The following is a 144,179-nucleotide window of genomic DNA, read 5'->3' as shown; positions in this document are numbered from 1 at the left end:
CTGCTGCTGTCTTCAGTCCGAAGATTGGTTTTATTCAGCTCTCCACGCTAGTCTATCCTGAGCAGGCCTCTTTATCTGTGAATAACTGCTCTAATTTGTATTCATTTTAACCTGATTACTGTATTCATGTCTAGGTATCCGTCTACAAATTTTACTTCCACTCTACCCTTCATTACCAAAATGACTATCCCTTTATACCATGGAATGTGACCTATCTACTGATCGCTTGTCTTAGTTAAGTTGTGCCATGAATTTCATTTTCTCCCATCGTGATTAAGTACCTCCTAATCAGTTAATCTACCCATATAATCTTCAGTACTCTTATGTGGTGCCGCATTACAAAAGCCCCAATTCTCCTCTAATGTGGACTGCTTACTGTTCACGTTTCACGACCGTACAAGGGTACACTAAAGTCAAATGCCTCCAGAAAATACTATTTAACACTTACTTTTACATTAGATACTATTATTTTTCAGAAATGCTTTTGTTGCTCTTGCAAATCTGCACTTTTACATCACTTTCCATTCGGCCATCATCATTCAAGTTGCCTTCCGTACAACAGGACTCGTCTACTACTTTAGTGTCGTATTTCGTAATACAAATCCGTCAGGATCGCCTGATTTAATTGCTCTCAGAAGCGTTAACTGTATGTGGGCGTGAGTTCTCTGGTGAAGGTGGATTAGGTGCAGGAGATGAAGATAGTCGTTAGTGAGAAATAACTTTTAAATTCGACAGGTGTAGTTACAGTATACGCAGGAGGCGGCTGTGACGGTGGCCGCGAATGTTGAACCTCTGACCAGGACGGTATCTAGGCACCTGGCTGATGTAACTCACTTTCACCAGGAGACAAAACTCAACAAATTAAATTGAATAGCGTCGTTCCCTGCAGGAGGGCAGGAGAGACAGAATTGTGAAGCCTGTTCCCGCTCCACCGTGTACTTCCAAGAAGTCACTAAAAATGTGTGGAAAACTGCATTGTTAAAAATGTCACGAAACAGTAAGATCCCACTCACTGTTAACTTCAAACGGACTGCATCTACGTCTGGTCTTGTGCCACACACAACTAGAATATCACGAATACCACCAAAATATACAGATATTATGAATAATGGACTAATACACCGATGCCACACTGCAATAAATCAATTTTGGATTCACAGGGAAAAATTGAATGTATGGCTATTAAAGCAGAAACAAAACAGAAGAAAGAGGTAAACGTTCCATTGTACACTTTCATACGTTTTCCACCTCCAAATCTATCATTGGTAATGCACACTAACAGTGTTTCTTCATTGCTTCCGTGATTTATCCAGAATCTTGTCACTGACAGTTGCTTCGAATCTTTCCAGAGACTTTCTCTTGTTTTTCTTGTGATGTAAGTTGGAATTCTCGTAGCAGACGACTATGGCTGCTACTGTCAGGTTGTCACGGGACACATGACTTGGAGGTTTACTTGTGACAGTCAGCAGCCCAATTCAAAAAAATGTTCAAATGTGTGTGAAATCTCATGGGACTTAACTGCTAAGGTCATCAGTCCCTAAGCTTACACACTACTTAACCTAAATTATCCTAAGGACAAACACACACACCCTGCCCGAGGGAGGACTCGAACCTCCGCCGGGACCAGCCGCACGGTCCATGACTGCAGTACCTTAGACCGCTCGGGCATCTCAATTAAAGAAGCAGCGAAAGGACATGAAGAGATACAGCTTTTTCGACAAAATTGGAGATGATTTCGAAATCTGTTGCCGTTTTACAAAGTGATCACTTTACAACTATGCGGGCAAGGCACTGATGTAGTAAACACTCTCTCACTGGCATAATCGTTGCTGAGGTAGACAGCCCGCAATGTGAAAGAGGAGAGCAGGAAAAGCTTACACCTAAAACGATCTTTTTGGAATCAAGAACTTTCTGTCCTAAATCACTTGTGATATCTTAAGTGGGAATCATTCAGAATATTTCATCGAATTGACAAGAAAAAGTCAAGCAAATTTAGCAGGATCAATCTGGCATATACCCGCAAATCACTATCGTGACAACAGAGTTGCCAAACTATGCCTAAACCGGTGCAGAGTATAGACTATGCTAGTGACAAAAAGAATGTCTTTTCAAAGTTGGAACCGAGCATGACCAGATCTGGGAATCCAGTCTAGCATGAGACAATGTGCTACATGGGATGTTGACTTCTGACCACGCAAGATTTCAGCTATGGAAACACGTGCTTCTTTTCACTTGCGTAGTCAAAAGAGCAATCCTTGAAAGTGAAGTGAGAGATGGCGAAGCAGTGGTTCTCGAGAGGGAGAAAAAATGACATCGAAAGCGGACTGACCGTGATGGGCGGCGTCACCTGACCGTTAACGAGTACCTTCGCCGCAACGCCCTGAAACATGTGAGAATGAACTACACGAGCCGCTGGGTTAAAACCGACTGTATCCAAACGCACTGGTAAAATAACTACGAGAAACGTGGTCAAATGCCTTGTTAAAATTCAGAAAAATAAGGTCACAGTGAACACAAGTGACTGCAACAACTGAAATCACGTCCCGGTACTCCGTTATTGGAGTCAAAATCGAGCGACCAGGAAGGCAACTGTGAGGCACCCCAATCACGTTCGATAACAGAAAAGATATCCTGCTGTTGATTGCTGTCACGACAATTTTATAATCAAAATTAAGCAAAGTGAGAGGACGAAATGAATCTGCTGTGACATGGCCAAGTTGTTTCAGTATTAATATATTTTACGCACTTTAAGTCTGCCGATACAGTTCTCCCATGAATAACCTCGTTTAATATATCCGCAAGTACCGCACCCAAGATGGGCCAAAAGCGTTCATAAAACTCCTTAGGGAGACCATCCGGGCCATGTGATTTACGTGAGGGAGAAGCAGCAATAACAGCAGACACCTCATCTGCCTGAAAGATGGGCAAAAATTCAGCATTCTCAACAGGCGTGATCCTCCCACTTACGGCTCCGTGAATATTATCTGGAATTTTTTTTATTTGCAAACGTCTTGGATCTGTTGAAGGACGTTACCCGCTCGTTCATACAGTCAACGGAAAAGAGAGAAATAAATTTCCTAAGTTAATCCTAAAATCCCTCACTGCAGCAGCACAGTGTGTTATTAACGACCGACGGCGTATCAGCTTCGCTAAATCTGTCCACCAATCTAACAGCGAACCATAACGCACAGCGGAGCGGAGGCACGCTCCCAGATGGTGCCAACCACATCATCCGGCGCGTCGTCCGTGAGGTGGGTGACATTCACCACCAAATGTGGCCGAAACAGTTTCGCAGGTTGCTGTTGAACGATTACAGCAGCCGCCACAGCCAAGTGATCAAAAAAGCAAACGAGGAAAATGTCAACAGCAAGAATCCGATCACATAAATAATGAGATAAATAAAACCTGTCGATGCGACTACAAGACCGTATGTCTAACCAAGGTGGGATATTTCTGCCGGCCGCGGTGGTCTAGCGGTTCTAGGCGCTCAGTCCGGAACCGCGCGACTGCTACGGTCGCAGGTTCGAATCCTGCCTCGGGCATGGATGTGTGTGATGTCCTTGGGTTAGTTAGGTTTAAGTAGTTCTAAGTTCTAGGCGACTGATGACCACAGATGTTAAGTCCCATAGTGCTCAGAGCCATTTGAACCATTTTTTTGGGATATTTATGCTTCCACACGTCACGCAAACGCATCGAATTAGCTATTTCACTTTTTTCATGACAAAAATTATGATGTGGGCAGTCGCGCGGTTCCGGACTACAGCGCCTAGAACCGCATGGCCACCGCGGCCGGCTCGATGACAAAAAATAACTTTCAGAAAATGTAAGTATTAGACCAAACCAGAATACCATTACAGGTATAGTAAAGATAAAATAAAATCTCCCTATTGGCTGCAATGAATAAGAGTGATCCCGTGAGGAGGGTTTACTGAGAGTGATGTTTGGTAGTTAAGAGAAGCTAAAGTATCTTAAACAGACACAACAGCAGCAGCCATCGCTTTGTCGTACTGACGATAAGTAAAAGAATAAACAACTGTTTCAAAATGATTTATAAAAACAGCAACAAACATGTATGAGTCAGATTACTTTCGTGTCCTGTTCCTAAGTCTCTAATACCATAAACAAAGTCTTTTCCATTTTTCCCAAAATCTAAGCCCTTTCTACGCATTGTCGAAATGTTTTCGACAAAAGAATTTGAGTATGAAAGATCCTTTGCGATTTCACAAACAAAAGTCAGCACCTTGGATGAGTTTGGCGGTTAATATCAGGTAATAAAAATGTCTGTCAGGGTGGTTATTTCTAAAGGACACGGGCTGATCTCAGAAGAAACTGCCACAGCAGAAGCGACAACGTTGCCGCGCACCTACAACTTTCTGCAGTGAGCCAAAGGCGGCCAATGCACGCAGCATGGTTCTGACTAAACTGCTGAGAATAATGAGCCGTGGCGAGACACGCCTAACTTATTCAAAGGACCGCTTTCAACGCAGCCCAATTCCGTCAATGCACTCTTACCAAAGAGCAGTTTACTGAGTTCAGTGACTTCTCAGGAGACTGGTGGAACGGGAGATAGTTTGAACAGATTCCTATATTCGCCATGCATTTCAGCTTTACTTACTGAGTTTACTGGCACCTAGTGAAAACGAGTTACGTGAACCAGGTTCCAGCACCTATGACATGAGGAATCCTTCAACTAAGAAACAGGAGATGTTCTCGTTGTTCCTAGGCTAGGAGCGTCCATCCTGAAAATTCTGTACATAGGAACACCATGGATTGGCAGACCAAGTAGCAAAGTGACATAGGATTCCCTGAAATGGTGTCTCTGGGTAGCCAGCTGACCGGTGAGCATTTTACACCGTTTCTTTCGAGGGAAAACTGATGGTACCTTAATATTTTTCACATAGCCATAGTTTCGAGCAATTTTTTTCATTGAAGAATTCTATTGTGCTACGGGCTCTAAACTGGGACAGGAGATGAGGGGTACAGGAGATTCTGAGAGAAGACACGACGCAGTACACATGATTACGGTTAATAGAAGAGCCTTCAGGCTTCAGTAACGGTGTGTAGTAGTGTGCGAAACTTTTCCTTGGAGTAGTATACTGAGCGTTGTCTGATGAGTAGTCATGGTAGTCACATGATCGTACACAGCTTGCATTCCTTCACAATGATTGTAGTGAGGGAATCTGGCGGTATCAGCTGGTTAGAACAAAGAGAAGTTAGGCGTCTTGCAACAATAATTAAATTCTTGGGGGGCCATACATGACCAGGGGAACGGGAGTAGTGGCGAGATATTCTTTCTCCTCCAATTGATACGATCCTAGAATGACTGAGTATTCACTTGTGTTTACGTTTCACGTAATTCATTTGTTCGGATGATAATCATTTCTGAGTCCAGATTCTTTTATGAAAAGCTTTTCCAAATTAATCACTGTTTGCTGTATCTGAAGCAGGCAAAAAAGAATACAAACGTCTCAAAAATGAGATCGACAGGAAGTACAAAATGGCTAAGCAGGCATGGCTACAGGACAAATGTAAGGATGTAGAGGCTTATCTCACTAGGGGTAAGATAGATACAGCCTACAGGAAAATTAAAGGGACCTTCAGAGAAAAGAGAACCACTTGTATGAATATCAAAAGCTCAGATGGAAACCCAGTTCTAAGCAAAGACGGGAAAGCAGAAAGGTGGAAGGAGTATATAGAGGGTCTATACAAGGGCGATGTACTTGAGGACAATATAACGGAAATGGAAAAGGATGTAGATGAAGATGAAATGGGAGATATACTACTGCGTGAAGAGTTTGACAGAGCACTGAAAGACCTGAGTCGAAACAAGGCCCCGGGAGTAGACAACATTCCATTACAACTACTGACAGCCTTGGGAGAGCCAGTCCTGACGAAACTCTACCATCTGGTGAGCAAGATGTATGAGATAGGCGAAATACCCTCAGACTTCAAGAAGAATATAATAATTCCAATACCAAAGAAAGCAGGTGTTGACAAATGTGAAAATTACCGAACTATCAGTTTAATAAGTCACGGCTGCAAAATACTAACGCGGATTCTTTACAGACGAATGGAAAACTAGTAGAAGCCGACCTCGGGGGAGATCAGTTTGGATTCCGTAGAAATGTTGGGACACGTGAGGGAATACTGACCCTACGACTTATCCTAGAAGAAAGATTAAGGAACGGCAAACCTACGTTTCTAGCATTTGTAGACTTAGAGAAAGCTTTCGACAATGTTGACTGGAATACGCTCTTTCAAATTCTGAAGGTGGCAGGGGTAAAATACAGGGAGCGAAAGGCTATTTACAATTTGTACAGAAACCAGATGGCAGTTATAAGAGTCGAGGGACATGAAAGGGAAGCAGTGGTTGGGAAGGGACTGAGACAGGGTTGTAGTCTCTCCCCGATGTTATTCAATCTTTATATTGAGCAAGCAGTGAAGGAAACAAAAAGAAAAATTCGAAGTAGGTATTAAAATTCATGGAGAAGAAATAAAAACTTTGAGGTTCGCCGATGACATTGTAATTCTGTCAGAGACAGCAAAGGACTTGGAAGAGCAGTTGAATGGAATGGATAGTGTCTTGAAAGGAGGGTATAAGATGAACATCAACAAAAGCAAAACGAGGATAATGGAATGTAGTCGAGTTAAGTCGGGTGATGCTGAGGGAATTAGATTAGGAAATGAGACACTTAAAGTAGTAACGGAATTTTGCTATTTGGGGAGCAAAGTAACTGATGATGGTCGAAGTAGAGAGGATATAAAATGTAGACTGGCAATGGCAAGGAAAGCGTTTCTGAAGAAGAAAAATTTGTTAACATCGAGTATAGATTTAAGTGTCAGGAAGTCATTTCTGAAAGTATTTGTATGGAGTGTAGCCATGTATGGAAGTGAAACGTGGACAATAAATAGTTTGGACAAGAAGAGAATAGAAGCTTTTGAAATGTGGTGCTGCAGAAGAATGCTGAAGATTAGGTGGGTAGATCACATAACTAATGAGGAAGTATTGAATAGGATTGGGGAGAAGAGTAGTTAGTGGCACAACTTGATTAGAAGAAGGGATCGGTTGGTAGGACATGTGTTGAGGCATCAAGGGATCACCAATTTAGTATTGGAGGGCAGCGTGGAGGGCAAAAATCGTAGAGGGAGACCAAGAGATGAATACACTAAGCAGATTCAGAAGGATGTAGGTTGCAGTAGGTACTGAGAGATGAAAAAGCTTGCACAGGATAGAGTAGCATGGAGAGCTGCATCAAACCAGTCTCAGGACTGAAGACAACAACAACACCAACAACAGTTGTATCTTATTTATTTATTCTTATTAAATGTTGTTTTGTTGTATTCTTAATTAAGGTACATATTAATGTCATTATTTTACTGGTGAGCTTTGAAAATGTTTGTAATACTATTAGATTCTAGGTTTAATTCCATATTTAATATCTTTTTGTGTGGGATCTACAATTTAAAAAACCTCTCTCACACCGGCTGATTTAGCTTCACTGATCAGGATAGTAAAAACATGCGTATGTTAAGGGAATTTTTATTCACAAAGCAGGCTTATCACAATCACACAGTTCAATACTGTTCTACCCTGATTAAATTGAGCTTAACTTAAATTCCATAAGGCAGTGAAGCCATTTTGAAGTCTCGGTGCGACGAAAATTGTCAGTCGATCTCCTGAAAACATTTGTAATAATTATTAACTTTCGGTAATCACATGGGGAAGACCAGAGATCTGCTGGTAAGACCGTGTTAGCCTATTTATTTGAAATAACTGGATATCTTGAGCATACAAAACGGCAGGTTCGCCCAGTGTAAATCAGACGTTCCCCACTGATCCCGTGCAACACAGCGTAGTAAGCAGACATTGTCAATAATAATCAATTAAATAATACGCGAACAAACTTACTTTAGTTTAGTTCATGTTTTAAATTCCTTCTCATACAGAATCTCATCAAGATGGCGACTAGCTCAACAATACATACATATACATCCTTCTTTCACGACTAATCGGCAAGAAGTCCCCTATTCTTTTTTCTAAGAGAAAACATAGATAGCAGAGAAGCTATTCCATGGAGTAAATGGACGCTCCAAGGAATAACTGGGCTTGAAACTACTTTGCATTGATAATCGGTAAGATAAGAAGAGATATTTCGAGATATGTACTGAGTTATATAATTTATAAAATTTCTGAAAATATCGTGGAGAGACCACTGCAAGAGACATTACATCGCCCCTCGCAGCGAGCAAAGTTGATATCCATCCACTTTGGGAGCTGACTATTGGCTTAGCTAACTCGTTAGAATTTGTGGAAGATACGATCCTATAAATTTTAAGAAGTTAGTAAGAATTTTCTGATTACAAGAATTGAAAGAGATTTGGTATCTTCGTTACCTAGATACCTAGTTGTTGCTTTCACGTGTACTGGGGCATACCCGCATCCCACGTACACAACCAGGGAAGATGGGCTTATATAGTTGTTAATCAGGTCTACCTATTCAGGAACTGGCCTTCACAGGGAAACCCCGGAAAACCTGGAGGCTTAGACCCCAACTAGGTATCACAGATGATAGGAAAGACAGAATAATTAAGAAATTTGAGAGTTATCTAGAATTCATAGGAAAGATAAAATCTGCCTCATAGCCAAAAAAAAAATCTTTACACATGCAAATATTTTACAATCTTCTGAAAAATTTTCTTCATCGATGTCTTGCTGAACTGCGGTGAAACTGATCGAACAGGAACATGGGACACGGCACGGAGGACAGGCGTCGCATTGGCGTACCGCACAGGAGACGTAACGGATTTGAGAGACCAGAAGGAACCTCAGGAACAGGTACTCAGGATTGTGGCATGAAACAATCGAAATTCGTCTAAGGAATGGTCAACTATTAAAGATTCCTGGAAGAGAATGGTTAGTCGAAATTTTCCAAATTCATTTTGAACTCAAATATGGACCTGATCCATCCAATCTTCCATCTGAGGAATGGGAAAATCCATTCGTCTTATACTTTCCACACTTAGGTGTCTTAATCGATACTGTAGTTGCACAATATCACGACTCCAGATCGGAAAACAATTTTGAAAACATGGATAATTTCATCCATCTTCTTGAGTAAGCCGAAAGGTTCTAATCCTGGTTTTAATTATTTATTTATTTATTTATTTTTCGTTGGCTTTTCCAGGTGGAAGTAGATCTGAATCTTTCCTAATTTGGTTTCAAGTACGAATGTGGATAGCATGTCAGAATGTTAAAAACTTTATTATTGGAGACAATTTCCAAAAAAAATTATATCTTACTCATACATGATTAAAATGAATTTTTGCTGAAAGAGAACGTTTGATTAAGTCTTGCTGCGTGACCTCTCCAGCTGAAATAAATTTTTCTCTTTTATACTCCAAATGCCGCATTTTCTCATGAGCGTATATGAATGCAATATAACAATAAACAAATCCAACTGGAAAATGACACATTATTATAAATTCAATGAAGAACTTTCTTATTAACTCTAATTTTATAAACACACACTAAGCTGGTTAACTAAATTCTCTCGAATAGAATTTAGCTCGCGCAAAAAAAAAAAAAAAAAAAAAAAAAAAAAAAAAAAAAAAAAAAAAAAAAAAAAACCAGCGAGTCTTTATATCTGTGGACAGTAGCAATCGATTCTAATTTCCTAACGCGGTTCATTTGTTCTCCTGTGAACTGTCAATTTACAAACACTACTTCACACGCAAGCGCCGTATTCGACCATATAGTTTCAGTAAACTTATTCTCACTGGAGATTAACACTCGCTGAATGTATATTATTTCACACGCACAAGCTTCTTTGGTGATCATCGTGTAGACAGATAAACCGTAAGTCTTCACAGCAGCAATAGCTACAGTTCCACTTACTTTTCTAAATGTTCCTATACTATCACAGAAGCAATCGCTTACTGTTCATTGAACTATCACAGATTCTTGGCATGCTGTCATTTAACCTATCACAGTAGCTGAGGCATACTGTCCTTCGCACTTCATTTTTAACACCCAAATACTTCATACAGACTTTTCATTTAATTTGAAACACTTTTCTTAGAAGTACCTCTTTAGGTCTACATGGGAAAATAATCCTTTTATTCTTCCAGAATCCGGATATGCTAATAAATACGCACCAGGATTCGGTATATCAACTATTATATATGGACCTGTATAAATTAGATTCCATTTTCTGATGGTCTTCTTCAACCTTGATGACTTGATGTGTCTTCTTAAAAGAATTTTTTGTCCGATATTGAAAGTCTGAATCCGTTTGATGTTTCTGTCATGGATTTCCTTTCGCTGTCTTGCTTTCTCCGTAATATTAATGAGAGCATTGCGAATTTTTTCTTCCCATGACATTTTGGTGTCCTCGAGTTTAGGCAAGTTATCTACCCAAAAGTTTCATTCGTTATCTCTGAACATCAGTTCATTCGGGGTAAAGTTTGTAGAACTATGAGGTAAATTATTATAAATCTGCACAAACTCGGTCAAATAGTTTATCCAGGTAGTTTGTTTATCATGACAGTACGTTCTCATGAATCTGTTTAGTTCTCGAAAAACCCGTTCAATTAAATTCCCTTGTGGATGATAGCAAGATGTAAATATCTGTTTTATTCCTAGTTGTGATACTAATTTTCTCCATAAATATCCAGTAAATATCTTCGCATTGTCGGAGATTATAGATTTTTGAATTCCTGCATGAGGAATGTAGTCATTTACAAACTTTACTGCGGCAGCTCTTGCAGTTGCTGATTTTATAGGATATAGTTTAACATATTTTGTAAACACATCACAGAATCCAATAATGTACTTAACACCACCTCTGGCTCTAGGAAGTGGTCCACAAATATCACATGATATAAGTGATCTTGGTGCTTCAGGTATTATTGAGTGAAGCGTAATTTTATTTCCCTTGTTGTCCGGCTTAGCCTTTTGACAGAGAATACATTTCTGGATGACTTTGTGCACTTTTCGCCTTATATTTGGGAAGTAACAATAATATCTAATCTTATTAGCACACTTTACAACACCAACATGACCCCAGGTCAAATGTGTAAACCAAATTAATCGTTCTTCATATTCTTCGGGTATGCAGACACACCACTTTGGGTTCTCAGCCTTCCCAGATTTAAAAAATAAAATATTATTCACAAGCCGGTAGTATTCCAAATTGACCATAGGATTTTGTTGATTGAATTGTCGTATTATAGCATTCCATCGTCGATCCTTCTTCTGAAGCTGAGCCATTGTCTTACATAAATGAATATAACATAACTTGTAATTATTTTCTTGAAGAAGAAGCACTGGAAATTGTGCCTTATTATTTACATCCAGTTCAGGTGTTATTCCTTCTGGAGATCTTGACAACGCGTCAGCTATAATATTTTCTTTTCCGGCTACATGAATAATTTGAAACTGATACTCTTGCAGCGCCAGCGTCCGCCTTGACAAGCGAGGATGCAGCAACTTACAAGTTTGTAAAAAGGTTAGTGATTGGTGGTCACAATAAACGGCTATCCTTGAGCCATATACATAATAATTAAACCTTTTCAAAGAGCAAATAACTGCTAAAGGTTCCAATTCCGTAGTGGTATATGCTCTTTCACAGGTGGATAAAACTCTGCTAGCAAATGCAATTGGACAAAAGGTTTTTACACCATCGATGTACCTAATTTGAAATAAACAAGATCCTAATCCCACATCTGATGAATCAGTGGCTAAACAGAATCCGACATTCATATCAGGGTGGTATAATAACGGAGCATTTATCAGTTGATCCTTAATTTCACAAAAAGCCTTTTCACAATCATTAGACCATTGCCATGGTACATCTTTCCTCAGGAGCCGGTTTAGTGCTTCAGAGTTCATTGCTTGAGTTTTAAAGCCTTTCAGTTGTCTTCTGTTTCTTGGAGTTGGAAAATTTTTTATCGCACTAATCTTCGCTTCTGTTGGAAGAATGCCTTTTGCATTAATCATATGTCCTAAGAATTTAGTTCTCTGTAGAGAAAATTGGGATTTTTTTAGATTTGCAGTTATACCAGTTTCTTTGAACACAGCAAAAATCCTAATAAGTTGTACATGTTCCTCCCAAGTTTTAGAGGCAATTAATAGATCGTCCACAAAAATTGTTATTCGACTACGTAGTTCTGGTCCTAGGGCATAGTCCAACGCAGAAATAAAAACTCCAGAGCTGATATTGAGACCAAACGGAACGACCTTGAACTGATAGCTTCTCCCTCCATATATAAAAGCAGTATATTTTCTTGAGTCCTTGTCTAACTGGACTTGCCAGAACGAACTTCTCAAATCAATACTGGTTAAATAGGATACATCTTGAAATTTCTGTATTAACTCATCGATGTGCTCCGGATGTGTGCGCACAGGTACTATAATTTTGTTAATTTCCCTTGCATCTAATACCAATCGAACTTTTCCTCCTGGCTTTGGCACAACAAGCAACTGAGAACAATATGGGCTGTTCGACGGTTCAATAAGATTCCAGTTTAACATTTTTTGTATCTCTTCCTGAACTGGTTGTTTTAATCGCCAGGGAATGGGATAGTGTGTGCGGCAAAATGTCTTATGGGGCTTAATCTGTAATGTACAAACATATCCTCAAACAATTCCGGGCTTTTCATCGAAAACTGAGTCATATTCTGTTAATATATTGAATAATTGTTCCCTCTGACTATCCGTTAGGCAATCTGACTCAGCAATCTTCTGTTCGACTGTTTGTCTGAAATCCTCTTCTTGAATTGACTTGATCGGTAGTCGGCACATATTATTATTTTCAGCACAAATCAACTGCACAGCAGCACCACGGAACTATCGCTCATACACTGCCTCCTTTCTCAGTAAGATCAGTGTAACAAATTGATCGTCGATTTTAAAATGCACCTTTCCTTCTACCAAGTCCAACTTGCAATTGCAGGCTTGCAAAGTTCCAATGCCAAAAATATAATCTACTAACAACTTTTCCACTACAAGGAATGTGCATTGTTTAGCTACATTTCCCAAGTTTATTTCTATAAGCGTTTGTATCTTGACGTTCCTGGATTTTGCTCCCACTGCACCTATAACTCGGCAATTTTGTACTGGTAGGACAGGGATTTTCTTCATTTTACTAATTCTGCGAAACAAAGTTCCGGATACTACGTCTGTAGATGAAGCTGTGTCCAATACAACATTGGTTAAAATTCCTCCCACTTCTGTGATGATCTCAGACACAGGAACCCTTTTATCTTCGACTACACAGGCCTCTAAGTCTCTTGTCAATTCATCTGTCATTAATTCGCCTTCATTATATCTCAACATTGCCACGGAATTAATTTCGTTTAAAACAGGTTTGCCCCTTTTGTATTCCCCGGCCAACTTTACGGAGCATAAAGCGGCCCTCTTCAGTTTAAATGTCGATTATTAATTCCTCTTGAATCATCTACTACTTCTGTTATGACTGGTTGTTGTTGGTGACTGGTTGTGTTATTTGCTTCAAATCGAGTGTCAGAATTTCTGTACGCATTATTATTATTTGAAAACTGCTGGTTCTGATAATCTCTTGCATTTCCAAACACTGGGTTGTATCTGCGACCTGTTCGATTGTCTCTGAATCTGCCCCTCGCAGCACTGTTATTGAAATTTCCATTTCCGTTGCAATTGTTTCCGTTGAATCTCTGACTATTCCTAGTATAATAATTATTAAGTCCGTTTCCGTTCCGGTTTGCGTTTGGCGCCTCAATCGCTCTCCTCTGCATAACCGGTAGTCTTGGCCGATGTTCATCTTCCTCGATCATATCTATAGTGTCAAGCGTAGTCATGAAAGAGTCAAGGTCATGCTCATTAATATACAGCATTCTATTTCTGATGCTGGCCGGAAGTCGAGATTTTAATATGCCAATCACGTCTTGTAGAGGCATAGGCTTATCCCAATACCGCGATTTGTTTATATATTTTTCAAAGTATTTCTTTAAAGACCCACGTGAAAAAGAAAAAGGTTCCGGGTATAATACCTCCTGCCTTAAACGTTCTTGTACTCCTTCGGACCAGTATTTGGATAAAAATGCTTGTTCAAAATCTTCATATGTGTCCCAAGTTGATATCATATCAGATGCCCATATAGCTCCTGACCCCTGAATATAACCGGTCACGAAACTAAGCTTTTGCCACTCACTCCAATTTTTTGGCAATACTTCCCTAAAACTTCTTATAAACACTACGGGATGAACATTTTTCTTGTCTGGGTTGTAGATCTGGAATTGACGTTGTTTCAGCATTTTCTCCTCAGTATTGCTTTTACAATTACAGGCATTATGACTACCCTCATAGTGTTGTGATTGATGTTGATTGCAAAAACGAACGTGTGCACTAATGTCCCTGTCTGTTCTTGATCGGGTAAATAATGTAGCTTCAATGATAGATCTTGTCATGGGTTCATTTCCTTGCGTGGAACACAAATCTTCTCGAGATAGATTTAAGGATCTCTCAATGTTTTCTTTCCATTGTTTAAGTTCTTCGCCTAGTTCTTCTTTGGCTTCTCGAAAACTTTTATTAAATAAATTTTCTTCAGAACTCTCGGTCATAGATTGTATAGCTGCTCTGACCGTATGTTCAATATTGTCTGAAGAAATGCTTTTCCTTTCTAAACTTAACTGCGAGAATTTTCCCGCGAGAATGTTTACCTTATGATCAACCTCGTCTTGTCTCTCCTTTATGTTATTTATGGATTTATCCAAATTTTGGATGTCCTTCGGGATCTTGTCTTGTGATTGTCTCAAATCCTGCATATCTGCTGACATCTCGTTTACTTGTTGCTTTAACTCATCTTGAACTTCAACTAATACCGGAATTACTGCGATAGAACATTGCATCTGTTCTTGTGCTTGAACTATCTGTGGGATTGACTCGACCTGCTCTTTAATAGTATCAAGCTTAGTAGCAACATACTCAGTTAGCTCTAGGCGTAACTTTTTCGCATTTTCATTACACTGCTGAGTGACTTGCTCAATTTGAGCAGCTAATTTTAATTCTGTCTTTTCATTCTGAATGTTCAATTCTTCCGCAGTTTTATTTAATTTATCATCAAGTTTCTGGAAACTCTCTACTAATTTATTACTTAATTCCACTTTATTGGCAGCTAATTGTTCATTTATTTCCCTCTTAGTCTCTATTTGCGCTTTAGTTAAGTCTGTTACATTTTTGGCTAACAGTGTTAACTGCTGCATGATTACAGTCAATGGGTTTATTTCGTCCTGCTCAGATGACATCGAAACACTTAAGTTCTGTTGTGGGGCCTGACTAATGCTGCCGCTAGGCACTACTTCAGTTAAGCTAGCGTCTAATGTTTCACTAACCTCAGAAACAGGTGAGGGCTGTTGTGATTCGCTCTGCTGTTGCATTGCCATTTTATAAGCCGCCCTAGTAACAACCATTAATACACAGAACAACAAACATATAAAGTCACTCGCATCTGAGTTAATAATGTCACTGACCTAAACTTTGCATAATACTCACTTCTAATAAACACTTCGTATCTAAAGCTCAACCCAATCAATCTGACTCAAACCGATAGACATTTAAATAGTTATTATAAATTTCTATCTACAAAAATTTAATTGTATATTGTCTGGCCTGAACGACGTTCTCGTAGGTTGTGGCGAAATTGTGACTTCTGGAACAGGCCTCGTCTTCTTTTCTCTCGTGCACATGCAACATAAAATTCACACAATATTTAAGTAATGCTCAAAAATGAGTCCTGTCACAGTGAAGCCAAATTTAATATCTTTTGTGTGGGATCTACAATTTAAAAAACCTCTCTCACACCGGCCTGATTTAGCTTCACTGATCAGGATAGTAAAAACATGCGTATGTTAAGGGAATTTTTATTCACAAAGCAGGCTTATCACAATCACACAGTTCAATACTGTTCTATCCTGATTCAATTGAGCTTAACTTAAATTCCATAAGGCAGTGAAGCCATTTTGAAGTCTCGGTGCGACGAAAATTGTCAGTCGATCTCCTGAAAACATTTGTAATAATTATTAACTTTCGGTGATCACATGGGGAAGACCGGAGATCTGCTGGCAAGACCGTGTTAGAGTATTTATTTGAAATAACTGGATATCTTGAGCATACAAAACGGCAGGTTCGTCCAGTGTAAATCAGACGTTCCCCACTGATCCCGTGCAACACAGCGTAGTAAGCAGACATTGTCAATAATAATCAATTAAATAATACGCGAACAAACTTACTTTAGTTTAGTTCATGTTTTAAATTCCTTCTCATACAGAATCTCATCAAGATGGCGACTAGCTCAACAATACATACATATACATCCTTCTTTCACGACTAATCGGCAAGAAGTCCCCTATTCTTTTTTCTAAGAGAAAACATAGATAGCAGAGAAGCTATTCCATGGAGTAAATGGACGCTCCAAGGAATAACTGGGCTTGAAACTACTTTGCATTGATAATCGGTAAGATAAGAAGAGATATTTCGAGATATGTACTGAGTTATATAATTTATAAAATTTCTGAAAATATCGTGGAGAGACCGCTGCAAGAGACATTACACATTAGTGAATTCCTTTCCCTTGCTGTGTTAATGATTTTCTGAAGCCGAACTGCCAGGACCCATTAAGAGTGCAACCTCTTTAATATCACCAAATCCGTAACACACAGTGCTTTAATTAGTCCCTGAGTTCATTGGGGAGCAATCTGCTTCTCAGTAACCCAGCCAATGCAGAACCTTACAGTAGACAGAAGGTTCCTCTTCATGATTTGTTTGACACCTCGCATAAATGACAGCCCTAACAGGATTAGAACTGGAATCTTGTGATAGACAGCTAGAAAATGTGCTGATGTACTCGTAGTTGGGTCTTGATCGCATTTAAAATTGAATATAGCATCACTGAGGAATGTTCATTCAAGACTACTTAATTTAAGTATCGGCGCAAGTATGTACCCATCTAGCTTGACGTTACTTTTTCCAAGAGTTCAGTCACTTCCTTAATGTACGTAATTAATCTCTCAAACTTAACCACTATTCATTATCGATTTTCCACTGTACTATACTTGACAATTAGATACGCTTCTTAATTCCCAAATAGCATGTGCTACGAAAGCAAGTGTTAATAGCTGGTCTGTTTTCTTACAACCTTCCCATCAGAATAAATACAAAGTCACTCTGAACGCTTCATATGTCGCAGTCAGTCCCCATACTAAATCATAATGTGGTGTTCCCCATTACACAGATAGTTGTTACTCTCACAGGCTTCGACATATATTTATGATTTCTGTTGTGATCTTAAACGGGACTCTGCTGAACCTCCTCATTTGTAATAATTACGAATGTCATTACAGCTACTGCCTGTTGATGGTTCTAACTTCTGAAGGCGTCATATATCCAAAAGATGAACTGCTGATGGATGTCAAAGGAAGAAGTGCCCCAAGAGATTATATGGTTTGTCCTCAGCACATCGGATAAAAGTAACAGTTTTAAGTTTCGCAGATGAAGCCAACGAATTTCAATGAGTAACGTGAACGAATGACATTAATATGTACCTTAATTAAGAATACAACAAAACATTTAAGTAGAACAACTAAATAAGACGCAACTAACAGTGATTAATTTGGAAAAGCTTTTCATAAATGAATCTGCATTCAATTACGTAGACGCAAGTGAATACTCAGTCATTCTCCGCTCCAGGAGAGTATTTTGTATAAGACGTTCCCTTCTGCAACATCATTAACGGAAGAAAAAATCCCTTACACTTCCAGTTTGTCGATAATTTTGAATTCACTGATCATTTCACATGTACTGATGACACGACACGGCCTTCGTGGTCAGTTCCACTATGCAACCTGCAGGACTACCTAGGATCTGTGTTTATGTTTGAACATGAATTTCCGGTGGTGTTTCCGTATTTCTGTACAACCCCTGTAAAGTGCAACGTATCAAGTGCTTTCACAAAGGGAAGCTGTACTATAACACTCACGGACACAGACATAGTGTTGATACTCACAAGTCAATTAAAGTAGGTGGGCAATGGCTGGAACTGATACACGGAGAATCCTTTATAAGGGCAAGTACAAGAAAAAATACAGTACCCTAACAAAGAGGTACAGTGAGAGAGATAGAGAGAGAGAGAGAGAGGGGGGTCGGGGGGGGGGGGGGGGAGTAAGAGAGAGTTGAAGTACGAAGGGTAGCATCACTCTTGGAAGGTGAAGACAGTTTGCTACCAAAAGTCTGCGTCATTGAAGTAATGACTATTTGAAACGAAATATCAATGACTACCATCAGATTTTTTCAAGTCATCCTGCACATTTCTTTGGAACATGGCAGTCGTACTAGTTCTATTTCATCACATGGTAGCCTCAAGTAATCAGTTATTTTTATTTCCCAACAATACATAGGATTCATACCTCAGTTCGTGTTGTGACTTTCTACAGGAGATCTTCTCATTGTACCTTCTTTAAAAATAAATAATGTAAAAGCTGCTAGAGTACGTGAGACTAAGACCGGCCAACTTGATAGTTTTGTACACAGGTGATCCATAGATTGAAGGATTAAGTAAGAAATCAATGATGTAAGAGAGCGGCATGGAATGTTCCTATAATTTTGTCTGTGAGTAGCCAGCTAATTGGTGAACTTGTTACACCGATTCTTTGGAGAGAGAATAGACAGTCCCTTAAAATTTTTCTCATTGGATAAACTTTCGCAAACGTTTTTCAGTGCAGATTCGTACTTGTGACACCATCACGAAGATGGTACAGCAGACGATCAATAAACGAGAGTCTCTCACGTGAAACGATGCAGTACACATGCTCAAGGTTAAGTCAAGTGGCTACGGACTTCAGAGACGAGATGTAGTAGCGTGTGGAACTTCTGTTTGGAGTGGCACACTGGACTTTTCTGCTACCACCACTGGATGCTGCTTGCGTTTCTTTACGATGTTTATGATAGGGTAATCTGGTAGCTTTAGTTGCTTAGGAGACAGTGAAGTTACGTTTTTTGTGACACTAAATTCTATTTATGCAGGCTCATTCACGTACGGGAGAGGAGGAATAAATGCGTGATATTTCTTTTTTTTCTAGTACGCATGATCGTAGAAAGACTTAGTGATTGTATATTAACATGTGTCTGTGTTTCCCGTAGCAAACAATACGGTGTCAAAGAGGTACGGCGAGAGAGAGCGAGAAAGAGAGAGAGAGAGTTGAACTACGTAGGGTAGAAACGTCTGATGGTAACACGCTTCGAAAGTGATGAAAATTTGCTACCGCGAAGTCTGCGTCATGGAAGTATTGACTAAGTCATACGAAATATGAATGACCACCATCAGAATTTTTTCAAGTCTCCCAGCACATTTCATACGAACATGGCTGTCGTACTAGTTGTAATTGATCACATGGTAGCATCAAGTCATCAATGATTACCATTGTAGAACAGGACATACGAGTCCTAACTCAGTGCATGATGTGACTTTCTACAGACAGTAGATTTAAAAATTCCTTTCTCCCTCTGTGGCTGTTCATTGTATATCATATCGTACAGAGCTAATTTTTCCGGGAAGTCAGTGGATACCACACCAGCGTCTATGGGCTGAGATCTCAGCAGAAATTATTACTAAAGGACATGGGCTGACTTCAGAGTATCCTGCCACAACACGAGGGGGGCTGACTTCAGAGGATCCTGACACAGCACGAGGGGAAGAGTTCAAACAAACCTACCAATTCTTGCAGTAAGACATGGGGGTCCACTGCCTTCAGCTTTGGCTCAGCCCACTCACAGAACACTTTGTAGAGAGCAGTATACTCAGCTCAGTAACTTCACGGGAAGTTTCTGAAGTGGGAAACTTCTTGAACCATTCCCATATCAAGGTTCTGTACAGCTTTGCTTACTGAGTTCTCTGGCACCTTGTGTAATCTAGTTATGTCAATCGGATTCCAGCCCAGTAGCATACTAATTCTTCCTCAAAGAGGTTCGAGATCTTCGCATTGTACCTTCTTTAAAAATAAATAAAGTAAAAACTACTGCTGTATGTTAGACTAATAGCGAACAACATGATAGTTTTGTACACAGGTGAACCACGGATTTACGGACTAAGTAAGAATTCAATTATGTAAGAGAGCGACATGGTATATTCCTATAAGATTATCTGCGAGTAGCCAGCTAATAGGGGAACTTCTTCCACCGATTTTTTGGAGGGAGAATAGACAGTCCCTTAAAATTTTTCCCATTGTATAAACTTTCGCAAACTTTTCTCAGTGCAAATTTTTATTTGCGACACAAAGTCGAATCTGGGACAGCAGACGACCAATAAACCAGAGTCTCTCAGGCGAAACGAGGCAGTATACATGTTCAGGGTTAAGCAGCGTGTGGGCCTTCTGTTTGGAGTGACACACTGGACATTTTGTGATAAGAATCAATGGCTGTCACCATCACTGTATGCTGCTTGCATTTCTGTAGGATTTTTATGATGAGGAAATCTGGTGGCTTCAGTTGGTTAGGTCACAGCATGGTTACGTTTTTTGTGACAATTCATTTAATGCCGGATCATTAATCCACAGGGGAGGAGATATAAGGCGTGATATTTCTTTTTCTCCAATTGGCGGGATAGTAGAAAGACTGTGTGCCTGTATATTCATTTGTGTCTTCGTTTCCCGTAGTTAATTTGTTTTGGTGATAGTCATTATGAATCATAATTCTTATATCAAAAATTGTTCCAATTTAATCACCCCTAGTTTTATATGTTTTATTTGTTCTGACTGAATGTTGTTTTGCTGTGTACATAATTATTGTCCGTATGTATCTCTTCATCTTGATTATGAACTCTGAGAATGATTACAATAATCCCAGGGTCACTTGGGCCAATTTTTAATTCCCTAATTAGTCAATTTCTTTTCTTTGGAGAGCACTGTTCACGATTTTGTGAAGCCAAACACCCAGGACTCGTTACTAGTGCAATCCCTTTAGATTCGCCTAATCAGTAACACACAGTTCTTGTATTAGTGTCAAGAGTTCATTCGGACCTGTCAGTGGATCAGCATATGATGAACCATATAGCAGACAGATGTAATTTCACATAAATAGAAACCCTAACAGGATTCGAACCTGGAATCTGGTGACAGGCAGTAAGAAAATTTGTTCATGGAATTTGTTCTTAAACGCATTAAAACTGAATTTACTATCATTGTGTAGTATTCATACTTCATTTGAGTGTCTGGCACAAGTAGGTAATCGATGTTCAGCTTCAGGACAGTATTTTGTACAAGACGTTCCTTTCTGTAACACCTTTATCCATAGAAAAAATCCCTGACACTTCTAACTTGTCGATACTTTCGAATTCAGTTAGATCCGATATAATGCACTCACAACAACACACAACACCAGTCTGACCACTTCATATATATTGAGGGCACTGCACAGCCGACGTTCGTGTTCAAATATTACAATGCAACCAACGGAATCACCACGGATCTAGCTTTATGGGTCAACGTGAATTTCCCGTGGAGTTTCCGTACTTCTGTTCAATCACTGTAAAGCACAATGTATCAAGTGCTTTCACAAATGGAAGTTGTACTTAACACTCACGGACACAGTAAGTGCTCATACTGACAGGTCAGTTTAAGAAGGTGCGGAATGGCTGGAGGTGATGTAGAGAGAATTCTTTGTAATAGCATGTACAAGTGAGAAGAAATATTGGTCACAGCTACAGGGGTTAGAATTGATTTCAACAATGGACTATCTTAGAGGTAGGGACGGAGAGAGCGAGATAGAGAGAGAGAGAGAGAGAGAGAGAGAGAGAGAGAGAGGGGAGAGTGAGCTGAGGTACGAAGGGTTGTAACCTAGGGTTGGATAATACTTTGAAAGGGAAGACAATTTGCGACCCCAAGTATGCGTCAATCAGCTGCTGACTATGTGAAACAAGTTATGAATAGCTACCATCAGAATATTAAGTCATCCTTTGCCATCCATACGAACGTGGCAGTCGTACTCGCTTTAATTCATCACGTGGTAGCCTCACGTCGTCAATGATTACTATTTTACAACAGGACATACGAGTCTTAACTCAGTACGTCACGTGACTTTACACAGTCACTAGATTTAAAAATTTCTTTTTCCATCTGTGGCTGTTCATTGTATATTTTTCTTCAATTGGTACGACCGGAGAACAACTAAGCGACTGTGGATTCACATGCGTCTACGTTCCACGCAACTACACTCCTGGAAATGGAAAAAAGAACACATTGACACCCGTGTGTCAGACCCACCATACTTGCTCCGGACACTGCGAGAGGGCTGTACAAGCAATGATCACACGTACGGCACAGCGGACACACCAGGAACCGCGGTGTTGGCCGTCGAATGGCGCTAGCTGCGCAGCATTTGTGCACCGCCGCCGTCAGTGTCAGCCAGTTTGCCGTGGCATACGGAGCTCCATCGCAGTCTTTAACACTGGTAGCATGCCGCGACAGCGTGGACGTGAACCGTATGTGCAGTTGACGGACTTTGAGCGAGGGCGTATAATGGGCATGCGGGAGGCCGGGTGGACGTACCGCCGAATTGCTCAACACGTGGGGCGTGAGGTCTCCACAGTACATCGATGTTGTCGCCAGTGGTCGGCGGAAGGTGCACGTGCCCGTCGACCTGGGACCGGACCGCAGCGACGCACAGATGCACGCCAAGACCGTAGGATCCTACGCAGTGCCGTAGGGGACCGCACCGCCACTTCCCAGCAAATTAGGGACACTGTTGCTCGTGGGGTATCGGCGAGGACCATTCGCAACCGTCTCCATGAAGCTGGGCTACGGTCCCGCACACCGTTAGGCCGTCTTCCGCTCACGCCCCAACATCGTGCAGCCCGCCTCCAGTGGTGTCGCGACAGGCGTGAATGGAGGGACGAATGGAGACGTGTCGTCTTCAGCGGTGAGAGTCGCTTCTGCCTTGGTGCCAATGATGGTCGTATGCGTGTTTGGCGCCGTGCAGGTGAGCGCCACAATCAGGACTGCATACGACCGAGGCACACAGGGCCAACACCCGGCATCGTGGTATGGGGAGCGATCTCCTACACTGGCCGTACACCACTGGTGATCGTCGAGGGGACACTGAATAGTGCACGGTACATCCAAACCGTCATCGAACCCATCGTTCTACCATTCCTAGACCGGCAAGGGAGCTTGCTGTTCCAACAGGACAATGCACGTCCGCATGTATCCCGTGCCACCCAACGTGCTCTAGAAGGTGTAAGTCAATTACCCTGGCCAGCAAGATCTCCGGATCTGTCCCCCATTGAGCATGTTTGGGACTGGATGAAGCGTCGTCTCACGCGGTCTGCACGTCCAGCACGAACGCTGGTCCAACTGAGGCGCCAGGTGGAAATGGCATGGCAAGCCGTTCCACAGGACTACATCCAGCATCTCTACGATCGTCTCCATGGGAGAATAGCAGCCTGCATTGCTGCGAAAGGTGGATATACACTGTACTAGTGCCGACACTGTGCATGCTCTGTTGCCTGTGTCTATGTGCCTGTGGTTCTGTCAGTGTGATCATGTGATGTATCTGACCCCAGGAATGTGTCAATAAAGTTTCCCCTTCCTGGGACAATGAATTCACGGTGTTCTTATTTCAATTTCCAGGAGTGTAATTTGTTTGGATGATAGTCATTCCTGAATATAAATTGTTTTATAAAGAACGGTTCCAATTTCATCACTTCCAGTTTTATCTCATGTATTTGTTCTGTTTGAATATTGTTCTGCTGTGCTATTAATTATGGTCCGTATGAGTCTCAATATCTTGGTGGTGCACTCTGAGAATGATTGCAACAACCATTGATTCAAATTGGCCAAGGTTTTAATACCGTAGTTACTGAATTACTTTTGTTGCCAGATTGAACATTGCAAGCCCCAAATCCTTGAAAAATATACCTATTCAAAAAAATCTGATAAAAATTCACTTAAAGCCTTCCTAAGAGACAATCTCCACTCATTTCAAATTAATAATATAAGTGTAGACCAGCTGTGGCTTAAATTCAAAGAAATAGTATCGGCAGCAATTGAGAGATTTATAGCAAATAAATTAACAAACGACGGAGTTGATCCTCCTTGGTACACAAAACGGGTTAGAACACTGTTGCAGAAACAACGAAACAAACATGCCAAATTTAAAGAGACGCAAAATCCCAAAGATTGGTGATCTTTTACAGAAGCTCGAAATTTAGCACGGACTCCAACGCGAGATGTGTATAACAGTTTCCACAACGAAACTTTGTCTCGAAACCTGGCAGAAAATCCGAAGAGATTCTGGTCGCATGTGAAGTATGTTAGCGGCAAGAAACAATCATTGCCTTATCTGCGCGATAGCAATGGAGATACTATCGAAGACAGTGCTGCCAAAGCAGAGTAACCAAACAAAGACTTCCGAAATGCCTTCACAAAAGAAGACGAAGTAAATATTCCAGAACTCGAATCGAGAACAACCGCCAACATGAGTAACGTAGAGGTAAACACCCTCGGAGTCGTGGAGCAACTCAGATGACTTAATAAAAGCAAGTGTTCTGGTCCAGACTGTGTACCAATTAGGTTCCTCTTGGAGCATGCTGATGCAGTAGCCCCATACTTAACAATCATTTACAACCGTTCGCTCGCCGAAAGATCCATACCCAAAGACTGGAAAATTGTACAGTTCACACCAATATTCAACAAAGGTAGTAGGAGTAATCCATTAAATTACGGGCCCATAGCGTTAACGTCGATATGCAGCAGGATTCTAGAACATATATTGTGGTCGAACATTATGAATTACCTCGAATAAAACGGTCTATTGACGCACAGTCAACATGGGTTTAGAAAGCATCGTTCCTGTGAAACACAACTAGCTCTTTACTCACATGAAGTGTTGAGTGCTATTGACAAGGGATTACAGACTGATTCCGTATTTCTGGATTTCCGGAAGGCTTTTGACACGGTACCACACAAGCGGCTAGTAGCGAAATTGTGTGCTTATGGAATATCGTCTCAGTTATGTGACTGGATTTGTGATTTCCTGTCAGAGAGGTCACAGTTCGTAGTAACTGACAGAAAGTCATCGAGTAAAACAGAAGTGATTTCTGTCGTTTCCCAAGGTAGAGTTATAGGCCCTTTGCTGTTCCTTATCTATATAAACAATTTTGGAGACAATCTGAGCAGCCGTCTTCGGTTGTTTGCAGATGACGCTGTCGTTTATCGACAAATAAAATCATCAGAAGATCAAAAGAAACTGCAGAGACGAGATGTAGCAGAGTGTGGCACTTCTGTTTGGAGCGGCAAACTGGATTTTTCTGACGAGTAGTAATGGCTCACACAACCACAGCAAGCTGCTTGCATTTCGTTAGGATGTTTATGACGCGGTAATCTGGCGGCATCACCTGGTTAGGACAGAGCGAAGTTACATTTTTTGTGAACGTACTTCAGTTCACGAAGGATAATTAATGTACAGGTCATGGCGAAAAAAGGCGTTGTATTACTATTTCTCCAAGACTGTGTGATTGTATATTCATATCTTTCTATTTTCCCCGTAGCTAATTTATTTGGATAATAATCATTACTGAATCTAAATGCTTTTTTCAAAAACAGTTCCAATTTTACCAATCCTTCTTTTATCTCTTTGATTGTTCTGGCCCAATTACATTTTCTTGGGTTGTTATTATTTTCCATATGTATCTCCTCATCTTGATAATGAATGATTACAATAATCCTAGATTCACTTGGTCCAAGGTTTTAATTCCGTAGTTAGTGAATCAGTTTTCTTTGCAGTATAGTGTACACGTTTTTGGGGAGCCAATCACCCAGGGCTCCATACTATTGCAATTCCTTTAGATTCGCCTAACCAGTTGTACACAGTTCTGGTACCAGTATCAGCGCTCATTCGGACCTATCACTAGATCAACAGATGCAGAAGCAGATAGCAGACAGATGTTACTTCACATAACTAGATATCTCCCAGGTTTCGATCGTGGGACTTTCTGACAAGCAGTTAGAAAATTTGTTAGTGGAATAGGTTCTTAAATGCATTGGAAATTGAATTTAGAATCATTCTATAATATTCATTCAGGAATACTTAATTTGTAACACTGGCAGAAGTAAGTAAACGATGACCAGCTGCAGGTCAGTATTTTGTACAAGACGTTTTTTGTGCAATAGCTTTGTCGAAAGAAAAAATCCCTTAAACTTCCAGCATGTCGAAACCTTCGATTTCACATACATTTGACAGAATGCACACAAAGCAAAATATAACACCTTTCTGATCACTTTATACGTATCCAGGACACTGCACAACCAAAGTTCTTAGTCAAATATTACAATACAACCTGTACGACTGATAGGATTTGTATTTATGTTTGAACTTGCATTTTCCGTGGCGTTTCCGTATTTCTGTCCAAACTCTGTAAAGTGCAACGTGTCAAGTGCTTTCACAAAGGGAAGCTGTACTGTAACACTGATGCACTCAGACACAGTGTTGATACTCACAGGTCAATTGAAGTACGCGGGGAATCGCTGGAGACGATTCATAGACTCCTTTATAACGGCTAGTAAACGTAGAAAGAAACATTGGTCGCAGCCATAAGGGATAGAACTGATTTCAACAATACACTAGATAGATAGATAGAGAGAGCGAGAGAGAGAGAGAGAGAGAGAGAGAGAGAGCTGAAGTAAGACGGGTTGCAACACTTTTGGAAGGTTAAGGCCGCTTGCGACCAAAAGTCTACGTAATTGAAGTAATGACTATTTGAAACGAAACATCAATGGCTACTATCAGAATTCCCTCAAGTCATCATCTTGCACATTTCATTGGAACACGACAGTCATACTAGTTCTATTTCATCTCATGGTAGCCTGAAGTCGTCAATGATTATCATTTTACAACAGGATATAACAGTCCTACCTCAGTGTGGGCGTTACTTTCTAGAGGCAGTAGATTTAAAAATATCTTTCTCTCTGTGGCTGTCCATTGTTTATTACCGAAATAGTTTCCTTGAGGAGGCAGTTTATACCACAGCAGTCGCAGTGGGTTGTGATCTCAGCAGAGATTATTATTGAAGGACATGGCTGACTTAAGAGGATCCTGCTACAGCTCGAGAAGCAGAGTTCCAAACGTACCTACAAATTCATGCAATGAGACTTAGCTGTCCACTACTTCCAGCTATGATTAAGCACAGTCACAGAACACTTTGTAGAGAGCAGTGCACTCACCACAGTGCCTTCACTGAATGTAACTGGAGTGGGAAAGCGATTGAATCAATATTCAAAGTTCTGATCAACTTGATTTACTGAGTTCCCTCGCGCCCTGTGAATCTAATTATGTCAACAGGATTCAAACCAGGTGGCACACAAATTCTTTCACAAAGAGCCAGGAGGTCTTCTCATTGTACCTTCGTCAAAAATAAAGAAACTAAAAACTGCTAAAGTATGTGAGACTAAGAGCAGCTAACTTTGATAATTTTCAACACAGGTGAACCACAGATTGACGGAGAAAGTAAGGAATGAGTGATGTAGGAGAGTTACATGAAATCGTCCTATGATTTTTTCCGCGAGTACCAGCTAATTGGTGAACATCTTACACCGATTCTTTGGAGAGAGAAAAGACAGTCTATTAAAATGATTCATATTTGGAAAACTTTCGCAAACTTGTTACATTGGATATTTATTTTTTGACACAATCTCGTGGCTGGGAGAGCAGACGACTAAGAAACGAGATGATCTCATGTGAAACGAGACTGTACACATGTAAGGGTGAAATAATATTTTCAGACTTCAGAGACGGGATATAGCAGCGTGTAGCACTTCTGTTTGCGTGGCACACTCGACTTTTTGAGAATCAATGGCTACACCACCAAAGTATGCTAGTGGCATTTCTTTTGGATGTTTATAATGGGGTAAAATGGTGGCATTGGTTAGCTGCGAAAGAGTGAAGTTACAATCTTTCTGATACTTGATTCAATTCACGTAGGATATTCCATTTACAGGTCCCGGCGAATAATGGCATGATATTTCTTTGTATCCAGTCGGCACGATCGTAGAAAGACTGAGTGATTGTATATGAACATCTGACTACGTTAAACGTAACTAATTTGTTTGGATAATAATAATTAATTGAATCCAAATGCTTCTCTCATAAACGGTACCAATTTAGTCACGCCTAGTTTTATCTCATTTACTTGCTCTAACTGAATATTGTTTTGCAGTGTTCGTGATTATTATCCACATGAATCCCTTCACGTTGATGATGAACTTAGAGCATCATTACAATAAACCTAGGTGCACTTCAATCAAGATTTTAATTTCGTATTTAGAGAACCATGAACCATGAACCTTGCCGTTGGTGGGGAGGCTTGCGTGCCTCAGCGATACAGATAGCCGTACCGTAGGTGCAACCACAACGGAGGGGTATCTGTTGAGAGGCCAGACAAACGTGTGGTTGCTGAAGAGGGGCAGCAGCCTTTTCAGTAGTTGCAAGGGCAGCAGTCTGGATGATTGACTGATCTGGCCTTGTAACAATAACCTAAACGGCCTTGCTGCGCTGGTACTGCGAACGGCTGAAAGCAAGGGGAAACTACAGCCGTAATTTTTCCCGAGGGCATCCAGCTTTGCTGTATGATTAAATGATGATGGTGTCCTCCTGGGTAAAATATTCCGGAGGTAAAATAGTCCCCCATTCGGATCTCCGGGCGGGGACTACTCAAGAGGATGTCGTTATCAGGAGAAAGATAACTGGCGTTCTACGGATCGGAGCGTGGAATGTCGGATCCCTTAATCGGGTAGGTAGGTTAGAAAATTTAAAAAGGGAAATGGATAGGTTGAAGTTAGATATAGTGGGAATTAGTGAAGTTCGGTGGCAGGAGGAACAAGACTCCTGGTCAGGTGACTACAGGGTTATAAATACAAAATCAAATAGGGGTAATGCAGGAGTAGGTTTAATAATGAATAGGAAAATAGGAATGCGGGTAAGCTACTACAAACAGCATAGTGAACGCATTATTGTGGCCAAGAAAGATACGAAGCCCACACCTACTACAGTAGTACAAGTTTATATGCCAACTAGCTTTGCAGATGACGAAGAAATTGAAGAAAAGTATGATGAAATAAAAGAAATTATTCAGATTGTGAAGGGAGACGAAAATTTAATAGTCATGGGTGACTGGAATTCGAGTGTAGGAAAAGGGAGAGAGGGAAACATAGTAGGTGAATATGGATTGGGGCTAAGAAATGAAAGAGGAAGCCGCCTGGTAGAATTTTGCACAGAGCACAACATAATCATAGCTAACACTTGGTTTAAGAATCATGAAAGAAGGTTGTATACATGGAAGAACCCTGAAGATACTAAAAGGTATCAGATATTTTGTATAATGGTAAGACAGAGATTTAGGAAGCAGGTTTTAAATTGTAAGACATTTCCAGGGGCAGATGTGGACTCTGACCACAATCTATTGGTTATGACCTGTAGATTAAAACTGAAGAAACTGCAAAAAGGTGGGAATTTAAGGAGATGGGACCTGGATAAACTGAAAGAACCAGAGGTTGTACAAAGTTTCAGGGAGAGCATAAGGGAACAATTCACAGGAATGGGGGAAAGAAATACAGTAGAAGAAGAATGGGTAGCTCTGAGGGATGAAGTGGCGAAGGCAGCAGTGGATCAAGTAGGTAAAAAGACGAGGGCTAGTAGAAATCCTTGGGTAACAGAAGAAATATTGAATTTAATTGATGAAAGGAGAAAATATAAAAATGCAGTAAATGAAGCAGGCAAAAAGGAATACAAACGTCTAAAAAATGAGATCGACACTAAAGGCAAAATGGCTAAGCAGGGATGGTTAGAGGACATATGTAAGGATGTATAGGCCTATCTCACTAGGGGTAAGATAGATACTGCCTGCAGGAAAATTAAAGAGACCTTGGGAGATAAGAGAACGACTTGTATGAATATCAAGAGCTCAGATGGAAACCCAGTTCTAAGCAAAGAAGGCAAAGCAGAAAGGTGGAAGGAGTATATAGAGGGTCTATATAAGGGCGATGTACTTGAGGACAATATAACGGAAATGGAAGAGGATGTAGATGAAGATGAAATGGGAGATATGATACTGCGTGAAGAGTTTGACAGAGCACTGAAAGACCTGAGTCGAAACAAGGCCCCCGGAGTAGACAACATTCCATTGGAACTACTGACGGCCTTGGGAGAGCCAGTCCTGACAAAACTCTACCATCTGGTGAGCAAGATGCATGAAACAGGCGAAATACCCTCAGACTTCAAGAAGAATATAATAATTCCAATCCCAAAGAAAGCAGGTGTTGACAAATGTGAAAATTACCGAACTATCAGTTTAATAAGTCACGGCTGCAAAATACTAACACGAATTCTTTACAGACGAATGGAAAAACTAGTAGAAGCCAACCTCGGGGGAGATCAGTTTGGATTCCGTAGAAACACTGGAACACGTGAGGCAATACTGACCTTACGACTTATCTTAGAAGAAAGATTAAGGAAAGGCAAACCTACGTTTCTAGCATTTGTAGACTTAGAGAAAGCTTTTGACAATGTTGACTGGAATACTCTCTTTCAAATTCTTAAGGTGGCAGGGGTAAAATACTGGGAGCGAAAGACTATTTACAATTTGTACAGAAACCAGATGGCAGTTATAAGAGTCGAGGGACATGAAAGGGATGCAGTGGTTGGGAAGGGAGTAAGACAGGGTTATAGCCTCTCCCCGATGTTGTTCAATCTGTATATTGAGCAAGCAGTAAAGGAAACAAAAGAAAAATTCGGAGTAGGTATTAAAATTCATGGAGAAGAAATAAAAACTTTGAGATTCGCCGATGACATTGTAATTCTGTCAGAGACAGCAAAGGAGTTGGAAGACCAGTTGAATGGAATGGATAGTGTCTTGAAAGGAGGTTATAAGATGAACATCAACAAAAGCAAAACAAGGATAATGGAATGTAGTCTAATTAAGTCGGGTGATGCTGAGGGAATTAGATTAGGAAATGAGACACTTAAAGTAGTAACGGAGTTTTGCTATTTGGGGAGCAAAATAACTGATGATGGTAGAAGTAGAGATGATATAAAATGTAGACTGGCAATGGCAAGGAAAGCGTTTCTGAAGAAGAGAAATTTGTTAACACCGAGTATAGATTTAAGTGTCAGGAAGTCATTTCTGAAAGTATTTGTATGGAGTGTGTCCATGTATGAAAGTGAAATATGGACGATAAATAGTTTGGACAAGAAGAGAATAGAAGCTTTCGAAATGTGGTGCTATAGAATAATGCTGAAGATTAGATGGGTAGATCACATAACTAATGAGGAAGTAGTGAATAGGATTGGGGAGAAGAGACGTTTGTGGCACAACTTGACCAGAAGAAGGGATCGGTTGGTAGGACATGTTCTGAGGCATCAAGGGATCACCAATTTAGTACTGGAGGGCAGCGTGGAGGGTAAAAATCGTAGAGGGAGACCAAGAGATGAATACACTAAGCAGATTCAGAAGGATGTAGGTTGCAGTAGGTACTGGGAGATGAAAAAGCTTGCACAGGATAGAGTAGCATGGAGAGCTGCATCAAACCGGTCTCAGGACTGAGGACCACAACAACAACAACAACAGTTAGTGAATTCGTTTTCTTTGGAGTGTACTGTTCACTATTTTGTGAAGCCAAACAACCAGGACTCGTTATTAGTGCCATCCCTTTAGATTTGCCTAATCAGTTGCACACAGCTCTGGTATTGGAATAAGAGTTCAATTGGATCCGTCAGTAGGGCAGCAGATGCGGTTCCATACGGGAGATAGATGTAATCCTACGAGAATTCGAACCTGTCATCTTAGGACAATCAGTTAAGGAATTAGTTAAGTAAAATAGGTTCACAAACGCATTAAAAACAGAATTTACTATCATTGTATAATACTCATTTAGCAATACTTAATTTATGTGTCTGGCAGTAGCAAGTAATCCATGTTCAGTTCCAGGACAGTATTTTGTTCGAGACGTTCCCATCTGCAACAGCTATATCGATAGAAACAATCCTTTACACTTCTTGCTTGACGATACCTTCGAATTCCCTTAGATTCGACTTAATAGACTCACAGCAACGCACAACATTCTTCTGATCATTTCATACGTATGAAGTATTCAGGACACTGCACAACCAAAGTTCTTCGACAAATATTACAATGCAACCTGTACGATTGATGGGAATTGTATTTATCGTTGAACTTGCATTTTCCGTGGTCTTTCCGTCAATCCTCTGTGAAGTGCAACGTATCAACTGCATTCACAAAGGGAAGCTATAATGTAACAATCAGGGTCTCAGGCACTGTGTTGATACTCACAGGTAAATTGAAGTACGCGGGAATCGCATGAGCCGATTCACAGAGATTTGTTTATAAGGGCAAGTACAAGTAAGAAGAAATATTGACGCAGCTACAAGGGATTGAACTCATTTCAGCAGTACCCTAACAGAGAGGTACAGTGAGAGAGAGATTGAGAGGGGTGGAAGGGGGGGGGGGAGTAAGAGAGAGTTGAAGTACGAAGGGTAACATCACTCTTGGAAGGTGAAGACAGTTTGCTACCAAAGGCTGCGTCACTGAAGTAATGACTATTTGAAACGAAAAATCAATGGCAGTCGTACTAGTTCTATTTCATCATATGGTAGCCTCAAGTAATCAGTTATTTTTATTTCCCAACAATACATAGGATTCCTACCTCAGTGCGTGTAGTGACTTTCTACAGGAGATCTTCTCAATGTACATTCTTTAAAAATAAATGAAGTAAAAGCTGCTAGAGCACGTGAGACTAAGAGCGGCCAACTTGATAGTTTTGTACACAGGTGATCCACAGATTGAAGGATTAAGTAGGAAATCATGGAAGTAAGAGAGCGACATGAAATGTTCCTATAATTTTGTCTGCGAGTATCGAACTACTTGGTGAACTTGTTACACCGAATCTTTGGAGAGAGAATAGACAGTCCCATAAAAATTTTCTCATTGAATAAACTTTCACAAACTTATTCCATTGCATATTTATATTGGTGACACCAACTCGGAGCTGGGAGAGCAGACCAATAAATGCAAGTCTCTCAGGTGTAACGAGACAGTGCACATGTCCTGGGTTAACACAAGAGGTACAGACTTCAGAGATGTGATGTAGGAGCGTGTGGCACTTGTATTTGGAGTGATCAATGGACATTTTCTGGCGGGTAACAATAGCTGTCCCCAACACAGCATGCTGCCTGCATTTCTTTAGGATGTTAATGATGAGGTAATCTGGTGGCATTAGTTGCTTACGATAGACCGAAGTTAAATTTTTGTGATTCTTATCACAGTTATCGCAGGATCATTCATGTACAGGGCAGGGCGAATAAAGGCGTGATATTTCTTTTCCTCCAAGCGGCACGATCGTAGAAAGACTGAGTGATTGTATATTCACATGTGCCTGCGGTCTCCGTAACTAATTTGTTTGGATAATAATCACTACTGAGTCCAAATACTTTTATCAAAAACGGCTCCAACCTATTCACTCCGAATTTAATCGCATTTATTTGTTCTGAATGAATGTTGCATTGCAGCACTGTTAATTAAACTCCGTATTTATCTGTTCATCTTGATGATTAACTCAGACAATGATGAAAATATTCCTAGATTCATTTGGGCCAACAATTTAATGCCGTAGTTTGTGAATTCGTGTACATTGCAGTGCACTGTTCACGATTTTGTGAAGGTAATCACCTAGGACTCGTTACTAGCGAAATTCCTTTAGATTCACCTAATCAGTTTTACGCAGTTGTGGCATTAGTACCAGCGTTCATTCGGACCTGTCACTAGATCAACAGTTGCAGAACCATATAGCAGACAGATGTAACTTCACATAACCGGAAACTGTAAAAGGATTCGAACCGGAGTTTTCTGAATAGACGTTAAAAAATTTGTTCATGGCAATGGTTCTAAAACGCACATAAAACTAAATTTAGAATCATTCAATAATATTCAACCGCGAATACTTAATTTGTGTCTTTGGCACAAGTGAGTAACAGATTTCGAGCTTTAGGACAGTATTTTGTACGAGACATTCATTTCTGTAATAGCTATTTCGAAAGAAAAAAAAATCCCTTAAACTTCTCGCATGGCGAAACCTTCGATTTCACTTACAATTGACAGAATGCACTCACAGCAACATACAACCTTTTCTGATCACTTTATACGTATTCAGGACACTGCACAACCAAAGTTCTTGGTCAAATATTACCATACCACCTACAAGATTGATAGGACTTGTACTTACATTTGAACTTGCATTTTCCGTGGCGTTTCCGTATTTTTGTCCAAACTCTGTAAAGTGCAACGTGTGAAGTGCTTTCACATGGGGAAGCTGCACTGTAACACTGATACACTCAGACACAGTGTTGATACTCACAGGTCCATTGAAGTACGCGGGGAATCGCTTCACAGATTCCTTTATAAGGGCTAATACACGTAGGAAGAAATATTGGTCGTCGCCATGAAGGACTGAACTGATTTCACCAATACACTAACAAATAGATAGCTACCATCAGAATTTCTTCAAGTCATCCTGCACATTTCTTTGGAACTGCAGTCATATTGTTTCTATTTCATCACATGGTAGCCTCAAGTCGTCAATGATTATCATTTCACAACAGGACGCAGCAGACCTACCTCAGTGCGTGACGTGACTTTCTACAGACAGTAGACTTAGCAATATCCTTCTCTGTGTGGCTGTCCATTGTATATTAGCGAGACAGTTTCTTTGAGGAGTCAGATTAAACCACTGCAGTTTCTGTGGGCTTCGAGCTCAGCAGAGATTGTTGTTGAAGGACATGGGCTGACTTCAGAGGATCCTGCTACAGCACGAGGGGCAGAGTTCAAACGTACCTACAAACTCATGCAATGAGACATAACTGTCCACTGCTTCCAGCTATGATTACGCCCAGTCGCGGAACTCTTTTTAGAGAGCAGTGTACTCACCACAGTGACTTCACGGGATGTAACTGGAGGGGGAAAGCGATTGAGTCAATATTGAAGGTTCTGATCAACTTTATTTACTAAGTTTCTGGCACCCTGTCAAATCTAATTATGTCAACAGGATTCGAACCAGGTGGCACACAAATTCTTTCACAAAGAGCCAGGAGATCTTCTCATTATACCTTCTTCAAAAATAAATAAACTAAAAACTGCTAAAGTATGGGAGACTAAGACCAGCCAACATGATAAATTTCAACACAGGTGAACCACAGATTAACGGGCAAAATAAGAAATCAATGATGTAGGAGAGATCCATGAATTGTTCCTATGATTTTATTCCGCGAGTAGCCAGCTAACTGATGATCTTCTTACACCAATTCTGTGGCGGGAGAAAAGACAGTCTTTTAAAATGATTCATATCGGGAAAACTTACCCGAACTTTTTACATTGGATATATATTTTTTGACACAATCTCGTGGCTGCGAGAGCAGACGACTAACAAACGAGAGAATCTCATGTGAAACGAGACTGTACACATGTTAAGAGTTAACAGAATATTTTCAGACTTCAGAGACGGGATATAGCAGCGTGTAGCTTTTCGCTTGGGGGTGGCACACTCGACTTGTTGAGAATCAATGGCTGCACCACCAAAGTATACTAGTGGCATTTCTTTTGGATGTTTATAATGTCGTAATCTGGTGGCATCAGTTGGTTGCGAAAGAGTGAAGCTACAATCTTTCTGATACTTAATTCAATTCATGTAGGATATTCCATGTACAGGTCCTGGCGAATAATGGAATGATATTTCTTTGTATCCAGTCGGCACGATCGTAGAAAGACTGAGTGATTGTACATGAACATCTGATTACGTTAAACGTAACTAATTTGTTTGGTTAATAATAATTAATTGAATCCAAATGCTGCTCTCAAAAACGGTAGCAATTTAGTCACGCCTAGTTTTATCTCATTTACTTGTTCTAAGTGAATATTGTTTTGCAGTGTTCGTAATTATTATCCACATGTATCCCTTCACGTTGATGATGAATTCCGAGCATCATTACAATAAACCTAGGTGCACTACAACCAAGATTTTAATTTCGTAGTTAGTGAATTCGTTATCTTTGGAGTGTACTGATCACTATTTTGTGAAGCCAAACTACCAGGACTCGTTACTAGTGCCATCCCTTTAGATTTTCCTAATCAGTTGCACACAGCTCTGATATTGGAATAAGAGTTCAATCGGATCCGTCAGTAGGGCAGCAGATGCGGTTCCCTACAGGAGATAGTCATTACTTCAGTGACGCAGACTTTTGATTGGAAGCGGCCTTAACCTTCCAAAAGTGATGCAACCCGTCATAATTCTGCTCTCTCTCTATCTCTCTATCTATCTATCTATTTGTTAGTGTATTGTTGAAATCAGTTCAGTCCCTTATTAATGCGACCAATATTTCCTCCTACGTGTACTAGCCCTTATAAAGGAATCTGTGAAACGGCTCCAGCGATTCCCCGCGTACTTCAATTGACCTGTATCAACACTGTGTCTGAGTCTATCAGTGTTTCAGCACATCTTCCCGTTGTGAAAGCACTTGACACGTTGCACTTTACAGAGTTTGGACAGAAATACGGAAACGCCACGGAAAATGCAAGTTCAAACGTAAATACAAGTCCTATCAATCGTGCAGGTGGTATGGTCATATTTGACCAAGGACTTTGGTTGTGCAGTGTCCTGAATACGTATAAAGTGACAAGAAAAGTGTTGTATGTTGCTGTGAGTGCATTCTGTCAATTGTAAGTGAAATCGAAGGTTTCGACATGCGAGAAGTTTAAGGGATTTTTTTTCTTTCGAAATAGCTATTACAGAAATGAACGTCTCGTACAAAATACTGTCCTGGAGCTCGAAATCTGTTACTTACTTGTGCCAAAGACACAAATTAAGTATTCGCGGTTGAATATTATTGAATGATTCTAAATTTAGTTTTATATGCGTTTTATAACCATTGCCATGAACAAATTTTTTAACGTCTATTCAGAAAACTCCGGTTCGAATCCTTTTACAGTTTCCAGTTATGTGAAGTTACATCTGTCTGCTATATGGTTCTGCAACTGTTGATCTAGTGACAGGTCCGAATGAACGCTGGTACTAATGCCACAACTGCGTAAAACTGATTAGGTGAATCTAAAGGAATTGCGCTAGTAACGAGTCCTAGGTGATTACCTTCACAAAATCGTGAACAGTGCACTGCAAGGAAGACGAATGCACTAACTACGGCATTAAATTGTTGGCCCAAATGAATCTAGGAATATTTTCATCATTGTCTGAGTTCATCATCAAGATGAACAGATAAATACGGAGTTTAATTAACAGTGCTGCAATGCAACAGTCATTCAGACCGAATAAATGAGATTAAATTAGGAGTGATGATGTTGGAGACGTTGTTGATAAAAGTATTTGGATTCAGTAATGACTATTATCCAAACAAATTAGTTACGGAGACCGCAGGCACATGTGAATATACAATCACTCAGTCTTTCTACGATCGTGCCGCTTGGAGAAAAAGAAATGTCACGCATTTATTCGCCCTGCCCTGTACATGAATGATCCTGCGAGAACTGAGATAAGTATCACAAAAAATGTAACTTCGGTCTATCGTAAGCAACTAATGCCAACAGATTACCTCATCATTAACATCCTAAATAAATGCAGGCAGCATGCTGTGTTGGTGACAGCCATTGTTACCCATCAGAAAATGTCCAGTGTGCCACTCCAAACACAAGTGCCACACGTTCCTACATCACATCTCTGAAGTCTGTACCTCTTGTGTTAATCCAGGACATGTGCACTGTCTCATTACACCTGAGAAACTTGCGTTTATTGGTCTGCTCTCCTAGCTAAGAGTTTGTGTCACCAATGTAAATATGCAATGAAAAATGTTTGCGAAAGTTTATTCAATGAGAAAAATTTTAAGGGACTGTCTATTCTCTCTCCAAAGATTCGGTGTAACAAGTTCACCATGTAGTTGGATACTCGCAGACAAAATTATAGGAACATTTCATGTCGCTCTCTTAATTAATTGATTTCTTACTTAATCCTTCAATCTGTGGATCACCTGTGTACAAAACTATCAACTTGGCCGCTCTAAGTCTCACGTACTCTAGCAGCTTTTAGTTTATTTATTTTTAAAGAAGGTACAATGAGAAGATCTCCTGTAGAAAGTCAAAACACGCACTGAGGTAGGAATCCTATGTATTGTTGGGAAATAAAAGTAACTGATTACTTGAGGCTACCATGTGATGAAATAGAACTAGTACGACTGCCATATTCCAAAGATATGTGCAGGATGACTTGAAAAAGTTCTGATGGTAGCCATTGATATTTCGTTTCAAATAGTCATTACTTTAATGACGCAGACCTTTGGCAGCAAACTGTCTTCACCTTCCATGAGTGATGCTACCTTTCGTACTCCACCTCTCACTTACTCCCCCCACCCCTCTCTCTCTCTCTCTATCTCTCTCACTGTACCTCTTTGTTAGGGTACTGCAGAAATGAGTTCAATCCCTTGCAGCTGCCTCAGTATTTCTTCTTACTTGCACTTGCCCTTATGAACAAATCTCTGTGAATCGGATCATGCGATTCCCGCGTACTTCAATTTACCTGTGAGTATCAACACTGTGCCTGAGACCGTGAGTGTTACATTATAGCTTCCCTTTGTGGATGCAGTTGATACGTTGCACTACACAGGGGATTGACGGAAATACTGAAAGACCACGGAAAATGTAAGTTCAAACATAAATACATGTCCTATCAATCGTACAGGTTGCAGTGTAGTATTCGACCAAGAACTTTGGTTGTGCAGTGTCCTGAATACTTCATACGTATGAAATGATCAGAAAAATGTTGTGTGTTGCTGTGAGTCTGTTAAGTCATATCTAAGGGAATTCGAAGGTATCGTCAATCAAGAAGTGTAAAGGATTTTTTCTATCGATATAGCTGTTGCGGGAGGGTTGTCTCGTACAAAATACTCTCCTGGATTACTTGCTACTGCCAGACACACAAATTAAGTATTGCTAAATGAGTATTATACAATGATAGTAAATTCTGTTTTAATGCGTTTATGAACCTATGTTACTTATCTAATTCCTTAACTGATTGTCATAAGATCACAGGTTCGAATTCTGGTAGGATTACATCTCCTGTATCTGCTGACCTACTGACGGATCCGAATGAACTCTTATTCCAATACCAGAGCTGTGTGCAACTGATTAGGAAAATCTAAAGGGATGACACTAGTAACGAGTCCTAGTAGTTTGACATCACAAAATAGTGATCAGTACACTCCAAAGAAAACGAATTCACTAACTACGAAATTAAAATCTTATTCCAATTGCACCTAGGTTTGTTGTAATGATGCTCTGAGTTCATCATCAACGTGAAGGGATGCATGTGGATAATAATTACGAACACTGCAAAACAATGTTCCGTTATAACAAGTAAATGAGATAAAGCTAGGAGTGACTAAATTGGTACCGTTTTTGAGAGAAGCATTTGGATTCAGTAATGAGTATAATCCAAACAGATTAGTTACGTTTAACGTAGTCAGATGTTCATATACAATCACTCCGGCTTTCTACGGTCGAGCCGACTGGATACAAAGAAATATCATGCCATTATTCGCCGGGAACTGTACATGGAATATCCTACGTGAATTAAATTAAGTAGCAGAAAGATTGTAACTGCACTCTGTCCTAACCAACTGTTGCCATCAGATTACCCCATTAGAAACATACAAAAGAAATGCCACTAGCCTACTTTGGTGGTGCAGCCATTGATTCTCAACAAGTCGAGTGTGCCACTCCAAACAGAAGTGCCATACGCTGCTATATACCGTCTCTGAAGTCTGAAAATATTCTTTTAACCCTTAACATGTGTACAACAGACTCGTTTCACATGAGATTCTCTCGTTTGTTAGTCGTCTGCTCTCCCAGCCACGAGATTGTGTCAAAAAATAAAAATCCAATGTAACAAGTTTGCGTAGTTTTCCCGATATAAATCATTTTAAAAGACTGTCTTTTCTCCCGCCACAGAATCGGTGTAAGAAGATCATCAGTTAGCTGGCTACTCGCGGAAAAAATCATAGGACCAATTCATGGATCTCTCCTACATCATTGATTTCTTATTTTGCCCGTTAATCTGTGGTTCACCTGTGTTGAAATTTATCAAGTTGGCTGGTCTTAGTCTCCCATACTTTAGCAGTTTTTAGTTTATTTATTTTTGAAGAAGGTATAATGAGAAGATCTCCTGGCTCTTTGTGAAAGAATTTGTGTGCCACCTGGTTCGAATCCTGTTGACATAATTAGATTTGACAGGGTGCCAGAAACTTAGTAAATAAAGTTGATCAGAACCTTCAATATTGACTCAATCGCTTTCCCCCTCCAGTTACATCCCGTGAAGTCACTGTGGTGAGTACACTGCTCTCTAAAAAGAGTTCCGCGACTGGGCGTAATCATAGCTGGAAGCAGTGGACAGTTATGTCTCATTGCATGAGTTTGTAGGTACGTTTGAACTCTGCCCCTCGTGCTGTAGCAGGATCCTCTGAAGTCAGCCCATGTCCTTCAACAACAATCTCTGCTGAGCTCGAAGCCCACAGAAACTGCAGTGGTTTAATCTGACTCCTCAAAGAAACTGTCTCGCTAATATACAATGGACAGCCACACAGAGAAGGATATTGCTACGTCTGCGTCATTGAAGTAATGACTATTTGAAACGAAACATCAATAGCTACCATCAGAATTTCTTCAAGTCATCCTGCACATTTCTTTGGAACTGCAGTAATATAGTATCTATTTCATCATCTGGTAGCCTCAAGCCGTCAATGATTATCATTTCACAACAGGACGTAGCAGACCTACCTCAGTGCGTGACGTGACTTTCTACAGACAGTAGACTTAGCAATATCCTTCTCTGTGTGGCTGTCCATTGTATATTACCGAGATAGTTTTTTTGAGGAGTCAGATTAAACCACACCAGTTTCTGTGGGCTTCGATCTCAGCAGAGATTGTTATTGAAGGACATGAGCTGACTTCAGCGGATCTTGCTACAGCACGAGGGGAACAGTTCAAACGTACCTACAAATTCATGCAATGAGACATAGCTGTCCACTGCTTCCAGCTATGATTAAGCGCAGTCACAGAACACATTGTTGAGAGCAGTGTACTCACCACAGTGACTTCACGGGATGTAACTGGAGATGGAAAGCGATTGAATCAATGTTCAAGGTTCTGATCAACTATATTCACTAAGTTTCTGGCACCCTGTGAAATCTAAATATGTTAACAGGATTCAAACCAGGTGGCGCACAAATTCTTTCACAAAGAGCCAGGAGATCTTCTCATTATACCTTCTTCAAAAATAAATAAACTAAAAACTGCTAAAGTATGGCAGACATAGCCCAGCCAACTTGATAAATTTCAACACAGGTGAACCACAGATTGACGGGCAAAATAAGAAATCAATGATGTAGGAGAGATCCATGAATTGTTCCTATGATTATTTTCCGCGAGTAGCCAGCTAACTGATGATCTCCTACATCAGTGATGTAGGAGATTTACGTGAAATTTTAATATGATTCTTTCCGCGAGTAGATAGCTAATTGATGAACTTCTTACACCGATTCTGTGGTGGGAGAAAAGACAGTATATTAAAATGATTCATAATGGGAAAACTTTCCCAAACTTGTTACGTTGGATATTTATTTTTTGACACACTCTCGTGGCTGGGAGAGCAGACGACTAACAAACGAGAGAATCTCATGTGAAACTAGACTGTACACATGTTAAGGGATAACAGAATATTTTCAGACTTCAGAGACGGGATATAGCAGCGTGTAGCTTTTCGCTTGGGGGTGGCACACACGACTTGTTGAGAATCAATGGCTGCACCACCAAAGTATACTAGTGGCATTTCTTTTGGATGTTTATAATGTCGTATTCTGGTGGCATCAGTTGGTTGCGAAAGAGTGAAGCTACAATCTTTCTGATACTTAATTCAATTCATGTAGGATATTCCATGTACAGGTCCTGGCGAATAATGGAATGATATTTCTTTGTATCCAGTCGGCACGATCGTAGGAAGACTGAGTGATTGTATATGAACATCTGATTACGTTAAACGTAACTAATTTGTTTGGTTAATAATAATTAATTGAATCCAAATGCTGCTCTCAAAAACGGTAGCAATTTAGTCACGCCTAGTTTTATCTCATTTACTTGTTCTAAGTGAATATTGTTTTGCAGTGTTCGTAATTATTATCCACATGTATCCCTTCACGTTGATGATGAATTCCGAGCATCATTACAATAAACCTAGGTGCACTACAACCAAGATTTTAATTTCGTAGTTAGTGAATTCGTTATCTTTGGAGTGTACTGATCACTATTTTGTGAAGCCAAACTACCAGGACTCGTTACTAGTGCCATCCCTTTAGATTTTCCTAATCAGTTGCACACAGCTCTGGTATAGGAATAAGAGTTCAATCGGATCCGTCAGTAGGGCAGCAGATGCGGTTCCGTACAGGAGATAGTCATTACTTCAGTGACGCAGACTTTTGATCGGAAGCGGCCTTAACCTTCCAAAAGTGATGCAACCCGTCTTAATTCTGCTCTCTCTCTCTCTCTCTCTCTCTCTCTCTCTCTCTATCTATCTATCTATTTGTTAGTGTATTGTTGAAATCAGTTCAGTCCCTTATTAATGCGACCAATATTTCCTCCTACGTGTACTAGCCCTTATAAAGGAATCTGTGAAACGGCTCCAGCGATTCCCCGCGTACTTCAATTGACCTGTATCAACACTGTGTCTTAGTCTATCAGTGTTTCAGCACATCTTCCCGTTGTGAAAGCACTTGACACGTTGCACTTTACAGGGTTTGGACAGAAATACGGAAACGCCACGGAAAATGCAAGTTAAAATGTAAATACAAGTCCTATCAATCGTGCAGGTGGTATGGTCATATTTGACCAAGGACTTTGGTTTTGCAGTGTCCTGAATACGTATAAAGTGACAAGAAAAGTGTTGTATGTTGCTGTGAGTGCATTCTGTCAATTGTAAGTGAAATCGAAGGTTTCGACATGCGAGAAGTTTAAGGGATTTTTTTTCTTTCGAAATAGCTATTACAGAAATGAATGTCTCGTACAAAATACTGTCCTGGAGCTCGATATCTGTTACTTACTTGTGCCAAAGACACAAATCAAGTATTCGCGGTTGAATATTATTGAATGATTCTAAATTTAGTTTTATATGCGTTTTATAACCATTGCCATGAACAAATTTTTTAACGTCTATTCAGAAAACTCCGGTTCGAATCCTTTTACAGTTTCCAGTTATGTGAAGTTACATCTGTCTGCTATATGGTTCTGCAACTGTTGATCTAGTGACAGGTCCGAATGAACGCTGGTACTAATGCCACAACTGCGTAAAACTGATTAGGTGAATCTAAAGGAATTGCGCTAGTAACGAGTCCTAGGTGATTACCTTCACAAAATCGTGAACAGTGCACTGCAAGGAAGACGAATGCACTAACTACGGCATTAAATTGTTGGCCCAAATGAATCTAGGAATATTTTCATCATTGTCTGAGTTCATCATCAAGATGAACAGATAAATACGGAGTTTAATTAACAGTGCTGCAATGCAACAGTCATTCAGACCGAATAAATGAGATTAAATTAGGAGTGATGATGTTGGAGACGTTGTTGATAAAAGTATTTGGATTCAGTAATGATTATTATCCAAACAAATTAGTTACGGAGACCGCAGGCACATGTGAATATACAATCACTCAGTCTTTCTACGATCGTGCCGCTTGGAGAAAAAGAAATATCACGCCTTTATTCGCCCTGCCCTGTACATGAATGATCCTGCGAGAACTGAGATAAGTATCACAAAGAATGTAACTTCGGTCTATCGTAAGCAACTAATGCCAACAGATTACCTCATCATTAACATCCTAAATAAATGCAGGCAGCATGCTGTGTTGGTGACAGCCATTGTTACCCATCAGAAAATGTCCAGTGTGCCACTCCAAACACAAGTGCCACACGTTCCTACATCACATCTCTGAAGTCTGTACCTCTTGTGTTAATCCAGGACATGTGCACTGTCTCATTACACCTGAGAGACTTGCGTTTATTGGCCTGCTCTCCTAGCTAAGAGTTTGTGTCACCAATGTAAATATGCAATGAAAAATGTTTGCGAAAGTTTATTCAAGGAGAAAAATTTTAAGGGACTGTCTATTCTCTCTCCAAAGATTCGGTGTAACAAGTTCACCATGTAGTTGGATACTCGCAGACAAAATTATAGGAACATTTCATGTCGCTCTCTTAATTAATTGATTTCTTACTTAATCCTTCAATCTGTGGGTCACCTGTGTACAAAACTATCAACTTGGCCGCTCTTAGTCTCACGTACTCTAGCAGCTTTTAGTTTATTTATTTTTAAAGAAGGTACAATGAGAAGATCTCCTGTAGAAAGTCACAACACGCACTGAGGTAGGAATCCTATGTATTGTTGGGAAATAAAAGTAACTGATTACTTGAGGCTACCATGTGATGAAATAGAACTAGTACGACTGCCATATTCCAAAGATATGTGCAGGATGACTTGAAAAATTTCTGATGGTAGCCATTGATATTTCGTTTCAAATAGTCATTACTTCAATGACGCAGACCTTTGGTAGCAAACTGTCTTCACCTTCCATGAGTGATGCTACCTTTCGTACTTCACCTCTCACTTACTCCCCCCCCCCCTCTCTCTCTCTCTACCTCTCTCACTGTACCTCTTTGTTAGGATACTGCAGAAATGAGTTCAATCCCTTGTAGCTGCCTCAGTATTTCTTCTTACTTGCACTTGCCCTTATGAACAAATCTCTGTGAATCGGATCATGCGATTCCCGCGTACTTCAATTTACCTGTGAGTATCAACACTGTGCCTGAGACCGTGAGTGTTACATTATAGCTTCCCTTTGTGGATGCAGTTGATACGTTGCACTACACAGGGGATTGACGGAAATACTGAAAGACCACGGAAAATGTAAGTTCAAACATAAATACATGTCCTATCAATCGTACAGGTTGCAGTGTAGTATTCGACCAAGAACTTTGGTTGTGCAGTGTCCTGAATACTTCATACGTACGAAATGATCAGAAAAATGTTGTGTGTTGCTGTGAGTCTGTTAAGTCATATCTAAGGGAATTCGAAGGTATCGTCAATCAAGAAGTGTAAAGGATTTTTTCTATCGATATAGCTGTTGCGGGAGGGTTCGTCTCGTACAAAATACTCTCCTGGATTACTTGCTACTGCCAGACACACAAATTAAGTATTGCTAAATGAGTATTATACAATGATAGTAAATTCTGTTTTTAATGCGTTTATGAACCTATGTTACTTATCTAATTCCTTAACTGATTGTCATAAGATCACAGGTTCGAATTCTGGTAGGATTACCTCTCCTGTATCTGCTGACCTACTGACGGATCCGAATGAACTCTTATTCCAATACCAGAGCTGTGTGCAACTGATTAGGAAAATCTAAAGGGATGGCACTAGTAACGAGTCCTAGTAGTTTGACATCACAAAATAGTGATCAGTACACTCCAAAGAAAACGAATTCACTAACTACGAAATTAAAATCTTATTCCAATTGCACCTAGGTTTGTTGTAATGATGCTCTGAGTTCATCATCAACGTGAAGGGATGCATGTGGATAATAATTACGAACACTGCAAAACAATGTTCCGTTATAACAAGTAAATGAGATAAAGCTAGGAGTGACTAAATTGGTACCGTTTTTGAGAGAAGCATTTGGATTCAGTAATGAGTATAATCCAAACAGATTAGTTACGTTTAACGTAGTCAGATGTTCATATACAATCACTCCGGCTTTCTACGGTCGAGCCGACTGGATACAAAGAAATATCATGCCATTATTCGCCGGGAACTGTACATGGAATATCCTACGCGAATTAAATTGAGTAGCAGAAAGATTGTAACTGCACTCTGTCCTAACCAACAGATGCCATCAGATTACCCCATTAGAAACATACAAAAGAAATGCCACTAGCCTACTTTGGTGGTGCAGCCATTGATTCTCAACAAGTCGAGTGTGCCACTCCAAACAGAAGTGCCATACGCTGCTATATACCGTCTCTGAAGTCTGAAAATATTCTTTTAACCCTTAACATGTGTACAACAGACTCGTTTCACATGAGATTCTCTCGTTTGTTAGTCGTCTGCTCTCCCAGCCACGAGATTGTGTCAAAAAATAAATATCCAATGTAACAAGTTTGCGTAGTTTTCCCGATATAAATCATTTTAAAAGACTGTCTTTTCTCCCGCCACAGAATCGGTGTAAGAAGATCATCAGTTAGCTGGCTACTCGCGGAAAAAATCATAGGACCAATTCATGGATCTCTCCTACATCATTGATTTCTTATTTTGCCCGTTAATCTGTGGTTCACCTGTGTTGAAATTTATCAAGTTGGCTGGTCTTAGTCTCTCATACTTTAGCAGTTTTTAGTTTATTTATTTTTGAAGAAGGTATAATGAGAAGATCTCCTGGCTCTTTGTGAAAGAATTTGTGTGCCACCTGGTTCGAATCCTGTTGACATAATTAGATTTGACAGGGTGCCAGAAACTTAGTAAATAAAGTTGATCAGAACCTTCAATATTGACTCAATCGCTTTCCCCCTCCAGTTACATCCCGTGAAGTCACTGTGGTGAGTACACTGCTCTCTACAAAGAGTTCCGCGACTGGGTGTAATCATAGCTGGAAGCAGTGGACAGTTATGTCTCATTGCATGAGTTTGTAGGTACGTTTGAACTCTGCCCCTCGTGCTGTAGCAGGATCCTCTGAAGTCAGCCCATGTCCTTCAATAACAATCTCTGCTGAGCTCGAAGCCCACAGAAACTGCAGTGGTTTAATCTGACTCCTCAAAGAAACTGTCTCGCTAATATACAATGGACAGCCACACAGAGAAGGATATTGCTACGTCTGCGTCATTGAAGTAATGACTATTTGAAACGAAACATCAATAGCTACCATCAGAATTTCTTCAAGTCATCCTGCACATTTCTTTGGAACTGCAGTAATATAGTATCTATTTCATCATCTGGTAGCCTCAAGCCGTCAATGATTATCATTTCACAACAGGACGTAGCAGACCTACCTCAGTGCGTGACGTGACTTTCTACAGACAGTAGACTTAGCAATATCCTTCTCTGTGTGGCTGTCCATTGTATATTACCGAGATAGTTTTTTTGAGGAGTCAGATTAAACCACAGCAGTTTCTGTGGGCTTCGATCTCAGCAGAGATTGTTATTGAAGGACATGAGCTGACTTCAGCGGATCTTGCTACAGCACGAGGGGAACAGTTCAAACGTACCTACAAATTCATGCAATGAGACATAGCTGTCCACTGCTTCCAGCTATGATTAAGCGCAGTCACAGAACACATTGTTGAGAGCAGTGTACTCACCACAGTGACTTCACGGGATGTAACTGGAGATGGAAAGCGATTGAATCAATGTTCAAGGTTCTGATCAACTATATTCACTAAGTTTCTGGCACCCTGTGAAATCTAAATATGTTAACAGGATTCAAACCAGGTGGCGCACAAATTCTTTCACAAAGAGCCAGGAGATCTTCTCATTATACCTTCTTCAAAAATAAATAAACTAAAAACTGCTAAAGTATGGCAGACATAGCCCAGCCAACTTGATAAATTTCAACACAGGTGAACCACAGATTGACGGGCAAAATAAGAAATCAATGATGTAGGAGAGATCCATGAATTGTTCCTATGATTTTTTCCGCGAGTAGCCAGCTAACTGATGATCTCCTACATCAGTGATGTAGGAGATTTACGTGAAATTTTAATATGATTCTTTCCGCGAGTAGATAGCTAATTGATGAACTTCTTACACCGATTCTGTGGTGGGAGAAAAGACAGTATATTAAAATGATTCATAATGGGAAAACTTTCCCAAACTTGTTACATTGGATATTTATTTTTTGACACACTCTCGTGGCTGGGAGAGCAGACGACTAACAAACGAGAGAATCTCATGTGAAACTAGACTGTACACATGTTAAGGGTTAACAGAATATTTTCAGACTTAAGAGACGGGATATAGCAGCTTGTGGCACTTCTGTTTGGAGTGGCACACTCGTCTTGTTGAGAATCAATGGCTGCACCACCAAAGTAGGCTAGTGCCATTTCTTTTGGATGTTTATAATCGGGTAATCTGGTGGCGTCAGTTGGTTGCGAAAGAGTGAAGTTACAATCTTTCTGATACTTAATTCAATTCACGTGGGATATTCCATGTATAGTGAAACGTCCCCTTTGAACAATTGTGCATGACTAAGCTTAAACTGACACACAATTTTTTTTTTTTGCGCAACGCAATCTGCCTTTTAGTAATCCCTACAAAGGAATGGCCCTGACTAACATTAATCTATACCTTTCACAAACCACTTACCTCACCAAAAATCTTCGTTACTCGCACTACTGCAATACAGCGAGCGCCACTACTGCCAGCTAAATAAAAGATTCAAACTACTGAAGGCACAAACTACTGATAAGCATAGTTAGCAAATGAAAGTTTTTGATAGAGAACAAATGATGTATTTACCTTAATAGTCATAATATATATAGCAGTTCATGACATCCAGTCTTACAAAATTCAAAACTCCGCCATCTCTCTCCCCACATCCACCACTGCTGGCGGCTCACCACCAACTGCACAACGCTACGTGCTGTAAACATCCAGCTGCCCAACACTACAATGACAGACAACAATCCAAACTAGCCACAGACTGCACACAGCACAGCCAGTGATTTTCATACAGAGCGCTACGTAACGTTGCCAATAATAAAGCATAAACAGCCTACTTACATAGCCCCCATGCTCTGGTATTGGAATAAGAGTTCAATCGGATCCGTCAGTAGGGCCGCAGATGCGGTTCCATACAGGAGATAGATGTAATCAGACCAGAATTAGATAAGTAACATTGGTTCATAAACGCATTAAAAACAGAATTTACTATCGTTGTATAATACTCATTTAGCAATACTTAATTTGTGTGTCTGACAGTAGCAAGAGATCCATGTTCAGCTCCAGGACAGTATTTTGTGCGAGACGTTCACTTCTGCAGCAGCTATATCGATAGAAAAATTCCTTTACACTTCTTGTTTGACGATACCTTCGAATTCACTCAGATTCGACTTAATAGATTCACAGCAACACACAACATTCTTCTGATCATTTCATACGTATTAAGTATTCAGGACACTGCACAACCAAAGTTCTTCGTGAAATGCTACAATGCAACCTGTACGATTGATAGGACTTGTATTTATGTTTGAACTTACATTTTCCGTGGTCTTTCAGTATTTCCGTCAATCCTCTGTGAAATGCAACGTATCAACTGCATCCACAAAGGGAAGCTATAATGTAACACTCACGGTCTCAGGCACAGTGTTGATACTCACAGGTCAATTGAAGTACGCGGGAATCGCATGAGCCGATTGACAGAGATTTGTTTATAAGGACAAGTACAAGTAAGAAGAAATATTGACGCAGCTACAAGGGATTGAACTCATTTCTGCAGTACCCTAACAAAGGGGTACAGTGAGAGAGAGATAGCGGAGGGGGGAGGGGGGGTAAGAGAGAGTTGAAGTACGAAGGGTAGCATCACTTTTGGAAGGCGAAGTTACTTTGCTACCAAATGTCTGCGTCATTGAAGTAATGACTATTTGAAACGAAATATCAGTGGCTACCACCAGACATTTTTCAAGTCATCCTGCACATTTCTTTGGAATATGGCAGTCGTACTAGTTCTATTTCATCACATGGTAGCCTCAAGTAATCAGTTACTTTTACGTCCCAACAATACATAGGATTCCTACCTCAGCGCGTGTTGTGACTTTCAACAGGAGATCTTCTCATTGTACCTTCTTTAAAAATAAATAAACTAAAAGCTGCTAGATTACGTGAGACTAAGAACGGCCAACTTGATAGTTTTGTACACAGGTGACCCACAGATTGAAGGATTAAGTAAGAAATCAATTAAGTAAGAGAGCGACATGAAATGTTCCTATAATTTTGTCTGCGACTATCCAACTACTTGGTGAACTTGTTACACCGAATCTTTGGGGAGAGAATAGACTGTCCCTTAAAATTTTTCTCATTGAATAAACTTTCGCAAACTTTTTCCATTGCAGATTTATATTGGTGATACAAACTCGGAGCTGGGAGAGCAGACCAATAAACGCAAGTCTCTCAGGTGTAACGAGACACTGCACATGTCCTGGGTTAACACAAGAGGTTCAGACTTCAGAGATGTGATGTAGGAACGTGTGGCACTTGTGTTTGGAGTGGCACACTGGACATTTTCTGATGGGTAACAATGGCTGTCACCAACACAGCATGCTGCCTGCATTTATTTAGGATGTTAATGATGAGGTAATCTGGTGGCATTAGTTGCTTACGATAGACCGAAGTTAAATTTTTTGTGATACTTATCCCAGTTCTCGCAGGATCAATTATGAACAGGGCAGGGCGAATAAAGGCGTGATATTTCTCTTCGTCCAAGCGGCACAAACGTAGAAATACTGAGTGATTGTATATTCACATGTGCCTGCGGTCTCCGTAACTAGTTTGTTTGGATAATAATCATTGCTGAATCCAAATACTTTTATCAAAAACGGCTCCAACCTAATCACTCCTAATTTAATCTCATTTCTTTGGTCTGAATGAATGTTGCATTGCAGTCTTCTTAACTAAACTCCGTATTTATCAGTTCATCTTCATGATGAACTCAGAGAATAATGAAAACATTCCTAGATTCACTTCGGCCAACAATTTAATGCCACTGGTTAGTGAATTCGTCTTCATTTCAGTGCTCTGTTCACGATTTTGTGAAGGTAATCACCTAGGACTCGTTACTAGCGAAATTCCTTTAGATTCACCTAATCAGTTTTACGCAGTTGTGGCATTAGTACTAGCGTTCATTCGGACCTGTCACTAGATCAGCAGTTGCAGAACCAGATAGCAGACACATGTAACTTCACATAATTGGAAACTCTAAAAGGATTCGAACCGGAGTTTTCTGAATGGACGTTAAAAAATATGTTCATGGCAATGGTTCTAAACCACACAAAAAGCTGAATTTAGAATCATTCTATAATGTTCAACCGCGAATACTTAATTTGTGTCTCTGGCGCAAGTAAGTAACAGATTTCGAGCTCCAGGACAGTATTTTGTACGAGACATTCATTTCTGTAATAGCTTTTTCGAAAGAGAAAATCCCTTAAACTTCTAGCATGTCGAAACCTTAGATTTCACTTACATTTGACAGAATGCACTCACAGCAACATACAACACTTTTCTGATCACTTTATACGTATTCAGGGCACTGCACAACCAAAGTTCTTGGTCAAATATTACCATACCACCTGCACGATTGATAGGACTTGTATTTACGTTTGAGCTTGCATTTTCCGTGGCGTTTCCGTATTTCTGTCCAAACTCTGTAAAGTGCAACGTGTCAAGTGTTTTCACAAGGGGAAGCTGTACTGTAACACTGATGCACTCAGACACTGTGTTGATACTCACATGTCAATTGAAGTACGTGGGGAACCGCTGGAGCCGATTCACAGATTCCTTTATAAGGGCTAGTACACGTAGGAAGAAATATTGGTCGCAGCCATAAGGGACTGAACTGATTTCAACAATACACTAACAAATAGATAGATAGATAGATAGATAGATAGATAGAGAGAGAGAGAGAGAGAGAGAGAGAGAAAGTGCTGAATTAAGACTGGTTGCATCACATTTGGGAGGTTAAGACCGCTTCAGATCAAAAGTCTGCGTCATTGAAGTAATGACTATTTGAAACGAAACACAAATGGCTACCATCAGAATTTCTTCAAGTCATCCTGCCCATTTCATTGGAACATGGCAGTCATATTGTTTCCATTGTAGATTTATATCGGTAACAGAAACTCGGAACTGGGAGAGCAGACCAATAAACGAAAGTCTCTCAGGTGTAACGAGGCAGTACACATGTCCAGGGTTAACACAAGCGATTCAGACTTCAGAGACGTGATGTAGGTTCTCAGTTCTCGCAGGATCATCCATGTACTGGACAGGGCAAATAAAGGCGTGATATTTCTTTTTCTCCAAGCGCCACGATCGTAGGATTGTACGAGGGCAGTTCAATAAGTAATGCAACACTTTTTTTTTCTCGGCCAATTTTAGTTGAAAAAACCGGAAATTTCTTGTGGAATATTTTCAAACATTCCCGCTTCGTCTCGTATAGTTTCATTGACTTCCGACAGGTGGCAGCGCTGTACGGAGCTGATAAACTGGCGTCTGTAACGGATGTGCGTTGCAAACAACGGGCAGTGATCGAGTTTCTTTTGGCGGAAAACCAGGGCATCTCAGATATTCATAGGCGCTTGCAGAATGTCTACGGTGATCTGGCAGTGGACAAAAGCACGGTGAGTCGTTGGGCAAAGCGTGTGTCATCATCGCCGCAAGGTCAAGCAAGACTGTCTGATCTCCCGCGTGCGGGCCGGCCGTGCACAGCTGTGACTCCTGCAATGGCGGAGCGTGCGAACACACTCGTTCGAGATGATCGACGGATCACCATCAAACAACTCAGTGCTCAACTTGACATCTCTGTTGGTAGTGCTGTCACAATTGTTCACCATTTGGGATATTCAAAGGTTTGTTCCCGCTGGGTCCCTCGTTGTCTAACCGAACACCATAAAGAGCAAAGGAGAACCATCTGTGCGGAACTTCTTGCTCGTCATGTGGCTGAGGGTGACAATTTCTTGTCAAAGATTGTTACAGGTGATGAAACATGGGTTCATCACTTCGAACCTGAAACAAAACGGCAATCAATAGAGTGGCGCCACACCCACTCCCCTACCAAGAGAAAGTTTAAAGCCATACCCTCAGCCAGTAAAGTCATGGTTACAGTCTTCTGGGACGCTGAAGGGGTTATTCTGTTCGATGTCCTTCCCCATGGTCAAACGATCAACTCTGAAGTGTATTGTGCTACTCTTCAGAAATTGAAGAAACGACTTCAGCGTGTCCGTAGGCACAAAAATCTGAACGAACTTCTCCTTCGTCATGACAACGCAAGACCTCACACAAGTCTTCGCACCCGAGAGGAGCTCACAAAACTTCAGTGGACTGTTCTTCCTCATGCACCCTACAGCCCCGATCTCGCACCGTCGGATTTCCATATGTTTGGCCCAATGAAGGACGCAATCCGTGGGAGGCACTACGCGGATGATGAAGAAGTTATTGATGCAATACGACGTTGGCTCCGACATCGACCAGTGGAATGGTACCGTGCAGGCATACAGGCCCTCATTTCAAGGTGGCGTAAGGCCGTAGCATTGAATGGAGATTACGTTGAAAAATAGTGTTGTGTAGCTAAAAGATTGGGGAATAACCTGGTGTATTTCAATGCTGAATAAAACAACCCCTGTTTCAGAAAAAAAATGTGTTGCATTACTTATTGAACTGCCCTCGTATATTCACATGTGTCTGCGATCTCCGTAACTATTTTTTTTTTTTATAGTAATCATTACTGAATCCAAAAGCTTTGTCAAAAACGGATCTAATTTTATACTGCTTGTAGTATCTCTTTTATTTGTTTTGGTTCAATGATATTTTGCTGTGTTTTAATTATTGTCCATATGTATCTCTTCATCTTGATGATGAACTCTGAGAATAAATACAATAATCCTAGAACCACTTGGGCCACGGTATTAACTCTGTAGTTAGTGAATTATTTTTCTTTGCAATGCACTGTTCACGATTTTGTGAAGCCAATCACCCAGGACACGTTGTAGTGCAATCCCTTTAGATTCGCCTAATCAGTTGTACACAGCTCTTGTATTAGAACCAGAGTTCATTCGCACCACTCACTAGATCAACAAATGCAGAACCAAATAGCAGACCGATGTAACTTCACATAATTGGAAGCTCTTCCAGATTCAGAACCTGGAATCTTCTGACAGGCAGTTAGAAAATTGTAATTTTGCATTGGTCCTTAAACGCGTTAAAAACTGAAATTAGAACCATTGTATAATATTCATTCACGAATACTTAATTTGTGTCTCTGGCAAAAGTAAGTTAATGAGATTCATCTCCAGAACAGTATTGTGTACATTGTACAAGACCTTCCTTTCTGCAACAGCTATATCGAAAGAAAAAATCGCTAGAACTTCTACCTTGTCGATATCTTCGATTTCACTTACATGAAACATAATTCACTCACAACAACAAACAACACCCTTCTGATTACATTGTATGTATTCATGAAACTGCACAGCAGACGTTCCACGTCAAATATTATATGCAACCAGCACGATTAATACGACTTGTATTTATGTTTGAACATGCATTTTCCGTGCTGTTTCCATATTTCTGTCCAACCTCTGTAAAGAGCAACATATTAAGTGCATTCACAAAGAGAATGCTGTACTGCAACACTGACGGACACAGACACAGTGTTGATACTCACAGGTTAATTAAAGTAGGCGGGAAAAGCAAGGAGCTGATACACAGAGAATCCTTTATAAGGGCAAGTACAATTAAGAAGAAATATTGGTCACAGCTACAAGGGATTTAACTGATTTTTACAATACATTAACAAAGAGGTAGAGAGGCTTAAGTACGAAGGGTTGCATCACTCTTGAAAGTAAAGACAATTTCCGACCAAAAGTCTGCGTCATTCAAGTAATGACTATGTAAAACGAAATATCAATGGCTACCATCAGAATTTTTTCAAGAAATCCTGCACATATCATTGGAACATGGCAGTCGTACTAGTTATATTTCATCATATGGAAACCTCAAGTCTTATATTATTGTCATTTTACAACTGCACATAACATTACTAACTCTCTGCGTGATGTGAATTTCTACAAACGGTAAATTTAAAAATTTCTTTCTTGGTGTGGCTGCAAATTGTGTATTATTCATTATCATATATTACCACGATAACGTTTCTGGGGAGTCAGTGGATACCACAGCAGCGTCCGTGGGCTGAGATATCATCAGGGGTTATTACTAAACAACAGGGGTTGACTTCAGAGGATCCTGTCTCAGCACGAGGAGCAGAGTTCAAACGTACCTACGAATTCTTGCAATGAGACATAGCTGTCCTCTGCTTCCAGCTTTGGTTCAGCCCAGTCACAGAACACTTAGAGAGCAGTGTACTCAGCACAGTGACTTCACGAGATGTAACTGTAGTGGGAAAGCGATTGAATCAATATTCAAGGCTCTGATTAACTTTGTTTACGGAGTTCTCTGGCACCCTGTGAAATCTAGTAGTGTACTCAGCTCAGTGTCTTAATTGGAGGTAAGTGGAGTGGGACAGGAATTGAATCAATATCCAAGGTTCTGAGCAGCTATGTTTACTGATTTTTCGGGCACTCTGTGAAATCTAGATATGTCAACCGGATTCCAGCCCAGTGTCACACAAATTCTTCCTCAAACAGGTAGGAAATATTCTCATTGTACCTTCTTTAAAAATAAATACATTAAAAACTACTAGAGTATATGAGATTTAGAGGGGCCAACGTGATAGTTTTGTACACAGGTGAACCACAGATTGACGGACTAATTAAGAAATCAGAGATGTAAGAGAGCGAAAAGGAATGTTCTTATAATTTTGTCTGCGAGCAGGCAGCTAATTTCTGAATTTCATACACCGATTCTTTTGAGGGAGAATAGTAAGTTGTTTAAATTTTATCTCATTGGATAAACTTTCGCAAACTTTCTTCATTGTACATTTCTATTTGTGACACAAAGTAGGAGTAGGGACAGCAGAAGGCCAATAAACGAGAGTCTCCCAGTTCAGACGAGTAACTACACATGTTCACTGTCAAGACAACAGGCTTTAGACCTGAGCGACGGGATGTAGCAGTGTGTGGAACTTCTGTTTGGAGTGGCACACTGGACTTTTTCTGATGAGTGGCAATGGCTGTTACCACCACAGTATACTGCTTGCATTTCTTTAAGATGTTTATGATGAGGTAATCTGGTGGCATCAGTTTTATCTCGTAATTTCCGTATTATTGACCTTCCCTGTTTATTGCAAAGTATGGGAATGGGAACGTACACTTCAACACTCAGACACACGAATAGTTCTCAGAGACCGGTTAATGTAGGTGATTATATAAACTACCTGCAGTCAATACCTTCTACACACAGTGTACTTTTTAGGTGCCTTAAAATAAAAGGGGAACTCTTGGTGAAATCTAGAAGGGATATAAAAAAATTTCCAACAGCACTCTACCAGAAAGAGGCAGAAAGAGAAATCTGGAGAGGGGGGGGGGGGGGGGGGTGAGCGTGAGGGCTAGAGGCAGTCATGCACAGCGACGACAGTGAGAGACCACTCCACTTCGTCATACAGTTACTGAATACCTGCAACATAATGGCAATGGCTTATCATCGGAAGTTTTTCAAGCCGTTCTGCACACGTGTTACAAATATGATAGTTGTACAACCTCTAATTCCGCATATGTAGACCACAGTAACCATTAATTTCCAAGTCGAAAATGCGCATAGGAATACTGGCTGCGTGATGTATCACTATGTGACGTCATGCAGATAGAACGCAGAGGCCAGCTCAAATAGATCATTATACAGCATACCTCAAGAAAATACCTAGATCTGATATACACAGCATCCTATATATCGACCACTAAAAGGAAGGGAAACTGTTGGCATGAAGAAAGAGATTGTATACGAAACCCACAATACACTATCAAAGTGAGACACAGAAAGAAATCCAGAAGAGGTGGTGTTGCGCGACTGTGCGGGGTGGCGGGCTGAGGCACTCATGCAATGCGAAGACAATCAGTGACCGCTATATTTTCTCAAAGATGTGTTGAATATATACAGTATGACAGATAAGACATAACATCAGAATTTTTTCTAGTTCAGTACCAAAACGGATGTGGTAGTCATATCGGCTCTTAATTCATCATATGGTAGTCTCCATTCGTCAATAATTGCAGTACTCGAACAGCACATACAAGTACTAATTGTGTCCATGATATATCACTAATGTGACCTCAGAGATAGCTGACGCTCCATCGCTGGTCCATAGTAAAATAGTAATTGACTGCATCGTTCGGAATTCACACAATGCAATACGAGATTTGAGTTTAATGTTTGAGAATTCTGTATACATTGCTATAAAAGAAAGTACTATTACCAGCAACTACGATTAATATTTATAAAGTGTGTCAATGCGAGCTGAGATACTGAAGTAATTCGATGCGCTCAACTGTAGAGTATCTCACCGATCGATAGCGTTTACTTGTGACAGAATACCAGCAGTAGCACATGTCGCCTCACACAGAGAAAGTAAGAAATGTATGGACATATTGAAAACGTCGGGTTTCCTATTTCATAGTGTCCCAGTATGCAAAACATAGCATGAAAATAATTCCAATACGATTCGTATTACCTTTCCAACGGCCTGTATAACAAAATTAGAGTTCATGATTAAGACCGATTTAAATATTGCCAGGAGTATAAGGTACCAGTGGACTGTTCTGAGGGCTGCGTATTCTATGATGCGATATTTATCTTCACTGTTTTTCACATCTTCTCAAAACGTCGTCGAAAAACATTCGTCACCTGCAGCACTTTGAATCCGTCACTATAAGAAAATAACTCTTCGCTAGAGAACTCTCTGCAACGGTATACAGACTGGTATCTCTAGTAACACAATAACCATTCCCTCATCATTTATACTAAAACATACAATTATTTTAACTCGTCCAACACATGACATTCTCATACTATTTAATCTAATTCAAATGACTTTCTTCTATTTCTCCCTAGACAACGTTTTATGAGTTCGCCACTAAGTTTTCCTATTACTGGCTTCTTATTACTGATGAGTAGTTTCGGAATTTTGGCCGCTCTTGAAGTTCATTACTTATGAAGATTCCTTACAGTTGCTCTGGTGCTCACAGGGTGCACGATGCGATACTGCAGCATCTTTTACAGCTGTTTTCCTCTCATTTTCGTTACAGTTCTTTTCATTGATAGCAACTTTTAAAACTGTTGTCCTCTTATTTTCATACACTTCTTTTCATTCACTGTCCATCACGATCGGTCAACACACGCTTTCGTCTGCGTTACGAGTTATCAGAGGATGCTTCTCTCCACTTCCCGTATGCGGTATAAATCTTGGATTTACTATCTCTTGAAACACCATATACTTCTGCAACCTTGGTGACAGAACAGCCGCCACATGAACTCCAACAACTAGCCCCTGTACAAATACCACTAGCTCCTAGATAATGCCTTCAAAAATACACATGACACTGTCCTGGCCTCTATCTACACTTGAAAGGGCAATGCACCGGTGATATTCGTGTTTAAATCGAACAGTACACCTTTCAGTCTTGACTAACATCTGCATATGTGTTCAGGCATGCATTTCTCGCAGTGTTTCAATATTTTTGATCTACCCTTGTACATTGTATTGTATCAAGTTCTTTGACAAAGGGACTGCCCACTTCCACACAGGTGATTATATAAAATACCTGCAGTGAATAGTCGGATCTGGTACAAGCATAGTATTCGTTACAAGCGACTTAAAATAAAAGAGGAAACTCTTGGTGAAATCTACAAGGGATGTATAAAAATTGCAACACCACATTACCAGAAAGAGACAGAGAGAGAAATCTGGAGGGGGTGATGGACGACGTGGGCGTGAAGGCTAGAGGCAGTCATGAAAAGCGACGACAGTTAGAAACTGCAACACTCCGTCATAGATATACTGAATATCTGCAACATAGCGGCAATGGCTTACCTTCAGAATTTTTTCAAGTAATTCTGCACACTCATTACTAAAATGGTGATGGTCTACTTCTAATTTGGCAATTTTAGACCACAGTCACCATTAATGCCCACGTCGGAACGGCGGATACGAATACCGTGTGCGTGATGTATCGCTATGTGACGTCATGCAGATAGAACGCAGAGGCCAGCTCAAATAGTTCATTATACAGCATACCTCACGAAAATACCTAGATCTGATATACACAGCATCCTATCTATCGACCACTAAAAGGAACTGAAACTGTTGGCACGAAGCAAGAAATGATATACGAAACTAACAATACATTATCAAAGTGAGACAGGGAAAGAAAGCCAGAATAGGTGGTGGTGGAAGCGAGTGAACGGGGTGGCGAGCTGAGGCACTCATGCAAGGCGAAGACAATCAGCGACCGCTACACTTTCTGAAAGATGTGTTGCATATGTGCAGTATGAAAGGTGAGGCAAACCATCAGAATTTTTTCAAGTCAAGTTCAGTACCAATATGTATTTGGTAATCATATCGGCTCTTAATTCATCATATGGCAGGCTCCACAATCAATACTTTCAAGACCTGAACAGCACATACAAGTACTAACTGTGTCCATGATATATCACTAATGTGACCTCAGAGATAGCTGACGCTTCATCGCTGGTCCATAGTAAAATCATAACTGACTGCATCGATCGGAATTCTCATAATACAATACGAGATTTGAATTTTAATGTTTGAGAATTCTGTATAAACAGCTATAAAAGAAAGTAATATTAGCAGCAACTGCGGTTAATATTTATAAAGTGTGTGAATGCGAGCTGAGATACTGAAGTAATTTGACGTGCACCATTGTAGAGTATCTCACCGAAAAATAGCAGTTACTTGTGATGGAATACCGGCAGATGCACATATCGCCTCGGACAGAGAAGATAAGAAATGTCTTGACATATTGAAAAAGTCGGATTTCCTATTTCATAGTGTGATAGTATGCATAACACAGCGTGAAAATAATTCCAATACGATTTGTTGAAATCGCAATTACCATCCAAACGCCCTGTCTAACAAAATTAGAGTTCATGATTATAACCGATTTAAATAGTGCCAGGGGTACAAGGTTTACTTACTTCATATTAATTCTCGCAGTATATGCTAGTTTCGAAGCGTAATACCTATTTAACACTTCCAAAGTGCCTTAATTTTACCGGCACTAGCAGATAATTACATTTACAGTACTCTGACGTTTTACGCAGGTACTGATGACTCACGCCGGTGTTCTTCTGTATTGCTAAAGCAGATATGTGAATAGTGCACGACCACTACGACGTAAACGTAATCAACAATCCCGAACTACTGGCCGTGACGTGTTGCTACTCATAAGGGCAAGGATAGTGTCTATATTCACAGGTTAGCGTAGCATCGCGCCACGACACAGTACATCCACTTATTTGTCATCACAATCCTCTTCACTGGCCGCGTATCACCCTCACTCAGCACACACTTGCAACTACGATGTGAGTAAAATGATGTTTTTCCGCTTTCACTCTATGCGGTATAAATCTTCCATACAACGTCTCTTGAAACCCCAAGCACTACAGCTACCTTCGTTTGGAACACGCACCATACAACCAACAACAATCAGCCCACGTACTAATTCACGTTAAAAAAAATGGTTCAAATGGCTCTGAGCACTGCCCCAGGCAGGATTCGAACCTGCGACCGCAGCGGTCCACACTGTAGCGCCTAGAACAGCTCCGCCACTTGAATTCACGTATTTCTGACATAACGCTCCCAGAAATACACTCAACCCAGTATTGGCCACGACTCACACTTGTAAATTATTGAGGGTACTGCACAGGTCTCTTTCGTGTTCAAATACAACAGCGCAACCTGCAACCTTGATTATCATCTGAACATATGTTCAAGCATACATTTCTCTTGGTGTTTCCGTATTCTTGACCAACATCTGTCTATTGCAACGTATCAAGAGCTTTTATAAACGAAAACAGTACTTCAACAACCACAGACACAGACACGCTGTTGGTTGTCAGAGACCTATTGGAATAGTTTATTACACAGATTACCTCCGGAGAGTACGTGGATCTGATGCACACAGCATCATATCTAAGGACCACTAAAACGATGAGGAGCTGTTGGTGATGATGCAAGGGATGGAAAACAAAACCAAGAATACACCATCAAAGTGAGACTGAGAAAGAAATGTGTAACAGGTGCAGACAGAGGATGTGAGTACAACTGGGGTGAGAAACTCATGTAAAGCGAAGACAGAGACCGCTACACTATGTCAAAATGTGTTGAACATGTGCCGTAAAATACGAATGGCATTGCATCAAAATTATTCTAGTCACTCTGAGCACTCCATATGGATATGGTAGGCATGCCTACTCTAAATCTCTCTGCCTCGTGGTGACTGGGTGTTGTGTGATGTCCTTAGGTTAGTTAGGTTTAAGTAGTTCTAAGTTCTAGGGGACTGATGACCATAGATGTTAAGTCCCATAGTGCTCAGAGCCATTTTTTGAACCTACTCTAAATCATCACATGGTAGTCTCTACTCATCAATAATTTTGATATTGGAACAGCACATACGAATACTAAATGTGTGCGTGATGTACCACTATTAAGACCTGATGCACATCCAAGATTTAAAAATTCCTTTATCAATACAGATATTAAATAAGTGGCTGCCCATTGTATATTACATCCCATTACATCTTAGACACCTAACGTTTTTAGATCGCCAGGGATTTATGTATGCACTAAGAGGATTACGACCTTTTGTAAGCAAATGTAAGTGCAGCGTGAAGCCTCACATCAATGCTCAATCCGACGATGGCCAACAATAACTGGCTGTTAACACAAGGACTAGACCGAAACATAATACCAATTGAGGTACAGCTAAGATGAAACGAAATATGAGTCTTAGCAACAACGAAATGAACGATCACGTGATGTTGTACTGTGTGTGACGTTTGGTGGTCACAAGAAGTGAAAGTGTCTTAAAGAGAGAAAGCAGCAGCCATTACTTTCCCAAACAGACCAGAGTAAGAGGATGCTGTAAGGGGATGGAAAAAAGGCAGCAACAAACATGTACGACACAGCCTACTTTGGCTTTTTGTTTCTAAGTGTCTAATACCGTAACAAGCTCTTTTCCGTTTTTCTTCTACAATAAATCACTTTTTAACGATTTGGGAAATGGTTCGCACAAAATGCAGTAAATGCAATGTGAAACTGCATATGGGAGACCCTCTTTCATGCCACATATATTATGTTTGACAATTTGATTATTCAGTACATTGGGGGTTTGCTGTTCAAATTAATTAATTAACTACCATAGTGGTTTTCGAAAGTAACAAATTCGACATAACTAAAAATACTACGATAGCATAACAATGATCCCAAAGTTTTTATTTTATTTTTCTTTAATAGGAGGTGGAGCCCCTCCACGCCATCACCGACATGATGGCCAACTCAAAAGGTCTACTGCCATCGCTGCATAAGGGTTAGTTTTCACTAAAGTGAGGTCTCAGAGGATGTGTCAGCGACCGCTATACTTTATCAAAGATGTGTTGAATATGTGCAGTATGATAGGTAAGGCATAACATCATAATTTTTTCAAGTCACTTTGCGCACTCTATATGGATGTGATATTCATACCGGCTCTAATTCATCACATTGTAGCCTCCATTCATCAAAAATTTCAGTGCTGGAACAGCACATACAAGTGCTATGTGCCTGATGTATCACTAATGAGAGCTCGTGGACACAGAAGTTTTAAAGATCCGCTCCATAAGGAATTTAAATATGTGGCTGCTAGTGATTATTACACACCATTTCATCTTACACAGCTAACTTTTTTTTGGTCACCAGGGATTTACGTGTGCACTAAGTGGTTTAAGAAATTTTGTAAGCATATCTGAGTGCAGCATAAAGCCTCACAGGACTGCTCATCCCGACGATGACAAAGAATAACTGGCAGGATTAGACAGAAACAGATTACCATTGGAGGAATAGTAAGGATGAAAGGAAATCAGGCTCTTAGCTGCAACGAAGTCAGTGATGACGTGATGTTGTTTTACTGTGCGTAACATTAGGTGGTCACTAAAAGTGAAAGTGTCTTGAACAGAGACAACAGTAGTTGTTACATTGCCACAATGACCAGAAATAAAAACAGAAAAAGCTACTGCAAGAGGATGGAAGAAGTAGCAACAAACATGTGCGACTAAGCTTACTCTGGTGTTCTAGGTCTCTAATTTCAAAACAAGGTTTTTTCTATTTTCCCTAAATAAAACCCATTTTTAAGTATATGGGACAAGTTTCCCACAAAATGCAGTAACAACAGCGTGAAACTGTACATGATAGGTCCTTTGTTATGGCAGAAACGATCGTTTGACACTTCGACTATTCGGTATATTGTGTGGATTGCCTGTTCAGATTAGGTAAATATAGGAGTTGTTATTGCAAGTAGCATATTCAGCACATTAAAATTACTGTATCTGCTTAGTAATGAAGTCAAAGTATACATAATTCTTATGGGGACTCTTTAGTGGCCCAGAGGTGTGATCTCTTCGGTAACAGAAGAACCGACTAGGGAAGATGAAGAACCTACACCATCTCCTTCGCTAGGACGTGGGTTGTGGCTTGTCGTGAGAACTGGAAACGAGTGGCGAAACGCTAGTAAAACAGCCATGCCCGACTCAGACTTTTATTCATATTGGATGCTGACGGCGCGATGTAGTATTCAGCCGCACATCCTAGTGAGCCGTCCTCCGTAGGTACGCGCCTACTGGTTTGAGGGCTGGGTTTGATTTGAAGCGATATTTATCTCTACTACTTTCACCTATCTTCAGAAAACGCCAGTGGACACCGCGCTTCACTTCTAGTATTTTAAACCTACCACGAAAAGAAAACATTTATTCACTGGAAAAATCTCTGCAAGAGTATATAGTCTCAATCTATAATAACAAAATATCCATTACCCCGTCGTTTCTAAGAAAACTGTGACTATTTCTACCTCATTCAACACTTGACATTCTAAATTCATTAACTAAAATCTACGTGACTTTCTTCCATAAGTCCGTAGTCTAGATTTTATGGATTTGGAACGAAATTTTCCTTGTTATGGGCTCTGGCACCACTAATGAGTAGCTTGGGAAATCCCTGCTGAGTCTTAAATTGCCTACTTATGACGATTCACTTCTGTTGCTTTGGTGCTGATAGGATTTGCGATCAGACAATCTGTTCAGCATTGATTTCTAGAGCTGTCGTCCTTGTGACGGACCAAAAGATTTAGAGTGTCATCACGGATTTTCTACCAACATATTAATTTAGAGGATGGAAAGATGTTAGAAGCATAAACATTTTTGTAATTTTATTAATGATATGTAACCAACGTCATTGCATGTTAACATGTTGTCGTTTCGTAAGAAAGGTTCAAATGGCTCTGAGCACTATGGGACTTAACTTCTGTGGTCATCAGTCCCCTAGAACTTAGAACTACTTAAACCTAACTAACCTAAGGACATCACACACATCCATGCCCGAGGCAGGATTCGAACCTGCGACCGTAGCAGTCGCGCGGTTCCGGACTGAGCGCCTTAACCGCGAGACCACCGCGGCCGGCCGTAAGAAAGGATCACGGTATATTGAGCGAAGTCAGTTATGCAGTTTCCTGTCGTAAGTGTTTGAAAAGCCTAGCTACAACACTAGAAGAGTTGCATTCAGTTACAGAAATGGACTATTAACTGCGATTCGTGGTTATCCTGGCGCGCACAACACATTCATAGTAGTTGTGATTGTGTATGTTGAGGAATGAGGCACGACCGCTCTAAAGTATTGAAGTCTTTGCGATATTTTGTGGTTTGTTGTAGGCCGCACACTCTAAGGTAATTGAGTGTGTCACACTTGTTAATTTTGAGGTTTTAATACGCAGTACTGCGATAGTAGCGCAACATACATGGTGTATGTACCACAGAGCAAGAGTCTCAGTCTGTGACTGATAATGACCAGGAATCTGGATTGCAAAGAGTGTATGTTGACAAAAGACAGCTATTGTTGACCACGAATGTGTGAACGCAAATAGTGCGGAGAGTTTAGTACCCTAGGGGAACCATTAAACACAAAGGCCGCCGATATTCCATTGCTTTTTAGGGTGACGACAGACATTTCAAATACGGACTGTTAGTGGGATAGCGTTAGCCAACACCTGAAGAGGCTGGGTACTTGCCTAATAAATTAGTTCTAGATACAAGTGATGCTGTCACGTAGGTTTTAGTGTTTTCAATTTTTTTGGCTTTGCTGTTTCCGTTTCGTGTGGGATTAGTCTTGAGTCACTCATTCAAGATTAATTGCATTGACTTTATTGAACTAATACACTCCTGGAAATTGAAATAAGAACACCGTGAATTCATTGTCCCAGGAAGGGGAAACTTTATTGACACATTCCTGGGGTCAGATACATCACATGATCACACTGACAGAACCACAGGCACATAGACACAGGCAACAGAGCATGCACAATGTCGGCACTAGTACAGTGTATATCCACCTTTCGCAGCAATGCAGGCTGCTATTCTCGCATGGAGACGATCGTAGAGATGCTGGATGTAGTCCTGTGGAACGGCTTGCCATGCCATTTCCACCTGGCGCCTCAGTTGGACCAGCGTTCGTGCTGGACGTGCAGACCGCGTGAGACGACGCTTCATCCAGTCCCAAACATGCTCAATGGGGGACAGATCCGGAGATCTTGCTGGCCAGGGTAGTTGAGTTACACCTTCTAGAGCACGTTGGGTGGCACGGGATACATGCGGACGTGCATTGTCCTGTTGGAACAGCAAGTTCCCTTGCCGGTCTAGGAATGGTAGAACGATGGGTTCGATGACGGTTTGGATGTACCGTGCACTATTTAGTGTCCCCTCGACGATCACCAGTGGTGTACGGCCAGTGTAGGAGATCGCTCCCCACACCATGATGCCGGGTGTTGGCCCTGTGTGCCTCGGTCGTATGCAGTCCTGATTGTGGCGCTCACCTGCACGGCGCCAAACACGCATACGACCATCATTGGCACCAAGGCAGAAGCGACTCTCACCGCTGAAGACGACACGTCTCCATTCGTCCCTCCATTCACGCCTGTCGCGACACCACTGGAGGCGGGCTGCACGATGTTGGGGCGTGAGCGGAAGACGGCCTAACGGTGTGCGGGACCGTAGCCCAGCTTCATGGAGACGGTTGCGAATGGTCCTCGCCGATACCCCAGGAGCAACAGTGTCCCTAATTTGCTGGGAAGTGGCGGTGCGGTCCCCTACGGCACTGCGTAGGATCCTACGGTCTTGGCGTGCATCCGTGCGTCGCTGCGGTCCGGTCCCAGGTCGACGGGCACGTGCACCTTCCGCCGACCACTGGCGACAACATCGATGTACTGTGGAGACCTCACGCCCCACGTGTTGAGCAATTCGGCGGTACGTCCACCCGGCCTCCCGCATGCCCACTATACGCCCTCGCTCAAAGTCCGTCAGCTGCACATACGGTTCACGTCCACGCTGTCGCGGCATGCTACCAGTGTTAAAGACTGCGATGGAGCTCCGTATGCCACGGCAAACTGGTTGACACTGACGGCGGCGGTGCACAAATGCTGCGCAGCTAGCGCCATTCGACGGCCAACACCGCGGTTCCTGGTGTGTCCGCTGTGCCGTGCGTGTGATCATTGCTTGTACAGCCCTCTCGCAGTGTCCGGAGCAAGTATGGTGGGTCTGACACACCGGTGTCAATGTGTTCTTTTTTCCATTTCCAGGAGTGTAGTAAATAATGAAAGAAGTAATAATAAAATTTTCGTTACGGATTATCATTTAGTGGAACTGATAGACTCCCCACTAAAGTTATTTACGAAAGTAGTTCTGAAAAGAATAGATCTCTATTTTGATTTGCAAGGTATTCAAAAACCGCAATTGCAAAGATAAGTCACTTCTCAGTAGTTCCAGGGATAGCGAAACAAGTAATGTTATTTGTCGTACTTAAACTTTATTACAGGTTACGTTAACTAAATACGGGAAAAGTTTTAACGAGAACATACGAATATATAGCTTCGCGGTGCTATTTGACGACAAAATTTTCTCGGGCTTCTAGCGGCGTCCAGTGGTTTAAAATCAACGAGCTTTCGGCCGAGCGAGATATCCTTGACAATGGCCGAGGAGGATCCGGCCGAAAGCTCGTGGATTGTAAAACACTGGACGTGGCTGCAAGCCAGAGAAAATTTTATCAGTTTTAATGAGTATTTCGGCAGAGTAATGTTAAGACAAATAAGAACTCCCCTCAGTAAAAGGTTATTTCAAAGGATTAAAGCAATAAAGATAATAAGTGTAAAAATATAAAAGAGATCCGACATCATAGGAGTAAATGTTATCTCAGAAGTAGCTGACGCTTTATCACTGGTTCATAGAGAAATCATAATTCTGGCTGCAGCTATCGAAATTCACATAATAAAATACCAGATTTAAATTTCATGTTTGAGAATTCTGTATAAACAGCTATAACCGTAAGTGATATTAGCAACAACTACGATTAATATTTATAAAGTGTGTTAATGCGTGCTGAATTTGATGTATTAATTTGACGGGCACCTTAGTAGAGTATCTCATCGAAAGATAGCATTTATTTCTGATAGAGGACCAGCAGTAGCCCAAGTTCTCTCGCACAGACAAATTAAGAAATATTGAAAACTTCAGTTGTCCTATTTGGTAGTGTCATAGTTTGAATAAAAACCATGGAATTAAAGCCAATCCGATTTGTTGATTTGACGGTTACCATAACAACGTCCCACTTAACGAAATTAAGAGTTCACGTTTAAGGCTCATTTGACAAGTGCCAGGAGCACAAGGATTACTTAATTCACATTTATTCGCAGAGAATGTGCTGGTTCCGACGCCTAATACCTATTTAACACTTCCGAAATGCCTTAATTTTCCTAACAGGAACAGTTAATTATATTCAGATTGCTTTGACGTTTTAATTGTATACTGGTGGTTCACACCGGTATTCTTCTGTATTGCTGAAGCAGACGTGTGAATTGTGCGCAGCCACGAGGAGTAAACGTAATAAATAATCCCGAATTACTGGGGACGAGGTGTTGCTAATATAAAGGCAGGGCTGGTGTGTTATTGACGGGTTAGCGTAGCATCTCGCCACGACATCCTATTTTTCGTCACCATCCTCTGCACTGACCGCCTCTCACCATCACTTAACACGCACTTACATCTGCTTTGTGAGTTAACAAATGATGTTCCTCCGCTTTCACAGTATGCGGGGTAAATCTTACATACAATGCCTCTTGAAACCCCAACCACTTCAGATACCTTCGTATAGAGCACCCGCGTTACAACCACCGACAATTAGCCCATGTACGAATTCACTTAGCTCCGACAAAATGTACTCAGAAATACACAGAATATCGATCTGGCCACGACTTACACTTGAAATACAATGAGGACATTGAACAGGTGGCATTGATGCTCAAACACAACTGCACAACCCACAGGAGTGACTAGAATCTGCGAATTAAGGATGCAATTCTCCTGCTGTTTCGATATTTTTGACAAACACTGTATACTGCGACATATCAAGTGCTCGGATAAAACGAAAGCTTACTTTAACACACACAGACAGATGCAAAGACACGCTGTTGTTTGTCAGAGACGAGTTAAAGTAGTTCACTACACAGAGAATACCTGGATCTGATACACACAGGATCCTCTCTATGGGGCACGAAAAGGAAGGGGAACTATTAGCGGCACATGCAGGGGATGGAAGATAAAACCAACAATACATGATGGGAGACGGACAGAGAAAGAAGGCTACAAGAGGCCGACATGGGTGAGGGGTGCGTAGCGGCGAGTGACGCACTCATCCAGAGCTAAGACAATCACCAAATGCTACACTTTGTCAAAGATGTGTCTATTGTGTGCAATATTATAGGCAAGGCATACCATCAGAATTTTTTCAAGTCACACTGCGCAGTCTATATGGATATGGCAGTCATACCAGCTCTAATTCATCACATGGTAGCACTCAGTCATCAATAATTTCCATGCTGGTACAGCACATACAAGTACTGTGTGAACGATGGTATAAGAACTTTTGTAAGCATATGTGAGTGCAGCATAAAGCCTAATAGGACTGTTCAATCCCACGCAGACAAAAAGTAGCTGGCAGTTAAGACAGATTAGACAGAAACAGAATACTACTGGAGTTATAGTAAAGATGAAAGGAAATCTCGCTCTTAGCTACAACGAAATCAGTGGTCACGTGATGATGTTTTACGGGGCATGACGTTTGGTGGTAACAAGACGTCAAAGTCTCTTACAGATAGGCAACAGTAGTCGTTACTTTGACACACTGACCAGAATTAAAGCAGAAAAAGCTGCAGCAAGAAGATGGGAAAAGTAGCAAGAAACATGTGCACCTTAGCTTCTTTGGTGTTCTGTTTCTAAGTTTCTAAGACCAAACAATGTTTGTTCCATTTCCCCTAAATCAAACACATTTTTAAGTATTTGGGAGGTGTTTCCCACAAAACAGAGAAAATCCAGTGTGAAACTATATACAGGATGAGTCACCTAACATTACCGCTGGGCCGGCCGCGGTGATCTCGCGGTTAAGCCGCTCAGTCCGGAATGCGCGACTGCTACGGTCGCAGGTTCGAATCCTGCCTCGGGCATGGAAGGTTAAAGTAGTTCTAAGTTCTGGGGGACTGATGACCACAGATGTTAAGTCCCATAGTGCTCAGAGCCATTTGAGCCATTACCGCTGGATATATTTCGTAAACCACATCAAATACTGACGAATCGATTCCACAGACCGAGCGTGAGGAGAGGGGCTAGTGCAGTTGGTTAATACAAACCATAAAAAAATGCACGGAAGTATGTTTTTTAACACAAACCTACGTTTTTTTTAAATGGAACCCCGCTAGTTTTGTTAGCACATTTGAACATATAAAAAAATACGTAATCAGTGCCGTTTGTTACATTGTAAAATGTAATTACATCCGGAGATATTGTAACCTAAAGTTGACGCTTGAGTACCACTCCTCCGCTGACTATGCGAAGCTGAAGAACTTAGGGCATCTCCTTCGCTAGGACGTGGGTTGTGACTTGTGATAACTTGAAGCGAGTGGCGAAACGCTAGTAAAGCATCCATGGCCGAATTAGACTTTTACTCGTGTTGGATACAGAGGTGTGGTCGCTGCTGTAGAGAGGTCGCTGACGTCGCGATGTAGTAGTCGGCCACACAGCCTATTGAGATGTCCTCTACAGGTACGCGTCTACTGGTCTGACGACTGGGTTTCACTTCAAGTTATATTTATCTCTACTTCTTTCACCTATCTTCAGAATTCGTCAGAGGACACCGCGCTTCACGTGCTGTACTTTAAACCTATCACGAAACGAAAAATTTCTTTACTAGAGAAATCCCTCCAGGTTTATTCAGACTGGAATCTATAATAGCAAAGTATCCATTCCCTCGTCATTTGTAAGTAAACACACATTGATTCTATGTCATCCAACACTTGACATTCTCAACCCACTCAGCAAAATCCACGTGACTTTCTTCCATTGGTCCACAGTCCACGTTTTATGACTTCAGTTCTAAGTTTTCTTCTTACCGGCTTTGGCACCATTAATCAGTGGCTTTGGAATTCCAGCTGGGCCTTAAATTGCGTACTAATGGATATTCGTTCCTGTTGCTTTGATGTTGATAGGATTCGCGGTTCCACATTGTGTTGGTTCAAATGGCTCTGAGCACTATGGGACTTAACATCGGAGGTCATCAGTCCCCTAGAACTTAGAACTACTTAAACCTAACTCACCTAACGACATCACACACATCCATGCCCGAGGCAGGATTCGAATCTTCGACCGTAGTAGTCGCACGGTTCCGGACTGAAGCACCTAGAACCGCTCGGTCACCGCGGCCGGCCCCACATTGTGTTCTGCTGTGGCTTCTACAGCCGTCGTTCTTATTATGGACCAAAAGATTTCGAATGCCGTCACGCGTTCTTTACCAACATATTAATCTAGAGGTTTAAAAGATGTTAAACCATATGTTGTAGAAAAGCGAGCAATAGTCCACGCTTCATAGTTCAAACAAGTAGCAAACACACTCCATGTACCAGCACCATAGGCCAACAGCTGACCGCGTCAGAGATCCTTTCTCATCTAGGTGACAACTATACGACGCAGTCAAGGCCGCGGAGGACTAATATTTCACTGTTAAAAGCAATGAGATCGTAATATGATTGTCAAAAAATTTTGTCCCCTCCGGGTAGTATCGGATAGATAGTCAGTTCTATTTGAGACGGTGCAGAAGAAACTCACCATTTAGATATCGTGTGTAACAGTCGCCTGCGAATAACAGATTATCGGCGATGTACTGAGATCGCAAACAGTTAATTCGTGGTAATATCGTCGATGAGGTCGTCTGCCGTTAGATATCGATTTAGATGCTGTTGGGAAATTTGATCACTCAGTCAGAGTGATCGGTTACTGAATACGAGTTTTTCAGTGTGCCTGCCTGTAAGACTTCGTTCCGTAAGAAATGATTAGGGTATCTTGAGGGTAGGTAGTTTTACGGTTTCTGGTCGTAAGTATTTGAGAAGTTTAGCTACAACATTACGAACGGTGGATGTGATAGTTGTTACGGAGAAGATGTGAATACCAATTTTTAGTGGTCACGGAAACAATAAGAGACCGGCTATCGTGTTCAGCAGAAGCTGATCCACGAATTGTCGAAGCTGTGTTCTGTGTTCCGAAAAGTTACATGTTTAGAGGAGTTGCAGTCAGTTACAGGACTAGACTATTAGCTGCGATTCGTGGTTATCCTGGCGCGCATAAGACATTGATAGTACGTGTGATTGTGTTTCATGGTGATTGAGGTACACATGTTCTGAGGTAACTGAGTGTTTGCCATAATCTTTGGGTGGCGTAGGACGCGCGGTCTAAGTTAACGAGTGTTTCACACATGCTTTTGTTGAGGTTTTAATACGCAGTACTGTGATAGTTGAGTAACATATATGGTGTATGTACCATTGAGCAAGAGTGTGAACCGGGGATTGGTAATTCCCAGGAAACTCAATTTGCACGGTGTATATATTGACAGATAACAGCTGCTGTTTACTGTGAAAGGATATTTTTGACAATCCAAATAGTGTGGATAGTTTAGTACCCTAGAGGAGGCCCGTCCAATTAGCCGAGCGGTCTAACGCGGGCCGCACAGTAACCCTGGGTTCAGTGTGGGGCGACGGAGGGGTGAAGTGGACTGCGGTAGTCGTCATGGGATTGTGGACCACTGTGGCTGCCGCGAGGACGGAGCCTCTCCGTCGTTTCTAGGTCCCCAGTTAACATACAATACAATACTCTAGCGGAACCAGTAAACACAAAAGCCGACGATATTCCACTGATCGTTGGGGTGACGAGTGACATTCCAAATACGAATTGTTAGAAGGAACACATTCGGCAACACCTGAAGAGACTGATTTTCGTCTAATAATTTAATTTAATTCAATATACAAGTGTTGTTGGCATGTAGGTTTTACGTTTTCAATTTTTTGTCTTTTGCATTTCCGTTTCGTGTGGGATTAGGCTTGAGTCACTCGTACACGATAACTTGCACTCAATTTTATTGAACTATTAGTAAATAAAGAAAGAAGCAATTATAAAATTTGCGTCAAAGATAATTATTTAGTGGAACGGACAGAATCCCTACTAAAATTATTTACGCAAGTAGTTTTGAAAAGAAAAGATGTCTTTTCGATTTGCAAGGTATTCAAAAGCGACAAATGCGCAGATAAGTTATTTTTAGTAGTGTCAAAGATAACAAAAGAATGAAAATTATTTGTCGTTCTTAAACTCAATTACAGAAGTCGTAAATTAACTACTGGTAAAAAGATTTAATGAGAATTTCAATACAGCGGTGTAAGAAAAATAGTAACTCCCCCCAGGCAAAGGTTATTTCCAAGATTAAAAGATATAAAGATAATACGCGTAAAAAATAGAAAAGAGATCAGACATCATAGGAGTAAATATTATCTCAGAGGTAGCTGACGCTCTATCGCTGGTTCATAGATAAATCATAACTCTTCCTGCAGCGATCAGAATTCACAAAAAAAAAATACGAGATTTGAACTTACTGTTTGAGAATTCTATATAAACAGCTATAACCGTAAGCGATATTAGCTGCAACTACGATTAATACTTATAAAGTGCGTTAAGGCGTGCTGAGTTTAATGTCGTAATTTCACGAACACCATTTATTTATTATAGAAGACCAGCAGTAGCCCAAGTTATCTCGCACAGACAAATTAAGAAATACCATAACGTACTGAAAAGTTCAGTTGTCCTATTTCATACTGTTCTAGTATACATACAATTGCGTGAAAATAAATCCAATATGATCTGTTGATATGACGATTGCCATAAAAAAGCCCTATATACTTCAAAACACAGACACAATGTTCATTCACAGCGGTCACTTAAAGTAGACGATTATATAGACTACCTGTGGTCATACACGCCGAATCCTGTATAAGGGCCACTAAAAGAAAGGGGAACTGTTTGCGGCGACTACAACGGATAGAAGAAAATCCAACAGCACACTGTCAGAAAGATACAGAGAGAGATTGATACAAAAGGTGGTGTGGTGTGGCGACTGAAGCGAAGACAATCGGCGTCTGCAACACTTCGTCATAGATGTGTTTAATATATGCAACATAACAGCAGAAGCTTACCAAAACAGGTCACTGTACACACTCCATATGAATATGGTAGTCATACTAGCTCTAATTCATCAAATGGTAGCCTATAGTCACTAATAACTTCCATGTTGGAACAGCACATTTCATTACTAACCGTGTACGTGCTGGTTCACTTTGTGACCTAGTTCAGGCAGTAGACTTAAAAGTTCCCTACTCCATTAGGATCAAGTATGTAGCTGTACACCGCTACATTATGTACGTTAGATCTTAGACGAAGGATACAATTCCGAAGTAAGCAGGTGCTGACACCTGTCAATATTACCGAATGATCAGTTTAATAATAATCATGGTTGCAAAACACTAAAACCAAATCTTCACGGAAGATGCCATAAACTGGTAGAAGCTAACCTGGGATAAGATCAATCTGGTTTCAGGCGAAAAGTAGGAACACACGTTGGCAATACTGACCCCACGACTTATCTTAAAAGACGTTTATAACATTTATAGACTTAGAGAAAGCTTTTGACAATGTTGACTGAAGCACTCTCTTTGAAATTCCTAAGATAGCAGGGGTAAAATACAGGTAGCAAAAAGCTATGTACAGCCTATATACACACCAGACGGCAGTTTAATAATAGTCGAGGGGCAATAGAAGGAAGCAGTGGTTGAGAAGGGAGTGAGACAGGGTTGCAGTCTATCTCCAATGTTATTTAGCATGTACATAGAGCACGCAGTAAATGAAACAAAAGAAAAACTCAGAGTGTTATAGTCCAGGGAGATGAAATAACAACTTTGAGGTTCGCCGACGAAACCGTAATAATTTCGGAGACACCAAAAGTCTTGGAAGAGTAGTTCAATAGAATTGACAGTGTCTTAAAAGTAGGATATAAAAGGAACATCAACAAAAGCAAAACCAAGGATAATGGAATGTAGTCGAATTAAATCAGGTGATATTGCGGGAATTAGATTAGAAATGGAGACACCTAAAGTAGTAGAAGAATTTTGTTATTTGGACAGCAAAACAACTGATGAAAGACGAAGTATCGAGGAAATAAAATGTAGACTGGCCATGGCAAGACAAGCGTTTCTCAAGAAGAAAAATTTGTTGACATTGAATTTAGACTTTTCTGAAGGAATTTGTGTGGAGTGTAGCCATGTAAGGAAGTGAAACATGGAAGATAAACAATTTAGACAAGAAGAGAATACGAGCTTTTGGTATGTAGTGCTACGGAAGAAATTTTAAGATTAGGTGGATAGATCATGTAACTAATGAGGAGGAACTCAACAGAATTGGGGAGACAAGAAATTTGTTGCACAACTTGACTAAAAGGAGCAATCGTTTGATAGGACACATTCTTAGACATCAAAAGGTGATCAATTTAGTACTGGAGGGAAGTGTGGTGGGCAAAAACCGTAAAGGGAGACCAAGACAAAAAATACAGTATGCAGATAAAGAACGATGTAGGTTGCAGTAGATATTCGGAAACGAAGAGTCTTGCAGACGACAGCGTAGCGTAGGGAGTTGCATCAAACCAGTCATCGGACTGAAGACTGCAACAATACAGATCTTAAACAGCTTATGTTTTTAGGTCGCCAGTGATTTACGCATGCAGTAAGTAGTTGCAGAACTTTTGCAAGCAAATGTAAGTGCGGCGTACAGCCTCACAGGACAAGTTAAATCCGACGATCAGAAGCGATAACTCGCATTTAACACAAATAATAGACAGAAATAGAATATCAGTTGAAAGATAGTAAAGGTGACATCAAGTGTCGCTGTTTGCTACAACAAATAAGTGTGATCACATGAGGATGTTTTACTGACCGTGACGTTTGGAAGTTATGAGAAGTGAAAGTTTCATAGACAACAGTAGCCATTACTCTGCCACACCGTCCAGAAGCAAAAGAAGTAACAACTGCCGGAATAGGATGGAAAAAGAAGCAACAGACATGTACGACTCAGCTTACTTTGGTGTTCTGTTTGTAAGTCTCTACATCTACACTACTGCTACACCAAGAAGAAATGCAGATGATATACGGGTATTCATTGGACAAATATATTATACTGGAACTGACATGTGATAACATTTACACTCAATTTGGGGGCATAGATCCTGAGAAATCAGTACCCAGAACAGTCACCTCTGGCCGTAATAACAACCTTGATACGCCTGGGCATTGAGTCAAACCAGAGCTTGGATGGCGTGTACAGGTACAGCTGCCCATGCAGTTTCAACACGATACCACAGTTCATCAAGAGTAGTGACAGGCGTATTGTGACAAGCCAGTTGCTCGGCCACCATTGACCAGACGTTTTCAATTGGTGAGAGATCTGGAGAAGGTGCTGGCCAGGGCAGCAGTCGAACATTTTCTGTATCCAGAAAGGCCCGTACAGGACCCGCAACATGTGGTCGTGCATTATCCTGCTGAAATGTAGGATTTCGCAGGGATCGAATGAAGGGTAGAGCCACGGGTCGTAACACATCTGAAATGTAACGTCCACTGTTCAAAGTGCTGTCAATGCGAACAAGAGGTGACCGAGGCGTGTAACTAATGGCACCCTATACCATCACGCCGGGTGATACGCCAGCCGTAGTACGGTGCGTGGCGGATGATACCCTGTACCTCTTCTTGTCATTTCCTCTTCTGTTCCACTCGCAAATAGAGCTAGGGAAAAACGACTGTCTGTGTGCCTCCGTATGAGCGTGGTCCTTACGCGCATGTATGTTGGCAACAATAGAGTCGTTCGACAGTCAGCTTCCAATGTCGGTTCTATGAATTTTCTCAATAGTTTTTCTCGAAAAGAACGTCGCCTTCCCTCTGGGGATTCATATTTGAGTTCCAGAAGCATCTCCGTAACAGATACAAGTTGTTCGAAACAACGGTAACAAATCTAGCAGCCCGCCTCTAAAATGCTTTGATGTCTTCCTTGAATCCGACCTGGTATGGATCTCAAACACTTTAGCAGTACTCAAGAATAGGTCGCACTAGCGTCCTATATGCGGTCTCCATCACAGGTGAACGACTCTTTCCTAAAGTTCTCTCAATAAACCGAAGTCGACCATTCGTCTTCTCTACCACAGTTCTGACATGCTCGTTCCACCTCATATCGCTCTGCAACGTTACGCCCAGGTATTTAAAAGATTTGACTGTGTCAAGCAGGACACTAGTAATATTGTATCCGAACATTACAGGTTTCATCCTCTTACTCATCCGTATTAACTTACACTCCTGGAAATGGAAAAAAGAACACATTGACACCGGTGTGTCAGACCCACCATACTTGCTCCGGACACTGCGAGAGGGCTGTACAAGCAATGATCACACGCACGGCACAGCGGACACACCAGGAACTGCGGTGTTGGCCGTCGAATGGCGCTAGCTGCGCAGCATTTGTGCACCGCCGCCGTCAGTGTCAGCCAGTTTGCCGTGGCATACGGAGCTCCATCGCAGTCTTTAACACTGGTAGCATGCCGCGACAGCGTGGACGTGAACCGTATGTGCAGCTGACGGACTTTGAGCGAGGGCGTATAGTGGGCATGCGGGAGGCCGGGTGGACGTACCGCCGAATTGCTCAACACGTGGGGCGTGAGGTTTCCACAGTACATCGATGTTGTCGCCAGTGGTCGGCGGAAGGTGCACGTGCCCGTCGACCTGGGACCGGACCGCAGCGACGCACGGATGCACGCCAAGACCGTAGGATCCTACGCAGTGCCGTAGGGGACCGCACCGCCACTTCCCAGCAAATTAGGGACACTGTTGCTCCTGGGATATCGGCGAGGACCATTCGCAACCGTCTCCATGAAGCTGGGCTACGGTCCCGCACACCGTTAGGCCGTCTTCCGCTCATGCCCCAACATCGTGCAGCCCGCCTCCAGTGGTGTCGCGACAGGCGTGAATAGAGGGACGAATGGAGACGTGTCGTCTTCAGCGATGAGAGTCGCTTCTGCCTTGGTGCCAATGATGGTCGTATGCGTGTTTGGCGCCGTGCAGGTGAGCGCCACAATCAGGACTGCATACGACCGAGGCACACAGGGCCAACACCCGGCATCATGGTGTGGGGAGCGCTCTCCTACACTGGCCGTAGACCACTGGTGATCGTCGAGGGGACACTGAATAGTGCACGGTACATCCAAACCGTCATCGAACCCATCGTTCTACCATTCCTAGACCGGCAAGGGAACTTGCTGTTCCAACAGGACAATGCACGTCCGCATGTATCCCGTGCCACCCAACGTGCTCTAGAAGGTGTAACTCAACTACCCTGGCCAGCAATATCTCCGGATCTGTCCCCCACTGAGCATGTTTGGGACTGGATGAAGCGTCGTCTCACGCGGTCTGCACGTCCAGCACGAACGCTGGTCCAACTGAGGCGCCAGGTGGAAATGGCATGGCAAGCCGTTCCACAGGACTACATCCAGCATCTCTACGATCGTCTCCATGGGAGAATAGCAGCCTGCATTGCTGCGAAAGGTGGATATACACTGTACTAGTGCCGACATTGTGCATGCTCTGTTGCCTGTGCCTATGTGCCTGTGGTTCTGTCAGTGTGATCATGTGATGTATCTGACCCCAGGAATGTGTCAATAAAGTTTCCCCTTCCTGGGACAATGAATTCACGGTGTTCTTATTTCAATTTCCAGGAGTGTACATTTAGAGCTAGCTGCCATTCATCACACCAACTGGAAATTTTGTCTAAGTCGTCTTGTGTCTTCCTACTGTCACACAACTTCGACACCTGACCGTACACCACGGCGTCATCGGCAAACAACCGCAGAGTGCTGCCCACCCTATCCACAAAATCATTTATTTACAGAGAACAACAGCGGTCCTATCACACTTCCCTAGGGCACTCCTGACGATACCCTTGTCTCTGATGAACACTTATCGTCGAGGACATCGTACTGGGTTCTATTATTTCATAAGCCTCCGAGCCACTCACATATCTGTGAACTGACTCCATACGCTCATACCTTCATTAGCAGGTCTTTCCCATTTTCCCCTAAAGCAAATCCCTTTTTATGTATTCGCGAGATATTTCCTACCAAATGGAGTAAATACAATGTCAATCTGTATATGAGACATCCTCTGCCATGACAGAAACGAAAGTCTGAGACTTTAATTATCTAGTACATTGAAGATATTTGCCGTTCTTATAAAGTAACGTTCGGAATGGTTAATTCAATAAGCATGTTCAACACTTCTAATATTGCTACAGTAGCATAACAATAGCGCCAAAGGATACGTAACTCTTCTGAGAACTCTTTAGTGGCCTGGTGGCGTGAACTATGCGGTACCAGAAGATACGGCTATGCGAAGATCAAGAAATAACGTCATCTTCTACGCTAGGGCGTGGGCTGTGACCGGTACTGATGTTGGAAGCGAGTGGTGGCATGCTAGTATGACATATATTTTTGAATCAGACTTTTATTCAAGTGAGATACAGAGGAGTGGTCGCTGACTCCGGGATGAAGTAGTCGGCCGCACATCTTAGTTAGCCGTTGTCCATAGGAATGCCTGGACTGGTCTGACGGCTGGGTTGGAATTGAAGGAATATTTATGTGTTCTTCTTTCCCATATCTTCAAAGAACGTCAGAGAGAAACGCATAACACATGCAGTGCTTTAAATCTATCACGAAACCGAAACGTTTCTTCACTAGTGAAATTTCTTTAAGGATATACAGGCTGGAATCTATAATAACACAGTATCCATTCCTCCTCATTTGTAATAAAACACACAATTATGCTAATTCGTCCAACATTTCGGGTTCTCATACCTTTTAATCTAATCCAAACGACTAATCTGTTGCTCCTAATTCCAGGTTTTATGGAATCGCCACTAACTTTTCCTGTTGCGAGCTTTTGTATCCCTGATGAGCAGTTTTCGGATTCCAGCCGGCCTAGAAATGTCCCACTTATGGAGATCTCTTTGAGTTGCTTTGGTTATGGTAGTGTACGTGATGCGTCTTATGCAGCTGCCGTAATTTTATTTTTCGTCACAATCCTCTTCATTAAGCGTCAGTCAAGATAAATTAACACACACCTAATGATATTCTTCTGCTCTCCCTGTATGCGGTACAAATTTTGTATACAGTGTCTCTTGAAACACCCAACACTTCGGCTATCTTGGTTCTGGAGAACAGTACCAACAATTAGCACACATTCGAATTCACTTATCTCCAACATAATGCACTCAAAACTACGTAGGACGCTGTTCCGACCACGAATTACACTTGAAACGCATTGAGGACATTGCGCAGGTGCTGCTTGTACTCAAACACAACAGCGCATCCTGAAAGCTTGACAAAGGGAAAGCATACTTTAACACACTCAGGCACAAACATACAGTTGGGTCTCAGACCCCAGTTAAAGTGAATGATTACGCAGACTCTCTGCAATGAATACCTGAATCTGATACACACAGGTGCCTACATGGTAAATGTTGGTCGCAACTTCAACGGGCCGAAGAAATTCCAAGATAGAGGGGGTGTGTGGGGTGAGTGGAGGACGGCAGTTATGCAAAGCGAGGATAATCAGCGAACGCAACACTTATCGCAAATGTGCAACATAACAGCAAGGGCTTACCATCAAAATTTTTTCAGGTCGCTCTGAATACTCCTTATGGATATGGTAGTCATACTAGTCCTAATTCATCTCGTTGTAGCCCCTAGTCATCAATAATTTGAATGAAACTTCCTGGCAGATTAAAACTGTGTGCCGCACCGAGACTCGAACTCGGGGCCTTTGCCTTTCGTGGGCAAGTGCTCTACCAACAGAGCTACCCAAGCACGACCCACGCCCCCTCCCCACAGCTTTGGTGACATATTTCAGAAAGTAGATTAAACATTCGCTTACCCATAATGGTCTTCATTGTGTGGCTCACAAATGTATATCATACACTATTACATTTTACACAGTAAATGTTTCGAGGTCTCCAGATATTTACGTGGGCACCAAATTTTGTAAGAAGTTTTATTAGCAAATGTAAATGCAGCGTCAAGCCTCACACGACAGTTAAACCGGACGATGACAAAGAATAACTGGCAGTTAATGCAAGGATTACACACGAACTGACTATCATTTGAGGTACAATAAATGATGAAACGAAATCTCGCTATTAGCTACAATGAACAGGACTGACCACATGAGAAAATAAAGTTGTTTGTTGCGCCGGTTTCTAAGTCTTGATCATAATGGTGAATGTCCTCAATCTTCTTTTCTTTTAAAATTGTGGATGTCATTATACAACCGCTTGCTGTTGGTTATAACTTACGAAGGCGTCATATACCCAACAGATGAACTGCTGCTGAAAGTGGATATAAGAAGCTCCCCGCGAAATTTCACGCTTTTTTCTGAGAACATCGGATACGAGAAAGAGTTTTAATTCTTGCAAAGGTAGTCACAATACAATTTTCAAAAAATAATGAGGTAAAATGTACACAACCGTCACTTTTACAATTTGTACGTGCTCGACTAATCCCGTGGCGGTATAAGGCACTCAATGACGACCAGAAAACGTCGAATGTAGGAAATATTTTGTACAGTCGCAAGTTTTTGTACAGTGGTAAGACGGAGTGCTACAAACAACATACTAGAAATCCTCACTGGTGAGGGATGAGTGTGGGAGTGGATATATATGTGTATGTCACTCTTGTACTTTTCTTTTTATTAACTCAAAAACCATGGTGATAACGTATCCCACAAAAAACATTCAAGTACATTAAATTTTCTACAAGAAAGATCCGTTTCTTTTCATCCGTAGAACTAACAACTTGCCTGTAGCGAGGGGGAGAATTCGAAAATCTCGCTTGTGGTTTCCGAAGGCCAAGAATAACACTGTGGGCTGCATATAACGACACCGTCGAGGGAAGCTAAATCACCCTGCAAAAGGACCAGTGAAACAAAAGGGGTCAAGTATAATCGTTAGAAATTCCGAAAACACACTATCAAAGACTGAAAGCGGAGAGCGGGGAGCTAGTTGGGAAGGGTGTGATGTGGGGCGTGAGGCACTGAAGCGCAGCACAGAAGAACTGCGACCGCATAGACGTGTTCAGTCTGTGCAAAGTAACAGAAAAGACGTACCATCAGAATTTTTTCAACTCACTCTGCGCATCCCACATGGATACAGCAGTCATAGGAAGAATAATTCATCACATGGTAATCTCTAGTCATTAATAATTCCCATCTAGCAACAACGTATACGAATACTGTGTGTGTGATTTACCACTTTGTAACTCCGTTCAGAAAGACGTTTAAACATTCCCTTCTCCATAACTGTGTTAAATATGTAGATGACCATTGTATATGATACATTATTACATCTTAGACAGCAAATGTTAAGAGTTCGCCAGTGATTTACGTATACAGAAAGTTTTTTAAGGCGTTTTGTTAGAAAATGTGACTGCCGGGTAAAGACTCTCAGAAGAGTTAGATCGGACGATGACAAGGGATAGCCGGCAATTATGGCAAGAATTAGGCAGAAACATAATACTATTGGAGGTATAATATAGATGAAACAAAGTCCCACTATTAGCTACAACGAATAGGATTGATCACATGAGGATAAACAGTTGTTGCTTTCTCCGGTTTCGATGCATGAATTCCGTCTTGATCATAAAAGTGAATCTACTCAACCTTATCATCTTTTAAAGTAATCAATGTCATTACACGACCATTTACCGTTGGTTGTAACTTACGAAGACGTCTTACATCCAACAGATGAACTGCTGCTGAAAGTGGATATAAAAAGTTCCCAGGGAAATTTCACGGTTTTTCTGAAAACTTCGGACACGAGTAAGAGTCTTAATTTTTGCAAAGTAGGACACAAAATAATCAGGCAAAATGTATACAAACGCCCCTTTTACAATTTGTAGGTGCTCGACTAATCCGGTGCCAGTCGATGAAGACCAAAAAGGTCGAATGTAGGAAATATTACGTACAGTCGCAAAATTTTGCACAGTGGTAATGCGGAGTACCACGAACAACATACTAGAAATCCTCGCTGGTGATGTATGAGTGTGGTGGTGGAGGAGTATGTGAAAGTCAGTCTCATATTTTTCTTTTTAATAACTCGGAAACCATGGCTTCCAGCGAAAACGAATCCCACAAAACAAATTCAAGTAAATTAAATTTTCTACAAGAAAGGTCCGATTCTTTTTCTCCTTAGGAATAACAAGGAAGACAATACGAAAATCTCGCTCGTGCTTTCCGAAAGTCAAGAATAACGTTATGGGTTGCATATACCGATAACGATAGGGCAAGTTAAATCACCCTGCAAAATGGCCAGTGAAACAAAAGAGAACAATTGGTGGTAACTACAATGGTTAGAAGAGACTCCGACAACTATCAGAGACTGAACGACGAGAGCGGGATGCTAGTTGGGAAGGGTGTGAGGAGAGGACCGAGGCACTCATGCGAAGCGCAGACTAACTGCGACTGCATACAAGTGCTCAGTCTGTACAAAATACTAGGAAAGACATACTATCAGAATTTTTTCAACTCACTCTGCGTACTCCAAATGGATAGAGCAATCATAGCAGGACTAATCCATCACACGGTTATCTCTAGTCATCACTAGTTCCCACCTAGCAACAACATGTACGAATACTGACTGTGTGAGTGATGTATCACTTTGTAACCTCGGCCTGAAAGGAAATTAAACAATCTGTTCTCCATAATAGTATTAAATATGTGGATGACCATTGTATATTATACACTATTACATATTAGACAGTAAAATGGTTCGAGGTCGCAAGGGATTTATGCATGCAACAAGTTTTTAAGGAGTTTTATTAGCTAATGTAAGTGAAGCGCAAAACCTCTCACGACAGTTAAATCTGACGATGACAAGGAATAACAGGCAATTATGGCAAGGATTTGGCAGAAACAGAATACTATTTGAGATATAGTAAAGATGAGACGAAATCTCACTATTAGCTCCAACGAATAGGATTGATCACACGAGGATAGATAGTTGTTACTTTCACCGGATTCGCTGTACGTGTTCTGACTTAATCATATACGTGTATCTACTCAACCTTCTCATCTATTTAGGTTATGGATGTCATTACACGAGCGCCTGCTGTTGGCTGTAACTTACGAAGGCACCATGTACCCAACAGTTGAATTGCAGCTGAAAGTGTATATAAAAACTTCCGAGATAGATCTCATGGTTTGTTCTGTCAACATTGTATGCAAGTACGAGTTTTATTTTCTGCAAAGAAAATCTCTATATATCGATGACTATTTGCGAGATGCGAAAGTACTTTACACGTAAGATATGAAAGGAAGTAAAAACAATGCGAATAACGTGAAATAAAACATTATACACATGTCATCAGAATATACGTGTGTTTAGTCGCCTACCTCCATATACAATGTCCGATGAGACGTCTCCCGACATATACTACTGGACATAAACCTAAAGCGTATTTATAAGCCTTTATAACCACGTAGACTCGAGACTGTGGGTAGGCCAGTTGACTTCAAGAATATTACTGTACAGAAACAGTTGGATCATAGATGCTGCTTCATGACAGGGTTCACTGTCGTGCTGATATATCTCCGAACTATTCCTCTGCCGTACACGGTACAGAGTACTGGAAATGTTCTCATTTCCTGTTGCATTTAAAGTGTTCTTAGGAGCAATACGGAAACCACAACCTAACAACAATAAAATCCCCGCATCATGACAATACCACCTACTCTGTGCTTCATCCACTGCTCAGTGTCATCAACGACCCCATTCATATTTCACTATGGTACACATACGTGGCGAGAACTTGCCAATAGCGTAAAACAAGACTTACCTAATCAAATGCCTTTCTTACATACTCCAGCTTTTATCTCTACGACACAATATTTTGCGCTTATGGGCATTTTCATGATATACGAGTGGTTTCGGAATGCGAGCCAGCCCTGAAACGCCTTGCTTATGGAGGTTCCTACGTGTTGTTTTGGTGCTGACAGAATTCGCGAGTGCGAAATTTCGATCTGCTGTGACTTTTGCAAAACTCGTCCTCTTATTTTTCATCAAAATCCTTTTCTGTGACACTCTCTGACGTACGCTCAACACACACTTTCATCTGCGTTGTGATTCTGCAGTTGATGTTTTTCCGCTTTCGCTGTATACGTGATATACCTTCCATACGGTGTCTCTTGAAACATGAAACACTTCGACTACCTTGGTTACGGAAACATCCACCATACGAGTATCAACAGTTAGCACAGTTCTTGTACCTCCGACATACTGCAGTCACAGCTACACAGAATGTTGTTCTGGTCACGACAAAAACTTTAAACGCATTGTGGACATTACGCAGGTGGTCTTCTTAGTCAAATACAAGAGCGCAGCCTGCGGGCTAGACTAAAATCTGAGTTTATGTTCAAAACACGCATTTCTGGTGGTGTTTCCATATTTTTGTCCAACCGCTGTGTACTCTAAGGTATCAAGTGCCTTCACAAATGGATAGCGTACTTTAAGACACACACACACACACACACACACACACACACACACACACACAGTATTGATTCTCAGAGGTATGTTCAAGTAAACGATTATACAAACTATATGCGGTGAATACCTGGATCTCATACGCACAAAATCCTGTGTTAGTTGATTCTGCTGCCATTACCGCTACTATCGTGTTATGCAACCCGCAATGTTTTAACTAGCCTCCAGAGACCACGCGAGAAAATTTCATCTTCTCTCGCTCGCTAGGCAAAAACTATTAGACCTACAGAAAAATATTGTTCAGGACCTTCTGTAGGAAATTTACATGGCTAAATTTTATATCGGGATATGTTTTCGCTAGAGGCTGTATGTTTCGAATTATTGAAGTAAATCGTACAAAAGTGAATTTCAAACAAACTGCTAGTCGCACACTCAGCCCCCACGGATTAGGATATCAAGTATATTGTTCGTGTTAGTTCCACTGTACAAAAATTTGAGACTGCACGAAATATTCCTCAGATTATATTATTTCTAGTCTTCCCTGTTGGCCTTATACGACCACCGGATTAGTCGAGCACTTAAAAATTATAAAAATAACGTTTGTGTACATTTTACCTAACTACTTTGTGAATTTAACAGCATAAAATAAGCAATTACATCGTTGTATTCGTCAGCCCTTCTGACTGTGAAACTTCTGAGCTTATAAGGGTTATTTTTGCATAAGGTTCTGAACGTAATTAGTGTTAACTTACGTTTACAGAAGTCTTTTTTCTTCCATTAACCATATGCGTACGTTTAAATTGATAATGTGAAAGACATAGTCGAATACGCTGGTGGTGTGATAGCTCAATCAGTAGAGACCATAAAAAGACGAATATCTGTAATAGTTCGCGTAGTCGGAAAATTTTGTACAGTGGTAGGAAGGAGTAGCACAAACAACGTAATAGAAATCCTGACTGGTGAGCGACGAGTGTGAGGGTGGAGGTGCACATAAAGTCACTTTTGAAAGTATTTCTTCAATAACTCGAAAACCTTGGCCTCCAGCGAAAACGTATCCTACAAAAATTTTAAGCATATTACATTCAGATATAACATTGTGGCTTGCATAAAACGACATCCGGTAGGGGCAGCTGAATCACCCTGTAAAAGGAGCAGTGGAAGAAAAGAGAATTGTTGGTGACAACTGAAAGAGTCAGAAGAGATTCCAACAAATATTGAAAGAGGAGGCGGGGTTTGGTAGGGTATAGCGGGAGGTGGGGTTCTGAGGCACTCATGCCAAGCACAGACAAACTGCGATTGCATAATTGCTCAGTATGTGCAAAATAACGGGAAAGAATAGCTGCCCTGCTTATTTTCAAGGTTTTGGTAACTAGGCAAAAATAAAGTAGTTGCTTAAAATCAGTATTAGGTTAGATATCACTAAATATACAAGTACGCCAACAGAACAGGTACCTGCTGATTCGAATACGATGTCTATATTTGCCATTGCATCAATTTAAGCATTGAATTGACATATATATGTGTGAAAATATGCTTTCTCTGGCATTAAAGTCGATAGATCTCACCCTCGTAACAAAATAAACCACCCAACAGAAACAAGAACACCTGATGTTCAGGCGACAGAAGCGGGAGAGATTACAGCAGGTGAAGATTAGTTAAAGAGCGCCAACAGTCCACTGCAGCTTTAAATAGATAAAAGGGTAAAACAGCTCCTGGATGAAAATGATCAACTGAGTCAAAGAGAACCAAAACGCTACTATGTTATAATTACCTCTGTCACTCTGGTATTAATAACAAGTTCACATGGTCAAAGCTAATATCGGCATTCTCGGAACTAATGGAATAGTAACTATTATTAGAGTATTTTAATTTTAAAGCACAATGCACAATGGAAACAACGTACCAATATTTCCCTTACAAGACACTGACATTAAAATATATAATTCTCTATGATTGGAAAACTTCTTACTACATGTAGAATAGATTTTGGAATATTAAGTGAAATCTCGGCAGTAAAAAACAGTTTCGGACAGTCGAGAGCAAACTGAGTTACAGAATGTGACACATGGCACGTGATGCGATTTATTCATATTAGTATTTAGTTCCATGATGATCCTAAAGATTGAAGCTCTCTCTTTGCTTCCAGGTTCTCGTTAATGGCAACTTGTCAAGAATGGCTGCCAGTAGTAGTGAAATATGCCATGTTTGTACCAGTAAAATACATTTCAGGGACGATTTGTACAAATCTTAGGATCATGTGGATAACTACGAAACAGAAAAAGACCCAGAATTTGTTCCTGAAAGCAATTCCGCTTCAAATGTTGCTGCTAATCAGATAAACGCTAAGGTTTCTCGAAGCAATTAAACAATGTTATGGTGTTTCCCTTACTGTGGGTTACATACACTTACAGGACAAGGTGATGTTCTAAATGTTTAGGGACAACCTTAAAATTGCTTACATGCTGTATCAAGGTAAATGCTAAAATTTATTTTATACTACGGTCAATATCATTAATTATTGAAATTGATGTACTTTTCTATTGCAAAATTTATTAATGCCAATCTTACTGTCAAGAACTGAAACAATTGAAACCTATTACATTTGTGTCACTGAGAGGTTTCACAGAGACATTTCGTTAACTCGTGCAGAAAGTACGCATTGGTTAGTCAGTGGTAACCTATGCTAAGAGTCCTCACTTTCCATGGAACTAATTTAAGTACCTATTGAGGAGTTTTTCAAATTGAATGTTGGGTATAGCTTACCACTTTAAAATTATGTCACTAGTCTAGGTGTATTTGAAAACAAAGTTTTATCTGAATTAAAAAATAGCTTTGCTTCTTTCTGAAACATTGTATTTTTGATATTTTATTGAAACTGCAATCCGCAATTTCCAAAAACAATCAACTTTTCCCTTTCCATTCCTTACAGATGGCTACCTTCATTGTTTGAAACTAATTATGAATTGATTACCACCAGGATATATTTCAAGTCACTCTGAACGCTCTGTCAATAGAAACTTTCAGATGTGTGGCAGTCAGCCTTTCTAACTCTTCTTGTTTTTATCATTAGTGCCGATTTCGATGTCTATTTATGAGTTCAATCGTGAGCACAAACGTCACTCTAACAAATCTTCTCATCTTCTAAAATTAAGGAAATCATTAGAACTTTAGCCCGCTGTACGTTGTAACTTACGAAGGCGTCATATACCTACCAGATGAACTGCTATTGGGGCATATAAAAACTTGGGTGAGAGATTTCATGATATTTCTTTTCTGTGTACATCGTATACAAGAAAGAATATACATCTCTGTAAAGGAAATCTGTGGATGTCGATGACAATTTGGGAGATGCAGAAGTGCTTTACACCTGAGATATTAAAGGAAGTAAATACAATGTGAATAAAGTGAAATAAAACACGATATGCATCGAATCAGAATATACATGTAATTAGACTGTTACCCTCGTACACAATGATGATGAGAGGTATCCGGGCACCTTCTCCTAGGCGTAAATAAGAGATGTGTCCCCATTTCGCCTTCATAAGGGCTTCGACTCGAGATCTTTGGAATGCCAGTCCACGTCAAAAATGTTATTGTACGCAAACAATACTGCATTATACGATGGTGCATTGTCATGCTGAGACAATCATTGCCTCCGAAGTATTAGTGCATAGTACACAACACTATAAAATGTATTCGTATCCATTCCCATTTAAGATTTTCTTACGCACAATAAAGGAACCAGGCCCTAACCACGAAAAACAAGCCCATACCATAACAACAACACCTCCTCTGTACCTCACAGGTGGCACTGCACATAATGGCAGTTGACAATCTCGAAGCATTCGCCAACCCGAAATCTTCCATCGGATTGCCACAGGGTATGGCGCGAGACAGAAGAAAAAAATTGCTAGTTTCCACTCATCCAATGTCAAGTTGCGTCACTCTTTACACAACCTCCATTGTTACTTTGGACTGACTGCGGAAATGAGTTTCTTATGAGGAGCTGCTGGGACGTTTTACTCGATTCTGTTTAACACTCCATGCACCGATATTGTCTTTGTAGTACTGGCAGTAGCACTTTGAAACTTACGAGTCAATCCTAATAATAATTTAATCGACTTTACACAACCAAGCTCCGCAATGCCCGACAGTTACTGAGCGTCATTACAGGACGTCTGCCTCGTCTTCGTTTAGTAGAGGTTCTTCTACGCCTTAACACTTCACAATCAAGTCACCAAGACGCCACTTGGGCAGCTTTACAAGGGACGAAGTGCCCCTGACTGAGTTGTTAATCTGCTGATATCCACAGACTAGCCTACGTTCAGCCCCACTGAGCTCTCCTGACCAACCCATCCTCCTACTACCGCATCCCTAATGCCGACACTGCTGTTTCCTCTGCTGGCTCCAGAGACCAAGGCTCACAAGCCACTCAGGAAAGGTTAATATATTGTAAAAGACGATTTGACACTTACACTCACTGACATCATTACCGCAAATACACTCCTGGAAATTGAAATAAGAACACCGTGAATTCATTGTCCCAGGAAGGGGAAACTTTATTGACACATTCCTGGGGTCAGATACATCACATGATCACACTGACAGAACCACAGGCACATAGACACAGGCAACAGAGCATGCACAATGTCGGCACTAGTACAGTGTATATCCACCTTTCGCAGCAATGCAGGCTGCTATTCTCCCATGGAGACGATCGTAGATATGCTGGATGTAGTCCTGTGGAACGGCTTGCCATGCCATTTCCACCTGGCGCCTCAGTTGGACCAGCGTTCGTGCTGGACGTGCAGACCGCGTGAGACGACGCTTCATCCAGTCCCAAACATGCTCAGTGGGGGACAGATCCGGAGATCTTGCTGGCCAGGGTAGTTGAGTTACACCTTCTAGAGCACGTTGGGTGGCACGGGATACATGCGGACGTGCATTGTCCTGTTGGAACAGCAAGTTCCCTTGCCGGTCTAGGAATGGTAGAACGATGGGTTCGATGACGGTTTGGATGTACCGTGCACTATTCAGTGTCCCCTAGACGATCACCAGTGGTCTACGGCCAGTGTAGGAGATCGCTCCCCACACCATGATGCCGGGTGTTGGCCCTGTGTGCCTCGGTCGTATGCAGTCCTGATTGTGGCGCTCACCTGCACGGCGCCAAACACGCATACGACCATCATTGGCACCAAGGCAGAAGCGACTCTCATCGCTGAAGACGACACGTCTCCATTCGTCCCTCCATTCACGCCTGTCGCGACACCACTGGAGGCGGGCTGCACGGTGTTGGGGCGTGAGCGGAAGACGGCCTAACGGTGTGCGGGACCGTAGCCCAGCTTCATGGAGACGGTTGCGAATGGTCCTCGCCGATACCCCAGGAGCAACAGTGTCCCTAATTTGCTGGGAAGTGGCGGTGCGGTCCCCTACGGCACTGCGTAGGATCCTACGGTCTTGGCGTGCATCCGTGCGTCGCTGCGGTCCGGTCCCAGGTCGACGGGCACGTGCACCTTCCGCCGACCACTGGCGACAACATCGATGTACTGTGGAGACCTCACGCCCCACGTGTTGAGCAATTCGGCGGTACGTCCACCCGGCCTCCCGCATGCCCACTATACGCCCTCGCTCAAAGTCCGTCAACTGCACATACGGTTCACGTCCACGCTGTCGCGGCATGCTACCAGTGTTAAAGGCTGCGATGGAGCTCCGTATGCCACGGCAAACTGGCTGACACTGACGGCGGCGGTGCACAAATGCTGCGCAGCTAGCGCCATTCGACGGCCAACACCGCGGTTCCTGGTGTGTCCGCTGTGCCGTGCGTGTGATCATTGCTTGTACAGCCCTCTCGCAGTGTCCGGAGCAAGTATGGTGGGTCTGACACACCGGTGTCAATGTGTTCTTTTTTCCATTTCCAGGAGTGTAGAAACAGGCGTATATCAGTCGCTAGAAAAATGACTGTGACTGTGCTTAAGGGAATACACGGAATAAAATTAGATTGGTCTGGACTAATGTTTTTTCCATGGTTCTAATATGTGGGATCCCAACGAGGTGCGGTATGGTAGATGGGTTTATGAACCACACGACTGCCCTACCCATACAGTATCAATGCTGACGAGATAGATTCGAGCATTACTTAACGCCTTCACACATACTTATTGCTGGTTCTTATACCATTCTTCAAGCAAAATTGTTTCCGTTTGTGCTCAAATAAAACAGCGAAACTTGTGTGCTAGGCTAGCATCAGTATTTATTTATTCCGTTCTCCATAGTGGTACTAAATATATGGCCGACCATTGTATATTATACACTATTAGATCTTAGACAGCTAATTGTTACGAGGTCGCCAGAGATTTACGTATGCAGGGTGGCTTCAGCACTTTTATTAGCAACTGTAAATGCAGCGGAAAGTCTGACAGGACGGTTAAATCGAACGATGAAAATCACACTTACTACAGGGACTAGATAGAAATTAGATAAAATTTGAGGTATAGGAAAGACGACACAAAATCTCGCTCTCAGCTGCAACGAATTGGAGTGATCTACATCTACATACATACTCCGGAAACCACCATACGGTGCGTGGCGGAGGGTACTTCGTACCACAACTAGCATCTTCTATCCCTGTTCCACTCCCAAACAGAACGAGGGAAAAATGACTGCCTATATGCCTCTGTACGAACCCTAATCTCTCTTATCTTATCTTTGTGGTCTTTACGCGAAAGCAAAATGGCGGCAGTAAAATTGTACTGTAGTCAACCTCAAATGCTGGTTCTCTAAATTTCCTCAGTAGCGATTCACGAAAAGAACGAATCCTTTGGAGACTCCCACCCGAGTTCCTGAAGCATTTCCGTAACACTCACGTGATGATCAAACCTACCAGTATCAAATCTAGCAGCCCGCCTCTAAATTGCTTCTATGTCCTCCATCAATCCGGCCTGATAGGGATCCCAAACGCTCAATCAGTACTCAAGAATAGGTCGCACCAGCGTTTTATAAGCGGTCTCCCTTACAGATGAATCACATCTTCCGAAAATTCTACCAGTGAACCGAAGACGACTATCCGCCTTCCCCACAACTGCCATTACATGCTTGTCCCACTTCATATCGCTCTGCAATGTTACGCCCAAATATTTAATCGACGTGACTGTGTCAAGCACTAAACTACTAATGGAGTATTCAAACATTACGGGATTCTTTTTCCTATTCATCTGCATTAATTTACATTTATCTATATATAGAGTTAGCTGCCATTCTTTACACCAATCACAAATCCTGAACAAGTCATATTGAATCCTCCTACAGTCACTCAACGACGACACCTTCCCGTACACCACAGCATCATCAGCAAACAGCCGCACTTTGCTATCCACCCTATTCGAAAGATCATTTATGTAGATAGAAAACAACAGCGGACCTACCACACTTCCCTGGGGCACTCCAGATGATACCCTCACCTCTGATGAACACTCACCATCGAGGACAACGTACTGGGTTCTATTACTTAAGAAGTCTTCGAGACACTCACATATTTGGGAGCCAATCCCATATGCTCGTATCCTAGTTAGGAGTCTTCAGTGGGGCACCGAGTCAAACGCTTTCCGGAAGTCAAGGAACATGGCATCCGTCTGATACCCTTCATCCATGGTTCGCAAGATATCATGTGACAAAAGGGCGAGTTACGTTTCGCAGGAGCGATGCTTTCTAAAGCCGTGCTGATGCATGGACAGCAACTTCTCTGTATCAAGGAAATTCATGATGTTCGAACTGAGAATATGTTCGAGAATCCTGCAAGAAACCGATGGTAAGGATATTGGTCTGTAATTTTGAGGATCCGTCCTTCTACCCTTCTTATATACAGGCGTCACCTGCGCTTTTTTCCAGTAGCTCGGGACTTTACGTTGGGCAAGAGATTCGCGATAAATGCAAGCTAAGGCTGTTTTTCCGAGAGTGACGTTTGGTGGCCACGAGAGATGAAAGTCTCTTGAAGAGAGACCACAGCAGCCATTACTTTGCCCTTCTAAATTCGTTGCACATAGTTTCCAGACTTCACTTGAGAACCATCCGTCTCTCAGCAACCCAGCTTATACAGCTCCTCTTTCCGAGAAAGGTTAGCATTCATAGCTTTGTTGGCACTTCGCATAAATTGCGATCCTGTTATCACTCGATCCTTTATGTTTATTATACCTGTAGTTGATCGAATTTAAAACTAATCGTCGTTACATGTATTGCCAAATGCACTGAGGTTGGCGGACATCATTTTCAGCCTTTATTGCATTAATGTGGTATTTACAAGTAATCAGCATTAATGTGGTATTTACAGGTAATCACGCTGTAACAGCATGCGATCTCAGAAATGATAAGTTCACAGAGGTACTTGTATCACATTGGAACAACCGAAATAAAATGTTCAAACGTACCTAAGTTCTGTATTTTAATTTAAAAAAAAAACCTACCTGTTACCAACTGTTCGTCTAAAATTGGGAGCCATATGTTTGTGACTACTACAGCGCCACCTATCACAAAGCGAAAAAAGTGGTCCAACTAAAACATTCATATTCCTTTACATACTACACGAATATGTAATAAAAATGGGGGTTCCTATTTTTAAAAAACGCAGTTGATATCCGTTTGACCTATGGCTGCGCCATGTAGGGGCCACTATTTAAAAAAAAAAAAGAACGCAGTTGATATCCTTTTGACCTATGGCTGCGCCATCTAGCGGGCCAACCATAGCGTCATCTGGTTTCCCCCTTCCAGATAGACAAGTTTAGTTCTTTGTAGTTCTTGTGTTTGACGCTTATGTCGTGAGATATTTCGCCCGGTCACGATCAATAGACCACCCTGTATAACAGCGCAACCCGCACACTTTACTAGCATCTGTGTTTATATGTTCAAGCATGCATTTCTCGTAGTGTTTCCATATTTTTGTACAACCCCTGGATATTCAACACAACAAGTGCTATGACGAAGGGAAAGCGTTCGTTATCATACACAGACACAGTGTTGGTCCTCAGAGGACAGTTAAAGTAGACGATTATATAAACTGCAGTGACTAACTGTGTCAGGTACACATGGAATCCTATATAACGGCCAGTAGAAGAACGAGTAACTATTGACGGCAAGCGCAAGGGATAGAAGAGATTCCGTCAACACACGAACAGAGATTGAATGAGGAGGGGGTGCTCACCGGGAGAGGGTGCGAGGTACTGTGGTCAGGCACTCGTGAAGCACAGACAAGCTGCGACCGCATAGAAGCGCCCAATATATGCAAAACAACATACCATCAGAATTTTTTTCAGTCATTCTGCACACTCCATACGGATATGACAATCATTACAGGACTAACTCATCACATGGTAACATCTGGTCATAAATAATTTCCATGTTACAATACCACATACAAGCACTGTGTGCGTGATGTATCATTAAGAGACCTACTACAGACAATAGATTTTAAATTCCGTTCTCCGTAAAGGTATTAAATACGTGGGCGCTCACTATATAATTTGCATTATCAGGACTTAGACAGCTAATGTTCCGAATTCGCATGGGTTTTACGTATGCATGATGGTTACAGAACCTCTATTAGCAAGTGTAAACTCAGAGGAAAGCCTCACATGATGGCTAAGTCGGACGATGAAAAAGAATAACTGGCACTTACTAAATGATTAGATATTATTCAATACACTTTTGTGGTATAGTAAAGACGAAAAAAAATCTCGCTAGCAGCAGCAACGATTAGGAGTGATCACGTGAGGCTGTTTTTCCGAGAGGGACGTTTGGTGGTCGTGAGAAGTGAAAGTCTCTTAAAAAGATACTACAGCAGCCATTATTATGTCCTTCTATAACCGTTAAATGCGTTGCATAAACATACCAGTTCAGTACCTGACTTCATTTCGGAGCGTTCCGACTCTCAGCAACCCAGCTGATATACAGTTCCTCGTAACAAGAAGGCTCGCATTCATAGCTTTGTTGAAACTTCGCATAAATGGCGATTCTGCAAGCACTCGATTTTAATGTTTCTGATATTTGTCCTTGATCCCATTTAAAACTACATTTAGCATTAAGCTACAAAATTCATACAAGAAAACTGAATTTAAGTGGCCGGTGCAAGTAATGAAACAGTGTTTCACTTTTTGCATCTGTAACCAAATATATCTTGCCATTTAAGTTGTCAATACATTTTGTAACATTTCATTAACATGCTTAGCGAGCGTATTTAAGATACCACACTAAATTGCTATTTACTGTTGATGTCTACTGTAATATACATCACAATTTGATTTTATCCTCAAATTTCTGAAGTTTTTATTTCCCTTGCAAACCGAGTTATAGAACCTCCCGAGTTCGAATCTCGGCCCGGCACACAGTTTTAATCTGCCAGGAAGTTTCATATCAGCGCACACTCCGCTACAAAGTGAAAATCTCATTCTGAAAACATCCCCCAGGCTGTGGCTAAGCCATGTCTCCGCAATATCCTTTCTTTCAGGAGTGCTAGTTCTGCAAGGTTCGCAGGAGAGCTTCTGTAAAGTTTGGAAGGTAGGAGACGAGGTACTGGCAGAAGTAAAGCTGTGAGGACGGGGCGTGAGTCGTACTTGGGTAGCTCAGTTGGTAGAGCACTTGCCCGCGAAAGGCAAAGATCCCGAGTTCGAGTCTCGCCCCGGCACACAGTTTTAATCTGCCAGGAAGTTTCATATCAGCGCACACTCCGCTACAGAGTGAAAATCTCATTCCAGAGCGATGTTGTTCGGACATGTAGGAGATACAGAGAGACAGGAACTGTCGATGACGTGCCTCGCTCAGGCCTCCCAAGGGCTACTACTGCATTGGATGACCACCCACTACCTACGGATTACGGCTAGGAGGAACCCTGACAGCAACGCCAGCACGTTGAATAATGCTTTTCGTGCAGCCACAGAACGTTGTGTTACGACTCAAGCTGTGCGCAATAGGCTACATGATGCCCAACTTCACTCCCGACGTCCATGGCGAGGTCCATCTTTGCAACCACGACACCATGCAGCGCGGTACAGATGGGTCCAACAACATGCCGAATGGACCTCTCAGGATTCGCATCACGTTCTTTTCACCGATGAGTGTCGCATATGCATTCAACCAGACAATCGTCGGAGTCGTATTTGGAGGCAACCCGATCAGGCTGAACGCCTTAGACACACTGTTCAGCGAGTGCAACAAGGTGAAGGTTCCCTGCTGTTTTGGGGTGGCATTATGTGGGGCCGCCGTACGCCGCTGGTGGTCATGGAAGGCGCCGTAACTGCTGACGGTAAGTGAATGCCATCCTCAGACCGATAGTGCAATCAAGTCGGCAGCATATTGGCGAGGAATTCGTCCCCATTGGACGACAAGTGGCTCCCCATCGTGCACATCTTGTAAATGACTTCCTTCAGCATAACGACATCGCTTGAATAGAATGGCCAGCATGTTCTCCAGACACGAAACTTATCGAACATGCCTGGGATAGGCTGGAAAGATCTGTTTATGGACGACGTGACCCAAAGACCATTCGGAGTGATCTATGCCGAATCGCGGTTGAGGAGTGGGACAATCTCGACCAGCAGTGTCTTGATGAACTTGTGGATAGTATGCCACAACAAATACAGGCATGCATCAATGCCAAAGGATGTGCTACTGTGTATTAAAGGTACCGGTGTGTACAGCAATCTGGACCACTACCTCTGAAGATCTCGCTGTATAGTGGTACAACATGCAATCTGTGGTTTTAATGAGTAATAAAAAGGACGGGAATCATGTTTATTTTGATCTCTATTCCAATTTTCTGTACAGGTTCCCGAACTCTCGGAACCGAGGTGATGCAAAACTTTTTTTGATATGTGATTATCATGGCACTGTGAACGCTCCATAAATGGAAACTTTCGCATGTGTGGCAGTCAGCCATGCTAAATCATCATGTGTTATTCATTATTTCACAGATAATTCTTACCTCACCAGCTTCCATGCCTATTAATAAGTTCTGCCTTCATCCTCTCGACAAAATTTTCACATCCTTTTCACAACGACTCTAGCTCTTCGTTGTAACTTACGAAGGTGTCATATACCCAACAGGTGAACTACAGATTTAAGGGGTATAACAAATATCCCATGAGAATTTATGGTGGTTGCTGTGAACATCAGATACAAGTAAGAATTTTTATTTCTGCAGGTGTTACCTCTGCATCTCGATGACTATTTGGGACACGCAAAAGTATTTTACACTTAAGACATGAGATGAAGCAAACGTAATGTAATAAAGTCAAATAAAAGACAATATACATGACATCAGAATAAACACGTTATTAGTCAGCTGCCTATATACACAATGACCGATGTGAGGTATTCGGACACCTACTACTGGACATATATAGAATGTGTGTCCCACTTCACCTACAGAACGGCTTTACCTCGAGACCTTGGATAGACCACTAGACTTCAAGAATGCTACTGTACACAAATAGTTGCTACACAGTACTGCATTGTGAGATGGTGTGCACTCATGCTGACACAAACAATCATTGTCTACGAACTTTATCTCCAGTGTGTGCACTACACAATACTGGCAAATGTATTCATCCTCTTCATGTAATGTTTTCTTAAGCTCAGTAAGCGAACCACACTCTCAATCACGAAAAACACTCCCTTGCCATAAAACTGCCATCTCCTCTGTACTTCATTGTCGGCACTCTTCATGATGGCACTTAACGTTCTCCAGGCATCCGCCAAATCCAATCTCATCCATCAGATTGCCATGGGAATAGCGTGATTATCAGAACAAACCGCTCGTTTCCAGTCATCCACTGCAGAATACCGTCACTCTTTACACAACCTCAAGTATCGCTTTCGATTGACAACACAATGAGTTTCTTATGAGGAGCTGCTCGATCAATGTACTCGATTCTGTTTAACATCCTATGCACCGTTATTGTCTTTGTAGCACTGGTAAAAGCACTTTGAAACTTACGAGGGAATCCTTCCAGTGATTTAATCCGCCTTTTCCCAAACATGCTCCTCAAGTATTGCCCCTGATAGAATTGCTAACCTCCTGACATTCAATGAGTAGCCTACATTCGGAGTCACTGGACTCTCCTGACCGATCCATCATCCTATTACCGCTTCTCAACTTGCAACACTGCTGTTTCATGTGCTGGCTCCCCAGAGCAAGGCCCACAAGCCATTCAGTGGAGACAGTAAATATATACTAAAGGACTATTTGACCCTTACAATCAATGATTTCATTACCTAAATTACAAACAAGCAAAAATATGTCAGTAGAAAAATGACTGTAATTATGTTTGTAATTATGCTTAAGGGTAAACACAGATCAAAATGAGATAGACCGCGACTAACGATTCTCAATAGTTATATTTACGCGTACGTTCACGCGCCGAACTGAAACTATACTGCAGCACTGCCGATGTCGAATAACATGAACAAAGATCTCTAGTGTTGAAAGATTATGTGACACTCAACCAATGTTAGGAGACGTGGTTGGGATTATGGATCAAACGACAGTCTCTACCCCTTAACAATAGTTTCACTGCTTCCACGAGCAGATATGAGCACTATTTGACGCCTGGAATGATAATTATCGATGGTTCCAAAAGGAATGCCGTACCATTCTTCCTGCGTTCTGGTGGCTGTTTGTGCTCAAATGAAACAGCGTAATCTGCAGGTTCGAGTAGCATCTGTAGTCATGTTCATACACACATTTGCCGTCGTGCTTCCATATTTTTGTACAACTCCTACATATTGCAACGTATCAAGTGCTTTGACGAAGGGAAAGCATAATTTAGATTCACACAAACAGACACAGTTTTAGTACCCACAGGGCAGTTAAAATAGACAATTATATATACTGCGGTGAATACCTGTCTCAGACACAAACTTAATTTTAATACGGGCCCATAAAAAAGGGTAACTATCCGTGGAAACTACAGGGGATAAAAGATATTCCAACAGCACAGTATCAGAGATTGAAGGGGGTTGGGGGGGGGGGGGGGAGTAGGTCTCGCCGGGGTAAGATATGAGATGGGCTGGTGAGGCACTCTTTCCAAGCACAGACGAACTGATATCGCATAGAAGTACTCAGTATGTGCAAAATAACAGGAAAAGCATACCATCAGACTTTTTTAAATTCACACTGCATATCCCACATGGATACGGCAGTCATAGCAGAATTTATTCATCACCTGGTTATCTCTACTCGTCAATAATTTCCATGTTACACAGCACATACTGTGAGCGTGATGTATCATTCAGTGACTTACAACAGACATTAGGTTCAAAAATTCTCGTCTCCATAAAGGCATTAAATATGTGGCCGCTCTTGTATATTATACACTATTAGATTTTAGACACCTAATGTTGCGAGGTCGCCATGGCTTTATGAATGCAGGGTGGTTTCAGAACCTTTATTAGCAAGTATAAATGGAGCGTAAAGTCTCACAGGACTATTAAATCGGACGATGACAAAGAATAATTGGCACTTAATACAGGAATCAGATAGGAACTCAATACGACATGTGATGTATTAAAGACGAAATGACATCTCTCTATTAGCTGAAACGAATAGCAGTGATCACATATGACTGTTTTACCGACAGTGACGTTTGGCGGTCACGAGAAGTGAAAATCTCTTGAAGAGAGATAACAGCAGCCACTATTTCGCCCTTTCAACATCGTTAAATCAGTTCAGATCGTATCCAGTACAGTGTATGAGTTCACTTGGGAACGATCCGCCTCTTTGTGACCCAACTGATGCAGTTACTCATAGCAGCCAGAAGAGTCGCTTTCACAGCTTTTTTGGCACTTCGGTTAAATGGCGATCCTGCGAGCACTCCATCCCTTATGGTTATGATATTTGTGCTTGATCGCTTATAAAACTGAATTAAGCATTAATGAGTAAAATTCATAAATGGAAAATTAATTTATGCGGCTGGTGCAAGTAAAGAACCAATTTTTTCTTTAGGCTTCTGTAACGTATTTCCTGGAATCAGTTGCTTCCTGTGAAAGCTCAAGAAAAACAGAAATCCCTTCGCATTTAACTTTTACTTTTTTTTTTCAAAAAACATCGTTCCCTTGCTCACTGTGAGGTCTCACACTCAACCACTATTCACTATAAATTTCTGCTATAATACGTATTACAATGAGACAAAATTCACAATTCCTAAAAAGGTTATGTTATCAGTTGGAAAAACAATAACTGGCCTGTTCATTTCCAAAGATCTGTAATCTGGGCAGAAATAGAACAATAGCTCTTAAAACTGTATTTGGTTAGGCACGATTATTTTAATGTGGCATTGAGGTATGCCAAGTTCGTCCATCGTATCGATATGTAAAGCCAGTGCGCAGAAGCAATTAACCTGTCATAAGCCAATAGCACAGCCACACGTAGATTCGAATTGGATGTGTACACTTGTCATTGTATCAGTTTCAGCAGTGAATATATTTGTGTGAAAATTACATTTCTCTGAGATAAAAGCCGATAAGTCTCACCCTCATAACAAAACAAACAACCCAACAGAAACAAGAACACCTGATGTACAAGCGATAGAAGCAGGGGAGATGGAAGCAGGTGAAAATTTGTTAAAGAGCTTCAACATTGCGTTGCAATCTTCCAGTGCCCTCAAAAAGATAAAAGAGTGAACTGTTACTGCATTTGAATGATCAGTTGTGTCAAACTAATCAAGAATGCGACTATATTACAATTATGTCTACTACTCTAGGATCAGTTTCTAGTCTACGGGTTTCACAGCTGATTTCTGCACATTGGGCAGCAACAGCATAATTAATATTATTAGAGACAGTTGCATTCAAGGTAAAAAACCGAATAGGAACAATGTGCAAATAATTTACCACTACATGACATTGTTATGTAAAATACAATAATTCTATAGATTTGGATAATTTGTTACTACATGTCGCATTGATTTTGGGATATTAATCTCGTTTATAACGAACAGTTTAATAATGGAAAACTAATTGCATGTGAAATATGGCAAACAACGCTTTAATCGCATTAGCTTTTAGCTCCATGATAAAGCTAAATATTGAAGTTCCAACTCTAATTCCAGACAGTCGCTAAAGTTGCCATTAACGAGAATCTCGAGTAAGAAAAATATGGTTCAAATGGCTCGCAGCACTATGGGACTCAACATCTATGGTCATCAGTCCACTAGAACTTAGAACTACTTAAACCTAACTAACCTAAGGACATCACACAACACCCAGTCATCACGAGGCAGAGAAAATCCCTGACCCCGCCGGGAAACGAACCCGGGAACCCGGGCGCGGGAAGCGACAACGCTACCGCACGACCACGAGCTGCGGACTCTTGAGTAAGAGATAGAACTTCTATATCTCGGTTTGGAACTAGAAATGAAAGCTGCACAGTGTTTAAGTGTGATATCTCAAATATCTACTCTAAGCATGTTAATGAATTGTTACAAATGTATGGACAACTTAAATGGGAAGAGACTTTAGTTTTTCCAAAACTTTCGCAGGGAGGAACAGACTTCAGTAAATACGTTACAGGAGAAAAAATAAAAACATTGTTTCATTACTTGCACCAGTCACTTAAATTTAGTTTTCGGGGTGGAATTCTGCAGCTTACTGCTAAATGTATTTTTAATTGCGATCAAGGACAAATGTCAGAAACATAAAAGATCGAGTCCTCGCAGGATCGCTATTCATGCGAAGTCCCCAACAAAGCTATAAATAAGAGCCTTCTCGGAGCTGTATCAGCAGCAAATGAAGTCAGATACTGACCTGGGAACTGTGTGCAACGGATTTAACGATTTTAGAAGGGATAAGTAATGGCTGCTGTTGTCTCTCTTTAAGAGACTTTCACTGGGCGTGACAACCTAACGTCACTCTCCGAATAACAGCCTCATGTGATCACCCCCATTCGTTGCAGGTGATACTGATACTTTTTCTCATCTTTACTATACCACAAATGGGACTGAATAATATTTAAAATTGAATGAAGTGCCATTTATTCTTTGTCATTGTCCAATCTAACCGTCCTGTGAGGCTTTACGCTTCATTTACACTTGCTAATAAACGTTACCAATCCGTCCTGCATACGGAAATCTCTGGCGAACTCGGATCATTAGCTGCCTAAGATCTAGTTGTATATAATATACAATGGGCGTCCACATATTTAATACCTTTGAGGAGAGGAGAATCTTTAAATCTACTGTCTGTAGTACGTCAAATAATCATAAATCATTGTTGACGGAATCACTTCTATCCCTTGCACTTACCGTCAATAGTTACCCGTTCTTGTAGAGGCACTTATATAGGATTCTGTGTGTATCAGAATCAGATAGTCACAGCAGTTTATATAATCGTCTATTTTAACTGGCCTCTGAGAACCTAAAGCCACGCGGGATTAGCCGAGCGGTCTTGGGCGCTGCAATCATGGATTGTGCGGCTGGTCGCGGCGGAGGTTCGAGTCCTCCCTCGGGGATGGGTGTGTGTGTTTGTCCTTAGGATAATTTAGGTTTAGTAGTGTGTAAGCTTAGGGACTGATGACCTTAGCAGTTAAGTCCCATGCGATTTCACACACATTTGAACATTTGAGAACCTAAACTGTCTCTGTGAATGCTGAAGAACCTTTTCCTTTCGTCAAGGCTCTTGATACGTTCAGTATACAGGGGTTGTACAAAAATATGGAAACACCACGAGAAATGCCTGCTGAACATAAAGGCAGATACTAGTCAAGCGTGTAGGTTGCGCTGTATTATTTGAGCACAACCGGCAAATATTTTGCAGGAAGAATGGTATGATATTCCGTTCAAACCAGATATAAGTATTAGTGCAGGCGTCAAATAGTGCTAGGATGTTCACGTCATTCAATATTTGCGATTCTTCAGTACAGGTTTAGGTCTTGGCATCAACGAAGTGTTATTATAACCTTTTAAAAACATTAGTCTTTACCGATCTCGTTTTATTCCGTGTATTCCCGAGTCATTTATCCAGCGATGGTTTTATGCTTGTATCTAATTCCGGCAATGATACCAGTGATTTTATGGGTCAAATCGTCTTCTGCTGTATATTAAACTTGTCTCGTCTGAGTGGCTTGTGAGCTTTAGTCTCGGGACCCACCCGACGACAGAGCAGTGTCGCCAGTAGTGATGGGGTAATAGGAAGATGGGTCGGCCAAGAGAGCTCAATGGGTTGGATCGTAGGCTAGTCAATGGATGCCAGCAGATTAACAAATCAGTTACGTCTCATCCCTTGTGAAGTTGCGGAAGTGGCCTGTTGGTGATTTGGTTGTGAAGTGGAGAAGCGAAGTAAAACCTCTAGTGAACGAGGATGCGGCAGACGTCCTACACTGACGGTCAGGAACTGTGGTAGTAAAAAGTCGATTAAATCATTATAAGGATTCACTTGTAAATTTCAAAGTGCTGTTACAGACTACGAAGGGAATAACGGTGCATAGGGTGTTAAACAGAATGGAATACAACGGTCGAGGAGCTTCTCGTAAGCCAGTCATTTCTGTTGTCAGTGCAACTCGACACTTGAGGATGTGTACAGAACGACGCCACCGGGCACTGGTTGAATGGAAACGAGCGATTTATTCTGATGAATCGCGCTATTCCTAGTTGCAGCCCGACGCATGAGTTTGGGGTTGGCGAGGACGTGGAGAACGTTAACTGTCATCACGTGAAGTGCCAACAGTGAAGGACAGAGTTGTTGCTGTTACGGTATGTGATTATTTTTCGGAGTCAAGGAGTGGTTCCCCGATTTCGCTCAAGAAAACGTTAAATGCAAAATGATATGATAACATTTGACAGTAAAAAAATGGTTCAAATGGCTCTGAGCACTATGGTACTTAGCATCTGAGGTCATCAGTCCCCTAGAACTTAGAACTACTGAAACCTAACTAACCTAAGGGCATCACACACATCCATGCCCGAGGCAGGATTCGAACCTGCGACCGTAGCGGTCGCGCGGTTTCAGACTGAAGCGCCTAGAACCCCTCGGCAATACCGGCCGGCATTTGACAGTACTATGCACTGCATATACTGCGAGGCCAGATTGTAGACAATTATTGTTTCTGTCGCCATGAGAGTGCACCCTCTCGCAGTGCAGCATCTGTGTCGCAATTACTTGTGTACAATAACGCTCTTGAAATGGACTGAGCTATACAAGTTCTCGAGTCAATGCGGTTATAAAGTCGAGAGTGGACAAACCTGATATATATGTCTCGTACTGGGGGTCCGGATACCGCTCATCAGATACTGTATATGGAGGTAGCAGACTAATAATATGTACATCTGATGTCACGTAATTCGTGTTTTATTTGACGTTATTCACACTGTACGTTCTTCCTCTTTTATTTAAGGTGTAAGGTCTAAGGGGCGTTCAAAAAGAAACGAGACGGGGACATAATTCCAGAAACCAGTACCTGTATGTTAGTAGTATTGCCCCTGGCTGTTGAGCGACACTTGTCCCTCTGTGACACAAGGCGGTGAATGGCTGTCTCATAAAACTCCCGGGGCTGCGATGTGAACCGGTGCCGCACGTACAGCTGCAAGTCGTCGTCCGACGTGAATCGTTTGCCACTCAGAGCCTTTGTAAGTGGACCAAAAATGGCGTAATCACAGGGAGAGTGGTCCGGACTCTATGGAGGGCGGCCGAGAACCAATTTGAATTTCTGCAGTAGTGCCGCCACTGTATTGGCCGTATGAGGCTTTGCATTGTCGTGGAGCAGAAGGACCCCAAGGGTGAGACTGTTTGGCCTTTTTGATTCCATGGCTTGGCGAAAGTTGGTCAAGGCTTGCGAGTAACGCTGGTCATTCACTGTTGTTCCGTGCTGCAGGAAGTGAATCAGAATGGAGCCATCTTCGTCAAAGAAGAACGTCAGCATAACCTTACCTGCACGACGACGTCCAGCTCTACATGCAGAACTGGTTCATATCCCAGCCCAGGGAATTTTATGAGACAACAATTAACCGACTTGCGTCACAGTGGGATATGTGTCTCGACAGCCGGGGTCAATACTTATAAAATACAGGTACTGGTTTCTGTAATTATGCCTCCTGCTCGTTTCTTTTTGGTCGCCCCTTATACTAATACATCTACAAAACAGTCATCGAGACCCAGAACTTTGGGTTGAAGAAAATAAAATTCTTACTTGTATCTGATGTCCGCAGGACACCCATGATTTCAAAAGAAGAGAAGGTTGAGTAAAATCATGTTTATGATGAAGACAGAACTCGTAAATACACTTCGAAACAGCTGAAAGTTACATCTATCTGCGTAATAGGGATTACCACAGGATGAATTAGTGAATGTGAATTTTTCCGTTTATGCAGCATTCAGAGTGACTTGAAATATATTCTGGTCGTAATTCATTCCTATTTAGTTTCAAACAATGAAGGTCGCCTTCTGTAAGGAATGGAAAGGGAAAAGGTGTTTGTTTTGGGAAATTGCGCATTTCAGGTTCAATAAAATCTCGTAAACAGAATATTTCAGGCACAAGCACAGCAATTTGTTAATTCGTATAAATCTATGCTTTCAACTATATCTAGACTAATGAAATATTTCCAAAACAGTAAACTGTACCGAAAGTGTAATTTATAAACACTCGTCCATAGATACTTAAATTAGTTTGCATAGAAACTGAGAACACTTAACATGGGTTGCCATTTGACCTACCACTGTCTACTTCTTGCACGAATTAACGCAATGTTACTGTGATATCTCTTAATAACGCAAATATTATAGGTTTGAATTCTTTCAGTTCTTGATAGATTGTCATTAATAATTTTTGCAATAGTAAAGTATATTAATTTCAAAAATTAATGATAATGGACCGAAGTGTAAAATAAGTTTTAGCAATCAGCTTTTGGCAGCATGTAAGCAATGTTAAGGATGTCTCTTAATATTTCTAACATCACCTTGTCGTGTAAATGTATGTAAGCCGTGCTAAAGCAAACAAGATAACACTGTATATTTGTTTCAAGAAATCTTAACATTTATCGGATCAGCAACTACATTTGAAGGGAGTTTGCGTTTAGGAACATATTCAGGGACTCAATTGTCCACGGGATGCTCAGATTTGTAGAAATCGTCCCTCAAAAGCAGAATTCAATACTACTGGTAGTCATGTTTTTCACACTTACAGTACATGACGTCTGCCTCGTCTAACAGAGCTTTTTTCTTCGCCTTTCCGCAATCAAATCAACAACAGGCCACTTTGGCAGTTTTACACGGGACGAAATGTAACTGACCGATTTATTAATCTGCTGATGTCCATTATCTAGGGTACTTTGAAACCCACTGAGATCTCCTGACCGACCCAACATCCTATTACCACATCGCTACTTGCACACCTCCGGTTTCATCTTGTGGCTCCAGAGGGTAAGGCTCATAAGCCACTCAGAACAGACAAGGCTAATATATAGTATACGACGATATGACCCGTACAATCACTGTTCTCATTACCACAACTAGGAAAGAACATAAAACAGTCGCTAGATAAATGATTGTAATTGTACTTAAGGTAATACATGGAACAAAATTTTAATCGGTACGGACTAACGTTTCGAAAAGGTTATCATAAAACTTCGCTCACGCACAGATCTAAACCTACAGAGAAGAATCACAAATATTGAATGACGTGAATGCACATCTATTATGTTGAAAGGATACATGGGAGTCCTCCAAAGTGTGGAACCATAGTTTGTCTTATGGATCACACGTCTGCCCTACCCATTACCAATAGTATCAACGCTGACAAAATACATCCGAGCACTATTTGACGCCTGCTCAGATACTTAGCCCTGCTTTTCAACGTAATATCATGCCATCCTCCCTGCAAAATAACGTCCGGTTGTGTTTTAGTTAAACAGCACAACAGGCACCCTTCACTAGCATCCTTATTTATGTTCGAGCACCCATTTCTAACCCCAGTAAATTCACCACACATACGACACAGTTTTCGTTCTCAGCCCCAGTTAAATCAGACGATCGTACAAACTGCAGTGACTACCTGTATCTGATACACACAGAATCCTATATAAGGGTTACTGCAAGAACGGGTAACTATTGACGGCAAGTGCAGAGTTTCCGACAACTTACTAAGAAAGACTGAAAGAGGAGGGAATGCTCACCGGGAGAGGGTGTGAGGTGCAGTAGTGAAGCACTCACGGCAAGCACAGACAAGCTGCGATAGCATGGAAGCACTCAGTAAATGCAAAACAACAGGAAAGGCATACCATTAGAATTTTTTTCAAGTCGTTCTACACATTCTACATCTATCTACATCTATACTTCGCGAGCCACCTTACGGTGTGTGGCGGAGGGTACTTATTGTACCACTATCTGATCCCCCCTTCCCTGTTCCATTCACGAATTGTGCGTGGGAAGAACGACTGCTTGTAAGTCTCCGTATTTGCTCTAATTTCTCGGATCTTTTCGTTGTGATCATTACGCGAGATATATGTGGGCGGTAGTAATATGTTGCCCATCTCTTCCCGGAATGTGCTCTCTCGTAATTTCGATAATAAACCTCTCCGTATTGCGTAACGCCTTTCTTGAAGTGTCCGCCACTGGAGCTTGTTCAGCATCTCCGTAACGCTCTCGCGCTGACTAAATGTCCCCATGACGAATCGCGCTGCTTTTCGCTGGATCATGTCTATCTCTTCTATTAATCCAACCTGGTAAGGGTCCCATACTGATGAGCAATACTCAAGAATCGGACGAACAAGCGTTTTGTAAGCTACTTCTTTCGTCGATGAGTCACATTTTCTTAGAATTCTTCCTATGAATCTCAACCTGGCGCCTGCTTTTCCCACTATTTGTTTTATGTGATCATTCCACTTCAGATCGCTCCGGATAGTAACTCCTAAGTATTTTACGGTCGTTACCGCTTCCAATGATTTACCACCTATGGCATAATCGTACTGGAATGGATTTCTGCCCCTATGTATGCGCATTATATTACATTTATCTACGTTTAGGGAAAGCTGCCAGCTGTCGCACCATGCATTAATCCTCTGCAGGTCCTCCTGGAGTACGTACGAGTCTTCTGATGTTGCTACTTTCTTGTAGACAACCGTGTCATCTGCAAATAGCCTCACGGAGCTACCGATGTTGTCAACTAAGTCATTTATGTATATTGTAAACAATAAAGGTCCTATCACGCTTCCCTGCGGTACTCCCGAAATTACCTCTACATCTGCAGATTTTGAACCGTTAAGAATGACATGTTGTGTTCTTTCTTCTAGGAAATCCTGAATCCAATCACAAACCTGGTCCGATATTCCGTAAGCTCGTATTTTTTTCACTAAACGTAAGTGCGGAACCGTATCAAATGCCTTCCTGAAGTCCAGGAATACGGCATCAATCTGCTCGCCAGTGTCTACGGCACTGTGAATTTCTTGGGCAAATAGGGCGAGCTGAGTTTCACATGATCTCTGTTTGCGGAATCCATGTTGGTTATGATGAAGGAGATTTGTATTATCTAAGAACGTCATAATACGAGAACACAAAACATGTTCCATTATTCTACAACAGATTGACGTAAGCGAAATAGGCCTATAATTATTCGCATCTGATTTATGACCCTTCTTGAAAATGGGAACGACCTGCGCTTTCTTCCAGTCGCTAGGTACTTTACGTTCTTCCAGCGATCTACGATAAATTGCTGATAGAAAGGGGGCAAGTTCTTTAGCATAATCACTGTAGAATCTTAAGGGTATCTCGTCTGGTCCGGATGCTTTTCCGCTACTAAGTGATAGCAGTTGTTTTTCAATTCCGATATCGTTTATTTCAATATTCCATATGAATATGGCAGACACTGCAGAGCTATCGCATCACATGGTAACCTCTGGTCATAAATAAATTACATGTTACAACACCACTTCAAGCACTAACTGTGTGCAAGATGTGTCTTTATGAGACCTACTACAGACAGTAGATTTAAAAAATTCCCTTCGCCGTAAAGGTATGCAATATGTGGCCGGCTATTGTATACTGTACACTATCTGATCATTCAGAACCTTTATTAGCAAGTGTAAATGCACCGTAAAGCCTCACAGGACGATTAAATCGGTCGTTGAGAAAGAATAACTGGCACTTAATGCAACATGAGATATTATGCAATACCATTGGAGGGATAGTAAAGACGAAACAAAATCTGGGTATCAGCTGCAACGAATACGAGTGATCACATGAGGTGGTTTTTCCGAGAGTGAAGTTTGATGGTCAAGAGCATTGATAGTCTCTTAAAGAGTGACAACAGCAGCCATTACTTATCCATTCTAAAATCGTTAAATCCACTGCACACAGTTCCCAGGTCAGTAACTGACTTCATTTGCAGCTGATACAGCTCTTAGTAGCAAGAAGGCTCTCCTTTATAGCTTTGTTGGCACTTCGCATAAATGGCGTTCCTGCGGGCAATTGATCTTTTATGTTTTTTATATTTGCCCTGATCGCATTTAAAACTAAATTGAGCATTAAGCAGCAAAATACATTCACGAAAACTAAATCAAATTAGCTGGTACAAGTAATGTAACAACGTTTCGCTCTTCCTGAACTTTATTCCTCCCTGCGAAAGTTTTAGCAAAACTACTATCTCTTCCTATTTAAGATTTCTATACAACTTGAAACATTTCATTAACCTGCTTAGTGTATATATTTAAGATACCACACTTAAGCACTATGCACAACTGATGTCTACTGTAATATATGTCACAATTTGATATAATCCTCTAATTACGAAAGATATATAAGCTCTATCTCTAATTCCAGACTCTGGTTAATGGTAACTTTGTCAAGATGTGTACACAGAAATAGAGGTAAGTGCAAAATGCATTGCTGCCAGTGTTTGTACCAGGAAAATACTTTCAGGGACGATTTCTACGAACCTGATATTAATGTGGATATTATGAAACAGATAAAAACCCTGAATATATTCCTGATTGCAAATCAGCTTCAAATGTTGTTGCTGATCAGCTAAATGTTAAAGTTTGTTGAAGCAATTAAACAATGTTATTTTGTTTCCATTACCGTATTTTACATACGTTTACATGACAAGGTGATGTTAGAAACGTTAACAGACATCCTTAACATTGCTTTCGAGCTGCAGTAAGGTGCATGCTGAAATTTATTTTATACTATGGTCATATTGATGTTTGAATTTTATATACTTTATTACTACGATATCTATTTATGTCAATCTTATTATCAATAACTGAAACAATTCCGACCTATTACATTTGTTTTATTGAGAGGTTTCACACTAATATTTCGATAATTCGTGTAGAAAGTACACATTGGTAAGTCAGTGGTAATCCATGTACGTGTGCTGTTTCACGTAAACAAATTTTAGTAAGTATTGACAAGACTTAAAAATTACAGGTTGTATGTAGTTTACCATTTTAATAATATGGCGTTAGTCTAGATATATTTGAAAGCAAAGTTTTACCTGACTTAACAAATAGCTTTGCTTGTGCCGGAAATAATCAATCTGTGAGATTTTATTGAAACTGCAATGCTCAAGTTCCCAAAACAATCAACTTTTCCCTTTCCATTCTTTACAGAAAGCGACCTTCATTGATTGAAACTAAATATGTATAGACTACCACTTGAACATATTTCAAGTCACTCGGAACGCTGCACAAAAGGGAACGTTTACATGTGCGGCAGACGCCCTTGCTTATTCATGTGGTAATCAGTATCACACCGATATATTTAAACTTCAGCCGTTTTGATGCATTTATAATGAGTTCTGTCTCCATCACAAACATTATTTTCCTCAACCTTGTTATCTTTTAAAACTATGAGTGTCCTGTGAACATTGGATACAAGTAAGAATTTTTTTTTTTTCTGCAAAGGAAATCTCTGGATTTCGATGACTATTAGGGACATGCAAAAGTACGTTACAGCTTGGATAGTAAAGTACGTAAAAACAATGTGAATAACGCGAAACAAAACACGAATTACGTGACACCGGAATATATATGTCGTTAGTCTGCTACTTACATAAATTATGTGTGATAAGAGGTATCCGGACACCTACTACTATACATGAGTACACAAACAACTGCTACACACATGCTGCACTGTGAGAGGGTGGACTGGCATGCCGATGGAATTAATCATTGTCTACAAACGGTCCTGCCATTGCATGCAATAGTGTCAAACGTTATCATACGCTTTTGCATGTAACGTTTTCTTAAGCGAAATCGGGGAATCACACCATGACCCAGAAAGAAAACCCGCAACTACTCTGTACTTCACTGTTGACACTTCACATGATGACAGTTAACGTTGTCGAAGGGCTCAGCAAACCCAAACCCATCCATCGCATTGCCACAAGACACGATTAATGAGAACTAATCGCTTGTTTCCAGTCAGCCCGTTCCGAGTGGCGTCATTCGTTACACAAACTCAAGAGTCGCTTTGCAATGACTACAGAAATGAGTAAAAGTTACATCTAAAATAGGAAAAGAGGCAAATATAATAGAACAACGTGAAATAAAAGACCACATACACGACATCACAATAAACACGTTATGAGTCTGCTGCCTATGTATACAATGTCTGATGAAAAGTTATACGGCCGGAAGCTATACTGTAGCATCGCCGGTATAGAGATACTCAGTATGGGCAAAATAAGAGAAATAGCATACCATCAGACTTTTTCTAACTCACACTGTATATCGCATATGGATGCAGCAGTCATACCACAATTAATTCATCATCTGGTAATCTCTAGTCATCAACAATTTCCATGTTACAACTGCACATCCTGTAAGCGTGATGCATCATTCTGTGACATACTACAGACATTACATTCAAATATTCCCATTTCCATAAGCGTATTAAATATGTGGACGCCGCCTCTATGTATTATACACTCATTGAATTTTTGACAGCTAATGTTGCGAGGTCGTCAGTGCTTTACGAACGCAGGGTGGTTTCAGAACCTTTATTAGCAAGTGTAAATGCAGCATAAAGCCTCACAGGACTGTTAAATCGGACGATGACAAAGAATAACTGGCACGTAATACAGATAACAGATAGAAACTCATTGCGACCTGCGATGTATTAAAGACAAAACGACATCTCTCTGATAGCTGCAACCAATAGGAGTAATCACGTAAGGTTTTTTTTACCGACAGTGACGTATGGCGCTCACGAGAAGTGAAAATCTCCTGATGAGAGACTTCAGCAGTCATTACTTTCCGCTTTCAACATCGTTAAATCCGTTTGAAGCCATTTGGACTATTTTTCGCCCGTGACTGTCTCAAGAAATATGTAAAGGTTTTCTTCTTCTTCTTCTTCTTCTTCTTCCAAATTACCGCTACCAGTCACAAACTTTGTCAACTATTGTATTACTTATTTATTAAGCGACATGTTTCGACGGTTAAACCTCATCTTCAGGCTAAATGGCATTACAAAAACAACTTTGCAATAAGGTCATACTGATGTTACATAGTCTTTTCGTAAATGTTGTGGTCATCCTGTGGGAGAAGAGAAAACTTAGTAAGAGGCGATGTCACTTTGGAAGCTGGTCTGATGTTTGTACGAAAACGTTTTGTAATGGTCACTCACTGTGTTCTTCTGGCGTCGCAGTGTTAAATCCGTTGCAAACCGTTTCCAATTCAGCATATGAGTCCATTTGCGAGCGATCAGCCTCTCTGTAACCCAGCTGTGCAGTTTTTATACCAGCCAGAAGGGTCGCTTTCATAGGTCCATTTGCACTTCGCTTAAATTTCAGTCCTGTGAGCACACCATTACTTATGGTTATAATATACGTGCTTGATCTTATTTAAAGTAACGAACCAATTTCTTTTCTTTCGGCTTCTGTAACGCATTTTCTGGATTCTGTTGCTTTCTAAGACACCTCTAGAAAAAACATTCCTTCTCATTTAAGTTTTACATACCTTTTTAAAAGTTTCGATCAGTTGCTTTCTATAAGTGTTTAAGGTCTCGAGCTCAACCACTGTCCACTGGCCCTAAAGAGACTATGTTGTCAGCTGGAAAAATTTAATTTGGCCCATTTATATCCAATGTTTTGTTAACTAGGCAAAAAAACAATTGCTTTCAAAGCAGTATTTGGTTAGCTATGATTATTTTAATGTGGCAGTTACGTACGCCAAGATCCTCTATCGTATCAATAGGTAAAGCCGATGCGCAGAGACACTTAATCTACCATACGCCAACAGGAAAGCCACCTGTAGATTCGAATCGAATGTGTATCCTAACCATCGTACTAATTTCAGCATTGATTTAATCAATGTGTGTGAAAATCGCATTTCTCTGACATTAAAATCGATAGATATGACCTTCGTAACAAAGAAAACAACCCAACAGAAACAAGAACATCTGATGTTCAAGCGATAGAAGCGGGAGAGATAGGAGCAGGTAAAAATTTGTTGAGAGCTAGAACATTGCGCTGCTGTTTTCCAGACTCCACAAAAAGATACAAGGGTTAACTGTTACTGCATTAAAATGATCAATTGAGTCAAAGTAATCAAGAATGCAACTCTACTGGAATTATGTCTACTACTCCGGTATCAGTTTCAAGTTTGTTTCACGGCTAATTTCTGCATTTTCGACAGTAACAGCACAATTAATACTATTAGCGTAAGTTGCATTAAAAGTAAAACCAGTACAGGAACAACAAGCAAACAATTTACCTCTACAAAACATTGTAAAGTAAAATACCATAATTCTATGAATTTGGAAAATTTGCTACGACGTGAAGTATTGCTTTTGCAATAGTAAGTGAAACCTTGTTTGTAATGAAAGGTTGAGACGGGGTTAATGAACTGGATAGTAAATATGGCAAACAACGCTTTAATCGCATTAGTTTTTCCCCTGGGTAAAGATAAATAGTAGAGTTCCACCTATAACTCCAGATTGTCGCTAATGGCAACTTTGTCAGGATGTGTGCATGTAAATGCGAAAGCATGGCTGCCTGTAGTATTAAAGTCTGCGGTGTTTGTACCAGAAGAATACTTCTCACGGATCATTCACAAAAATCTGAGGATACTGTTGATAACTATGAAACAAATAACGATAAAATATATCTTCCTATACGTAAATTCGCTTTTAATGCTGTTGCTGTTCAGATACATGTTAACGTTTCTCGAAAAAATTAAACAAAGTTATATTGTTTCCCTTACCGTAGTGTGTTGCACATTAAATAGGAAAAGAACTAAATACAATGTGAATAACGTGAAATAAAACACGAATTATATGACATCAGAAAATACATGTTACTAATGTGCTACCTCCATGTACAAAATCTGATGAGAGGTATCCAGGCACCTGGTACTAGACATATACAGGAGGTGTGTCCACCCTTCGCCTTTATATGCACATCGACTCGAGACCTTGGGTAGGCCAGGCCATTTCAAGAATGTTATTATACACAAACAATTACGACACAGATGCTGCATTATTAGAGGGTAGACTGTCAAGCTAATACAAACAATCACTGTCCACAAACTCTTCTTCCGCTGTATGTATTACACACTACTGTCAAATGTATTCATAAACATTAGCTTTTGACGTTTTCTTAACTGAAATCGGGGAACAATCGCCTTACCACCAAAACAACCCCATGCCATAACAACAACACATCCTCTGTAACTCACTGTTGGCAATCCACACGATAACAGTTAACGTTCTCCAAGCATACGCCAAACCCAAACTTCATCCATCAGATTGCCATGGCGTACAGCACGATTCATCACAACAAATCACTCGTCCCAATCCTCCAGTGCATAGTGGCGTCACTCTTTACACAACGTCTAGTGTCTAGTGTCACTTTGTATTGACAACAGAAGTGAGAGACTAACGAGGAGTTGCTCCCCCATTGTATTTCTTTCCGTCTACCATCCGATGCAACGCTATTATCTTTCTAGTACTGGTAGTAGCACTTTTAAAATTACATCTTGATCTTCGAAAGACTGAATCTGAAAGTTTACAACCACGCTCTGGCATGCCCGACAGTACCTACCTGAACGTCAGTACAGGACGTGCGCCGTATCTTCGTTTAACAGAGGTTTTTCTACGCCTTCCCACTTCCCAATCTCTTCATCAGCGGGCCACTTGGGCAGCTTTAGAAGGGACGAAATGTTCTCAACTGATTTGCTAATTTACTCATGTCCAATGACTAGCCTACGTTCCAACTCACTGCGCTCTCCTGATCGACTTATCCTTCTGTTACCTCATCCCTACCGACGATCCTTCTCGTTCATTTGCTTGCTCCCGAGACTAAGGCACATAAATCACTCAGAAGAGAAAAAGTTAATATACAGTAAAAGGCAATTTGACCCTTGCAATCACTGATAACATTAACAAACATAGAAGCCTGCATAAAACCATCGCTAGAAGAATGACTTTAATTGTTCTTAAGGGAATACACGGAATAAATGAGATTCGACAGGACTAATGATTCTCAAAGGTAGTAATAAAACGTCGTTCGTACACGGACCTAAACCTATACTGAAGCTACCCAAACATTAAATGACGTAAATGCATATCTGTTATGTCGCAAGTAACGTGGGATACCACCGAAGTGTGGGGCCATGGTAGGGATTACGGATCACACCAGTGCCCCACCAGCTACCAATAGCATCAATGCTGACAAGATACATCCGAGCACTATTTGACGTCTGAACAGATACTTATCACTGGTTTTCAACGGATTGTTATATCATTCTTTCCACAGAATAGTACCCGGACGTGCTCAAATGAAACAGGGTATCTACTGGCGGCAAGTGCAAGGGACAGACGAGGTCCCGACAACACACTATCAGACATTGAAAGCGCTCATGCCAAGCAAAGAAAACTGTGACCGGATAGAAGAGGATACTATATGCAAAACTGTAACAATGGCATACCATCAGAGTTTGTTCAAATCATTCTTACTCATCACATGGTAACCTCTGGTGACAAATTATTTCCATGTTGCAACTCAACATACAAGCAATAACTACGTGCATGATCTATCATTATGTGACCCACTACTGAGAGCAGATTTAAAAACTCCCTTCTCCATAAAGGTATTAAATATGTGGCCGCCCACTGTATATTATACACTACTAGATCATAGACAGCTAATGTTGTGAGGTCGCCGTGGATTTGCGTATGCAGGAACCTTTATTAGCACGTGTAAATACACCGTAAAGCCTCACAGGACTGTTAAATCGGATGATGACAAAGAATAACTGGCACATCCCACAATATTAGATATTATTCAATACCATATGTGGTATAGTAAAGATAAAAAGAAATCTCGGTATCACCTGCAACGAATGGTACTGATCAGTTTGAGGATGTTATTAGGAGAATGACGTTAGGTGGTCACGAGCAACGAAAGTCTCTTAAAGAGAGACAACAGCAACCATTACTTATCCCTTCTAAAATCGTTAAATCCCTTGCACACAGTGTTTAGTTCACTTCATCTGGGAACGATCAGTCCTTCTGTAACCAAATTGATACAGTTTTCGCAGCAAGGAGGCTCGCATTTATAGCTTCTTTTCCACTTCGCATATGTTGCGATCCTGTAAGCACTCGAACCTCAATGTTTATGATATTTGTCCTTGATCGCATTTAAAACTACATTTAGCATTAATCAGCAAATTACATCCACGAAAACTAAATTTAAGTGCCTTGTGCAAGTAATGAAACCATTTCTTTCTTTGCTTCTCTAACGTACTTCCTGAAGGCAATGCCTTTCAGCGATAGTTTTAGAAAAACAAAAATTACTTCGCATTTAAGTGCCCATACCTTTTGCAACATTTCATTAACCTGATTAGTGTTCATAACACTTTTAAAAACTATTCACTATTTATTTCCACTCTAACGTATACCACAATATGATACAAAACTCAAATTCCTAAAGTTCTTTGTTCCATTACCAATCTAGATGTAGAAACTCTATCTCTTATTTCTGATTCTCGTTAGTGGAAACTTTGTCAGGATGAGTACACGTAAACAGAGGTAAGTGCGAAAACAGTGTAGTCGTTTGTATTAAAAAATGCAGGATTCATACGAGACTAAGAATTTTTGGGATGATCTGTACAATCTGAGGATCATGTGGATAGTATGAAACAGATAAAGACCCTGAATAAGTTCCGGAAAGAAAATCCGCTTCAAATTTTATTGCTGATCCAGTAAAGTTAACGTTTCTGGAAACTAACTTACCTTAATTTACATACATTTACATGACAAAGTTAGAAATGTTAATAGGCATCCTTAACATTATTACATGTCGGAATAATCTGCTTTCTAATATTTATTTTTTTCTGTGATAGAAACAACTGATTATTGAACTCTTTATAAATCTTAATTACTAACTTTATTAATCCCTAACTTAATTCAAAACGTCTAAGAAATCATAAATTTTAAATTTTGGTTATTGAGAAGTTTCACAGTAACAATTACTTATCTCATGCAGCAATAGGACTGTAGTGAGTAACAGGTATTCAGTGTTAAGTACTCTCGGTTTCCATGTACACAAATTTAAGTACCTAATAACCATTATTAAATGTTGAGTTTGGTTTACCATTTTAAAAGCATATAATTCATCCACGTATATTTAAAACAAATTACTTCTCTGAATTAAGACAACTTTCCAGTGAACCTGGTTAAAAATTCTATTTTCTTTTTTTTTATACTCAAATAAATATTTATTAGAGTTTTGTGCACAAAATTGTAGTTAAATAAATCGATTCGGACTTACGGAACACCTTAAAATGCCAATTTAAATATGTGCCGGTATGTGAAGTACCTTGGGGACGGAGACTCCAGATGGTTGCAAAATGTGTTGGAAAATATGCCTTAAGGAAGAACTGCAAAAATTGAAAAGTTACTGTCTGTTGGTCATGTCCAAAAGAGGATAGGCACATGTTTACGTACGCTAATACAAGATATGAATGAGAAAAGCCTCAGTGATGGCAAACAAATTGGTGGTCGGGATCGTCTTACTAAAGAAGACGTGACAAAGAGGAGCTCTATTATATTTTAGCCATAAGAAGGAAGTGAGACAATATTCAGGCCAAAAAGCTTCTACGGATGACCATCCACAGCATGCTCTCTGTGACAGTACTGTAGACACATGGCGTCGTTACAAAAAAGCAATAGCAAATGGCGAGACTTATGCACACCATCACTACCTGCCATTTGAGGTACTGGAAGCAACTAAGCTCATATTCAGGGACCAAAGGACACTAAACTATTGTCATAGTGCTTACATGGAAAGACACAAAATATTAATGACTGTTTAAACTATGTGATATGGGAACGCCTGCCTAAAATTGTGATTGTAGATTTAAGTACCTTTAGATTAGGTGTGTTAGATGCAGTTATTTGCTTTAATGATGGGGCAGTTAGCACTGATACCAACTGATTCCTTGAGAGTGGCCGAAGGCGAAAAATGGGTTCTTCAGGCAACTAAAGAGGCCAGAATAGCAACGAGGAGCAAGAAAAGGAGGAGAGAAGATGAGGTACCCACAAACCAAGAATATTATGCAAGTGAAGGGTTTGCACTACAACACAGTTGAGTAACCGATGAAATGCACCTTTAAACTGAATTTCCCAAGAATCTAAATTTCCGACTTGTTTATTTTAATAAAGAAAGCTATTTCAGCTAGAGGTGTGACCTTTTTTTTTATATTTCAGCTACTATTTGGAGAAAAATAGACTGTCCATTATAATTATCCGGGCTGTTATGCCGTGGTCGGTTGATGAATTCTGTGGTGATTCCCAACGTTTCGTCTCCGACTGCGGGAGACATCTTCAAGGGGGTCCGTAGCTTGATGGAAGGTCCAACACACACACTGGCTCGCTACTGACTGCCGCTAAATTCCGTGTCCGCGCGCCCCCGCGCCGCGGCGTGACGTCACGTGTTTTGAAAACGTCAGTGCAATTGGCCGCTGTCCGTCACCGTCGATCGCCGTTGCCATCACCCAGTAGTGGACGAGTGGTACACATCTTCTTTAACACCGGCATCCATATACCGTTTGATTTGACGCCCTCCTCCTTTCGGTTGAAATTATTTGGGTGTTTAGCGATTTCGATTGCCTCCCTGTAGAGCCTTTCGTAATATCCGCTCGTGGCCGCTAGTACTTGCGTGTCCTCGAAACGAATATTGTGGTTCTCTGGCTGGAAAGCATGCTCCGCAACAGCTGATCGTTCCGTTTCTCCTCTTCTACAATTTCCCTTGTGCTCTTCCAAACGTTTAGAAACAGTTCTTTTTGTGGTACCCACATAAACATCAGCACAGCTGCATGGGATCCTATACACTCCAGATTTTTCCATTGGTTTGCGAGCGTCCTTGGCAGGCCTAAGGTATTCCTGTATCTTCCTGGTGGGCTTGTAAATCACGGTAATATTCCGCTTCGTCAAGATCCTCGCTATTCTTTCCGTTACATTTTTAACAAACGGCAGGAAAACCTTAGATTTTGCAGTAGCCTGTACGTCAGTATGATTTCTGCGTGGCTGCCTCAACGCACGTTTTATTTCGGCGGACGAATATCCGTTCTTCGTTAGTGCATTGTGGAGATGTTCCATCTCAGCGTCGAGCAACTCAGGTTCACAAATATTTCTAGCTCTGTCCGCTAACGTCTTGATAACACCCCACTTCTGTTGTGGGTGGTGGTTCGAATCCCGGTGCAAATAACGGTCCGTGTGCGTGGGTTTGCGGCACACTGAGTGGCCAAAACTACCATTTTCGTTTCTAAACACAAGCACATCAAGGAAATGTAGTTTGCCGTCTACCTCCTCTTCCATTGTAAACTGAATTCTTGAGTTTATACTGTTCAGATGTTTGTGGAACCGGCTTAGATCCTCCCTACCATGTCTCCACAACAGAAACGTGTCATCCACGTATCGGAACCATACATTTGGTTTCTTGCTGGCAGTACGTAAGGCCTGTTCTTCGAATTTCTCCATAAAGAAGTTTGCAATTACGGGACTTAGGGGGTTTCCCATAGCCACGCCATCCGTTTGCTCATAAAACTGTTCATTCCACTTGAAGTATGTGGTCGTCAAACAACACTTAAACAGCTCTAAAATATCTGCAGGAAAAATTCGATCCAGCTGTTCCAATACATCATTAACTGGAACCATGGTAAACAGCGATACCACATCGAAGCTGACCAAAATGTCCTCCGGCTGGACCACTATGCCATTCAATCTGCTGATGAAATGTGTCGAATTCTTTATATAAGAGTCCGAACGGCCCACATGTGGTTTTAACAGCGTAGTCAAAAACTTGGCTAACGAGTAGGTGGCCGAACCAATGGCACTTAGTATCGGTTTTAACGGAACATTTTCTTTATGAATTTTGGGCAATCCATAAAGCCTCGGTGGTAGCGCAACCAAATTGCAGAGACCTTTCTGTACACTCTCTTCAATGGAGGACTTTTTTATTAACCGCGACAGTTCTGAGAACGTTGTTAGTGGGGTCCTTATTCAGCTTCCTATATGCTTGCGGATCCAGTAGATCCGTAATGCTTCTCTGATAGTCGGCCACATCCATAACCACCGTTGCGCTTCCTTTGTCAGCTGGGAGAACCAAAATACTATCGTCGTCATTCAGGAGTTTTAAAGCTCTTCTCTCACCCATAGTTATATTACTTTTCGGCGGTTTTGAATTGGCTAATATTCTCACTGTTTCTATACGGATTTCTTCAGCTGTTACAGAATCTACACTGCGAATTCCTGCTTCTACATTGGCTATAATTTCTTCCGTGGGCACAAAACGCGGACTAACAGCAAAATTTCCTCCCTTGGCAAGCACAGATGTCTCATCGTCAGATAACGAACGTTTGGACAAATTGATAACGGTCCGGGAAACGTCTAAACGCCGAACAGTCTGATTAGGTAGCAAACTATCAAACTTCTTCTGTCTACTAGACGTCGTCAACATACGCTTCCCCATGGTATCATGCAGTAGTCTATCAATTTTATCCCAGTCACCGCTGCACAGTTTATTACTGATCGTAATATGGAGTGACATTAACTTACAGTTTGTGCTTGCCATGTCCCGTCGGGTCTGCTGAATGCGCTCTCGTAGTAAGGCCTCCTCAGTCCGTTTGAAAATGCGTTGTGCCTTTCCCGAATAGAACAGTCGCTTTATCTTCAGAAACTTCGGTATAACGCCGACGGCTCTGCAACGAGACAGGAATGTGAGGGAACACAAAAGCTGCACTCTCTTCTTCTGGAATCCTTCCAGGCGTCGCACTTCTCTTGACATCTCCTCCCCGTAGAGGCGTCTGATACTAAAATGTAAACTTTCACGGCCGGAAATATCATGTCCATTATAATTATCCGAGCTGTTATGCCGTGGTCGGTTGATGAATTCTGTGGTGATTCCCAACGTTTCGTCTCCGACTGCGGGAGACATCTTCAAGGGGGTCCGTAGCTTGATGGAAGGTCCAACACACACACTGGCTCGCTACTGTGGGTACCACAAAAAGAACTGTTTCTAAACGTTTGGAAGAGCACAAGGGAAATTGTAGAAGAGGAGAAACGGAACGATCAGCTGTTTCGGAGCATGCTTTCCAGCCAGGGAACCACAATATTCGTTTCGAGGAGACGCAAATACTAGCGGAGGCAATCGAAATCGCTAAACACCCAAATAATTTCAACCGAAAGGAGGTGGGCGTCAAATTAAACGGTATGTGGATGCCGGTGTTAAAGAAGATGTGTACCACTCGTCCACTACTGGGTGATGGCAACGGCGATCGACGGTGACGGACAGCGGCCAATTGCTCTGACGTTTTCAAAACACGTGACGTCACGCCGCGGCGCGGGGGCGCGCGGACACGGAATTTAGCGGCAGTCAGTAGCGAGCCAGTGTGTGTGTTGGACCTTCCATCAAGCTACGGACCCCCTTGAAGCTGTCTCCCGCAGTCGGAGACGAAAAGTTGGGAATCACCACAGAATTCATCAACCGACCACGGCATAACAGCCCGGATAATTAAAATGGACATGATATTTCCTCCCGTGAAAGTTTACATTTTAGAAAAATATACTACAGACACCAGCTTACTTCCACTAGGGAAGAAAAATATACCCTTATTAATTATTTAAAAAATTACCTTAATTTTGACTCACACAGTCATTTATTTATAGTATAAATAACTATCGACTGAAATCATTTGAGTTAAGTCTACTTTTTAAATTACAATGTCATAAATGCGAGCATAAAGTTTTAAGCATCTAAGAAAAGATGTTAATAACTCTATTGATTTTTAGCATAGGCTGGCAGGAAAAATTTTAAATCACTGAGCGACATAAGTGTTCATACGACAAACGTTATATCAAAGCTATTCTAATTATTCTTAATCCAAAAACTTCGTTCTTAAAACACTTTCATTGTCCAAAAATTTCTTTGTATTCAGAGTTCACATTATGTAGTTAGACCCTCATAAACTTTCTGAAAAGCTCTTACAATTTCCAGCCGTTCACTGGCAAGATACCTTAAAAAATTCCATTGCATGTGACTAAATATCTTATGTATGCTCAGTTATTAAAAATTTACCGTCAACTTCCCAAAAGAATCAAAGACCGTTAGTAAAGGACGACCGCCGTATCTCTGTTCAACAGAGGTTTTCCTTGGCCTTTCCACTTCACAGTCTCTTCAACAACGGGCTACCTGGGCAGCTTTAGAAGGTACGAAATGTTCACGAGTGATTTGTTAATCTGCTCATATCCAATAACTATCCTACGTTCCAACTCACTGAGCTCTCCTGATCGACTTATCTTTCGATTACTTCATCCCTACTGACGATCCTGCTGGTTCATTTCCTGATCCCCGGGACTAAAGCACACAAGTCACTCAGGAGAGACAAGGTTAATGTATAGTAAAGGGCGATTTACCCTTGCTATCAAAGATAACATTAACAAAACTAGAAGCATACATAAAACCATCGCTAGAAAAAAGACTATAATTGTTCTTAAGGGAATACAGATACTAATCAGATCGAGCAGGACCAATGTTTCTAAAGGGTTTAAACAAAACGTCGTTCATGAACGGACCTATACCTATACTGAAGTAAAACAAATATTGAATGACGTGAATGTATATCTAATATGTTGAAAGGTAACTTGGGATCCCTCGTAAGGGTGGAGCCATAGTTGGGCTTATAGATCACACGAGTGCCCCACCCATTACCAATAGCATCAATGCCGGCAAGATACATACGAGCACTATTTGACGTCGGCACAGATGCTTGTCGCTGATTATCAACGGAATGTCGTACCATTCTTCCCGCAGTATAGTGGCTTTTCGTCCTCAAATAAAAAAGGATAACTATTGACAGCAAGTGCAAGGGACAGACGACGTTCCGACAACACACTGTCAGACATTGAAAGCGCTCATTCCGAGCAAACACAACCTGGACCGCACGGAAGCGTTCACTATATGCAAAACTGTAGCAATGGCATACCATCAGAGTTAGTTCAATTCATTCTGCACACACCATATGGATGTGACAGTCATTGCGCTACTTACTCATCACTTGGTAACCGCTGTTCATAAATAATTTCTATGTTGCAACACAACATCTACATCTACATTTATACTCAGCAAGACACCCAAAGGTGTGTGGCGGAGGGCACTTCACGTGCCACTGTCATTACCTCCCTTTCCTGTTCCAGTCGCGTATGGTTCGCGGGGAAAACGACAGCCGGAAAGCGTCCGTGACCGCTCGAATCTCTCTAATTTTACATTCGCTATCTCCTCGGGCCGTATAAGTAGGGGGAAGCAATATATTCGATGACTCATCCAGAAGCGCACGCTCTCGAAATCTGGACAGCAAGCTACACCGCACTCACTGCGCTCTCCTGATCGACTTATCCTTCTATTACCTCATCCCCACTGACGATCCTGCTGGTTCATTTGCTGGCTCGCGAGACTAAGGCACATAAATCACTCAGAACAGTAAAAGTTAATATACAGTAAAAGGCGATTTGACCCTTGGAATCACTGATAACATTAACTAACTTAGAATCTTGCATACAACCATCGCTAGATATATTATAGGAAAATGACATTAATGGTTCTTAACGGAATACAGGGGGTAAATTAGATTGGACACGACTAATGATTGTAAAAAGTTGTAATAAAACGTCGTTCGTGTACGGACCTAAACCCATACTGAAGCTTCCCAAATATTGAATTACGTAAATGCATATCTGTTTTGTTGCAAGGTAATGTGGGATACCACCGAAGTGTGGGGCCATTGTAGGGGTTATGGATCACACGGGAGCCCTACCCATTACCAATAGCATCAATGCTGACAAGATACATACGAGCTCTATTTGACGTCTGCACAGATACTTAACACAGGTTTTCAACGGAATGTTATACCATTTTTCCCACAGAATAGTAACCGGACGTGCTCAAATACAACAGGGTATGTATTGGCAGCAAGAGCAAGGAACAAACGAGATTCCGACAACACACTATCAGACATTGAATGCGCTCATGCCAAGCAAAGAAAACTGTGGCCGCATAGAAGAGGACACTATATTCAAAACTATAGCAATGGCATACCATCAGAGTTTGTTCAAATCATTCTGCACGCTCCATATGGCTATGGCAGTCATTGCAGGACTTATTCATCACATGGTAACCTCTGGTCATAAATAATTTCCATGTTGCAACTCACCATACAAGCACTAACTGTGTGCATGACGTATCATTATGTGACCCACTACAGAGGGCAGATTTAAAAACTCCCTTCTCCATAAAGGTATTAAATATGTGGCCGCCCACTGTATATTATACACTACTAGATCATAGACAGCTAATGTTGTGAGGTCGCCGTGGATTTTCGTATGCAGGAAGTTTTCAGAACCTTTATTAGCACGTGTAAATGCACCGTAAAGCCTCACAGGACTGTTAAATCGTATAATGACAAAGAATAACTGCCACATCCCACAATATTAGATACTATTCAATAACATTTGTGGTATAGTAAAGATGAAAAGAAATCTCGGTATCACCTGCAACGAATGGTAGTGATCACATGAGGATGTTATTCGGAGAATGACGTTAGTTGGTCACGAGCAACGAAAGTCTCTTAAAGAAATACACGAGCAGCCATTACTTATCCCTTCTGAACTCGTTAAATCCCTTTCACACACTTCCCAGTTCACTTCACTTTGGAACGATTAGTCTTTCAGTATCACAGCTGATACAGTTCCTCATACCAAGTAGGCTCACATTTGCAGCTTTGTTTCCCATTCGCTTATTTTGCGATCCTGTAACCAATCGAAGCGTTATATTTATGATACTTGCCCCTGATCGTATTTAAAACTACATTTAGCATTAAGCAGCAAATTTCGTTCATGAAAATTAAATTTAAGTGACTTGCGCAAGTAATGAAACAATTTCTTTCTTTTGCTTCCCTAACGTATTGCCAAAAGTCAATTCTTTTCAGAGACATTTTAAGAACACCAAGAATTGCTTCCCATTTCAATGCCCATTCCTATTCCAACATTTCTTTAACCTGCTTAGTGTTCATATTAACGATAACACATTTAAACACCATTCACTATTCATTTATACTCCAATGTACATCACAATATGATCTATTCCTCAAATTTCTAAAGTTCCTTGTTCCATTACATATCTAGATGTAGAAGCTCTATCTCTTATATCAGATTCTCGTCCATGTAAACTTTGTCAAGATGTGTACACGTAAATAGAGGTAAGTGCGAAAACAGTGCTGCCATTTGTATTAAAATCTGCGGTGAGAACTTTTAACATTGCAGGCGTCAGCATTCGTGAATAATTTGATGATTATAATCAATCTGCCTCGATTGCAAATAGATACCAGATGTTGACCGAGGTTTCGACGCGGGTAACCACGACATCTTCGGAACATACTAAAACTACAAACTGCCTAAAGAGGTACGGTTCTGTGTTAATGTTCTTCCCTCTTTGGAACACACTAAAACCACAAGCTGCCTATGGAGGCATGGTTCTGAATTAATGTTGGACCAAGAGTCCATAGGCAGTTTGTAGCTATAGTGTGTTCTGAACAAGGCTTGGTTATCAGCGCCGAAACGTAGGTCAACAACCGGTTTCTGTTTGCATTCGATGCAGATTCTTTATAAACATCAAACTCTGCGGTATTTGCACGAGACTAATAATTTCATGGGACGATCTATACAATCTGAGGATCATGTGAACACTATGAAACAGATAATGACCCTGAATATGTTACGGAACGCAGATCAGCTTGAAATGTTATTGCCGATTCGGTAAAATTAACGTTTCTTGAAACTACAACGCATTAACATGTTTCTTAACTTACCATAATTTACATACGTTTACATGACAAAGTGATGTTAGAAATGTTAATAGGCATCCTTAACACGGTTTATATGCCCTAGTAAGGTGCTTAATAATGTTTATTTTGAACTTTGGTAAATAATCATTAATTTTTGAAATTGTTATGCATCTTAATTACAAACTTTATTTAACCGAAACTTATTTCAAAACCAGAGAGAAATCATAGTTTTTAAATTTATCTTATTGTGAAATTCCACAGTAACATCTACATATTTCGTGCAGCAATTGGACTGAGGTGAGTCAGAGGTATTCAGTGTTAAGTGTTCTCGGTTTCCATGTACACAAATTTAAGTACCTATTGACCATTTAAAAAAAATACATGTTGTGTTTGGTTTACCATTTTAAAAACTTATATTTAATCTACGTATATTTAAAACAAATTACTTATGTGATTTAAGATCACTTTCCAGTGAATCTGGTTAATAAATTCAATTTTTTTTGTTCTTCAATGAATATTTAGAATATTGTGCACAAAATGGTAGTTAAATGAATCGATTCAGATATCCGAAACACTTTCAAAATCCAATTTAAATGTGTGCCGGTATGTGAAGTACCTTGGAGACGCAGAGTCCAGATGGTTGCAAATGTGTTGGAAAATATGCCTTAAGGAAGAACTGCCAAATTTGAAATGTTACTGTCTTTTGGTCATGTCGAAGAGAGGATAGGTACACGTTTACGTAAGCTAACAAAAGATATGAAGGAGAAAAACCTCAGTGATGGCAAACAAATTGTTGGTCGGAGTCGTCTTACTAAGGAAGACGTGACAAAGTGCCGCTCTATTCTATCTTAGCCATAAGAAGGAAGCGAGACAATATTGAGGCCATAAAGAAAGCAGTATGGGCTACCTGTTTCCATAAAGCTTCTACGGGTAACCATCCACAGCATGCTCTCTGTGACAGTGGTGTACACACATGGTGTCGTTACATAAAAGCAATAACAAATGGTGAGACTTATGCACACCATCACTCCCTGCCATTTGAGGTATTGGAAGCAACTAAGCCCATATACAGGGACCTAAGTGACACGAAACTATTGTCATAGTGCTTACATGGAAAGACACAAAATGTTAATGACTTTTTAAACCATGTGATATGGGAACGCCTGCCTAAAACTGTGATTGTTGATTTCAGTACCTTGAGATTAGATGTGTTAGATGCAGTAATTTGCTTTAATGATTGGGCAGTTAGCACTGATGCCAATTGATCCCTTGAGAGTGGCCGAGGGCGAAAAATGGGTTCTTGAGGCAACTAAAAAGGCCAGAATAGAAACGAGGAGCAATAAAAGGAGGAGAGAAGATGAGGTACCCACAAACCAAGAATATTATGCAACTGGAGGGTTTGAACTACAACACGGGTGCGTAACCGATGAAATGCACCTTTAAACTGAATTTCCCAAGAATCTAATTTTCTGACTTGATTATTTTAATAACAAAAGCAATTTCAGCTGGAGGTGTGACATTTTATTTTTTGTATTTCAGCTACCATTTGGAGAAATGTAGCCTACAGGCACCAGCTTACTTTCACTAGGAAGAAAAATTTACCCCTATTAGTTATTAAAAAATTGCCTTAATTTTTACTCACAGTCATTTATTTATAGTATAAATAACTATCGACAGAAATCATTTGAGTTAAGTCTGCTTTTCTAATTACAATGTCATAAATGCGAGCATAAAGTTTTAAGCATCTAAGGAAAGTAGTTAATAAGTCTATTGATTTTAAACGTAGGCTGGTAGGAAAAATTATAAAAAATACTGAGCGACATAAATGTTTATACGACAAATGTTATATCAAAGCTATTCCAATTATTCTTAATCCAAAAGCTTCATTCTTAAAACACTTTCATTGTCCAAAAATTTATTTGTATTCTGAGTTCACATTATGTAGTTAGTCCCTCATAAACTTTATGAAAATTCTTACTGTTTTTCCAGCCGTTCACTGCAAGTTACCTTAAATAATTGCACTGCATGTGAGTAAATATTTTTTGTATGCTCAGTTATTAAAGATTTACCGCCAATTTCTCAAAAGAATCAAATACCGTCAGTACAGAACGTCTGCCGCATCTCTGTTCAACAGAGCTTTTTCTTGGCCTTTCCATTTCACAGTCTCTTCAAAAACGGGCAGCTTTAGAATAGACGAAATGATCGCGAGTGATTTGTTAATCTGCTCATATCCAATAACTAACCTACGTGCCAACTCACTGCGTTCTCCTGATCGACTTATCCTTCTATTACCTCATCCCTACTGACGATCCTGCTGGTTCAATTCCTAATTACCGGCACTAAAGCACACAAGTCACTCAGGAGAGACAATTAACACAACTAGAATCATGCATAAAACCATCGCTAGAAAAATGACTTTAATTGTTCTTAAGGAAATACAGGTACTAATCAGATCCAGAAGGACTAATGTTTCTGAAGGATTATAATAAAACGTCGTTCCTGCACGCACCTATACCTATACTGGAGTAAAACAAATATTGAATGACGTGAATGTATATCTAATATGTTGAAAGGTAACTTGGGATCCCTCGTAAGGGTGGAGCCATAGTTGGGCTTATAGATCACACGAGTGCCCCACCCATTACCAATAGCATCAATGCCGGCAAGATACATACGAGCACTATTTGACGTCGGCACAGATGCTTGTCGCTGATTATCAACGGAATGTCGTACCATTCTTCCCGCAGTATAGCGGCTTTTCGTCCTCAAATAAAACAGGCTAACTATTGACAGCAAGTGCAAGGGACAGACGACGTTCCGACAACACACTATCACACATTGAAAGCGCTCATTCCGAGCAAAGACAACCTGGGCCGCACAGAAGCTTTCACTATATGCAAAACTGTAGCAATGGCATACCATCAGAGTTAGTTCAATTCATTCTGCGCACACCATATGGATATGACAGTCATTGCGCTACTTACTCATCACTTGGCAACGGCTGTTCATAAATAATTTCTATGTTGCAACACAACATCTACATCTACATCTACATTTTTACTCAGCAAGACACCCAAAGGTGTGTGGCGGAGGGCACTTCACGTGCCACTGTCATTACCTCCCTTTCCTGTTCCAGTCGCGTATGGTTCGTATGAAAAATGACAGCCGGAAAGCGTCCGTGACCGCTCGAATCTCTCTAATTTTACATTCGCTATCTCCTCGGGCCGTATAAGTAGGGGGAAGCAATATATTCGATTACTCATCCAGAAGCGCAAACTCTCGAAATCTGGACAGCGAGCTACAACGCACTCACTGCGCTCTCCTGATCGACTTATCCTTCTATTACCTCATCCCTACTGACGATCCTGCTGGTTCATTTGCTGGCTCGCGAGACTAAGGCACATAAATCACTCAGAACAGAAAAAGTTAATATACAGTAAAAGGCGATTTGACCCTTGGAATCACTGATAACATTAACTAACTTAGAAGCTTGCATACAACCTTCGCTAGAAATATTCTGGGAAAATGACATTAATGGTTCCTAACGGAATACACAGAGTAAATTACATTGGACACGACTAATGATTCTAAAAAGTTGTAATAAAACTTCGTTCGTGTACGGACCTAAACCTATACTGAAGCTCCCCAAATATTGAATGACGTAAATGCATATCTGTTATGTTGCAAGGTAATGTGGGATACCACCGAAGTGTGGGGCCATTGTAGGGGTTATGGATCACACGAGTGCCCTACCCATTACCAATAGCATCAATGCTGACAAGATACATACGAGATCTATCTGACGTCTACACAGATACTTAACATTGGTTTTCAATGGAATGTTATATCATTTTTCCCACAGAATAGTAACCGGACGTGCTCAAATACAACAGGGTATGTATTGACGGCAAGAGCAAGGAACAAACGAGGTTCCGACAACACACTATCAGACATTGAAAGCGCTCATGCCAAGCAAAGAAAACTGTGACCGCATTGAAGAGGACACTATATGAAAAACTATAGCACTGGCATACCATCAGAGTTTGTTCAAATCATTCTGCACACTCCATATGGCTGTGGCAGTCATTCCAGGACTTACTCATCATATGGTAACCTCTGGTCATAAATAATTTCCATGTTGCAACTCAACATACAAGCACTAACTGTGTCCATGACGTATCATTATGTGACCCACTACAGAGGGCAGCTTTAAAAACTCCCTTCTCCATAAAGGTATTAAATATGTGGCCGCCAACTGTATATTATACACTACTTGATCATAGACAGCTAATGTTGTGAGGTCGCCGTGGATTTGCGCATGCAGGAAGTTTCCAGAACCTTTATTGGCACGTGTAAATGCACCGTAAAGCCTCACAGGACTGTTAAATCGTATAATGACAAAGAATAACTGCCACTTCCCACAATATTATATAGCACTCAATACCTTTTGTGGTATAGTAAAGATGAAAAGAAATCTCGGTATCACCTGCAACGAATGGGAGTGATCACATGAGGATATTATTCGGAGAATGACGTTAGTTGGTCACGAGCAACGAAAGTCTCTTAAAGAAATACACGAGCAGCCATAATTATCCCTTCTAAACTCGTTAAATCCCTTTCACACACTTTGAGGTCACTTCACTTCGGAACGATTAGTCTTTCAGTATCACAGCTGATACAGTTCCTCATACCAAGTAGGCTCGCATTTACACCTTTGTTTCCCATTCGCATATTTTGCGATCCTGTAACCTCGAGAAACGTTATATTTATGATACTTGCCCCTGATCGCATTTAAAACTACATTTAGCATTAAGCAGCAAATTTCATTCACGAAAATTAAATTTAAGTGACTTGCGCAAGTAATGAAACAATTTCTTTCTTTTGCATCCCTAACGTATTCCCAAAAGTCAATTCCTTTCAGAGACATTTTAAGAACACCAAGAATTACTTCCCATTTCAATGCCAGTTATTATTCCAACATTTCTTTAAATTGCTTAGTGTTCACATTAACGATAACACATTTAAACGCCATTCACTATTTATTTATACTCCAATGTACATCACAATATGATCTATTCCTCAAACTTCTAAAGTTCCTTGTTCCATTACATATCTAGATGTAGAAGCTCTATCTCATATATCAGATTCTCGTCAATGTAAACTTTGTCAAGATGTGTACACGTAAATAGAGGTAAGTGCGAAAAAAGTGCTGACATTTGTATTAAAATCTGCGGTGAGAACTTTTAACATTGCAGGCATCAGCATTCGTGAATAACTTGATGATTGTAAACAATCTGCCTCGATTGCAAATAGAAACCGGATGTTGACCTAGGTTTCGACGCGGGTAACCACGCCTTCTTCTGAACACACTAAAACTACAAACTGCCCAAAGAGGTACGGTTCTGTGTTAATGTTCTTCCTTCTTTGGAACACACTAAAACCACAAGCTGCCTATGGAGGCATGGTTCTGAATTAATGTTGGACCAAGACTCCATAGGCAGTTTGTAGCTATAGTGTGTTCTGAACAAGGCTTGGTTATCAGCGCCGAAACGTAGGTCAACAACCGGTTTCTGTTTGCATTCGATGCAGATTCTTTATAAACATCAAACTCTGCGGTATTTGTACGAGACTAATAATTTCATGGGACGATCTATACAATCTGAGGATCATGTGAATACTATGAAACATATAATGATCCTGAATATGTTACGGGATGCAGTTCAGCTTCAAATGTTATTGCCGATCTGGTAAAATCAACGTTTCTTGAAACGACAACGCATTAACATGTTTCTTAACTTACCATAATTTACATACATTTACGTGACAAAGTGATGTCAGAAATGTTAATAGGCATCTTTAACACGGCTTATATGCCCTAGTAAGATGCTTAATAAGGTTTATCTTGTACTTTGCTAAATAATCACTAATTTTATAATTGTTATGCATCTTAATTACAAACTTTATTTAACCGAAACTTATTTCAAAACCAGAGAGAAATCATAGTTTTTAAATTTATCTTATTGTGAAATTCCACAGTAACATCTACACTTTTCGTGCAGCAATTGGACTGAGGCGAGTCAGAGGTATTCAGTGTTAAGTGTTCTCGGTTTCCATGTACACAAATTTAAGTACCTAATGACCATTTCAAAAAAATACATGTTGAGTTTGGTTTACCATTTTAAAAACTTATATTTAATCTTCGTATATTTAAAACAAATTACTTACATGGTTTAAGATCACTTCCCAGTGAATCTGGTTAAAAAATTCTATATTTTTTTTCTCTTCAATGAATACGTAGAATTTTGTTCACAAAATGGTAGTTAAATGAATCGATTGAGATATCCGAAACACTTTAAAAATCCAATTTAAATGTGTGCCGGTATGTGAAGTGCCTTGGAGACGCAGAGTCCAGATGGTTGCAAATGTGTTGGAAAATATGCCTTAAGGAAGAACTGCCAAAATTGAAATGTTACTGTCTTTTGGTCATGGCTCACGAGACTAAGGCACATAAATCACTCAGAACAGAAAAAGTTAATATACAGTAAAAGGCGATTTGACCCTTGGAATCACTGATAACATTAACTAACTTAGAAGCTTGCATACAACCTTCGCTAGAAATATTCTAGGAAAATGACATTAATGTTTCTTAACGGAATACACAGAGTAAATTACATTGGACACGACTAATGATTCTAAAAAGTTGTAGTAAAACTTCGTTCGTGTACGGACCTAAACCCATACTGAAGCTCCCCAAATATTGAATGACGTAAATGCATATCTGTTATGTTGCAGGGTAATGTGGGATACCACCGAAGTGTGGGGCCATTGTAAGGGTTATGGATCACACGAGTGCCCTACCCATTACCAATAGCATCAATGCTGACAAGATACATACGAGCTCTATTTGACGTCTACACAGATACGTAACACTGGTTTTCAACGGAATGTTATACGATTTTTCCCACAGAATAGTAACCGGACGTGCTCAAATACAACAGGGTGTGTATAGGGGTCAAGAGCAAGGAACAAACGAGGTTCAGACAACACACTATCAGACATTGAAAGCGCTCATGCCAAGCAAAGAAAACTGTGACCGCATTGAAGAGGACACTAAATGAAAAACTATGGCACTGGCATACCATCAGAGTTTGTTCAAATCATTCTGCACACTCCATATGGCTGTGGCAGTCATTGCAGGAATTACTCATCATATGGTAACCTCTGGTCATAAATAATTTCCATGTTGCAACTCAACATACAAGCACTAACTGTGTCCATGACGTATCATTATGTGACCCACTACAGAGGGCAGATTTAAAAACTCCCTCCTTCTCCATAAAGGTATTAAATATGTGGCCGCCCACTGTATATTATACACTACTAGATCATAGACAGCTAATGTTGTGAGGTCGCCGTGGATTTGCGCATGCAGGAAGTTTCCAGAACCTTTATTGGCACGTGTAAATGCACAGTAAAGCCTCACAGGACTGTTAAATCGTATAATGACAAAGAATAACTGCCACTTCCCACAATATTATATAGCACTCAATACCTTTTGTGGTATAGTAAAGATGAAAAGAAATCTCGGTATCACCTGCAACGAATGGGAGTGATCACATGAGGATATTATTCGGAGAATGAGTTAGTTGGTCACGAGCAACGAAAGTCTCTTAAAGAAATACACGAGCAGCCATTACTTATCCCTTGTAAACTCGTTAAATCCCTTTCACACACTTTGCAGTTCACTTCACTTCGGAACGATTAGTCTTTCAGTATCACAGCTGATACAGTTCCTCATACCAAGCAGGCTCGCATTTACACCTTTGTTTCCCATTCGCATATTTTGCGATCCTGTAACCTCGAGAAACGTTATATTTATGATACTTGCCCCTGATCGTATTTAAAACTACATTTAGCATTAAGCAGCAAATTTCATTCATAAATATTAAATTTAAGTGACTTGCGCAAGTAATGAAACAATTTCTTTCTTTTGCTTCCCTAACGTAATCCCAAAAGTCAATTCCTTTCAGAGACATTTTAAGAACACCAAGAATTGCTTCCCATTTCAATGCCCATTCATATTCCAACATTTCTTTAACCTGCTTAGTGTTCACATTAACGATAACACATTTAAACGCCATTCACTATTTATTTATACTCCAATGTACATCATAATATGATCTATTCCTCAAACTTCTAAAGTTCCTTGTTCCATTACATATCTAGATGTAGAAGCTCTATCTCTTATATCAGATTCTCGTCAATGTAAACTTTGTCAAGATGTGTACACGTAAATAGAGGTAAGTGCGAAAAAAGTGCTGCCATTTGTATTAAAATCTGCGGTGAGAACTTTTAACATTGCAGGCATCAGCATTCGTGAATAACTTGATGATTGTAAACAATCTGCCTCGATTGCAAATAGAAACCGGATGTTGACCTAGGTTTCGACGCGGGTAACCACGCCTTCTTCGGAACACACTAAAACTACAAACTGCCCAAAGAGGTACGGTTCTGTGTTAATGTTCTTCCTTCTTTGGAACACACTAAAACCGCAAGCTGCCTATTGAGGCATGGTTCTGAATTAATGTTGCACCAAGACTTTATGGGCAGTTTGTAGCTATAGTGTGTTCTGAACAAGGTTGGTTATCAGCGCCGAAACGTAGGTCAACAACCGGTTTCTATTTGCATTCGATGCAGATTTTTATAAACATCAAACTCTGCGGTATTTGTACGAGACTAATAATTTCATGGGACGATCTATACAATCTGAGGATCATGTGAATACTATGAAACAGATAATGACTCTGAATATGTTACGGAATGCAGTTCAGCTTCAAATGTTATTGCCGATCTGGTAAAATCAACGTTTCTTGAAACGACAACGCATTAACATGTTTCTTAACTTACCATAATTTACATACGTTTACATGACAAAGTGATGTCAGAAATGTTAATAGGCATCCTTAACACGGCTTATATGCCCTAGTAAGGTGCTTAATAAGGTTTATCTTGTACTTTGCTAAATAATCACTAATTTTATAATTGTTATGCATCTTAATTACAAACTTTATTTAACCGAAACTTATTTCAAAACCAGAGAGAAATCATAGTTTTTAAATTTATCTTATTGTGAAATTCCACAGTAACATCTACATACTTCGTGCAGCGATTGGACTGAGGCGAGTCAGAGGTATTCAGTGTTAAGTGTTCTCGGTTTCCATGTACACAAATTTAAGTACCTATTGACCATTTAAAAAAAATACATGTTGAGTTTGGTTTACCATTTTAAAAACTTATATTTAATCTTCGTATATTTAAAACAAATTACTTATGTGATTTAAGATCACTTTCCAGTGAATCTGGTCAAAAAATTCTGTTTTTTTTGTCTTCAATGAATATGTAGAATTTTGTGCACAAAATGGTAGTTAAATGAATCGATTCAGATATCCGAAACACTTTAAAAATCCAATTTAAATGTGTGCCGGTATGTGAAGTACCTTGGAGACGCAGAGTCCAGATGGTTGCAAATGTGTTGGAAAATATGCCTTAAGGAAGAACTGCCAAATTTGAAATGTTACTGTCTTTTGGTCATGTCGAAGAGAGGATAGGTACACGTTTACGTAAGCTAACAAAAGATATGAAGGGGAAAAACCTCAGTGATGGCAAACAAATTGTTGGTCGGGGTCGTCTTACTAAGGAAGACGTGACAAAGTGCCGCTCTATTCTATCTTAGCCATAAGAAGGAAGCGAGACAATATTGAGGCCATAAAGAAAGCAGTATGGGCTACCTGTTTCCATAAAGCTTCTACGGGTAACCATCCACAGCATGCTCTCTGTGACAGTGGTGTACACACATGGTGTCGTTACATAAAAGCAATAACAAATGGTGAGACTTATGCACACCATCACTCCCTGCCATTTGAGGTATTGGAAGCAACTAAGCCCATATACAGGGACCTAAGTGACACGAAACTATTGTCATAGTGCTTACATGGAAAGACACAAAATGTTAATGACTTATTAAACCATGTGATATGGGAACGCCTGCCTAAAACTGTGATTGTTGATTTCAGTACCTTGAGATTAGATGTGTTAGATGCAGTAATTTGCTTTAGTGATTGGGCAGTTAGCACTGATGCCAATTGATCCCTTGAGAGTGGCCGAGGGCGAAAAATGGGTTCTTGAGGCATCTAAAAAGGCCAGAATAGAAACGAGGAGCAATAAAAGGAGGAGAGAAGATGAGGTACCCACAAACCAAGAATATTATGCAACTGGAGGGTTTGAACTACAACACAGGTGCGTAACCGATGAAATGCACCTTTAAACTGAATTTCCCAAGAATCTAATTTTCTGACTTGATTAGCTTAATAAAAAAAGCAATTTCAGCTAGAGGTGTCACATTGAATTTTTTGTATTTCAGCTACCATTTGGAGAAAAGTTGCCTACAGGCACCAGCTTACTTTCACTAGGAAGAAAAATATACCCTTATTAGTTATTAAAAAATTACCTTAATTTTTACCTACAGTCATTTATTTATAGTATAAATAACTATCGACTGAAATCATTTGAGTTAAGTCTGCTTTTTAAATAACAATGTCATAAATGCGAGCATAAAGTTTTAGGCATCTAAGGAAAGTAGTTAATAAGTCTATTGATTTTAAACGTAGGCTGGTAGGAAAAATTATAAAAAATACTGAGCAACATAAATGTTTATACGACAAATGTTATATCAAAGCTATTCCAATTATTCTTAATCCAAAATCTTCATTCTTAAAACACTTTCATTGTCCAAAAATTTCTTTCTATTCAGAGTTCACAGTATGTAGTTAGACCCTCGTAAACTTTATGAAAATTCTTACTGTTTTTCCAGCCGTTCACTGCAAGTTACCTTAAATAATTGCACTGCATGTGAGTAAATATTTTTTGTATGCTCAGTTATTAAAGATTTACTGCCAATTTCCCAAAAGAATCAAATACCGTCAGTACAGGACGTCTGCCGCATCTCTGTTCAACAGAGCTTTTTCTTGGCCTTTCCACTTCACAGCCTCTTCAAAAACGGGCTACCTGGGCAGCTTTAGAATAGACGAAATGAACGCGAGTGATTTGTTAACCAGCTCATATCCAATAACTAACCTACGTGCCAACTCACTGCGTTCTCCTGATCGACTTATCCTTCTATTACCTCATCCCTACTGACGATCCTGCTGGTTCAATTCCTAATTACCGGGACTAAAGCACACAAGTCACTCAGGAGAGACAATTAACACAACTAGAATCATGCATAAAACCATCGCTAGAAAAATGACTTTAATTGTTCTTAAGGAAATACAGGTACTAATCAGATCGAGAAGGACTAATGTTTCTGAAGGATTATAATAAAACGTCGTTCCTGCACGCACCTATACCTATACTGAAGTAAAACAAATATTGAATGACGTGAGTGTATATCTACACTCCTTGAAATTGAAATAAGAACACCGTGAATTCATTGTCCCAGGAAGGGGAAACTTTATTGACACATTCCTGGGGTCAGATACATCACATGATCACACTGACAGAACCGCAGGCAAATAGACACAGGCAACAGAGCATGCACAATGTCGGCACTAGTACAGTGTATATCCACCTTTCGCAGCAATGCAGGCTGCTATTCTCCCATGGAGACGATCGTAGAGATGCTGGATGTAGTCCTGTGGAACGGCTTGCCATGCCATTTCCACCTGGCGCCTCAGTTGGACCAGCGTTCGTGCTGGACGTGCAGACCGCGTGAGACGACGCTTCATCCAGTCCCAAACATGCTCAATGGGGGACAGATCCGGAGATCTTGCTGGCCAGGGTAGTTGACTTACACCTTCTAGAGCACGTTGGGTGGCACGGGATACATGCGGACGTGCATTGTCCTGTTGGAACAGCAAGTTCCCTTGCCGGTCTAGGAATGGTAGAACGATGGGTTCGATGACGGTTTGGATATACCGTGCACTATTCAGTGTCCCCTCGACGATCACCAGTGGTGTACGGCCAGTGTAGGAGATCGCTCCCCACACCATGATGCCGGGTGTTGGCCCTGAGTGCCTCGGTCGTATGCAGTCCTGATTGTGGCTCTCACCTGCACGGCGCCAAACACGCATACGACCATCATTGGCACCAAGGCAGAAGCGACTCTCATCGCTGAAGACGACACGTCTCCATTCGTCCCTCCATTCACGCCTGTCACGACACCACTGGAGGCGGGCTGTACGATGTTGGGGCGTGAGCAGAAGACGGCCTAACGGTGTGCGGGACCGTAGCCCAGCTTCATGGAGACGGTTGCGAATGGTCCTCGCCGATACCCCAGGAGCAACAGTGTCCCTAATTTGCTGGGAAATGGCGGTGCGGTCCCCTACGGCACTGCCTAGGATCCTACGGTCTTGGTGTGCATCCGTGCGTCGCTGCGGTCCGGTCCCAGGTCGACGGGCACGTGCACCTTCCGCCGACCACTGGCGACAACATCGATGTACTGTGAAGACCTCACGCCCCACGTGTTGAGCAATTCGGCGGTACGTCCACCCGGCCTCCCGCATGGCCACTATACGCCCTCGCTCAAAGTCCGTCAACTGCACATACGGTTCACGTCCACGCTGTCGCGGCATGCTACCAGTGTTAAAGACTGCGATGGAGCTCCGTATGCCACGACAAACTGGCTGACACTGACGGCGGCGGTGCACAAATGCTGCGCAGCTAGCGCCATTCGACGGCCAACACCGCGGTTCCTGGTGTGTCCGCTGTGCCGTGCGTGTGATCATTGCTTGTAGAGCCCTCTCGCAGTGTCCGGAGCAAGTATGGTAGGTCTGACACACCGGTGTCAATGTGTTCTTTTTTCCATTTCCAGGAGTGTATTATGTTGAAAGGTAACGTGGGATCCCACCTAAGTGTGGAGCCATAGTTGGGCTTATGGATCACACGAGTGCCCCACCCATTAGGGCACTTCACGTGCCACTGTCATTACCTCCCTTTCCTGTTCCAGTCGCGTATGGTTCGCGGGAAAAACGACAGCCGGAAAGCGTCCGTGACCGCTCGAATCTCTCTAATTTTACATTCGCTATCTCCTCGGGCCGTATAAGTAGGGGGAAGCAATATATTCGATGACTCATCCAGAAGCGCAAACTCTCGAAATCTGGACAGCGAGCTACAACGCACTCACTGCGCTCTCCTGATCGACTTATCCTTCTATTACCTCATCCCTACTGACGATCCTGCTGGTTCATTTGCTGGCTCACGAGACTAAGGCACATACATCACTCAGAACAGAAAAAGTTAATATACAGCAAAAGGCGATTTGACCCTTGGAATCACTGATAACATTAACTAACTTAGAAGCTTGCAAACAACCATCGCTAGAAATATTCTAGGAAAATGACATTAATGGTTCTTAACGGAATACACAGAGTAAATTACATTGGACACGACTAATGATTCTAAAAAGTTGTAATAAAACTTCGTTCGTGTACGGACCTAAACCTATACTGAAGCTCCCCAAATATTGAATGACGTAAATGCATATCTGTTTTGTTGCAAGGTAATGTGGGATACCACCGAAGTGTGGGGCCATTGTAGGGGTTATGGATCACACGAGTGCCCTACCCATTACCAATAGCATCAATGCTGACAAGATACATACGAGCTCTATTTGACGTCTACACAGATACGTAACACTGGTTTTCAACGGAATGTTATACCATTTTTCCCACAGAATAGTAACCGGACGTGCTCAAATACAACAGGGTATGTATAGGCGGCAAGAGCAAGGAACAAACGAGGTTCAGACAACACGCTATCAGACATTGAAAGCGCTCATGCCAAGCAAAGAAAACTGTGACCGCATTGAAGAGGACACTATCTGAAAAACTATAGCACTGGCATACCATCAGAGTTTGTTCAAATCATTCTGCACACTCCATATGGCTGTGGCAGTCATTGCAGGACTTACTCATCATATGGTAACCACTGCTCATAAATAATTTCCATGTTGCAACTCAACATACAAACACTAACTGTGTCCATGACGTATCATTATGTGACCCACTACAGAGGGCAGATTTAAAAACTCCCTTCTCCATAAAGGTATTAAATATGTGCCGCCCACTGTATATTATACACTACTTCATCATAGACAGCTAATGTTGTGAGGTCGCCGTGGATTTGCGCATGCAGGAAGTTTCCAGAACCTTTATTGGCACGTGTAAATGCACAGTAAAGCCTCACAGGACTGTTAAATCGTATAATGACAAAGAATAACTGCCACTTCCCACAATATTATATAGCACTCAATACCTTTTGTGGTATAGTAAAGATGAAAAGAAATCTCGGTATCACCTGCAACGAATGGGAGTGATCACATGAGAATGTTATTCGGAGAATGACGTTAGTTGGTCACGAGCAACGAAAGTCTCTTAAAGAAATACACGAGCAGCCATTACTTATCCCTTCTAAACTCGTTAAAACCCTTTCACACACTTTGCAGTTCATTTCACTATGGAACGAATAGTCTTTCAGTATCACAGCTGATGCAGTTCCTCATACCAAGTAGGCTCGCATTTACACCTGTGTTTCCCATTCGCATATTTTGCGATCCTGTAATCTCCAAAAACGTTACATTTATGATACTTGCCCCTGATCGTATTTAAAACTACATTTAGCATTAAGCAGCAAGTTTCATTCATGAAAATTAAATTTAAGTGACTTGCGCAAGTAATGAAACAATTTCTTTCTTTTGCTTCCCTAATGTATTCCCAAAAGTCAATTCCTTTCAGAGACATTTTAAGAACACCAAGAATTGCTTCCCATTTCAATGCCCATTCGTATTCCAACATTTCTTTAACCTGCTTAGTGTTCACATTAATGATAACACATTTACACGCCATTCACTATTTATCTATACTCCAATGTACATCACAATATGATCTATTCCTCAAATTTCTAAAGTTCCTTGTTCCACTACATATCTAGATGTAGAAGCTCTATCTCTTATATCAGATTCTCGTCAATGTAAACTTTGTCAAGATGTGTACACGTAAATAGAGGTAAGTGCGAAAAAAGTGCTGCCATTTGTATTAAAATCTGCGGTGAGAACTTTTAACATTGCAGGCATCAGCATTCGTGAATAACTTGATGATTGTAAACAATCTGCCTCGATTGCAAATAGAAACCGGATGTTGACCTAGGTTTCGACGCGGGTAACCACGCCTTCTTCGGAACACACTAAAACTACAAACTGCCCAAAGAGGTACGGTTCTGTGTTAATGTTCTTCCTTCTTTGGAACACACTAAAACCGCAAGCTGCCTATTGAGGCATGGTTCTGAATTAATGTTGCACCAAGACTCTATGGGCAGTTTGTAGCTATAGTGTGTTCTGAACAAGGCTTGGTTATCAGCGCCGAAACGTAGGTCAACAACCGGTTTCTATTTGCATTCGATGCAGATTTGTATGAACATCAAACTCTGCGGTATTTGTACGAGACTAATAATTTCATGGGACGATCTATACAATCTGAGGATCATGTGAATACTATGAAACAGATAATGACTCTGAATATGTTACGGAATGCAGTTCAGCTTCAAATGTTATTGCCGATCTGGTAAAATCAACGTTTCTTGAAATGACAACGCATTAACATGTTTCTTAACTTACCATAATTTACATACGTTTACATGACAAAGTGATGTCAGAAATGTTAATAGGCATCCTTAACACGGCTTATATGCCCTAGTAAGGTGCTTAATAAGGTTTATCTTGTACTTTGCTAAATAATCACTAATTTTATAATTGTTATGCATCTTAATTACAAACTTTATTTAACCGAAACTTATTTCAAAACCAGAGAGAAATCATAGTTTTTAAATTTATCTTATTGTGAAATTCCACAGTAACATCTACATATTTCGTGCAGCAATTGGACTGAGGCGAGTCAGAGGTATTCAGTGTTAAGTGTTCTCGGTTTCCATGTACACAAATTTAAGTACCTACTGACCATTTAAAAAAAATACATGTTGAGTCTGGTTTACCATTTTAAAAACTTATATTTAATCTTCGTACATTTAAAACAAATTACTTATGTGATATAAGATCACTTTCCAGTGAATCTGGTCAAAAAATTCTATTTTTTTTTGTCTTCAATGAATATGTAGAATTTTGTGCACAAAATGGTAGTTAAATGAATCGATTCAGATATCCGAAACACTTTAAAAATCCAATTTAAATGTGTGCCGGTATGTGAAGTACCTTGGAGACGCAGAGTCCAGATGGTTGCAAATGTGTTGGAAAATATGCCTTAAGGAAGAACTTCCAAAATTGAAATGTTACTGTCTTTTGGTCATGTTGAAGAGACGATAGGTACATGTTTACGTAAGCTAACAAAAGATATGAACGAGAAAAACCTCAGTGATGGCAAACAAATTGTTGGTTGGGGTCATCTTACTAAGGAAGACGTGACAAAGTGCCGCTCTATTCTATCTTAGCCATAAGAAGGAAGCGAGACAATATTGAGGCCATAAAGAAAGCAGTATGGGCTACCTGTTTCCATAAAGCTTCTACGGGTAACCATCCACAGCATGCTCTCTGTGACAGTGGTGTACACACATGGTGTCGTTACATAAAAGCAATAACAAACGGTGAGACTTATGCACACCATCACTCCCTGCCATTTGAGGTATTGGAAGCAACTAACCCCATATACAGGGACCTAAGTGACACGAAACTATTGTCATAGTGCTTACATGGAAAGACAAAAAATGTTAATGACTTATTAAACCATGTGATATGGGAACGCCTGCCTAAAACTGTGATTGTTGATTTCAGTACCTTCAGATTAGATGTGTTAGATGCAGTAATTTGCTTTAATGATTGGGCAGTTAGCACTGATGCCAATTGATCCCTTGAGAGTGGCCGAGGGCGAAAAATGGGTTCTTGAGGCAACTAAAAAGGCCAGAATAGAAACGAGGAGCAATAAAAGGAGGAGAGAAGATGAGGTACCCACAAACCAAGAATATTATGCAACTGGAGGGTTTGAACTACAACACAGGTGCGTAACCGATGAAATGCACCTTTAAACTGAATTTCCCAAGAATCTAATTTTCTGACTTGATTAGCTTAATAAAAAAAGCAATTTCAGCTAGAGGTGTGACATTTTATTTTTTGTATTTCAGCTACCATTTGGAGAAAAGTAGCCTACGGGCACCAGCTTACTTTCACTAGGAAGAAAAATATACCCTTATTAGTTATTAAAAAATTACCTTAATTTTTACTCACAGTCATTTATTTATAGTACAAATAACTATCGACTGAAATCATTTGAGTTAAGTCTGCTTTTTAAATAACAATGTCATAAATGCGAGCATAAAGTTTTAGGCATCTAAGGAAAGTAGTTAATAAGTCTATTGATTTTAAACGTAGGCTGGTAGGAAAATATTATAAAAAATACTGAGCAACATAAATGTTTATACGACAAATGTTATATCAAAGCTATTCCAATTAGTCTTAATCCAAAATCTTCATTCTTAAAACACTTTCATTGTCCAAAAATTTCTTTGTATTCAGAGTTCACATTATGTAGTTAGACCCTCATAAACTTTACGAAAATTCTTACTGTTTTTCCAGCTGTTCACTGCAAGTTACCTTAAATAATTGCACTGCATGTGAGTAAATATTTTTTGTATGCTCAGTTATTAAAGATTTACTGCCAATTTCCCAAAAGAATCAAATACCGTCAGTACAGGACG

Source organism: Schistocerca americana, chromosome X (genome assembly GCF_021461395.2).
Source record: "Schistocerca americana isolate TAMUIC-IGC-003095 chromosome X, iqSchAmer2.1, whole genome shotgun sequence".
NCBI lineage: Eukaryota > Metazoa > Arthropoda > Insecta > Orthoptera > Acrididae > Schistocerca > Schistocerca americana.
This window is presented reverse-complemented; position numbering follows the sequence as displayed.